Source organism: Dermacentor variabilis, chromosome 9, assembly GCF_050947875.1.
Source record: "Dermacentor variabilis isolate Ectoservices chromosome 9, ASM5094787v1, whole genome shotgun sequence".
NCBI lineage: Eukaryota > Metazoa > Arthropoda > Arachnida > Ixodida > Ixodidae > Dermacentor > Dermacentor variabilis.
In genome coordinates, this window is record NC_134576.1 from 135,742,454 (window position 1) to 135,864,206 (window position 121,753).

The window sequence follows — 121,753 nt, forward strand, 5'->3', positions numbered from 1 at the left end:
AAGAACTAAAGTTTGTCGAGTTGAGCAATGTTTTTGAAGTATGTAAATAAAAAGTTCATCGCACGCCTCTGTTCCGTGAGGCAGGCTGAGGGGCCTAAGAAACAGTCAAATCATAAAGGTCTCTGTTTAAGTGAAGGCATGCAATGTTCATAGAAGGCACGCTCGTCGGCATATATACGCTCAACTCTCAAACAGAACATGGTCCGCAGTTTCAACTGAGCCACAGTTGTTGCAGTGTGGACTTCTCACTTGACCGAAGCGGTACCATAAGCCGTTTCCATAGGCGGCGTTCAGGCGAAGGCCATGATATACAGCTTCGAGACGGCGAGGAATGCTGGATGGGAGTTTGGATCTGAGATATGGGCCGATTGAGTAAAGGAAAGGGTAATGGTGGGTCGGCAAGCGCCAGAGCCGATGCTTTTCTTCAGAAGCAAATCGTTTAGCTAGCTGGAAAGCATAAAATCTGGTGAAATAAATCCACCTTTGCATGCCGCTTCATGTGCTTTTTCGTTGGCCAGAATACCACAGTGAGCCAGTATCTTACTTGGAACAGCTCTCTAATATTTGAGATAGCAAAATACAGCTCTGTAATAATTTGCTATCCCAATCGGCGCTTCGCCTTTCGGGCGAAACTGCGACTTATTGTGGAGTGACCGAGTGAGTGAAAACGTTATTGAGCTCCAGTAAATGCGTTCTACTACGGCTGGGGCGAATTCTTCCGGGGAGTCTTATACCTTGCGTCTTCCCCGAAGGTCTTCACCCTCTGCTTCGTCCGTCCTCTATCGCAATGGTCGGCTGCACTCAGTCCAGGGCTCCGCTGCCTTCTGCTGTCCGTCGTGCGCGCCGCACTAGACCTAGCTGGTCTTCGCAGCAGTCGCTGGACAGCAGTTACTCCCATTGCTCCGCACTTGAGTGTGATGCGATTGGGACTACGTCCGTTTGTTGACATGCCAACCTAAAGGCTGACGAAGAAGTTGCCGACGTTTCCAATATTATCAAGTACTATACCGTTATTAGTATTCGTTAGGAAGCATATATACACATGACAGGAAAGGGAAAGCGACGAGCAGGTTGGTAACTGCCACCAGAAAGGGCACAGTGCCTCTATTCTTCAGAAAGGAGGAGACAAACATAGAAATGGAAGATAGAAAGAAGAGGAGGAAAGAAGGAGAAAGAAGACAAATCTCGAAGAGTAAAGCACAGCACACACACAGCGCATGTCAGGCACAGCACAGGTCGCACACAGTAGAGTACTATATCAGACAGTACAAAAAGACACGCACGCATTCAACATGCCTGTGCGTGTGCATTGCCACGTTTCGTCCCTCCGCTTGTGCAAGTCTTACTTTATTACGAATGGCAAGGTCATAACGAAGTTATGGCGAGCGGGCAATTTCCTTGCTGGGGCGCGGCGCCAGCGTCCGTGGCCATCTTGTAGAATGCGCTGTCGGGGTCGGAGAGCAGAGAGGTGGGCGTGTCGTACTCCCTCACCCTTCCCTCGTCCATGACGAGTATTCTGAAAGCAGAGACAGCACCGTGACTCCTACGTCGCATGCAGACTAGTTTTCAAAATTGAGGCAATGAATTGAGCTTGCTTTTTCCCACATAAACCTTTTGAGGTGGCCTCTGTAACCATTCCTACGTTCTGAGCAGCATAAGATAAGTTCACTTCCCGTTAACCTACCTTCCCTTTGTCTGGCCTAAGTTTTATTGTTCATAACGTGCGATGGGTGGTTATATTGTCCACTGAAAGGGCCGGCTGTCCCAAAATTTTAGCCAAGAAACCAACATGAGATAGAAAGGGGCTAGTCAATTAAAAACAACTACATATTTAGGTTAGATAACCGGTGAACCATTAGGGTTAAAGAACGGGTGCAAAGAGAAGGGAAGCGCAGTCGAGGTAGAGGACGGCAGAAGACTAGGTGGGGCGATGAAATTAAAAAATTCGCAGGCGCTAGCTGGAATCGGTTGGCGCAAGACAGGGGCAGTTGGAGATCGCAGGGAGAGAGGCCTTCGTCCTGCAGTTGACATGAAATAGGCTGATGATGATGATTACAAAAGGGAACAGGAAATAAGAAATCCGAGGACACCTAAGCCCTTCTTGGGAGTTGTAAATGCGAAAGCATTAATGTCCAATCGAACGCCGCCGAGCGGCCTTTCGAGTCAGGCACTCTTCGCGGGCAAGCCAGCGCATCGACTTGCTTGGCCAACGCCTCCTAGAAAACACAAGGCCGGCAGTGCGCTTCGATTCATGACGTTGTGCAAGACGCAAACGCTAGTAGGACAACAAACACGGCCTTACTACGTCGGCACACTTGTCGCACAAACTTGAATAAATGTTTAGAAGCACGCAAAAGTTTAGTGACGACTTAAAGCAGTGCAGAAGCACCGACACAGAAAAAGAACAGCAGCACCGCGAAAAGTAATCTTTAAAAAATACTAGTTGTGTCCTCTTTGGTCTGTTTAGTGTTTGAATAAAGTCGAACAGATTTTCGTAGGAATTGCAGTGAAGGGTGATGACCGGACAAATGGATAAGGCGTAGTTTTGTACTACGAAGTTAAGTATGAATAAAGAAATCACTGCCCAAGCACTACGTACAAATGGTTAACCAGCGAAGCTGAAACCTGCAGCCCCGGTGTTTATCACTGGGTTAATCCCTACGGTTCATTAAACGACGGCTTGGTAGGCTGCCAGATCCTCGGTACGCAGTTGCTGCTTGCGCTCGGCTGCACAAGCCTGTTCTTGTGCCCGGGATGCAGCATCGGCACGGCGTAGACGACCTCGTTCCCGGTTTTGCTCGCGGCGTTACTGATCGAAAGCTGCCTGCTCCTCAGGAGTACGTATGACGCGGTACCTACACATTTCGGAGCCGGGAAGAAACTGCTTTCCACGCGTTCGGCTGCGACGGAGAGCAACGGCGTTACTACTGGCGCAGCCAATCACGCGCCTCTCCTTCTCTCTCTTTATTTTCGCGCATGCGCATGTGGTTGCGCCGGAGGAGTTTTCGACGTACAGACGACAGATGGACAGACGAATCGGCTAGCCATATACAGGTTCGCTGTAAAATGACAAGGACATGCACGTAGTGCACAAGCACATTAGTGACTCATGCGTTTCTGTGCTTTAGCCAGTGTGCTGTCGCGCTACATATGCATTTTCCTTGTCTTTCTAGTGCTACTCAGCCTTTCTCAGAATAAGAAATCCCCTAGCCCGACCTGTTTACTGTCTTGCGACCCTTGCGTCTGAGGTCGAGACAAAATTGCTCGACTATTTGCAACCAAGATTAAAAGCGCTTTAACCACACCGCAAACTGTCTGCCTGTTCACGAACCTACGAACCGCCTGTATTTTCGTTTTGCTAATTCGTGCTTATCTTTCTTAAACGTCTTTGATTACCATAACTTCATACACGTCCAACTGAATGTGTCAATATTAATTTATGCGGTGCTCAACGAGAAAACTGCGCAAGATCGGTCACATCACCTGACACCATCCTTTCTGATGCAATTTCACGCTCTGAAGGAGCTGGCAACATATCTGTTGTCGACTTTTACAATACGCACCACAACAAAGTTATGAACTACGTCTTCCACATGCCTGCCGTACATCTACTTTCCCACTTTGAGGCCACGAACTGACGCACGAACAGATGGAACAGCTTCCCAGCTTCCCATGAAATCGCTACATAACAGCTGTCGTAAAGTCGTTCTGGCGGTGGTTAGGTGATCACGTGCTCGCGCACCCGCACCTGTCGTAGTCGAGCACGGTGTGTATCCGGTGAGCTATGGCGATCAGCGTGCTGTTTCCGAATGCCTCCCTGAGCGTCGCCTGGATGAGGCGGTCCATGTCGCCGTCCATCTGTGAGGTGGCCTCGTCCAGTAGTAGCACCTTCGAGTCACGCAGCAGGGCGCGGGCGAGGCACACCAGCTGCCGCTGACCGACGCTGCGAGAGATTTTTGCGTTGTGTATACATCTGAAGCAAGCAACAAAATCCCAATAAAGAAAGGCGTCAGGCAGGGAGATACGATATCTCCAATGCTATTCACAGCGTGCTTACAGGGGGTATTCAGAGACCTGGATTGGGAAGAATTGGGGATAAAAGTTAATGGAGAATACCTTAGTAACTTGCGATTCGCTGATGATATTGCCTTGCTTAGTAACTCAGGGGACCAATTGCAATGCGTGCTCACTGACCTGGAGAGGCAAAGCAGAAGAGTGGGTCTAAAAGTTAACCTGCAGAAAACTAAAGTAATGCTTAACAGTCTCGGAAGAGAACAGCAATTTACAATAGGCAGCGAGGCACTGGAAGTCGTAAGGGAATACATCTACTTAGGGCAGGTAGTGACGGCGGATCCGGATCATGAGACGGAAATAATCAGAAGAATAAGAATGGGCTGGGGTGCGTTTGGCAGGCATTCTCAGATCATGAACGGCAGGTTGCCATTATCCCTCAAGAGAAAAGTATATAATAGCTGTGTCTTGCCAGTACTCACCTACGGGGCAGAAACCTGGAGGCTTACGAAAAGGGTTCTACTCAAATTGAGGACGACGCAACGAGCTATGGAAAGAAGAATGATAGGTGTAACGTTAACGGATAAGAAAAGAGCAGATTGGGTGAGGGAACAAACGCGAGTTAATGACATCTTAGTTGAAATAAAAAAAAAAAAGAAATGGACATGCAGTGAGGAGGGAAGATAACCGAGGGTTATTAAAGGTTACGGACTGGATCCCAAGGGAAGGGAAGCGTAGCAGGGGGCGGCAGAAAGTTAGGTGGGCGGATGAGATTAAGAAGTTTGCAGGCATGGCATGACCACAATTAGTACATGACCGGGGTTGTTGGAGAAGTATGGGAAAGGCCTTTGCGCTGCAGTGGACGTAACCAGGCTGATGATGATGATGATGATGCTGATGATGATGATGATACATCTGAAGATTCCCACAATGCAACCTACAAAGCCCGAAAAGAACTACTGAGTTACAGACAGATGGTACCTTGGACTCACGGCTCGAATTTTCCATGCCAGAGCCCGCCGGTACAGAGCTATAGGCCGGCGACACCAAATTTAAGCTTCCCAAGTGAAAACACGGCACAAGGAAGTAATGGTAGCCTAAATCTTCCTAATTGCAGCAATATGTACTGGGAACAATTGATTGATTGATTGATTGATTGATTGATTGATTGATTGATTGATTGATTGATTGATTGATTGATTGATTGATTGATTGATTGATTGATTGATTGATTGATTGATTGATTGATTGACAAGAGCGCCCAGCTCATCTCCCATCTCTTTTCCAGAGCGCGGAGGACACTAAAAAGCCACGCAGAAACTCCTCTGGGAATCGTCGAAGCATGCGCAAGCGTTGTGCCACTTGCTCATCTCCATGCAGCCCGGTGTCATTATCAATGGAATGAACCTTGACCCGACCAGTATAAGCGACAGCGCTGCGGTGACATGAACCGCTGCAGACGACCGCGCAAGGTCAATCGATGACGCAAGCAAGCTACTGCAGGTGGCGGCGCCATGTGCAGGATGGCATTCTGATCATTATAAGCCGTGACCGCTCTTGAGCGCCTTATCCATGCGCGTCGAGCCATTATGAACTGTGGTCAACCGTACTCCGGGGGCGGATGCGTCCCCTTTAAGGATGAGACACAAACATTCCTCGAAAACTGTTTATGTTTTATCGAAATGTGAAAACACATCGAAAGTAAGCAGAATCAACGAAAATAAGATATATTTTGCGGAAACTCTTTCAGCATGGGGGGGGGGGGGGACAATAGGCAGAAAACTGGAAGTTGGCTTCACCCTAAAGCTTCTATGGCGTGATTTGGAGTTTGTACAGACAGCTATAGAGATATGTGAGCCAAAGAAGGCATACAGTTCATTGCTCTGCATCACGTGTGTACCACTATAGGCGGAGATCTTGCATCGGCATGTCTCCTGTGACCGCGCTTTCAATATAACGCAAGACACGTGCTAAACTCCTTCCTCGTCCTACGTTCCTACTCGAAACCTACAAATGACGATTGCTGCCTGCGACTCAGTATTGTCCGAGGACATTGAACAAGCAACTTCGTAGTCATAACCAAAAATCAGCAATATATTTTTTTTCTGGTATGTTGCCTGTGGGCAACACTTGTCCATAAATGCTTAATGTTCTCTGTAAAAGCATCGCGCGTTTTTCAACCAGAAGCACCCAAACGCATTCAGTTCTCTTTTTTTCTTGGGCCCGTTTGAACCCAAATGAACCGGCTCAGGAAGCTCCGAACAAATTCGAACCGTTATTGTTTTGACTCTGGAGCTGAACCTCAACCGTGAACCTGAGCCAACAAGGGTGCACCTAAACACGAACCGAGCCAGAAAAGACTTTTTTATTCGACGCCCTGGCGCTGGCGGTTTTCAGCACAATACATACAGGCCTTCCATATCCAAGCAGCAAAAAGTATTATCTTTACTGTTTACGCATGCCGATGATGATGATGAAAGCCTTATGTGTTGCTAGGGGTGCAACACCCTTATTCCAGGGCGTTTTCCTGGAATAATGGTGGAATAGTTGGCCAGAAGGTGCACCCCACGTAAGCAATTTATACCTAAAAACCATAACATCTCATGGTTGTATTTATTTCTATTCCGATATTTTAGATGAGCAGAAAGTCAGTTTTGTACAACAGGCAAAGCATTGATTGCGAGAGGAAACTATTAGACAGCTATACGAAGTAACGTTACTTACATTACTGCTAATTACATTAACTTACTAATTACGTTAACAAGCACGTCATCAAGCACGCACAAATATATATCATCGATGATCGAAGACACTCGCTGTAAGAACGCTGGCGTGATGAACAGCGGCAACATCGGCGAACGAATTCCCCTCACTTCAGTGCTGCCTCTCACTTCAATGCGAAATAGGCGCGCGAGAATACAGCCTATACGAGGCCATCAGCTATCTCCGGTCAGATAGCCTTCGAACTCAGCGCAGATTGCCTCCAAAATAGGACACCCGCGGCCGCACACAGGCGCCGCAGCTGGAGTGGAAGAAGAAACGCGCACTAACCTACCCCCTCACTCCCTCTCACCTCCTAGCGAGCACACATCTCCCGCCCTTGCGCATGTAAGACGGCGCGCACCTCCCCTCGGCACAGAAAAGAAACTGTCGCGTCAAGCCGCCATCCCTCTCGGCTCACCCTCGCAATCTTTTGCTCGCACCTACACTGTACGGCGCGCGGTCGAGACGTTATCGCATTTGGATTTTATACGGAACATCAAGGCGAGGCCGACGGTAGAAATTCGCCTGGAATGTCCACATAATGGCTATGTCAATAAAATACGGACCTTCTACACTTGTTTGTACATCACTATTGCGATAGCAATTATATGGACTCTCTATGCGCATTTCTATAGTCGGCGTCACCGTGATATTCTGCATAAAGCCCAAGTGCGATAACACCGTGGATGTGCGCGGTATGGTGTAGGTGCGAGCGAAATATTGCGAGGGCGAGCCGAGAAGGATGGTAGCTTGATCTCGCGGGCGCGAGGAAGGAATACGGTGAGGAAGCACGCAGTCTTCCACCAAGCGCAAGGCATTAGAGGGGGGGGGGTTCTATTTTAGCAGCGGCTGCGTATGACACGCCTTATCTATGACAGGCTATCTACATGACAGGCGTATCTTGAACGTTATCCGCCGCGATGACTACAGAATCTAGGTGCGCCGAGGGCTCATATCTTCGTGTGCGCTGTAGTCTCGCCGCTTAGCGTTGAAGTGAAAGGCAGCACGAAGGGCCGATTCGCTCGCTGCTGCTGCCGCGCTTCCTCACACCAGCGTTTCGACAGCAAGTGTCCGTACTCATCGTGTGAGATGTGTTTCTCTTTGCCTGTAGGCGCGTGACGCCATGCTTGTTAGTTTAGTTAGAAAGCGAATGTTTAAGAGCTATATGGCCGATAATTGTGCGATTCTTAATTCGTATAGCTGATTACTAATTTTTTATCGCAATCGACCTCTCACCTTTTGGGCTACACTGTGACTTCTCTTTTTTCTTTTTTGACGCCACCGACAAATATACCCCTTCATTCTCGTGTGGCCGATGTTCCAATATATTAAACATTTACCTGCCTAATGTCGAAATTCTAAACACGTTGGAATATGGTTTTCTAGCATTGTGGAAACCAAAATAGTTTAATGCGTAAACATGAGACAAATAAGTGACGCAAAATACACTCTGGGCATCAGGAAGATAAAGATTTACTGGCTCGTTGATTGCTTTTCATGTTCCAAAGAGCCATTTCAAAGATGGCACAGTGATGTGCTTAGGAATAATGCATCCAGCCGGATGTTATTCACGGCAAGAGTATTTGAGAGCCGGAATCGCACCTAAGGTTCGTGCCTCCGTCGGCGGTTTTCATGTCCAGTCCCTCCTGGTGACCTTTGACCAGAGGTGCCAAGTGAGCTTGCCGCAATGCCTGCCAGATTTGTTCGTCGGTATGGGACCCGGTCGGGTCGAGGTTCAGGCGCAGAGTGCCTCGCACAAGGCTCGGATCCTGCGCGCATTTGCACAAGTAACACATCATCAAAGGTCAGTAGAGTCAAAGTACTTTGATCAAATGGTTCTTGTGCAATTTACCGTGCTAACTCCTGGGCCAATGTGGACTTCTCAAAGCTTTCTTTGTGGAATCAACTACGCTGACTCCTGTGCCAATGCGATATCTTATAATAACGCTTCTGTTGCAAGAAGGATTACAGTTTACCCGTGAAATATCATCTTATTACGTCACTTCCATCAAGGTCGAAAACACTGGGCCCGCTTGAGGCCCTCTAGAGTCTCCAACTGCTCATCCTAAATTATATCAAACGTTGGTATCACGGACACAGCCACTAACCACTGAACAGTACTCTGTCATCGATGTCTGCCAGAGCCCGCGGGATGAAGTAGTATGCGCAGGCAATAAAAACGACTTCCAATTACCTCGAAAATACTACAATAGCCAGAAGAGAGGCGTCTGGGCTGGTTAGCGTTGAGCACTGCCGATACCTCCGCATTGTCAATTAGTCCTCTTTACATCTCTTATTAGTTAACAAGGAGGCCACGCCCTGTTAAATAGCTGAACACGCCAACGTGGATGCGGTCTCGAACATGGCGAAATTTTACAATGTCCATAATGGCCCCCATGGTTTGCGTTGTGGACCCCCGTACAATGGCAGCCCCAGGGGTCACCAGCAGACGGTGCAGGTAGGCATCGCTGGTCATGCGCGCGCGAGTTCTTTGTACCGACCTAAACTTTGTAGGCGTTTATGCGAGTGAGTTGTGACGCTCGAATTGTCTCCGAAACCTTAGTTTGAAACTGAGAATATGAACGAAAGACGGAAAGAGCACCTGGGGGATAACGGTGATGGCTCGACGAAGTTTCTTCAAGGATACTTGGGCAATGTCGATGCCGTCGATACGAATACGCCCGTTCGAGGGTCTAAGGATGCGCAGTAGAGCGAGCACAAGAGAAGACTTGCCGGCACCCGTCCGCCCAACGACACCAACCTGTTTGCGAACGCGTGGCAAATACGGTATCAAATAAAAGGGGCATTGCAATGAGCAGGTTTGAGCTATCTTGTTTCGTTGAACTTTACCTTCTTGCGAGCATTGCGATTTTTTTTTTTTTTTGCTCCCAGGTTTGTCTTTGTGAGCATTAACTTTGCTCGCAAACACCAACATTTGTGTCCCTCCCATTTTAAAAACATCGTGTATATCATTACATAGCGACTACTTCGTTAGGAGCTAACACTTGTCTTACCTCCCCCTCCTCCCCCTCCCCCCAGACGTGGTAGCAAATTCACATACTTCGCGCAGTTCTATTTTGATATCACTGCAGTAAAACAACAATAATAAACATAATATTTTCGCCATAAATCAGTTGAAAAGACGCGAAACCACGCTCAGCGTTGACCGCCAGTCTGACTGAGTGACGGCTGTCTGCACTCACCGACTTACTGACATATTTGATTAACCCACGTATTGACTTCTTGAGGGATTCAGTCCACGACTGATCAACTTACTGATTTGACCTGATTGTCTGACTGAACTAGTACGTGAATTGCAATGACGACAACGCGTTCACACAGATACGTACAGCTGACTTTTCTTCCATAAAATGCAATACAATGCATTTCAATACAATTCAATACAGTACACTTCATTCGCTTTCTTTATCGTATAATGAGTTCCGTGGTCACTCTCATGCACACGCTTAATCTTTAGTTATTGGGTTTCACGTAATAAAATCTCAAGTGGTTCCTGCAGCACTGTTTTCAATCCACCCCGTACGTTCAATACACCCCATCACGTTCAAGTTACGAAGAACTATGAAGCCTTGAGGTAGCATGCGTTCTGATACAACAACCCCAGATGCGTCGACCACTTCACTCAGCTGTAGACCTCTCTGGACGTGTCTTGACCACCGTTCATCACCAAAGACAAGTTACCCAGTCATCACCCACCTTCTCCATAGCCTTCACAGAGAAAGAAACATTGTTGAGGACGTTAGGTGCAACTCCGGGCCTGTATGAAGACGAGTAATCTTGAAACTCGACAATTCCATGGGATGGCCACTTTTCTGGCAGCGGCATTTTGATCGAGGCATGCTTGTCTTCGTCGGGCGTTGCACCGATGTCTGTCTGAGCAAACAAAAAGAAACGTGAGATAATGTTATAATATAGTGGCGGTAAACAATAGAACACTTCCAGAAGCGTAACTTAATGATTCAGCTATTTCTTGGGCGAACTTGTGAACAGCAAAACAGGCTCTACTCAGATCACAACGATAGCGGTAAGCACAGTCGCTCGCCAAATTCTGAGCTCACGGGTCAAGTCCGCTCGGTATTCGTGCATTTATCACCGTACATCGCAGGATAATTGTTCGTGTTCGCTTACACTCGAAAACACGAAACAGCATTCGCGTTGCGCGCGTAATTCCGAGTATAGGCAAGACTTCTACAATATAGAATCTGCAACAGCGTTAACTTTTTTTCTTTCGGTACAGTAGGTGGGAAGGCTTAGGAGTAAAGATAAACGTCGAATATCTCAGCAACCTTCGTTTCGCAGATGACATTGTCTTGTTCAGCAACACTGGAGACGAGTTACAACAAATGATTAAGGACCTTAACAGAGAGAGGGTAAGAGTTGGGTTGAAGATTAATATGGAGAAGACAAAGATAACAAGGAAGCAAGAGTTCAGGATCGCCACTCGGCCTCTAGAGTTTAGAACGTTTACCTAGGTCAATTACTTTCAGGGAATTCTGATTATGAGAAGGAAATTTACAGAAGAATAAAAATAAATTGGAGCGCGTACGGCAGACATTGTCAGCCCCTGTCTGATAGCTTAGCATTATTATTGAAAAGGAAGGTGCACAATCAGTACATTTTGCCGGTGCTGAATGTAAAATAATATCACAGAGGTTCCGGACAATAGAGATCCCCCTTCCTCGTACAATGAACTCACAAGGTACTTTTACCTGGGGAGTCGGATGTATCCACCTGCACACAGCAAACTGAACAGGCCTCAGGCATTGACACTCAGACTCTTGAAAGTCGAGGCATACCCTAGCCCCGCACTCTTCCACCGGATCTATCCCGAAATTCAAACGTCAAACCCCTTGCGCCGCTTTGCTCAGACTTTGCCGAAGAAGATCACACGCTCTGGCGGTGCCCCGCGTCATGGGGCGACAGAGACGTTACGCCATCCAGGTGGGAGGCTGCCCTACGCAGCCCCAATCTTGAAGTCCAATTATGGGCTGTCCAACGGGCCCACGACGTGGCGGAGAGGCTAGGCCTTTCCGTCCCGATGTGGGAGCGGCCCGCTACGTGCTACTGCACGTTCTGATGGACTTCAATAAAGTTTTTTCCATCCATCCATTCATGCATCCATCCATCCATCCATCCATCCATCCATCCATCCATCCATCCATCCATCCATCCATCCATCCATCCATCCATCCATCCATCCATCCATTCATTCATCCATTCATCCATCCATCCATCCATATATACTCACTCCGAAATTGCTTGCTTTTGTAGCCGAAGCACCCAGATATGGTGAAGTAAAGATTCATTTACCTCCGGCGGGAGCTCCGAGTACTCCAGGCACCGCTCGAACGAAACCGTCATCAGTAGTGTGCAGAAGAGCATCGTGCACAGGCTCATTAGTGCCAGCGGAACCTGTCGAGGGCGAGATAACATTGAAGCAGTTCCAAGCCTCAAGCACTTTCTCACTCTAAACGACACAATTCCATAGGAATAGGGATTTCTCCCTCGTATAGGGATACTCCATCCAGAGATATCTGCTTCTCTTTCTTTCTTCTAGGAGGGAGCGGGTGGGACGAGGGTAATAGGAGGGGAAATGAAACAAAAGTAACAGCAAGCGGGACACGAAACAAGAGCTTCTGTCGTGTACTACTTCGCGCCTCTGCCTGCCATCCTTTAGCGCCAATGAATGCCGTCACACCAAATCGGAAAACTGAGTCTGTATAACCAAGAATTGAGTCAAATGAAATATGACTAACATTTCTTGAGCGCAATAATTTGAAGCTGTTCCAAGCTTTTCTATTTCAATTGCGTAATCAGGGCACCGCGATTTGACAAAAAAACATTTTTGGACCATCGCCACTTCGCCTGTCTATCATGCGACGTCACGAAAACCGCTATAGCTCCCAATCTTACACGACGTGTACACACTGATTATGCCCGATTCTATCGAACATAAGAAAAAGAACTATTTCTGATTCCACGCCTTTCCGCCATTAACCCTCTGCTATTGGTCGATATGTTTCAGGCTGCACCCACTTCACCTGTCTGTCACTCGACGTCACAAAACCGCGAAAACTCATTGCGCAAAAGTGGCGTTTACGCGTTAAGGATGCATTAATATGCCGAACAAAATTGGATTTTTTTTTTAATAGCCAGAGACTGGCCCGTTCCGAAAGGAAAAGAAGATGGCTGCCGCCGATCTCTCAGGCACTGGCTACTCGCACGTGCCGGCGAGCATGGGTTTATTTGCGTGTAATAAAACATTTTGCGTGGCTGCATAACGTTATCGAGCCCTTTCGGCTCGTATACGACATCGCTCTGGCAACTCTTCTATGCTGAGGATCCGTTTTAGCGGCATATTTAACGGTCCCTTGCACGCGGCCGCGTTTTCAGACAAGCCACCGCAAGGTAAGTAAGAGAAAGCGGACCTATCGCAGACGCCGGCTCCTCCCTCTGCATCCGTTTATCTATATTCAGCGCGCTGGCTCGGCCCCATCGAAACCCTCTCCACTTGTGCTTGCTCTTTACTTCTTGTCAGCCAATTAGATCAGAAAAACCGTTCAATGTATACGCAACGTTATTCATTTTGTAAGCAAACAAAATTGACCTCCTATAAAGGAGGATGATGATGAAGCAACATTTACTGGGCCCGAAATAAATCGGTGGTGCACGCAGGCACCAGACGGGGTGGTTCTCTAGTTACGGGACCCATATGTTCCCAGCAGCTCCTGGCCCATGTCCGTCAGTGCGAGCTGACGATATAAACGAGGAGAGCGTGTGATTGGGCTGTTCAGGCAACGCTGCGGGTAACCGCCCGATGCTTGCCTCGGCTGATACGTAAATTTGACGTTAGGAAATCGGAATAAAATATATTGGAATAGTTTTACGTAATAGGGCCCCTTCTTGTTTATCGAGAAAACAAAGTGGTCAATATGACAACCAGCGGTCACACCTGGTAAATCAGAATTAATCTTCTCGCCTTCAGTCAGAACATAAACTGCTATGAGAGTTTGAAAAACAATGAGGTGCGAATCCTATGACTGAAAGACCAAGTCTTATTGTGGAGATTACAACGCCGCCAGATATGCTATACATATGCCACATCAAAGATGTGTGTGTGTAGCTGCTACAGATAGGCTGCATATACGTGAGGATTGCCAAGATTACGTGGCTAGCCCGCAAACGCCTGTAAACACACCTTGTTGTCTGCAGCCAGCTCAAACAGCTCCGCAGTCATGGTCGATTAAGAGGCGAATTAAGAACAACTGGAATCAAAGGGGCCCTGAATCACTTGTTATAGAGGTGGAGAGAGGAACTTAAAGATAAATTCGGCTATTTCAGAAATACGTTCCGCAAAATCTACTGCAGCGCGCTCAGTAGAAGCAAAGTTACTGGCATTTAAAGGTCGTGTATGATCCCGTTTGCTGTGATCCCTTTCCATTTCAATACCGTGCACTGCGAAGGCTACGGTAGAGCGGGCCATGCCCACAACGCTCCGCCTACCGAAAGTCACCGTGGCGCGCAGTTCAAATTTGATTTTCGACGTTCACGTAGACGCGACTATTTGTGATTTCGGCGCCTACGGGGCCCCAAACGCAGCCTAACGTAGCCAAACGTAGCCAAACGCGGTTGTCCTCAGCGAGCCTCGGTGCGCTCAGCCAGTGGACTCGTCGCGACACCCCGCGAAGGCCACGGTATCTGCGCTGCGTAGCAGACCGCAAGCCACTTTTCTGGTACACGTGCCTCAGTTCTTTTCTGGTACACGTGCCTCAGAGATGCCGTTCAGTGCTGCGTCAGTAATGATGACGACTGACCCAGCAACCCGTGCACAGAACTCTCCAGCCACTTCAAGCTACCAGCGTCGTTGGTAGAGGGCCACAGCTGCAAAAGACTTCCTTTGATGCGCACATGAGCGAAGACCCCTAACCGTTCCCCATATGTGCGAGAGCGATTTCAGGGGATCAAGAGAGAGAGAAAGTTTTCCATCGCTTTTCTTCCAATTTATCCATGCGGTGCTCTACTTCCTTTTGTATGCGTTGTGAAGCCCTCAGAGCCAAAACAGACTTCGTCCGCCGATACCTTCTCTCCGTCTGTCGGCGTGCCGCACGCAGCCTCTCCAGTCCTATATCCGAGTCTGTTCACCTTGCTGACCTTGTAAGCGAGCAGATGAATGCTTTCATTGCTTCTGCAATTGCATCTTCGATATTGTGTGAAAGGTCTCGCCGACATGCGTCATCCATATCCTTCTCAAATCAATCAACTGTACGCAAGAAAATAGAGGAGCGTTGCTCAACTCCACTAATCTTTATGTATGTTGGAATAAGGTCGCTTCCATGTCCTTCTATGTCCGTAAACCACTGGACGCTCGACGCGAGGCGTCGTGACACCAAAGTTAAGTCCAAGCAGCAACTACAGGTGTGCCTCGCGGAAATGTAGGGCTGCCGTCATTCAGCCCGCACATATCGTGGTCGGCAGCAAAGCAAGCAATACTCCTGCTTCTGAAGTCAATTTTAGTGCGTCCCCATAGCTGGTGATGCACAGTAACAGCAGGAGGAAGCCTACTGATCCAAACCCCCTTCTTGATTGATGTCAGCTATTGGCCAATAGCAGCCGTGTATGGAAATCCAGTATATTACGGAATAATGTGTCCAAAAAATAGCAAGGATTGGGTAGGCCTCTGTTGAAAAGAGGGAGTTTGAGAGAAATGTGACTTCGTGCACCACTTGTGAGATCCACGCGCCTCGCACGACTGGAAAATTTGGCTGAGATGTTCACAGCAGCATATGCTATCCGCGGACTATGTCTTTTCACCAAGCTCGAGGAGTGGTTCAAGGCCCCTTTAAGAAAGGGCGCCCTTTGGCGCTCTTTATGTCTTATTTTATTTTCCCCGCCTTTTTTATTTTTTCACTTCTGCGCCACAGTACGTCGAATTAGCTATGCAGTATATCAGCCAACATTGTACTCTGCTAAATTAGTGCCGAGTGTATCATCATTGTACCACGCTTCTAAATAGTGCGCTCACCGTCGTGGCTGAGCTGAGTGCGAGTCCCAAGCTGCTGGGATCCGGTGTGGCCGAGCCAAGGGTATTGAGCAGCAGGGCAGACAGGACGACTGCCAAGCCTCCCACCGCCGTCAGGGAGCGCGCGAAGCGGTAGCACGCTGAGTAGCAAAAGTAGCCGCGCAGACAGATGTCGTCGAGCCGAAAGAAGTGCCGCCGGAACCGGTCCAGGACGCCGTACGCTCGCACGCTGCTCAAGCACTCTAGGGTCTCGGTCATGTGCTGCAGCAGCTTCGACAGGCCGATGCTGTCGACGTAACGCGAGCTGTGGGACACGCTCACGGCCATGATCTGCGAAGAACAGGAAAAGATGGAACAGGGTCTCACATTACTCGACGCCCTGGCTCGGTGTCTGCAGCTCAGCTGCTACAGAACACGAAGCCGCGGTACCGATGGCAAGCCGCGGCAGCATCATTCCAATGAAACCGTCATGCGTAAAAGCTCGTGCAGTTAGGTTTGCGTGCGCGCCAAAAAAGTCCACGTGGCCGAATTAACGAAAATGCCCCCAATTGCGGCCTGTCTCATAGCCGGTGGGCTGCTTTTGGACTTTAACCACGATGGTTTGATTTTATTGCCAGGTTGTCAGATTAAGACGGCCACCGTAAAACCGTTAAAGGGAAACTAAAGAGCACTAAATGAATTGCGCTTAGGGAAATATACCTTGAAGACATTTCTTTTGTGTATTTGGTGGAATCAGGTGGGTAAATCGCAGAGAAAGTTAAAACTAAAATTAATTTTCCACTTATATGTGGCAAACCTACGGTGTTGGTACGCAAACGATACCTTATGAATCTCAGAGTACTCTGGCGTGCTAGCGCAGTTTTTTGGCGGCGAAAGTTTTAAAATATCTTCATCTTCAGTCTTCGGTTAGTCCCTAACGCAATTCAATTAGTATTTACTAAAAAACATGAACTAGTCTCGAGTAAAGCTTTCAATTATCTTTGACGTCGCGGCGAGCTCGTTCGGCATAATCAAGGTAGAGCCCACGGCTCCCCATTCGTTCTTGCGTCTTTTGTGGCTCACCAAGACTCCGCTCAGGGTGACAGCGGCATTTGTAATGCGGAGCGCTATTCTGCCAAGCCAGCCATGTTCCGTCGGGCGAGCTCATATCGCCGTTTTCGTGGGCCGATCCCGGTGATAGTGCAGTCTAAAATTAAGTGTCACAAAGGCGACTAGGTATGTGCACTAAAGTCATTGAGCATGTACCACTGAGTATACGCCCCTGAGGCCGCTGGGTGTACGGCACCGGATATCTGCGCTGCGTGCCACTGCCTTTTAGTTAGCTTTCAATCTTGTACTCTGGCATTACAAATATTCTGTCTGACTTATTATAAATGTACAAACACTACAGTGTATAATCTCTACATAACCAGGCGCTACACAACAGTTACTTTATTCATACAACTGTCCTCTGGAAATGATGAATGCTTCGCATTACGTAGACGTCAACCACAGTTTAGTCTGCCAAACATTTCGTATTGCATATGTGTAATTTACTAATCTAGTCTAAATTAATCGCCCTCGTTAATGTTCCAGAAAATGAAACAGTAAGTTCATGGAATAGAGCTGGAAAACCAATGAAATCTGCTACACCGCGAGCGAATGTTTGTGACAAGGTAAACAGAAACAATAATAAATACATGTAGTTACGCCATTTTTAAGTTTCCGAAGCAGTTTCCTCGACTCTACACCAAACACTATTAACATCGCGCACAACTCCAGCACTGCTGTATAAACATAAATAAATGTTTGCACCAACAGCAGGACCCGACAAATAACGGCCTGAAAGCAACGACGTCGTGACTTTACGGCACGAGAATTAGGATTACAGTAATTGATTACCACGACTTGGCTTGGCTACTTTTGCGTGCCGGGCTCATAAGCATGCGCTAACTTTACGTCCCTTAGTTTCAAGAACTGCCTACCGAACTGCATGTCCTGCGTTTTATCCTCCTCTGTCGCGCTATTCAACAGCACAATCGTGCAACTAGTAGGACACTCACAAATCCAGACGCGGTGAGCACAGCAACCGCTGCGGTGACCGCCACTACGAGTGGCGCCTGCGTAGCGACCACGCCCACGCTGGCGACGGTGAGGAGCGCCCCCTGGACGCACTGCTTGCCGCTGATGAACGACTCGGCGTCTACGAAGTCCAAGTCTCCAGCGAACCGGTTCAGCACCCGGCCCCTAGGCGACGCGTCGAAGAAGGACACCGGGCTGCGAAGCACGCCTTCCAGCATGGCGCGGTGCAGAGAGCCGGACAGGATGCGCGCAGTGACCGCCAACAGCGTGCCGCCAAGCAAGCGGCACAGCACTGCAGGAAAAGACCCTAAGTGCACATTTCTATTCATTCATTCATTCATTCATTCATTCATTCATTCATTCATTCATTCATTCATTCATTCATTCATTCATTGCTCATGCCACTGTCCATGAACCAAGCTGTCCAGCTAGCAATCATAACAAAATTACAGCGGCTTACATTCGAGTACTAGGTCGAACTATTATAATTCAGAATAGGCCGGTCTTACAGTGATTCAATGGCTGAGAACGACTGAATTACTGAACTGCTGAGCATAATACGCTAGCTACGTCGTAAACACTCTCAGAAAAAGGAACCCTGATATGCTCAATCATGAATCACCCAATTTTAGCACATTGAGAAACAATGTAGTAAAGATAAACTAACAAGAAATAAGAAAGCAAACTGACAGATTCCCGTCAGCAGAGACAATGATGATGACAATATTCGCGTTATGCCTACCGTTGGCGATACAGATGCCGACTAGTCCTCCAATCCAGTAACCTCGGGCTCCGGTCGCCCCGTCGGGGTCAGCGGTCGACGCGTCCGTCCACGACTTGATCCAGAGCTGCTGCGTTGCCTGGGCCGCGGCTGAAGCTGCTAGCACGGCAACTCCCACTAATGCTGGCCATTGGGAGAAACGGATGAGGCCCACGAGAAGCTGCCAGGAGGTCTGCGAGAAGAAGCAGGCGACCGCGTAACGGTTGCCTGATTGTCTGCCTGGTTTACACTACAATAGACTAGACTAGGCTGACTGGAGTAAACTAAAATAGGCTAGAATGACCTTTGGGTTTCCTCTGAAGCTTCGACTACAGTGAGCTAGATGACAATTTTTTTCCCTTTCCTGATTATTCTTTCACCTTGAAGGCTTATGCAGAACTGGTTTGCCAGAATTGACTGACTGGACTAGACTAAAATAGACTACAGAACAGACTCATTGGACTAAAGTGACTAACTTACTTGAGTTGACTTGACCTGACCTGACTGAGCTTAACAAATAAACACCGTGGCAGTGAAAGATTCCGTGATTCCGTAGTGGAGAGCAGTACACAAATATGTTCGTGCATTTAGTGTTATGTTCGAGCTGAATAACAACAGATGGCCAAGATAATTCATAGACTTGCAATATTTAGGAGTTATTTATAACCCCTGCACTACATTGGGGCAAACCCCATTGGAGAGTTTTAGCGAGCCCAGTATACCAGTAAACGCGAATGGTCTGGGCGTTTTACCGGATGAGCGGAGGCGCAAACGTGAACGTTCGGCGCGGTGCAGCCAGCTGGTGGCGCAGAGCTCAACCACACAAACACAGGGCTAATATTGCAGTAACCAAGTATATTTTACTTTGCTTCTGGTGTAAATTTTCGGCAGCAACACGATTGCGCCGCTGCCGAAAATGTACGCTAACAGCGAAGTAGAATACAACTCGTTGCTGCAATATTACTTCTGTGTTTGTATGGCCGATCTCTGCGCCACCAGGTGGATGCGCTGGGCAGGACGTTCACGTTTGCGCCTCCGCTCATCCGGTAAAACGCCCAGACCACTTGGGTTTACTGGAATACCGGACTCGCTAAAACTCTCTATTAACCAAGCAACAATGAATAAAATCGTTGAATGAAAATTAAGAGAAAGAAATTAAACGACGAACTTGCTTGACCAACGTTAATTCATCACATTATAAACAGAAGTTTCTATTACATCCTTACTTTTTTTGATCCTGCCATCTCTTCTTCCGTAATTCTTCCCACTGCATCGTTTTCTTCATCCTGCTGGAGGACCGTACTTGCGGTGGAACGGCAAATTATTGCATTAATTTCAGGTACAGGCAACTGTAAGACGCTCTCGATTACGAGTCAATAGATTTCCCCTCACAGTGTGTTGTTTGACAGCACGCGACATTGTGACACTTACTGCGTGTGATACTGCGGCACCTTGCGCCACAACATACGTCTTTCGTGCGAATCTGACACTCTATGTATTACATCTGAGACTGTTTCAAACAGCAGTTTAACGTGTCACTATCTTCCATGATCTCATCTTTTCTGCCCCGTTTACTTTTCCTATTACCGAGCGGTCAACGGGAGATGCGATTTTGCTAAGCGGCCTGTCTCGAATTCCCATGTTCCTAAGCTGCCCGTCCAGATTTCCTATTTCTATTCAAGAGGCAATCTTAAAATGTGCACGAGAACACGTCATAAACACATAGCACGCGTGTGTTGAACCTGGACGACAGCGCGCTGAAAAAAACAAAAAGAAACAAAAACAGCCATGACAACATGAGACAGCCCTTTACCACAAAAAAAAAAAAAACACCGTGGAACCACGCGGTGGCAGATCTTCGCGCAAGTGTTTACTGCGACAATATCTTAAATGTGCGCTACATTCTTCGCCCATCGAAAAATACTGCTCGCGCATTGCCTGCAACGAAATCGCTTCTAATATTTCTTGTGAGAATTACGGACTTTAATGAGACTTCACGAGCAGTTTGATCATGCGTGGGCATGTGCGCAGATGTATGTGCTGCTTGTGTGTTTAACTTACCACTTTATGACCTGAGAAACCAACAAACAAGGACACCAAGGAAAATGTAAAGGAAATTACTTGTGCTTACTAATTGAATTAAAGAAATGATAAGATAATGGCAATGAAAGTGGATGGAAAGACAACTTGCCGCAGGTGGGGAACGATCCCACGTCTTCGCATTATGCATGCGATGCTCTAACCAACTGAGCTACCGCGGCGCGGTTTCCCCATCCACTTTTTTGGGCGTTTATGTGTTACTTCTAGAACAAACATTCAGAGTCTTAGCCAGCGCACCCGCTCGCAAACATTGGCGGCGGATGTGGAACGTCCTTTATGCCGCAAGCGTCACGAATACGAGATCTCTTTGGGTGAAGGCAACTGGTCAATAAACCCGCAAATGCTACCTGAAGGCATCAACGTTGCCGGATTCGAGACCCTCGTTATGTTAAGAACGAGAACAAAGGGGGTTAACCGAGGGGCCCGATTTTTATTAATCATAGGACGAGAAGCCAACAAGCAAAGACACCACGGAAAACATAGGGGAAATTCCTTGAACTTACTAACTGAATTAAAGAAATGATGAAGCAATGGTAATTTATCATTTCTTTCATTCCATTAGTAAGTACAGGTAATTTCGCCTGGTGTCTTTGTTTGTTGGCTTCTCATGATGTGATTAATAAAAATGGGGCCCCTAATGAGCGGCTCTGCAGTGACGTACCGCGCGCGGGAAACGGGTTTCATGCGGACCCGCCCGATCGCTCAATGCGTACTCGTATCTGATGTCAGCCGGACCGCTGGTTTCGTACTATCGTCTGCTCCCGTCAGCTCTCGCTCGTGCTTGTTTAAATTGTCATGGTTTGCGATTGTCTTGTAATCTGATTGTATGCGCGACGCTAATTGTAATTGTGCAGTACTTTCTAGAAGCCAAGCGGGTACCAGCAATTACACTTGAACCTTCTACGAGTCATGCATAAAAGCCAACGCGCTCGACCTGCAGATCAGATTTTCGACGATTGCTGACTCTGCTACATATCTGTCTCAACTTCTTTGCCACAGTATATCGCGAAATGAAAACACATATAGACCTGCACTCAAATTTTGTATTAGTGAATATCGTAATACTCGGTGAACTTTTTTTTGTGAACTTTCATTTCCCTTTAGCTCACCATTCCTACACTTCAATTAAAAGCAATAAGAAATTTCTGCCGTGCTCTCTTTGGCTTCCCCAACAGTTGGCTTTAAATGCTTGCGACTATCCAATTGGAGCCACTCGGTTTCCCTTCTTGTTTTTTAGTGCAGATATAGAGTCACGATAACTTTCTTTATAAGCTATGTAATATGGACTGCGTTACAAACAAGTCGGAATTGTGCCTTCTTCAATAGTTTCCGCTGAAAGAAAATACGAGAATGCGGTTGTTTATTACTACATGCTCGTCAGGACTAGCTCAACAATGACATTCGTGTGTTACGCTTGTAATTTAACTTCATATTAATATAACTTTATTGCATAGTGAACATCAACTTCTTTTACTTAATCTGACACATAAGGGACACCGATTTTTATTTTCTTGTTTTCATTTAGGTTTCTTGTGTCTATTTTGTGTTTCTGGTATGTACGCGTATGTACCCGCCTTGTCGGAGAAACGCGTAGCTCCAATTTCTTAACGGTATCTTGTGATAGCCGGTTTTAATGCATGGCCTTCCTACTGAAATATCCCCGCATTCCCCATAACTTCTACATCCAATAACATCATATGACATGTGGGAAAGATGGCTTTTTATATGGTATCCTATGTGTTTCATGTCGGATTGTTGGATATAGGAGTTATTGGTCATATGCATTCTTCAACCGGGCTACCTTTTTATTTGCCTGCAGTTATTAAAGAACAGAAGAACAGTGAGCGATTACTATTTATGCTTTAGAGCTTACTAAGGGTAAGGGGAGCGGTACATCTCCTGCTACAGACACAACAGTACGTGTGAGACCCGACAGAGACTGCTTGTAAGCTTACCTGTCCGCGGTACTATGAGCCTGCAGTTTCTGTTTCAAGGAGAGATGAAAGTTCTGCGGAGACGCTGGGTCTCTTAGCAGCTCCTCGAGAGATGCGTATACCCTCACTTTCTTGTCGTGAACGAATACAATTTTGTCCATATGCCGCAAGTAGGATCCTTGATTGCAAACCATAATGCGCGTCTGAAACAGAGGTGCACAAAGCAATTCAGCGAAATAATTGTACGACAACAACACGAACATTAAAGCAGACAGTTAAAGCAAAAAGGAAATAAGAGAACAAGCAATACCTAACCGCATTTTTTCAGAGTATCAGACAGCATATATTTTAATGTTTATAATTCGGCACCATATGTTAGCACTACTTGCTGCAGTGGCTCAGTCACATTGGCGTTACTACTACTGAGCACGAGGTCGCGGGCTCGATTCTCGACTGCGGCGACCGTATTCCAACGGGGTGGAATGTAAGAACGCACGCCTATTGTGCATTGGGTGTGCATTAAAGAGTCCCGTGTCATCATAATTAATCGAGTGTCTTCACTACGGCGCCCGCTGTGTAGCTTCACGACATTAAGCCAGAGAGACTAAGTCTATTTTGATTTGATTTGCAGTGGGAGGATACAGTGAGTGTTTGCTTTTCATTTTAAAAAAACCGGGTACGTTTATTGTGTCTACTATGTGTAACGTTCTGAACTCCTACTAAATCGCAGGTGTCCTTGGCAATGCCTTTAACCTTGGAACTTATACCACTGAAAAACAAGGGTTTTCACAGATGTGCTTCAGAAACCTAATAAACTTCGCAGTCTTCTTTATGAGAGAAAGAATGCTCGTTGGGTATGTTGCAAAAATGGCCAGCATTGGAGACAGTCTACGTTGACAGCTAAAACGATAGCTTCAAACCCTAGTAATGAAGCGCACCTGGAACTGTCTCGCCAAAAAAGAAAGAAAAATCGAAGAAGAGCGCATATTTTTCGCTGTATTTTAGCACTTTGCGTGTGTGAATGTATGACAAAGCACAACGTAGCTTACATTAAGCGCACAAGAAAGCGTGGCCGCTTTCCTACGACCCACACGACCTTCCCGTCGAGTTTCCAAGCTTACAGCTCAGCCATCATCGTGTTTAGACAGCCAAGTAGCCTGCATCCTTTCTTACTTCGATGCAGTCTTCAAGAACCTGTCTCTTTTGCCGGCTTTGTAAAAAGTGAAAGTAGGCTCAACGTGGCCGCTGTCCCTTTGGCTGCCTGCTTAGTCGTCTATGACCAGTACTGGAAAGAGAGGCATTAACGAACCTTGTTTCTGAGAAGGCCGGACTGTCCAATGACCTCGCGGAATATGTTCTTGGCTACCAGAGGGTCCAGTGCGTTCAGCGGATCGTCCAGGAGGTAGACATCACTGTTGCTGTACGCAGCGCGGGCCAGTGAGATCCGCTGTTTCTGTCCGCCACTCAAATTCGTGCCCTGCCATACCGCATGGAAGAAAGTGAGAAAATCTCTAAGGACAATTAAGCATCATTTTTTCCCGTTGGGAACACACGCACTGCAAATAAGGCTAACGAAAAGCGGGAAGAGGAAAGTTTGTAAAATATACATCTCCGCGAGGAAGAACGAAAGAAAAGAGAGAGAGAGAGCGTGCAACACGGCACAAATATGCGCACGTTTGCGCACACAGGGCAGGGTTGGAAAGTGGGTGCACTAAGGGTGCGTTAGGGATATACAAAGGCCGAGCAAGGCAGCGATATGCCGTATATGCGCTTACAATAATACAGTAAGCAGAACAACAAACATTTCAACTGAATTGTTAATTTACCTTTCCACAATACCATAAAAAGCTGCTGGCTTTCATTTACCATTACAAATATTATTTTCTAATAATCAACCTCTTCCAGCGAAATTAACAAAAGCAGAGATTGACTAAAGACTTTATCAGTCTAGCCTACGTAAGTGCTTCTCGTCAGTGTCCCTTAAAAAGGATATCACAAATCTGACTCAGAGTTATGCTCATACTTACGCGGGCGCTATGGAGAACAACCAAATGATGCTCGTAGATACCTTCATGAGTTCGCTCTCTTTTCTTTCAAAAGAACAGATTGGTTATTGACATACCTGGCTTGCACTCGTTTAATACAGAGGTCAGGTTCCGCCCTCCACGACGTAAGTCTGATGTCACAAGTTCGATAACATTTTCATTTGTTTAGGAAGCTCTCGTGGAGAAAAAGTTCCCGAAGTTGAACGGTTGAGTCTTCGAACACTTTACAATCCCATTTTGTCATTTTGATTTCGAGCATTTAACCGGAGCTCTTGTTCAGCCGACCTCATTCGCTGTCCACAAGTGCAAGCTATAAGTGCACCTTAACAACACATTCCTCGTTATTGGGGAGCCACGAAACCCAGTCTAAAACTGCAGAGAACGTTATTCCTGTATGAGAAAGCATGCAGTACACGGTGTTTGTGGAGACACCACCAGAGTTAAATTCAAGCAATCTGACTCAACAGTACTATGGACTAAGCTAGTTGGTGCATGTATGGTAAATTGCCAACTGCGATGAAATGATATAAGCGATGAGAGCAAAGCACACGCCGTGCACAACAAGCGACAACTTCCGAGGGAATTGACTAGATGGAACGGCACACACTGGGCACTTGGCGTGTACGTTATATGGTATATGTGGACGCCTCAGGCAATACGCATGTCCCGTCTGTCATCGCGTGGCATGGTGACGTACGCCTCAACATGTTTTCTTTGAAATGAGCCACGAGCACATACTTGTTTTGTTAATCGAAATTACCTTCAATTTGTTAATCAAAATTCCCTTCAAGGCGCCTCAAGTCACTGCACAAAAAGGAGGAATCAACCCTAAACTCTGAGGAAAACTTGGCACTTTCCCCACCTTTTCTCCCACTTCGGCCGCATCTCCGGCAGGAATCTTGTTGAGGTCATTCATCAGCTGGCAGCTGCGAAGTACGCGTTCGTAGTAGTTCGGATGCAGAGGCCGGCCGTACAGGATGTTGTCGCGTATGGTCATGTTGTGCACGGTCGGCAATTGAGGCACGTACGCTATGCGGCCCTGCGAGGTAAAGCATGCAATATGGCGTAGCTTGCAGAGCAGTTTAATATGCACAAATAGGCAAGTTGAGTGAGCTCGCAGAAACGCAACCAAACTCCCCAAGGCTGAAGAAGGTAAACAGATAAATAGATTGAAGAAATACACCTCAGGCAATTGACAGCAAAACAATACAAGATTTTCTAAACATGAGAATGTATGCCCTATACCGCGCCACAGTGAGCGGTTTCGAAGGCTGAATTCGTAACTCTGCAAAAGTGTATTCTAATTCAACAACTGTAGTCCTAACTCGGACAGAAATTTAGTTGACAAAAGGACAGAATAACTTTTCTCTCTAACAACAGGAGTCGTCAGTCACATGCGGCAGTACCAAAGCATAGCTGAGATCATTACACGCCAGGATTTTTGAAAATATTTTATAGGTGTCTTGCTGTAGTGGTGCCATGTCTAGAGAGAGAGAGAGAGAGACAGAGGAAAGGGGAAAGGCAAGGAGGTTAACCAGAGAAAAAGATCCGGTTGGCTACCCTACACTGGGGAGAGAGGGGAGGGGGAGGTAAAGTGGTAACAAAGTAGAGACAAGGAAAAGAAGGAGCGTAGACACACAATCACAATCGGTCACTGGCACCGAATACTGTCATCGCACAGCACAGTGACACTTGCCGCACTATCAACATCTGTTCAGGCTACAGCCGCCTGTCCAATTCTGTCGCCCTCAAAAACCGCAACAGTGCCCTCGTCGCCCTCTGCTGCGATGGCTTGTGATGGCGGTACTTTAAAATAACTTCCTCTGTGAGAGGTCTTTGGTCAAAGCGCGCTATCGCGGTTGCGAGTGATTTTCTCTGCAAATTATATCGAGGACAGTCACAAAGAAGGTGTTGAAAAGTCTCCTCGTTACCACAGTCCTCACACGTGGCGTCGTCGGCCCATCCAATTCGGTAAGCGAAAGACTTGGTGAAAGCCACCCCTAGCCATAGTCGACAAAGCAGGGTAGCTTCGCGACGGCAGAGACCAGCTGGAATACAAAGGCGTAGAGGGTAGTCAAGATTCTGGAGTCGGTAGTCGTGAAAACTTCCAGCGTTCCACAAGGAGAACGTGATGTCACGGCTGATAATTCGAAGTTTTCGAGCGGTATCTGTCCTTGATAACGGTATCGGCTCCTCTTTGTCCCCTTGAAGAGCCGACCGAGCAGCGTTGTCAGCGTGTTCGTTCCCTATGACTCCGCAGTGACTTGGAAGCCACTGAAATGTCACGTGGTGTCCTTTCTCAGTTAAGGTATGAATGAGTTCTCTAATCTCAAATACCAGTTGTTCGTTTGGTCCGCGCCGCAGCGCCGATAGCAAAGATTGCAGTGCAGCCTTCGAGTCACTGAATATTGACCATCTTCGAGGTTGCTCTTGGCTGACGAGACGAAGTGCAGCGCGAAGGGCTGCAAGTTCCGCGGCCATCGGTGTCGTTGGGTGACATGTCTTGAAACTGATGGTGGTGGCTTTCGCTGGGAAGACCACGGCTCCAGAGGAACACTGGAGAGTTGCCGATCCATCAGTATAAATATGTACGTGTTCGGCATACCTCTCGTGTAAAAGGAGCAGAGTTAGTTGTTTAAGAGCAGGTGATGACAGCTCAGATTTTTTCCTGATTCCTGGTACGGTGAGGTGCACTGCGGGTCGAGCCAAACACCATGGAGGAATCGATGGCTTAGTTGCGGGGGTGAAGCCTGACGGGAGGCAGGTGTAATACTCCGAAAGCGTACTACAAAATGCTGCCTGCGGCCTTTCTGACGGTAGTGTTGCCAGATGGTGGGAACAGGCACGGGCAACGTGCCTAATGTGCACTCTCAACACTTCTACCGCAATGTGTGTTTGTATAGGTTGGTCCCGAGCAAGCGCAATAGTCGCTGCTATCGATGTGCATTTTGGCAAACCAAGACAAACCCTGAGAGCCCGAGCTTGAATAGCCTGTAGAGCACGAAGATTTGTCTGGCAGGTGTTGGTCAGTACGGGCAAACTGTATCTCAAGAAGCCCAGAACTAGATGGCTGTTGTGATTACGGTACAACTAGTATCACCAAGGCCTGCGATGACTACCTATTACAAAGCGATAGCGATAAGTCAAGACAGGTAAAGCGCAAATAAAACACGAATAGCGGAAAGAATGAGGACATACAGAGCACTCTGTATGTCCTCATACAGAGCGCTCTGTATGACCTCATTCTCTCCGCTACCCCTGTTTTACTTGCGCTTTACCTAGCTTAAGATGACGTCGTATCAATTCGCTCAATACAGACCCTAGTTCAGAGAGCGATGCTGCAGTTTCAAGTTTCTGTGAAGTGGGCCTAAAACGTTTTCGATCTTGTTACAACTTATGGTGTAACCTTGTAGGCAGTATGTTGCATATTATGCTACTTACACTAGATGTCAACTGCAAGTGAATGCGACAGAATTTATAATTATTTCATCTTTTGCGACTTTTCATTACTTTCTGCGCGAGCTGCGTTTGTAGAGGCTACAATGTGCCACTTTGAACTGCCTGTGATCTCGTTTGACCGTTTGTTTGTTGAAACCAGCCAATCTTTTATACGTATCTCCTTTTTTATCCCTGTTGCAAATCAACCTCTGTAACATACACATTCGTTTTTTTTTTTTTTTTTAAGAAACATGGTGAAGCCTTAAACGCATTTGGAACGTTTTATTTCGAAGCTAATGCTACGAACTACGAGACAGCCAACCGGCGCTGAACTCACCGCGCATGCCACACTGCCTTCAAGGCACTGCGCGTCACCGAGAATGGCGGAGAGCAGCGAAGACTTGCCGCTGCCGACAAAGCCAGCGATTCCCACAAGTGATCCGGGTTCGACATCGAGCGTGACGTTCTTTAGTTGAGGCTCGGCGCCCTTGATCGTGAGCGAGCTCCACGATACCGTGACATTTTCCAGGTTGACGGCCCCTGCACATACAACGTCCCCATACGAGTCCCCGCAGAAATGGCCCGCTCCAATACTCGGAGACCGTTTGACGAGTCTAGAATGCATTGCTCTCGGATATGTTCAGCGGACACTCGCAATGGCGATCTTCTTTCAACGCGCACTGGAAGAACACTGCAATCCGCGAAAGGGTATGCTTGCGTGCCATTAAACAGGGGGCAGTGAACTTGTTTTCAAGCAACAATTACTTCGCGCATGTAAATCGAAGTTCGGGACGTGAAGATGTGCTAATCCACTCATTTCTTGTCGGTTTCTTAAGAGGGGGCCTTTAAGGTCGGGAGGAGCTTTGATTTCGCTATTCAACCACCTGCAGAACTCAGGAATGATCTCATTATACAACCGCTGAATCGATTTGAATGAAATTTGTTGCATTTGAACAAGAAAGGTAAATTCTAGAAACTTCGAGAAGCAAAATTTTAATTTACGACATCAATTTTTTTACAGAAAGTTGCTAAAATTGGAAAGTTTCAGAAGAATGAGAGCACGAAATTTAGAAATACATAACTCTGCATCAAGGACAGTTATCGCAGTAATATAAAGTGCACCAGTTAAAACATTTCAAGCCAGTAAATTTCATATAGGAATTTACAGTTTGCATGGAATCGGTATAATGTTTCGACAGGTTTTAAGAGCGCAAAGAAAAGAAAAAAAACAGACACGGCACAAAAAAAGGTTAGATGCGGGATAAGGGCTACTGTCAATTGTTTATTCTGCAACGTCGTCATGAAGTATATATATGATAGGCGCATGCGCAGGAACGTTAACAGAAGCAGAATTTTTTTTTAAACATTTGACTATCTGGCATACGCCTCCAGATATCTGATTTATTTCGCATACACAGAAACAGAATGCTTATTAACGCAACACTCTCACCATCTTTCTTAAGTGAAATCATTCCAGTAACAATCGCGCTTGCTTACTGTAGCTTTTGCAGGAATCTGTGCATCTTGAAACAATGCTATACAGCCGCAACAGTTCACGTGTACCGCCAAATGCATGCGTTTTCTTTTTGTTTGATTGATTGATTGATTGATTGATTGATTGATTGATTGATTGATTGATTGATTGATTGATTGATTGATTGATTGATTGATTGATTGATTGATTGATTGATTGATTGATTGCGTTCGAGGCATGCTCATGGAATCGGTTGTTCACACTCCTACCAGTATTACCGGTATAACTCTTCCCACCGGACAATGATATGTCGTATACCCCTCTACAAGTGGATGTGACATAGTGCGAGACGTGATTCTTTCGGACACCTTTTTTTTATCACCTGCTGCGATTATACAAGGAAAAATACGTGCGGGCTTGTCGGGAGCAGAAAAGAAAATCACGTATAAGACTCTGTGCTCGTAAGGCACAACTTCCAGCCGACGATTCTTTCTCGCGGAATGGTCGCCGTCCTTGCTGTGCCCTTGCTTAAACTTCCGCAGGACGGTTTCTGCAACTGCCGAAATCACTTGATCTTGCCCTTTCGCTTCGGCTGCAGGTCGCCGATGCGTACGGTCCAGCTCCCCGATTCTCTCTATAGGACTAACCCGCGGAAGGCTCTGCAGCGGCATTGTCACGGACGAACGCGATCGCTCGGTTGCGCTTCTGTTCGTGGTAATTACTCTGCGAACGACTTAGTCCTCATTGTCCGGCATGAGTGAGTCATTCGCTTGGTAACTTCCTGCGGTGAGTCGAACCTCACCGATTCCTCAACGTCTTGCAACGAGCAGCATTTTATTGAATGTATTTCGATTAGCTAGGCTAATTTCCTTAACGGAGCAATCATCATCACCATCAACAACAGCCTGACTACGCCCACTGCAGGGCAAAGACCTCTCTCATACATCTCCAACTACCCCGGTCATGTGCTAATTGTGGCCATGTTGTCCCTGCAAACTTCTTAATTTCATCCGCTCACCTAACTTTCTACCGCCCTCTGCTACGCTTCCCTTTCCTTGAAATCCACTCCGTAATCCTTAATGACCATCGGTTATCTTCCCTCCTCATTTCATGCCCTGCTGATGCCCCCCATTTCTTTTTCTTGATTTCAACTAAGATGTCAATAACTCCTGTGTTGCCAAGAGCTACTCATACTGCAAAAAATAAAGCAGTGGAACAACAGAATTTGCAAAATCATAAAAAGTAAACCGAGGACTCACGTACCTATCCTTCTAAAGCAATCCTTCGCTTGCGACTTGTTTTCGTCGTCATACTCTTCGGCCGTGCAGAACGAAGAAATGCGCTTTAGCGAAACTGAAGCCTGAAGCATGGAAGCAATTAGAATTGTACGGCAGGGCTAGGCACATGAAAAGACATATACATTTTCTTTATATTTTTTAACTTATCAACATATAATCCGAGTTTCAGGGCTACAAGTATGTATGAATCATTAGAAGAGAACACAATAATTGTTGAAGAATTATTCGGTGCATAATAGGCAAAATGGAAATATATATCATCAAAGTCAATGACCCATTATTGAAATGCACTTACAAGTGGCCCACAACCGAGGTTTAGCCACGGAAAACTGATTACACGTGCAATAACTTCTATATAAGAAGCACTCAACGCTAGTTGAGCCAAACAATTCGCTATTTTTCTCAGGTGCATTGGGGCGCTGTAATTAAAGGCGTGCGTTTGCTAGGCTAACACTTCCTGTACTTTATCGCAGCCTTCTCCTCTACGAAGTGCTTGACGCATCTTGTAGTCTGTATTAGGTTACTTCTATCGCACATTCACAACAAATTTCACATCAGCGACACATAAATTTATTAATCTTTAGCCCAGCAACTGCTGTAACAGAAGCGTTAGGAAAACAAAAACGGCAGTATATAGCAAAACTGATCGTACATCATGCTTCGGGCCCAAACAAATCTTACAACCACGTGTGGTTGGAATCTATTGATTACCCCTAATTATGGAATCTCTTGTAAACCGTGTGTGTTGGTTTGGAACGTAAAATCGCAAAATTTTATTTGTGTTTTAGACCACAGCAGTGCCAAGGAATCGACGTGGATAACGTGGACAGATATCCCATAGTCCAGTGGAATAGGTTTGAAATGAAAATGATCACCCTAGTGCACTATCAGATCTAAAAAACTTACCTTGCTTACATTCCTGAAGGCCAGAACAAGGCCAGTGCCCGTCAAGTCGGTGATGTACAACAACGACACGCATGAGAAAGAAAGCTCCGGACTGAGGACACGGTCAGGTTCGAACACTGACATTGTTGCAAACAGGATGATCATCATCTGGAAAGAAAGACTGGACGTTTATGCCCATGGACAACTGACAAGAGCAATCAGCCACTAATTTATACCATCGTATTTTAATATAGAAAGCACGATTGAGAGCGAGAGAAACAAAAATGAAGGGTAGGGGCTGGTTAACCAAGGACATGCCCTGTTGGCTAACCTACACGTGGGGAGAGGGAAAGGAGAATAAAAGATAAGAAGGAGAGGGAAGAAAAACAATAAAGAGTCGGTCATTCACAAAGCTAGTCGCAGAGGAAAGTTCACTCTCACAAGCGCTCTCACAGTCCAGCAGCCTTGATGAAGTGCAGAATGAGTTTTGTGGCCTTTCGCATGCAAGAATGTAGACCATGGTCCCATGATCTTTACCTCCGAGAGCACTTCATTATCTAAGAGACTGATTTTAGCTGGTAGACTACGTCGCTGAGCGTCAAAGGATAGGCAATGACGCAGAAGGTGCTCTAGAGTCTCGTCGCACCCGCACAAATTACAAGGTGCACTGTTGGCCATTCCTCTTAGGAATGAATAGGCATTTGTACTCGTAAGTTTAACGTCCGACCATAAGCGACACAGTAAAGTTGTTTAGCGACGGGAGGGTCCAGGTGGCAGGCTGAGTCACAAGTTAGGGTCAAGTGATTGCAAGCGTGAGTTGGTGAAACCTGATGAATTACATCGTAGAAGTATGATGTGGAGAGCAATTGATTGAAGTTGCCACACAGCATCCGTTCTGCTTAGCGGTACCGGCGCCGGCCGATGCTTCCGATGGGCTGAGCGAGCAGCTTCATCTGCGCTGTCGTCGCCGACAATTTCGCAGTAACTCGACAATCATAAAAATGGAATATCGTGTCCTTTCGCGAGCGCGTTGTGATGAGAGTGCCTTATTTCGTGCACTAGCTTCTCGTGTGGCCCATGACATAAGGCAAACTGCAGAGTTTATACTACAGGGCTGCTTTCGAATCGCAGAAAATGGCCCAACGATTTGTTGGCTTCCGGGGCACGTAATCGAGTGCACCTTGAAGAGTCGTAAGCTCTGCTGCTGTCGATGTGGTATTGCGCGTGAATTTATATTGAAATTGAACTTCAATTGTCCGATGGAACAACCACTGATTCGGTAGAGCTGTTGGAATTGGTGAAACTGAATTGAATTGAATTATGGGGTTTTACGTGCCAAAACCACTTTCTGATTATGAGGCACGCCGTAGTGGAGGACTCCGGAAATTTCGACCACCTGGGGTTCTTTAACGTGCACCTAAATCTAAGTACACGGGTGTTTTCGCATTTCGCCCCCATCGAAATGCGGCCGCCAATTGGTGAAACTGTCCGTGTGAATGTACACGAGTCAAAACAAGACCCGTCTAGGAGAAGCAGGGACAACTGCTTCGGGGCTAGCGGTGGCAAGTCTGCCTTCTTAGCAATCCCAGCAACTGAGAGACACTGGTGAAATTTCTGGAGTCTCCACAATGCCGATGTTGGGCGTTTTGCAGGCTTCAAGCAACATGGTGTCGAGTCATGGTGCCTCATCACAATACCACAGTATGTATCCTGTGGTCTTCGCGCTGGCAGACCGACTAAATGGTTGGATGGTAGCCGTGAAAGATGTAGAATGTGCGCTCTTAGCGTCCCAACGCTGATACGAGTGGTGACCGGATGCTCCTGTGCAATGACAATCGTTGCAGCTGTCGAAGGAGACACCTCGGGAGGTCAAGACGTGTCCGAAGTGTTTGTGGTTGTATGCTCTGTAGTGCAAGGAGATTAGTCTTGCATGTGTGTCGTGTGCAAAGTGCCGTATATAGCTGTAACATGGAGCGCAACGACAGTCCCCGCAATTTTTCAGCTGTGAGTTAAAAAAATATTCTTAATACAAACAAGTTTCTTCAAGCAAGCTTGAAATCACGCAGTGCTAAGGCACAAGTACGAAGTATCGAAACTTCATCTGATAACAGCTTTAAACCAAGGGCAATATTCTCGGAAAACAGCTTCCAAAGACCGCATTTGCGATCGATCATTTTCCGGGATACTTGTGCGCAAAGTAACGCCCAGCAGAACACGTCACTGGCCCGACCGGCCCTCCTATCAGTAAGCTAGAGAGCCATGCGGCGTTAGAATCATTGAAGGAAAAGAGAACTAGGAGAGAGCATTACGTAACAAGTCTGAAGCAAAGAAAAATCGGCCCAGCACGTGATCATGACGCGGTAAGCTTCAGTGTCTTCCACCGCTGGCCACGATCACTGCGCGCTCTTTCGAAAATACCATATGCGACAGCAAGGTGCGGTTGCCGCACTCACACGTATTCATTGAGGACGATAAAAGTCCACGTTTAGATAAACCGCCGAAGTTGCACCATCATATTAGCACAAATGTGCACAAAGGGGGTGGCAAACCGCCCAAATAAGTGCGCGTCGATTAAAACCTACCGGGAACCAAACACGCTGAACAAAGTAAGCCAAGCGCACGATCACGTGCCAAGCCGACTTTTTGAGACAGAAATACGCGAAGTGGATGGCTTCACGGACATTTTATTTATTTATTTATTTATTTATTTATTTATTTATTTATTTATTTATTTATTCTACATAATTTCAAGGCCCGAATGCACTACAGAAAGGAGTGGTACGTAACAAAGCAAAGTAATATGCAGACAGTGGTGTATAGGAAAAAAACGTTAAGCGATAGCGTGGTAGACTGTTGTTTTGAATGATGAAGTATCTGCGATCTGAATGATGGAGGCAGGAACATGGTTCCAGTCGACACTTGTGCGGCGTAAAAAGGAATCATGATACTTGTTCGTTCGGCAGGATGGGACGGCAACTTTATATCTGCGGTCAGAACGGGATAAAACGTAGATAGGTGGGGTGATAACTCGCTTCTTTAGCCCGTGGTTACAGTGATAAAACTTGTGGAATAGGCAAAGGAGAGCCCATTTGCGACATAATGAAAGGTCTGGCAGATTCAGGGTTCTTTTTTCATACAAGTTACCCTGGTACGGCGGGAATAGTTAAAAGTAAAGCGAGCTGCTCGATTTTTAATCCTTTCCAGGTTTAGGGCTAGTGATGCTTGATTGTTATCCGAAATGGCAGATGCGTATTCTAGTTTTGAGCGAACTAGGGTTTTGTGAAGTGTCAATTTTACCGAAGTAAGAACAGTAGAAAAGTTACGACGAAGACATCCTAACATGCGATGAACATTAGCAGTAATATAATTAGTATGCATATTTCATGACAGATCATTAGTTATGTAAAGGCTAATTTGTGAGCGTTCACAGACGTTAATAAAGTGTCATTCAGTTTGCTTGCGAAGCCGGCTGTATGACGCAATGATCAGTCCTAGTTAGTTTCCTTCCTCTATTGGTAAAACAACGCTGTCAGGCTGTGAGCCGTAGATTTCGTTGAATCCGCTTTCACTGATTTACCCAATCAATGTCGGTTGAGAGTTAACGCTGCAAAATTGATCGATCGACAATACGGCCTCTGAAGTTTCTTCACTGACCGTTCCGCTGAGTGACGTACCACGGTGCTGCAGGAACTGCACACAGAGTCCAGGACAGCGTCGAGCAAGTTAACCGCAAGCAGGCACTTGACCTCTGCCTTCCGCCAGCTGAGCACATTCGCCTGTAGGGCGTCTTCCCAGGCGTACATCTTCACGACGCGGATGTTGCACAGCAGATCCGTCATGGATTTGAGCCTCTCGTCACGGGCCTTAATTTCCACATCCTGGGGAGCAAGACACATGAACATCCCGCCCGTTTCCCTGAACCTCAACACACGTTTAAGCAAGCAAACCAAATAAGGTGAGTGCGACAGTCAACTAGACGTGGCCAGGAATTTCGGGACGTGCATATGTCGCGCCATCTTTCGACGGTGGCCACGCGCACCACCGTAATCAGCTGAATGGGAAAGAGACGAACAAAGTGGTGTCAAAATCACTCATCAAAACTTACTCACGATTATACGTAATAGTGAAACACTGGGGCATTCTGGTGAAATTCCACTACCCCTCCACAAAGCACGTTGGTTCCCAGGTCATCTGAATATATTACGAGACAGCCTATGAGAGTCTCGTGCATGCATTTCGCAGGCGCATGCACTTCGCAGAACCGGAGAGTTTGCAGGCTAAGCCAGGCGAATGAACAGCTAAGATTGTATGGAATTCTCTAAACTGATATTGACGCATTACTCAGCATTAATATAGGTGTAATTTTTGAAAATGCTTATGTACCGCTACATCAGTGATGACCGCGAGTACTCTTTTCTAAACAACGTCACCCCACGGACGTCAACGCCGACGTCATTCGATCATGAATATTGACTCAGCTGCGTTACCATCATAATTATGAAAACGTCTACCGGTAGTTCAGACAATGAGAATTCCGAGAATTATGAGATTCGAAAATTCACACCCAGATGGCGGAGCCTGCTCCTGCATCATAGCAGTCCTTCCTCTCGTGATTGCTCGCAGAGGATTTTCGATCAATACAAGGTGGCTAACTCTGGCAATGCACAACCAAAATCTATACAGTCGGGATTCGAAGGTCTGACACCGTCGTGCAAAGACACCGTACACGATGCTCACCCAGATGCGCTTTTGTGCGTACAGTGAGGCCAAGGGTGCGAGGAGCGTGACCAGCGCCCACGCGGCGCAGCAGATGGCCGGCACAACTCCGGCCCTCTCCGACAGCATCCAGAAGAGCAGCGGCAGCGTCAGGGTGCCACAAATGGGCAGCGGCAGTGCGTACGCGAAGTTGCACAGCTGCAGGCAGTCCACACCCAGAAGGGAGGCCACGCAGCCGGTAGGTTGGGCAGCCGCGGGGGAGAGCAGCGTCGCCTGCACGTCCCGGATGTAGGACGAATCCGCACGAGTTTTTACTACAACGCTCATCAGAGGTAACGAAAGAAAACTTCACCGACGAGTGCGATACTCCCTAATGCAAAATTTGAGCGCAGCTGTGTACGTGTTTTCATTTCGGTGATATATTGGCTGGCGCGGACAATCTGTCTCATGCGGCACATTGCAAGCGGAGCGAAATATGGCGCGACTGCCTCGCTAATCGGACGATCGCGAGAGGCGGCGCGTGGGATACGCGTGAGCGAAATCCGCAGCAGCCGCCGCACACAGATCTCCGCTCATGCAGCGCTTTGTTTCCATCAGTCTGACGCGCGCTACTCTGGCGCCAAAGCCGTGGTGGACTCGAGCACGTGGTGGACTCGAGCGACTGAACAAGTCAAAAGCGTTCATACAGGCCAGTCGCTCTCAAGAAAGACAAAAGTGCCTTCACAGCTTCGTGGGCCGACGATAGTGATGGGGGCTTGAAGACATTCTTTAAAGAGCGGCAAACACCTGGCAGTACCCCGAGACCCAAGCTGTCATCAAAGAGGCTCATTGAAGACCAGCACAGACCGAGTAGCACATACCCAGTGACTTAAGGTAGGTAGTTAGTTAGTTAGTTAGTTAATTAGATAGATAGATAGATAGATAGATAGATAGATAGATAGATAGATAGATAGATAGATAGATAGATAGATAGATAGATAGATAGATAGATAGATAGATAGATAGATAGATAGATAGATAGATTCTGGAGAATGCGTGAAGCACCCCAAGAATGCTAACGCATTAAAGGGAAGTTGTAGTTCAACTCTTGTCATTACGATGGGCGAAAAATTGACTCGCCATCGCAGCTCTGCGAAAGTAGTTGTCCAGCGAAGCTTTCGGAAACCAGTATTACAACTCCGGCAGGGGGACGCAGTGCTTTATAGCTGATTTCCTCCTCGGGCGCATTATTCAGTCACTGGAGAATGTGGACGCGCGGACTTCCCCTGTGCTGGAATTCCACGGCAGTACGACCAGCAGCAGCAGGCCGCCACTGGTCGTATTGTCGTTTGTTTTCCCTTTGATGCTCCTCGTATTCACGCTACTCCTCGGCATTCCTAACTATGTATTGCCTACCCGCAGCAGTGCTGCAACAACAATAAAATCAATTGCTAGGCTGGCACTTTTATGTATGAAAGGCAAGTGACGTCACTCCCGATGTCGCAAGCTGCCGTCGCAGTGGCAGCTTGCGCAACAGTAATCTTTACCGGGAAACGTATGCGACGAGCGCTACGTGCTTCGCATTGTTACCAGCAGCACCTTATCGTTCATTATGTGGATGGTTTGGATGCCTGTTTTGCGCTTGTTCTGCATTGAAAGGAATGCTGTGCTGTATGTTGTATGCTTGATACCAAAGAAGCGATGCACTTCTTGCTTCAATCGCTGAAGCTTATTTCTTTTTTCCCGTGAGGACGAATCCGCGAAAAAGCCCGACCAACTATAGGCTGCTGCAAAATTCCGGCAGAACCTGCATCACAATGAATGTCGACGGTAATGAGCGTGATGATGATTAAAGCAATGTAGTGACGCACTGTATTGCTGCCGCAGAGACGTGTTATGTATGACGCGTGTATAATAATAATAATAATAATAATAATAATAATAATAATAATAATAATAATAATAATAATACTTTATTCCACAAAGTCACAAAAAAGCAGCGTACATAACAGGCCTGCCAAAGCCACACAGGGCTTGAGCGGCAGTGCCTGGAAGGCAGCGGAACAAGCAATTATTCAATTGACATGTACTTTTCACATTTAAAGTAGTATATGAGAAAAAAATTAAAAAGCAAAAAAAAAAACTAATGATTCCCTGAGGCGACTAGTCAATTTGCCTGAGTGCCTTTTTTAACTTGTATTTTGTTCGAGCGCGCAAGGCGGTTTGAGACAATTTGTTAAAATATACAGGAACATAGTAGTCTCGTATTCTCCTGCCATATCTTGTACAACGCCTGGGTACGAGGTAAAGATTCTTAGGCCGCAAACAACGTGAGGGAACGTACTTCACCCTGAAATTACTTTCCCAGAAGAGTTTTAGCACAACAGTTTCCAGCAGTAGTTGATTAAAGTCCGGCATAAATAAGGTTTTGAAAACGTCACTTTTCTCATGAAGATTTAAATCATAGCTGATGTTCTTTAGTATAGAACGGAGAATAGAGTTGACCCTAGTTTGCCAACGAATTGCACAATGACCATAAACAGTTATGCCGTACCTTAATGCACTATAACACAACGCATGTACCACAACTTTTCGAACAGAGAGGGGCATATAATATCTCAAGCAGTAAAGCACACAAGATACCGCACTTAGTCGTTTGCATGCATAATCTAAGTGGGAGTTCCAGGAAAGATCACTGTCAAAGTACAAACCGAGGTATTTTACAGAAGTCACATAATCTAAAGGTTTACACAGACATGGAGAACACATTGAATTGTGTAGTACAAATGGGTAATCAATGTCTATTTTTTTCAGAGGATTGTGAAAACAAATAAGTTTTGTCTTTGACGTATTAATATTGATTAAGTTAGCACAAAACCAGTCCATAGCCTTAGTAGCCATTGCTTGTAAGGAAGTAATAGCATGCCTAAAGTTCGTTGATTGAGCTATAATGACAGTATCATCTGCATACTGATACAATCCTACAGGTACCATATCAGCAAGGTCATTCACATAAATATTATATAACAGTGGACTGAGTATAGACCCCTGGGGGACACCAGATTTTATTACAAGGAAATCACTTTTAGCCAGCCCTAGTGAAACCTGCTGGCGCCTGTGATGCAGATAGTTTTCCAGAAGCGTCAGGAATGTGCCACGAAATCCTAATATTGAAAGCTTGGTTAATAGAATACCATGACTCACGCTATCGAAAGCTTTGCTGACGTCAAGGAGGACGGCACATACGATCTGATTACGTTCGAAAGACAAGTTCAACACGTCAGAGAGATCTTCAAGAAGCGATTGGGCACCTTTTCCAGGGATGAAACCATACTGGGAAGAGGATAAAATCCCGTGTTTATCCAAGAAACTTGTCATTGTTAGTAATAAATGTTTTTCCAATACTTGAGATAAGCAGGGCAACACAGAAATTGGGCGATAGTTTTTTGTTCTATTATGTGCTCCTCCCTTATAAAGTGGAATTACTACAGCAGTTTTCATATTTAATGGGACTGTACCACTGGAAATGATATTGTTAAAAAGCGACAGCAACACATCCTTGATGACACCAAAGATGGCACGCAGGTCACTTACGTGAATTCCATCTATACCTGGTGATTTATTACACTTTAGGCTAAAGATAAGTGACCTAAGTTCGTCTTCGGCCAGTAAAGGCAAGTGAGCGGACTCCAATGTACTATTATGCAAAGTACACAACGGTGGAAGCGGTGATGCATTACCCGACACTCGAGAGAATGAAGTATTAAAATCATTAGCAAGACTACGGTCATTAGTTCCAAAAGAAGCGAAATCACATTCGCGATTTCGGTGCTTATTAGCACCTCTAAAGTTATTTATTAAGGACCATGTTTTTCTGGTGTCTGTCCGAGCGGATTTAAATTCATTCCGTAAATGCATTCGCTTGGCGCGACGAATCATCGCATTTGCCCTATTTCTGGCTTCTTTGAATTTTGACCGCATCGCTTCAGAGGCGGGGTAACGTTTAGTTTGCACCCAGAGAAGGTCCTTTTCTTTTAATGGAGCCAGAATTTCTGAAGTCATCCATTTATTTTCCTTGTTACGCTGTTTGACGAGTACGATGCGTGTGGCCGCCTTCTTAAGCCGGTGTAATACCTCAACGAGCCTGTCGTAGATATCGGCTGGTGCAACACTTTTTAAAAACGCGTCCCAGTCATAGTTTGATACTAGAGTGTAGAAGGTTTTGGAATCACAGATGGAAACTTCTTTCTTAATGGAGGCCACCGAGGAGACAGATAAGCTAGATTGCCGAGTCAACGAGCAACAAACAAAGTATGCGTCGGGTTCCTCTCTCGCGCTTCCCACTGAACCCGCTGCGCCATCTAGAGGCACCGCCGCGAAGTCCGCGCATGGCGTGAATATGAATATATATTCAGGCAAGATTTTCTGAGTGTACATGACCTGGGTCCGATTCCGCCCAGCGCCGGGCGAAATATTTTTTTTTGTCACTGAAGAACGGCGCATACCCAGGGGCCCATACCCAGGGTCCCCAGTTTAGGTGAAAAAGGTTTGTTGAATAACGTTACATAACGAGCGACCCAAGTTGGTGCTACGGTTGGTATCGAAACCTGCTCGCACAGAACAGCCACCCGATGCTGCACCCATTAGAACCCGGGCTGTTCGGTGACTCAAGTTGGCGGGAGAGCGGTTACATAGGCAAGCGAAAAGATGTCTCTAAAGAATGCCAATCTCATTAACATCGCATGAATGAATTCCATCCGCTTGATCGAACGACTGACGACCACAAAACGCTTGCCCGATCGGCTAGCGATCAGAGGACGTCCGTCCGTCCTTTGGTCCCACCGACTAACGACCGATGGCAATGTCGGCTTGCCACTCAGTGTGCGAGTAGAAATAGGTGAACAGATGAATACCTTTCGGAATATTATTCCTTGAAAAAGAGCTCTCATGCGGATGCCAAGGACAGCCAGTAACTCCATGTGGTAAGAAGAAATGAGCCACTCTCCCACGCAAGTTGCAACGAAAAGCAGCGATGCTATGGTCATGTCGCTTTCGCCGCTGGTCTTGATAACAAGTCTAAAAAAAGAAAAGGAAGTAATGATAATGATCATGAAGAAGGGTAAAAAGAAGGACACCGACCACTGAAAGAATGCAAGACGTTCCGGCTCCCCTGACGGGAGCCTTGTTCACAATGAAATCAAGGACGTGCTAATTACGATAATAATCATAATAAAATATCACAGTCTCGCCATAAATGCGAAGCAATGAATGCGATAGCAACATTTTAGAAGAGTGTAAGACTCGAAGCTGCAGTAACAGCATGAATTGAAGTTAGCGTAAGCTAACTGAAAACGATCTGTTGTGCTAGGGGTCGTCTGTTTGAATCCTTCCAGCAGAAAATTTCATTTATGTTTATGAATTACAGTCATGCAACGTCTCTCTTAGCGACTTTACCACCAGTTTTCCGTATCAGGTATGTTTAACAGCTCTATTCTAGGCCGAACCCGGAGGCAATACACCGCCGCGCCAATAAAATCACATTATTTTCAGGTTGAAACTTTGTTACTGTCTCGCACTACAAGGGAAAAGAGATGAGCTGAAGGTGTTCTGTTTCATGACATTTGTTTGTGGGCTGCCAGTCTGAAAATTTTGAGGAATAAATTTGTCAAGAATGTAAGACCTGGTATGAGCAACCTTGGGGATAGAATGGAGAGGTAATATAAAACCTGCACATACGGAATGTAGTATAGCATGGCGTGGCATACAGCACACATATGCCTAAATCTATAAGGAACCTCACGGCGACGACGCCGGCAAAAAAATAAACGCTCGGAGTGTCGATATAATTGGTATCCCAATAATAATAATAATAATAATAATAATAATAATAATAATAATAATAATAATAATAATAATAATAATAATAATAATAATAATCTTATTTATCATAGGGGTTGATGGGGCAGGTAGAGAGAAAACGATAGGGCGTGCTTTAATAGCTCTCTCCTCCCCGAACGAAAATACATTGTGTCTTTGGCGTCCAGCATTAGCGTGAGTAAGACATACATTAACATACATCATTAACATACATCAGTTGACGCGCTACAGCCAACGGCACCAAGCAAAAAAGTATTTCTTAGTAACTGAGCATTGCTTCTAAGTCATCACTGGACGAGCTGGCTACTGCTATGTCTAAAGCGGCAATGGACATTCCTTGGATGCTTCCCGCGAAGCGACCGCTCGACCAGCGCCCACCTGGAACAGAACGGAGCCCGGTGCCCACTGTTGACGGGTCAACGAGAAGCTCCCTCCGTGGTGACATCGAGGACTTCCGTGGGAGCAGCGTGGACTTCAGATTCCCAAATGTCACGTGGTAGCGTCGTACGCGGGGGCGATCGCGCAACATCCGAGGCGGGATCCGACGGAACGGTGAGACGTCATGGGTGTGATTTTTTTTTCGAGCAGTTCGACCATTATGAATGGGCGAAACAGTCATCCGATTCCCTGGTCTAGCAAGCCGGGAAAGACGACTGTTTTTGAAAGCGGACGCCTTTACTACAATGATGTGTGTGCTGATATGTGTGTGTGTACTCGGACATGCAGTAAGCTCAGACATTTAAACTGCTCCGGCATGGACTGTGCTCCCATGTCCGAATCCACTCGTGTAAATATGCAAAACAACCACATTTCTCGTTTCCTTCCACCTCGCGACCTCATACCATCTCCCCTCTCGCAATGCAAAAACGCTCGTGTACTAACATTCAAGCGCACGTTCAAGAACCTTAGGTTTTCATACTTAATCCGGACACCCTCACAACGGCATGCATTATAATGAGATCGCAGTTTTCCCAAACAAAACACCGAAACTCCATTAATTTTAATTTTTTAACGAGCTGGCTACTATACGAGGAATTTCGCTACTGATTGCATGATTACTCATCGAAGGATCCCTGCAACACGCTTCACGAAGCTAGAATCAACTTCTGGTTGATGTTTCCTCTGTTTATATCATGAATATTATAGCGGATTATACAGGCAAACTACGCTGAGCAAAACAAAATGCGAGGTGAGCTCCCTGCAGAATTCTGTTCATGTGCATGCGAACTCCTGTTCATGTACATGCGAGAACGTTACTGTAAGCTTCGTAGTAAATAAAGAGATTATGTGCGCGTTATGGCAAATTACTGTTGCGTTAATTCCATCGGCATTATTATAGCACTTCACTCACTTTCCGGGGTCTCTGTATCTATTTATGTTGTATCTATGTACGCTCGGTAACTACCCAGCTGCAATGACCACGTAGAGACGGGGACGTAGGGTAAAAACTTTCGGCACACGTAAGAAATCCGAGGCAACTAATTCGGAGTCGTCTACTACTGCGTAAAGAGGTATGCTCAGTTCACTACAATGTAGCGAGTATAAACTACCTGTGAATATTGAGCACGCGCTATGCCAATGTCGCCACTGTGTTACCGCCTGGACAGCAGCAAAGGTTTTACTCAGTATACGCGAACAAATACAGGTCAGTGATTCTTTAAGGCCCTGGCACAAAAGTTGAAATGCAATCGAAGCCACAAAGGCACAGCTGCTATAGTTACGCCAGTCAGGTCTTATATATAGTATTTTTTTTTCTTTTGTTGGTCATCTGGGCTTGATTTGTTTATTGATAGCTTATTTTTTTTTGTCATCTCAGCCACCGGTATTATTTTACTCTTCGTTGTATCAAACACATCATAAGAAGTAGCAAACCACGCATATACCGAGGCTGACGTCTTCAGTTCTCAGTAAACTCTTTCTTTCTCTCTCTCTACAACGGCGCCCCTGATGGGCTGCGTGTTTCCTCGGGACGTTGCACTTGGCCACTCGAACAATGAATGAAACCCGAACAGCGCCCAAAAAAGAGTAGCGCCTCAGCTCAAGTTGGCGAAGGAGGTAACTTACTCGAGTGCAGGAACCCTTGCAAAGATGCAAAAGAAGTAGGCCACGGTGCACAGCGTCAGACGCAGCACGTCGATCCGCAGCACCTTGAACACGTTGGTCAGGAAAGCCGGCTTCCTCGACCGAGGCCTGCGTCTTTTCGAGAAACACAAGAAAGTACGATTCCACAACACCACCAAGGAATGGCGTGCGTAATCTACAGTACGAGGCACCTCGAATAGCCGTGGCCCACTGCATGAGGTACAGCCTAGGTGTTGTCGTAGACATTTAGGCATCGATCAGCAAGGGGACGCGATTGAGACAAGTAGCGAAGGTATACAAAGTAAGAGGGTTCATAAGAAGTCGGACACTTGGTTTTATTAAATGTGCGCCAACAACTTCAGCCTAGTGTCAACCTTTCTAATAGGGAACACGACAGTGTTGGCGACATTTTTCTTTTCTTTTGACCATGTCACCAAGCCGCGTCACAAAAACTTTTCACTTCAATACAAGTCCAAGTGGGATGCCTTACTGAAGAGCTCGGAATTCACGCACCAACTACAGGCCGTTCAGAGGGCCCACTTCGTTGCATAGAGTCACCATCTTCCGGTCCCGTCGTGGGCGCAGCCACCAACTTGAATGGGGAGCCGAAGTCATGTTCCTCAGGACACCTCAATAAAGTTCTCGTCAATTGTCAATTTCGAGATTCAACTCTATCGCTCGAGTGTATGTGCATGCACAATGACTCATGATCACGTATAAGGGGGGGGGGGAGGGGGTCATTGAACTTGGCGAAAGTCCCTCGAGAGATCTTACCAAGGTAATTCACCGGCCAGTTACGTCACCAAGACCAAAAAAAAAGGCAAGCTGGTCATTATGGTGACTAAAGCTCTTTCTAAATTTGGGGACGTTTTCACTAAGTTGCCAACACTAGGACTTTCCCTGACGAAAAAAGTGACTACGGTTACAAAGTTCTTGCTCGGCGCAAGAGCTGCCCGCACTTCCGTTGCATTCTGACTCTTGCTTGTTTTTCTAAGCAAAGTTAGAATTGTGACTCACAGTTTTGGCCTAACTGATCCTTCATCGTCCCTCCAACCCGAAATTAGTGCGCCCCTAAATTGCCTTCGGGCTACAAGAGGGTATATATAGCTAAATAGTGCTTTCATTCATATCAATTCTCGTACTCCAAAATCAGGCCTACCAGAGCCTAGCCAAGGGCTTGAGTGGCAGCGCCTGACAGACAGCGAACATTAGCAAAACAAAGGAAAATAAAGATGTTCCAACGAACTCGACAAACAAAAAAAGAAAAATTTAACAACACAGGGAGACAAATATAGAGACATAAATATTACAACATCAAAAGGGATGACGGTAATGCGAAATTAAGACAGTCACACTGGATAAAATATTTTGGGGCAGGAAGCAACGCGGAGACATACCGCAAAAATTTTTTCATTGTGTATTTTGTTCTCATGCGGAATACACTAGGTGGTATACTATTGAAACAGGCAGGTACATAGTATTGACGTGCACGCTTCCCGTACCGTGTTGAGGAGCGAGGAATGTAGTAACGGTATTTTAGTCTTAAATCACGTGCAGGAACATATTGAATGGTGAACTGACTGTACCAGAATGTTTAAACACAATAGTTTCTGTTAACAAAGCGTTAAAATTTGGCAGGTTTAATCTTTTAAAAATATGAATGTTATAACCAATGGGCAGGTCGTAGGCAATACTCTTTAAAAGTACGCAGAAGCGAATTCACCCTCCGCTTCCAGAGAACCGTGCAGTGACCATAAACAGTGATTCCGTATCTAAGCACACTATAGGCTAGAGCGTGTGTAACACATTTCCGCTTCTCTTTTGGCTCAAGGGTCTTTTGGCTCTTTTGGCTCAAGGCCTATATCCTTAGATATGGACGAAAATGACGTTTCAGAGTCTGTTTCCTTTTCCCGGCCACGAAACACGCTAGTTGTGTATTCCTTGAATTGCTGCCTTTGCTATAACCTACAGTGAGCGAACGAGGGAAGCTACAGCCTGTAGCCAGCGTTCCCAAAAGGGGCCCGGTGAAATATGGTCACTGGAAACAGATAAACAATCACCCGCGTTAATAACTAACCAAATGTACTCTCCTTGCTTATTCGTGTGTTAATAATGCCAGAATCTCACTTTTTACTCTAATACGACGGTTAGATGCTGAAAGCAACGTTTCCATGTAGGTGGGCAATGTCATCGCCTCTTGATGTTTGTTATGCTAAGAAAATTTATTTTATTAGCACATAAATGAATACTCAGCGTTGTGGGGTGGAGGGTCAGTGAGTCGATGTCGATCTGTATCCTAGATTTCAAGGTCATCTCGTAGCATTCGAATGCTCTTCAATATTACTTTTAATCGCCAATGACGAATGAAGGGTCCGATCAAAAATAGCCTCATTTTTTTAGAAGCTGACGGCAAGAACATGATTCAAGCACTTTCATGCAGCTGTGCATGTATCTGCTTCGTATCCGTTCTGAGCATTTTATGAAATCGCCTCGCAGTTCTGCTAATGATTCAAGGCCTTGTGCAACTTAATGTAGAAGTTGTCTTAGCATTAGGTCATCGTGCTTAGCGAAAAAATTGTCGGGAGAAGAAAGGCCAGGCGGACAGCAGAGGTTCAAAGCAAGGTAAATAAAATAGAACGTATATTTTAGGAGCGACAGAAGAGCTATATTAAAGATGGCCGCACATCATTCGTATTTGCTTAGTCAACTAATTGAACTGTAACAACATTCTAAATATAGTTGCACTAATGGGGTAAATTTCTGTCATACCCTTTTGACATCCGCGACGTGAGGGCCTCTACCATGTATTTGCAACGGAAGCCCCTTCGCAGCAACGGAATTTCCAGCATCGAAGATTTCTTTTTCTTCCTCGCTTCTCGGAACGTACTGCGCCAAAGGAAAGAACGCCGTTTGAGTACACCTAAACAAGACATGATCACAACGGCAAACATTTTTCCTGGATTTGCTTACGGGTAGAGAGACAGGCATGCTATCTTGGAGAAGACCGATACGCTGTCCTCGTCCATGAACCCTTGGTAAACCTGTGCATAAGAAGGCAAAGAAACACAAAAAGGCTTCCCTTTATCTCATTTCAAACAAAGATAAAAATTAGTTTCATGCCTTCCCTTATTCCCCAAAGTTTTGTGGCCTACTCAGTCCTAACTGGAATGGAAGACAGTCCCAATTGCAGCAGATGTGGTGTCGAAGAAACGACCAAACATCTCCTGTGTGACTGCCCAACGTACGAAGACGAGAGGAGTGACTTTCGTACAGCTTTGGAGCACTTAAGGCGACCGTCCTTTCACAGAGGAGAAGATGTTGGGTACGTGGCCTCGTGCGTCTGCTATGTGCAAGGCCAGAAAGGCGCTTGTGGGTTTCTAGAAATCTACCAGCCTGTATAACCACGTTTCAATGACTCACTGATGCGCCCTTGTGTGTGTAACAGTGCGAACTGTGAACTTATTTATTCCTCCTCCTCTTTTAATCCCCTTTCCCTATTCCCCAATGCAGGGTAGCATACCGGCCAAAGCCTAGTTGACCTACCTGCCTACCTGCCTTTCCCTTATGACTTCTCTCTCTCTCTCTTTCTCTCTCTCTGAAATCATTGCCTATTTCTTTACATGGTTGTGACTGGCAAAATAATGAGCCCCATTGGAGCCTTGGAGCCTCATCTTGCCTAATGCACAGCGAGGGCCTCGAATTTGGCAGTCTTGACGCCATGAGGTAGCACACGCGGTTTTCTACACCACTACTATGTGACACAATCGGTTAAAGGGATGTTACACATCCGTCTCCTTCCGTACTTGATTGTTTAGGTGATGAGTTAAGTACTTAGCACTCCATTACTTTAAGATTGAAATCCATGGCCGATTGTCTGCGTCTGGCCTGGAGGACATCGACAGAGAGTGTCCCAGTCCTGCGTGGTGTATGCGATCGAAACTTACGTGAACAGAGTTTGGCCTGGAAACGACGAGGTCCCGTATGCCGGCGCCAATGAAATTTCCGGCTGTACAGACCGTCAGCAAGTAGGTGACCACAAGGACGCTTTCGCTGACGCAGTCGTCAGCGAGAGCGATTTCCTGAAAGAGCAAACAAGACTTCTAGAAAAATTTAATGTCTCACTACAGGGATCTGGATTTCAATAGCTGGTCAATATTATTCGTAGGGACACTAAAACGCGAAGCGAAACCATATTTGCGAGCGTACCCAGAGTGACCCCTTGTCATAAGTGGTATTTTCCGCTAGGGATCTCTCAAAATCGAATCCGCCTCTCACTCTCCTTCTTCTCCACTGCCAATGAAATCGATAGTTTTACGACACCTGGTGTGGCCAGCTAGTAAATTGGCGTCATAAGAAAAAGAAAAGCCCCTGACCAAAACAATGTTGTTTCTACGTATGAGTCGCTGCGGCTTCCTTACAGAAGCCAAAGCGCTTAATGCTTGTTAAAAACACCTCTTTTTTAGTCGGCCTTCTCTCCCGTTAGTACGTAACAGAGAAGCCGTTAGCTGAGTTCCACAACTGTTCTTGTGCGGCGGGGGTGGCCGCCGACGGCATCGTCGGTACCAAACGTCATTCAAAGCAGAGCCAACAAAGCAGCCTGCGGCGGAGCCCCGAAGCGGCTGTAGAGCCATCGCGACGATGGGAGCGCGCCGCCCGACGCCATAGCGACTTAAGAATCATCGAGAAAAACGTGCATCGCAGCCTCAAAGTGGCCATATGACAAGACCCATGGAACGCGCAGCTGGAAGGTGTCGGTCACAGCGGCAACATTAGTAGTAGTACTTGCAGCTGAGATTGTTGGTGGTGGTGTCAAGTAATTATGAATTTAGCGCCAATGTGCATGTCCTCCCATATATGTGACCTCGTTATTGGCGCTAAATTCACGATTATTTCATTGTACAAGTACTAAGCAAGAAGGTTGTGAAGCCTTCGAAAATACTCGGGTGCAGCGAAGGAAACGAACCGGGCATAGTAAATCACTTATAGAATCTCGAGCACATTTCGGGCAGTCGACGAACCAGAGCCCGAAGACCTGCGGAGGGCGCGAGAACGTAGTTGTCTTTGATGTCTAGTAATTTGCTCAGATGCATTGGCGAAAGATCCTTTTCACTTTTCTCTTGCCTTCACTAGTTTTTCCGTTGGTATATTTGTGTACAGAGTACACAATGGAAGCAGTGGATTCTGTTCTTCGCTTTTTACACTACGTAATTCTCAAAATTATAGGCGCGTAGCTATCCGACTATACCGAATATGAATGGAATACTTTCGCTTAGAGTTGGCACAATCGATTACAGAATTCCTTTTTATTCGATATCTGCAAACCTTAGAATATAATTGCATATATACAGGGCCACTGCAATTATTGCAGCGTTGTTTATAATAGAAAGGGCTCCATGCACGTAATTCCTACGGAGATTTAATGAACCAGTTGTATGCGAACCAAAAACTGCAATATATATGGCGAAAGTCTGAGTAAAATTTTTTTTGTTTGTATTTGGAATGCTGCTCAATCTCAAACACATACAAAAATGGTACTATTAGTTGAAATAAATAAGTCAGCTTTGTGTTTGCGCCTACTTTCTTCCTCAAACATCTTCTGTATTCCTTTTTTAAGCTTTGAAAAGGAGAAATCTATTCAACATTCAACTCGAAATTTGAAACCAGCACTCTGAAATGCTCCTATTCAATTGTTAAGTTTCACTATTCAAAAACCAGTGCTCAATAATGACAACCTTCTTAAACTCGAAATTAAAATACCAATGTTTTCTTACCTGACTCTTTCGCAGATACATGCATTCTCGGACTGCGTCAAGAAGCGTAGCTGTAGTCAAGAATCCCATCAACGTGCACACGAACCCCGATGGTGGAAGGCAGTGCCTCCATCGTATCCACACGACAAGCAACAGGGCCATCTGTCGAAAAGTGAAATCGATAGACTCATTTAACTTAGTGCCTTAAAGATGAGCTTTCAGGAATACGCCCAGGTTCGAAAGAAGTGGAACCATAAAAGGTTTGTGGCACTGATTAAACAGCGTTCTGTCTCATAGCACGCAGGACGACAACACTCGCAGAACACACACACAATAGTTATGCCTTAATAGTTAATCTTGCTGTGTCGTGTTTGATACTGTGTACGTGCATCTTTATTTGTATGTGTTTGATATTTTGCAGTGTGTTTTGAAGCATGTTGCGCCCATGTTGTGTGCTGCGCGTGTTGTCTGGTGTCAAAGGCCTAGTCAGGTGGCTTTTATTGCCGCCTTTTGCCTTGGCGCCAAGACAAACCGCTCTTGAGCGTTGTTTTGTCAATAAACAAACAAATAAACAAACAAACAAACGAACGAACTCAGTGCCCTTACACTCTGTGAACAAGGATGACCAGCGAAGCTGTGTATGTGGGCCCCTTAGTGGCGAACTGCACCTCCGCCGCGGGTCAGCCCAGCATTGAACTATTTTCGGGATCGGCGCACGTATGGGGAGTACTTAACGCCTGCTTCACCTCAGCCGCGGGTCTGCCCGGTGTCGCACCATCATCGGGATCGGCCCACGTAAGGGGAGTTTTGTGTCTACAGACGGACACGTTCCTGGGAGAACTAGCCCATAACAACTTCGCTGTAATTTACTGTAAAATTGGTTATGTCTCTGTGTTTCTTAATTAACTAATTAATTAGTGCCGACGAACGCGGCAGCAGTGGCACGAGCGCGTTGGCGCGGCAGCGCTGAGGGACGCCAACGAGCCAGCTCCGGCAGAAGACGACGCTGGAACCAATCCTGATGATGCTAGTTCTATGTGAACGCACGGACACGGTCCTGGGGGAACTAGCCCTTAACAGCTTCGCTGTAAAAGATATACGTTTATATGAACCCGATTTAAGTGGGGTCGAGTTGGCTTGTCGGGACGAAAACCGATCCTCGAGTTCACGTAGGCGCTAGCGGGTTCGGTGGAGCGAGCGATGAGGAAAGTTCAGTCAAACCGCCCGGCATGGGTCTACTCGCTCAAACTGATTAACAAGATGCATGCAAACGTGGTAGCGTCCTGGAGCGCGATCGGGGATCGTTGTCGCAACCGAACGCGCGCTCCGAACAACGATCCCCGATCGCGCCCCAGGCGCACTTTTGACGTCGCCGTCGCCGTCATGTTCCGTATAAAGCCCAAGGGCGATAACACCGTCGCCACGGGCCATATGCGGCGACGGTGTGCGCGGTCGCACACCGCGCGAGTATCTTGAAAAGGATCTGTAGACGACACATACCTTTGTGCGCGTTGTGTTCTCACCGCTTCTGCGTTGAAGCGAAGTGATGAAGGTCACTTGGCTGGCTACTGCTACCGCGCTTGCTCGCATCAGCGTTTTGACAGCGAGTGCCCGCGCTCATCGAGTGTGATGTTTGCGTGTGCGCGCTGACACTACGCTTATCAATTCAGTTAGTAAGCTAATGCTTTCAAGTTTATACGGCCGATAAAACTACTATCCTTATTTCGTCTACTATTACTGCGATAGAAATTATACGGACACTCGAAGCACATTTACGCCGTCGGCGTCGCCGTGAGGGCCTGTATAATGTCCAAAGGCGATAAAGTCGTCGCCGCGCGCCGTATGCTGCAAGTGCCTATAAGCGTCAAGATCTACTCATGACATGCGTTCCGCAGGCACGTCCGTTTATTTCGTATATACGTGGACAGAAGCCGTGGTTATTTCTTTTTTTTTTGTCTCGATTTCGTTGTCGAGGGCAGACATGCAGTTACAAGACGGACGCGAAGGGACAGCTGTAAACACTCACGCATGACAAGGCCAGCGCAAAGTCGCACGTGGCGTCGGTCAGGGATGCGAGCAGCATGGTGTTCGCCCGACGACCCGAGCCCAGGGCGAGGCAGCCCTTCGCGACTCCAAGGGCAGCGAGCACCAGGAACAGCGCCTGTGGCATAGGAGCCGTCGGTGCATTTTTTTCCTCGTTCTTGCTCACAGAAAGCATAGCGCTGCTGCATCAGTCAGACAACGGAACAAATATAGTGACCAGAATGAAATGTTATCTTGGAGGCGCAGAGCGGGGATTCCATAGAAATGAAACTTCTTGAACACCCGAACCACCAGGAGGAATTTCCGACACAGTACTAGCGTGGGAATCCGGCCGCCATTCTCACATTGTCTTCAAGATAAATGCCACGCTGCGTGCTCTGTACATCGATTCATGCAAAAATTGCTAGAAGGAAGCCTCTCACGAGTGTTCACGAGTGCAGAAAGTGTGCTGATTCAGACAGCATTTGAATTATGAGTAGTACATTGATTCTCCTAAGAACATCGTCCTTTTGGCTTCAAACAGTTCCGTGGCTTAGCAAATTGTGCATTATATCGGGTTATATATGCAACAATTCGCAACGCTTATGCATATGCGCAGTTACTTATTTACCCGTACAGTTGGAAATAAATATCATTACCCGCCTTGGGTGGCGTAGTGACAGTGGCGTTGCGCTCCTAAGTCCCAGGTCGCGGGATAGAATCCCGGCCAAAGAGGGCCGCATTTCGAAGCGGGCAAAAACAACTTGCCGCAGGTGGGAACCGAACCGGGTTCGGTTGCGACCTGCGGCAAGTTGTTTTTTTCATCCACTTTAATTTCCATTAGCTTATCGTTTCTAAATTCCATTTATTAAGCACAATTAATTTCCCCTATGTTGTCCTTGGTGCCAGTGTTTGTTGGCTTCTCATAATATGACTCATAAAAATCGGGCCCCTCGGTTCTTCTCGTTTATATATATATATATATATATATATATATATATATATATATATATATATATATATATATATATATATATATATATATCACGTAAGAATTCGGAGTTTTTCCCGCTTCTTCGCACGTCACCCTCCTATTTGTTATTCCGGTTTCGGTTCCTCCCCCCTTTGTTTGTCTGTTTTTATTATATATATATATTTTTTTTAAACACCCTCACCAACACATTCCAAAGTACCAGACGCCAGGATACCTTTTTCGGCGCCTCAGCCACCCAGGGTATGGCCATTTCTGTATACCGCCGTAACGACACCTAGGTTGAGCTACTGGGGCTAACGTCCCTTGAAAGGCCATGCCGCTGCCTTCCAATTACCTTATGCATTGCACCCCAGACTCCTTGTCGCCATCTTCACTCCTTCAAAATTGCTCGCCGCATTGCTGTTACGCTACTAAAGCCACTTTTTCAACTGATGTCTCTTTGTGTATTTTGTGTTACTCGCGCACTGACCGCCTGACCGGCTCTTCTAAAGCCACAAAAACATGCCGCCAACGACACCCCTGGCCGCTCCGTAACCTCTCGCTTTCCCAAAACCCTCCCATGCCCCTCTTTTTCTTTTCTTTTTTTTTCTCCCTCTTAGTGTCCCCCCCTTTTTTTTCTCTCCTTTTCTTTCTTTTCTTTTCTCCCCGCCTTCCCCCTCTCCCGCGCGTGTCTCCTCATCTTGGGAACCACGCCCACAGACGTCAGACGACAGCGCTCATTCTCTTTGAAGTCTCTCCCTTTACAACCAGCCGCCACCGACAACAACCGCACGTGACGTCACTGTACTAACCCTTTAAAACTAACATGCCGCGGATGACGAGGCAGCCTTTGACGAAGATAGGTCCTCCTATCGAAACGTTGGCCAGCCTTTCTGAGGCACCTTATCCCTGTTTACAACATTAGGGAATGTGAAATATGGCGAAAATAGACATTAGCTAATAGCAATCCGGGCAACACTCGCTCGGCGCCGCAGTTTGCCCGGATCAGATGCCAACGCGTACGCCGCAAGTAACCGACGAAGCAAGAGGCAACCAAATAGCACAGACCACGGCCTCCGAGTCGAGGCAACGCGCAGGTAACGGTGGGCGGGATCAGAGAGGCCACGCATGCGTACGAAGTCCAAAGATTTCGCTGAGCTCTAAAGGAGCTAATAAACTTATGTCATTGTGCAAAAGTTACGCAACAGCTGCGTGCTGGTTGAGATCGCATCTGGCTACGCTTCGCCAAGCTCAAATTTGCAAAAGCGGCATGTCTCGTGGTTCGTGAAATTCATGTGTGAGAGTTCACGTAGGATATGCTTCTGAAATGCGTTCCCTATGGTCCGGTATTATGCCTTTAGGGGCTTAGAAATTCTTTCTTGCTCAGGTGACATTTCGAGACAGTAGACACATGTGCTACACCCAGCGCCATTCCGTGAAGAACATCGTACCGCTTTGAAAGCAATTCCGTTAAAATAGAGCTTTTTGGTCATGCGCGCGCACACTCTCACTTTATTTCATTTTTAGCAACAGTTATTTTTACAATAACTTGAACTTGTATATACCAAAAAAAAGGAAGATTTTACGTCAGAACAATCGGTAAGAGCAGATGACAGCCAATTTTGTTGTTTTACGTATTACTGAAAAGAGTAAGTCCATGCCAAGAAGCGCTTACGAACAAAATCCTTTCTGAATTACGCCCCTGAATCCTTTTGTGAACTCCTCACAACGCGTGCAGGTGCCCAACTAACTTTATTGTTGCTTTTTAAGTGGCAAGCCACTTTCCCATATGTTTGAATCCCGAGCCCGAGCAAGACTGCCGCCGCTGTTTGTACCGGCCACCTAAAAGTTTGCATGGCGTTCAGCAAATGCCTGCCGCATCACCAGAGTGCGTAAGTGGCATCCCCAGAGTAAGGTCCCTTAGCTTAGCGAGAGAGGACTAACATTGGAAAGGAGGAGCGGTCTAACTGCACAAGCGACTGCAATTCCAAAAAAAAACTTAGTTGCAGTATTCGTTCGGAACGGTTTGTATGAGGAAATATGTACGGTTGGACATGCAACTAATCGCCTTCTTGCTGTGTGGAACAAGGTAAACATCGCTTACCTTTTACCAAGCATGCTTTCGTGTTTTTTTTTCTGCTTATTAAGCGTTTATGTTTTTACATAAAACATTAGTTTAGTGGGAAAAGAAGAAAGAGACAGTGCGGCGTGTAACGGCGCTTACAAAGTGGGCAACATCCAGCAGCGTCCAGTAAGGACCTCGGCGGAAGCGTGGATAATTGTTCTGCGCCGTCTGGTGTGGACCGAAGAGCAGCAGCACACCGAATGTGGTACATTTGAGCAGCTGCGACGCAACATCAGCCGCGCACTGGGCGAGGGCTTCCTGGAAGAAAAAAAGAAAAAAAAAAGATGCTGATCTTAAGTATCATGCGAAGCATTTTGCAGTAGCAGGCTATTAGCATCGTTTAAGGATTCAAGATTCAAACCATTTACGAGTACAATTTTTTTAAACTTCGTATTATAGCCTCATGTCCCAGATTTGGTTGACTTTACAACACGGTGATAATTATTTTGCTAATCCTTTCAACTGGAAAGTCAGCAATGCCGTTGAGCTGATAAAAACTATGTAAAGAGAAGACAAATTCAAATATGAGTCTTGCCTTTTGCAATTTACCTTCATTTAGTTACCTGCCCAACAGTAGCTTCGCGGAAATATCGCCCGTAATCAAGAGAACAAATTTTGGGGACAAAACCTGCAGGCTTCGCAATTCTCATCTTGGTGAACATCGTAGTCACACTCTGGTCACTGTGAAAATTGTTTCTTTTGTTTAGGCAGATTTAAGCAAGGTCTTTTCTTCTTCCATGCTTTTTTTTTTACCTCATCAAGGCGTTTTTGCTGTTAGACATCCTAAAGACGGTGCATGATGGCACTCGACAAAGCTGCCAGTCAAGGGTTAAGGCAGCTTTCTCTTGCTGTGCACCAGACGTGCTGCCTTTCCATGGCCTTTCTAAATTTCAGGGAAAAATTGTTAGTGAATATCGCATTTCTATGAAATACTGAGCATCAATCTCATACGTTAAATAATGTTTTGAACAAATAAAGAATGTTCTGGGCAGCTGACATACACATCACCATCAAAACTGCGCTTTGTGTCTTTGTAGCGATTCCGATTATATTGCCTCTAGCTAATAGTAGACAAAATGCTATTGTGCGGTGTGTCAAGAGGTGCAGCCAGACACTACACAAATTCCACTGTTACTGAGCCACGCAGTTTTGTTCCAAGTGGCGATAATGCAGCTGACAAAATGTAGACACGAAAACGTCCAAAACGTCAGCAGGCAGCGAGAACGGGCTCGGGCTGACTTTATCGGAATATCTAGCCCACTGTGCAAAAAACCTTCCTACTCACTAAACAAACTCGCACTTCTTCAATGACGTGGAAGAGCTGCAGTTCCGTCTTGATGCCTGTTACTGACAGAATTAGCTGCGTAATACTACGAAGAAAAAAAGAAAACGACTCGGGGACAAACTCGTGGACGTGGAACAAAGCCGAAATTCTCAAAATGCCTGCCCCAAAAATGCTGTTGTAGGACGCATAGTTGTGGTAGAAAAGTAGTTCTACAGTTTCCTTCTGGACGGTATTAATAGACAGGCCGCTGTCGTCTGCGCCACAGAGAAAGATCCCTCTGGGTTGAAATGTTCAAGATGTCAGGAACGTGTGAATGTTCGAAACTTTCGAATTGCGAATCGAATATTGTCCTCTTCGATTTGTTCCCTGAATCCAAGAACCACCACTCAGAAGCTCGAATACATTTTTTGGATATATTATGTTGGCGACTGCGCACGATCCAGCGTGAAGTGGAAGCAACAGTGCGATAACTCTCATACCATACACAGCGGACATAACGTAATAGAACAGCTTGGTTTTTCCGTCTAAACACGATCACTCACAATAAAATGCCGTTTAGGCAAGAAATTAGGCAGTTGGCATTGTTTGGTACTCTTTATAAATGCAGCACATGTGTCCTCTCATTGGATTAAATCTGAACTACATTTGAGCGCAGCATATTTTACACAATAGCGGCATCATCTGCAGCGACGATTCGAAAAAATAGAACACGTGTTTTTCCTCGCTCTGCCATTGCCGCAGACGACACGTAATTGGTCCACAACAATACCCTTATAGAGTTTATGTAATAATGCATGACCGCGTATGGTGCGACAAGCCTTGAGTTTGCAAACAATCTGTTTAGTTGTTGCTAAAACTCACTTCGTGCTTTTAATAAAGCCCGCTTTAATATGACAGAAGCGTTCATTGTTGAGTATACCAGGACGAAAAAATTAAAAAATAAAAGACGGCTCAATAGCTTAGCCGCCTTCCACAAGAAAGTCCTTGATATGGAAGCAACAGTGTCACGTTTGACCAAATACTGACGACATTAGTGGATAAGCCAGGCGATCTTGCAAACAGAGGACGTCGAAATAACTAGACTGTCTATGGCGCAGAGGAAACCGCTACTGACACTAATGAAACTCTCGAGCCAAGCACAGGAAATGCAGGAACCGAAACGCAGTGCAACTGTAACCGGGATTGAAGAATGCACAGACCAGATCGGAATGTGGAAAACCAACACGCAACGTGTATTAAAAAAAATTATTACAGGAAATTAATAATGGTGCTAAAGAAGTGCTATAAATTAAATTACAGCGACCTCTCAGTGTCTGAAGACTTCTGGAAAAGAGCACGGAAATCTCGGAGGCAAGCCTGGATGTGCGCTAACGCAGAAAAAGAAAACGGTGCGAAGGTAGAACTGCTGTACGATAAATTGAGCCTTGGTGGTGTCCTGTACGGTTGAGACGCCGATATAGGATCTGCAGTTACAACCTCGACAACGAACATATGAAAATAGCATAGAACAAACCAACATGATGAATTCAAAATCCTCAAAGCCAAACTGTCGCAGCGTCCGGAATAAGCCAACACAGCTAGAGGCTCTTTTAATGACAGGTGACCCTGGCATAACTGTTCTCACAGAAATCGGGTCGAAAGGTACATCTTATGATAGCGAGTCCACTCAGCCTGGCTTTAAAAGACCGTCGCACAAAAGTAAATGGCGTGTGTGTTCTCTTTGAAAGAGTCATTAGGTGCGCTTAGAGTCCGAGACGTTCGAAATGTTGAATGCACGTACCTTTTGCGCGGTTTACTGGGACAATGTTTAAAAGTTCGGCAGAGATACTTAAGAGTGCTTACGTGTGGGAATGCGAAACCATTATACCGTTTGTAGACCTCGGCACGTCATGAACGCGGTCATTTTGTGCACTCATGACGTGGCACCACCTCCTTCTCTGAACTAGCTGAGCCATCATAGGCCCAGTGAGGCACGCACTAGGCCACACATTTAGTCAGCCAGACGGCTGAGACGTGACGTACGCAGTGACGCACTCACTAGGCGTACCTTCGATCAGCCAGAACCGTGGAGTTGCCGTGGCGTCGGGAAAGCGTGCATAATTATTCTTATTTAATCAACTTCTACAATATTCTATATTAGATGAAAATGTAATGTAATGAGAAAATTGTAGAGCAACATGAAAAATCGCCAATACAGCTTTCTATATCGGGCGCTATCGATGCATGCAAAGTGCCTCGAGTAGCCAGTTGCGCGGCAATTTTGCTTGTATTCGCGGGCTCTTTTCCTCCTCCGAAAAACCCTTACACGTAGCACGTATTGAGCAGCAGAAAGCTGTATCGGGAGTTTCTCATGTTGCTCTACAACTTTCTCATTGACACTTCTTAACGAAACGCTCACAGGCAGTGCATGGAGATGAAGCGGGAAAACCGGTTGCTTCAGGTGATCAATCTATCGACAAAAAAAATATCTCGTGGCATGAAAACAATTTAGAAAGCGCCAAGCGCAAACGTCATGGTCCGATCCCAAATTTGGCTAGTTTCGAATGCACCGATTTAAAACTGAACAGGAGCTTCCCTGTCTTGGAGCGTACGTTCAACAAACACATGCAGGTTGAAACCACGAAGACAAGAAACAAACGCGCCTCCTGGTTAGGAACCTCACATGTGAACTTTATTCTATTGCCCCTTTTCTCTAAGCACCTCAAGAACATTGACTATGCACCGAGTGCGGTTATCACGGTTATCGACAGAGCATAAATATCGTGTAGGCAAACCATCTACATGACATTTTATGGCCCGGTCTACCTTACTCACAAAAACATCACTTAAAATGGTAGCAACTCTACACTCCATACATACACCAGAGGATCGAACAAATAGGTAAATTTACCAAGACACAAATGTAGAATGGAGGTATAAAAAAAGAAGTTCGAGCAAACATTCCATAGGAATGCCACACTTGTTCATAAAGCCAGGCTAATCATAGAGGTCCGTAATATTTCCTTGTACACATTGTAACAAGAACTTATGCGGGAAGGAATAGAAGAGGACTTGCACGTCAACACTGAAAGCAGCACATTTTCGCGGATTAAAACTAGTTAGGAAACTAACGACGTGCTCCGAGTTATTGGTCAAAAACGGGTGTACAGCAGTTAGCGAACCTAAATGAACCCGCAGGTAACCTGAAGCAGCATGCTGCCACTAGCCTTGCATTGACACAATTGACCGAAAGGGTATTTCAGGTTTCGAGTCTCCATTGTAAAAAAAATAAAAATAAAAAAACGCCAAGTTGAACGTTTTGTATTTTTTTACTGATGCATGTAGCAATTCAAACTTAAAGTCCAATCATATGGCAAGCACCTGTTTCTTCGCAGGTTAGCAATTTCTGAGAACTTGAAGAAGGGTAAGTGCAAGGCGGCATCTGTGGCCCTCTAGTGACAACGCGGACCGCAAGCGCTTCCTCCTGAAGATCATTTGTGGAAAAGCTATTGCGTCTATACATACAATTCTGTCGCACCCTTCTGTAGACATGACTAATTATTAATTAGTATTAAACTTAATTCTTAATCGGGGTTAAGAAGAAGCTCTACCTTGGCGCCAACTCTGATTTCCCTAAATTCAAATGCAATTGCACAAATGCTCGGGTTAGACAACCGCTTAACCAATCTGAATGAAATTTGTCGCCTGTAAGAGAGAAAGCTAAATTCTAGCGACTACATTAGAGAGACTTTTGATCTATGGCTCCGAAGCAAAAATAAAACACCGAAATTTGGCACGCCTAAAAAACACGAAAGCACAACGTTTTAAAGTCTATATCTGGAGCATAAATAGCGACTGCAGTTCTGTAAACTGCATCTGCTACAATTTCTAAGGCAAACAAAAACGACATATATAACATTCAAATTCTGTGAAATTCTCTCAATTCTTACGAGGATATTGCGGAAGTCCTACTCAAATATTTGGCGTATATTTCGGCGCGGTGGATAATGAATCAACTCTGCCCACTCTCGACGATTGAACACATGCAATTTACAGAATTGTGATATACTTTTTTATTGCTGTATGATAGAGTTTCCAACTTGATTTATCAGGTTTTACGCACCGAACCACAAGTTGGATGGGCGACAATAACTACGACTTTTCGAACGTCGTTCAAACTATACGCACGTGCGACATATTGGCGGGACGCAGCACTCAAAGCAACTGATGGGTAGAAGGAACAGTGCTCCGCCATCTTAGAAACGTCTTTTGTCCGAAAGACATTCTTAAGGATGCTTCATTTGCCTGCTGAGACAAGCATTTGTGGTCTAATAGCTTCTGTGCTAGAGCTCTTTTATTCGGATCCAGCCTTCGGTGAATTTTATTGTTGTTTACTCATTTAAACCTGAGGGTACTTTCATACATGCGGAACTTCACGGCGACGGCGATGCCTACGGCGAAAATTTGCCTGGAGTGTTCGTGCAATTCTTATCGCAATAACAAAAAAATGATACGGACGATATCAAAGTTACTTTTACGGCATTTCACGATCACGTGCTTCCAAGCTTCGCGAGAATCTACAAAGGAAATCTTCTTCACCTACCGAGTCTTCATACTTTTGCATTGTCCAGCTTCAGTTGTGTTTGGCTTGCACAGATGCCTGGAGATGAATACGTGAAGCGAGACGCGACAAAGTGCAGGTCTCGTCTGCCGGCAAAAGCAGACTCAAACAGGTGGTGGCTGCATTTTCGCAGTTGTTTCTTTTGTTTTCTTTTAGTTCTCGCTCACTATGCAATCCCCATTTCTAGCAAACAGTCAGATATGGCCCTTCCCATAAGTAACTACAGCAGTAAACTTACTGCACAATTTTGTCCTTGTTTGTGTTTCATCATCTGTAATAGCGTATAGAAAAGTGAAAGAAACGAACAGATACAAGATCAACTCTGTGGCAATGAGATCAAGCTTAACAAAATACAAAAACAAAATTAACCGATATGGATTGGCCCCGTGGACTCGAAACCTGACAGCTGCGGCATAGAAAGGGCTGACTTGGTAAACATATTTTTTTCACGCATGGAGACCTTGGTGAGGTTAAGTACCCGTCACTCGTGATTGTCTCGTATTCCTTTGCGTACTTGTTTGGGCTTGTCTCTGGGTGACGGTGGGCGAGTATTGGAAGCGACAGTTAGAGCACGTCTGGAGAACTACGGTCTGTGTTTCCCTTTTTTATCTGCTGTCGCAGGCCTATTCCAATTAATATTTTTTTAACCACGTAAAAAGCATAGCTTCGACTAACGTAGATAATGTGCAACCCGTGCGCAAAGCTATATTTAGAATACGAATGCACGCGTCACCCATAAACGCTCTTGATACAGACAGTGAAAAAAAAAAGCCTCCATTACCACTTGTCGGAACGCTGAGAGCCGCGGAACATTTAGAATCAGCGGGGGCTCTCTGCGTGACCTCCGAGATAATGTGTGCCAGCGGCTGTCTGCAATGCGCTCAAAAATCTCGGGGGTCACGTGCTGGGATTTACCTACGTCCCATTCGCATACCACAAGGTGCAGGCGTCGTGTGCTTAAGTGCTATTTAAAAGCTGCTAATTAAATAAAATCGCGATTTCGCCGGAAAGGCAAACCATCGATTGCGATAGCCAGTTAGTGGACAGCTATACTAATTAAATACAGCAGCTTTATCGGCCGCATGAAGTTTAAACATAGGCATACTAACTTTGGATTCGGCGACCGCTTTGTCGGACAGACTGTCTTGCACCTGCGTCGCTCGTGCTAAGTCAGTCGCGGCAGATACTAGCCTAGGGACAAACGCCTACAACGCGTGCTCAGAAACATGACATCATAGATGTTTCTGGTGGAGCAGTAGCGACCGTAGTACAGCCCGGGCTGCATATATTGAACATGTAGAAGGCAGAGCGCCTCAGCAACCGCGGTTAAACGCAAGTGGCTGAAAGGCCACTGGTTACGACGACTGACTCAGCATCAGTGCCGCAGGCGCGACAAAGTCTGTCTGACGTAGTAGCACCTTCTGAGGCAAAGTCCTGACTGGTGTTGCACAAGTCGCGGTCGGGGCGCGGTAGTGCTGAACTTAGCGTCACAAGTTGCCGGCTGGGTGCAATTATATTCATTCAAACGTATTTTCTTACTGATTGTAACAACGCTTCATTATTTCGCATTATTGGCGGCGCCTCCAGGACACCAAAGCGGCGACGGGGACACCAAAGCTAGAACCCGGACTGGTCCGTAGGTTGGGGCTCGCCGAGGCCTGCGCGTGCCAGGGTTGTATAAGACCGGCTGTCAGCCAATATTTTATGCGAACACCCCCTGGCACGCTTCGGTTTCCACGGCCCCAACCCACGGGCCGCCCTGCTTCCAGCTTTGATCCTCCCCCGCTACCCCTTGGGTTCCCTGGAGATTCTGCGCCGCCTACTTTACTATAACCTCAGGTATTCGCCTGAGGCCTCCGTTTGCCGATTACGTGTGCCCTCCGTGAGCAGTGCTTGTGAAAATTCCAATCTATCGTCGCGACGAAAAAAGCGACCCGCGACTTATACAGCACGTGCCAGTCAGAACCTCGCCTCTTCAGACACAGGGATCACCAAATGGGGCGTCCGTGCCCAGTGCCCCACCGCGCGGGCAGCCAGCGGCAGGGCGGCAACAAACTCGACCGCACTCCGCAATGCCGGCATGTCTAGGAGACAAACGAATGCAACAAGGGCTAAGAAACCCCCTCCGTAGTGCCTCGGCAGAGCCTTATATTCAAGGAGCAAAAGCCCCCACATTTTCTGTCTCGCGCCCGCTCTTACTCGCGGCGGCGCGCAAACGACTGGCGATCCCTCTAATGAACGTTTCGTCAGCGGCCCGGACGGTCGCACGGGCCGGCCGAGGGAGAACGCAACCCCCCTCTCCCTACCCTCCGCCAGGAGCCTTGGGCGTGTCGGGAAACGGCTGGCTTTCTCCCGTTCGTGTGCGAGATTGAGCCGCGATCGCTGGCTCACCGTCACACGTTTTCACTGTAGCATACACCATACGGCGCGCGCGGCACCGATTTATCGCGCTTGAAGTTTATACGGAACCTCACGGCAACGCTGACGCCGATGGCTGAAATGCGTTTGGAGTGTCCGTACAATTGCTATCGCAATAAAAAAAATTGGAGGTCGCTTAAGCTTCGCCTTCAAGACTGGAACGCGATAGCGTTCCCGTCGACCCGCCAAGGGGTCTAAGACATAGTTTCTCACTATAACACCTAGAGGCAAATCTGGCGCCACCGTCTATGGGAGTTTCTTGAGAGGCGCCATGCCGTTATGGGAATGACGGTATATGTGTCTGTAAGGCTTGTGTTGACTGGTGTTGTAAGAGGCTTCGTCTAAAACGTGGATATACCTACACAAATAACGTGTTCTTAAAGTAAATCTTCATAAAATGTTCCCTTCACGGATATTACATCTTTACTCACCTACAATGCATGACCAAGCGAAGAAAAGCAAGAAGAGACGGCAAACTGTTTCAAAGCGAGCGCGAATCTTGTCTGTCCTCCAATTTTAGCGGCCCGCTGATACTTTTTACCTATTATATAATTGTACATGCAATAACCAGTTCTCATAGTTAAACAGAACATGCTCTTGTGTAATAATAAAGCTAAAACAGCTTTTTACGTGCAGTTTTAGTAGAAAATGAGTCATTGTGACAGACGGAATGGTGCTTGCCTGGCTCTTCGAGAACGATGCCAATCCGAATTCACAATATACCGGCATTCTCATGCATACCACAGTGCAGCAGCGCCAGATTTCCCTCTAGGTAATATAGTGAGAAACTTTATAGTCTAAGACAATGCGCTACGGCGCATCGATCACCTACCGGGTGCCCCGCATCGGACTTTGCACCCACCAATCACGCGGTGAGCGCCGAGGAACGCAGCGTTCGGCGCGGCAACGAAACATGCGCCTGAGCAAGCGGAACGAACCACCAAAGAACTCGGTGTCTCGGAGGGAGAAACGATCTACGCGAGCCAAACGTCGTGATTCAGCCCCCCCCCCTCCCCCCCTCCCGAATTTTTTTCGTGCTGTCCATGCACGGCCAACCAAAGCAACCTCCGGCGCCGGAAATCATTCTGTATTTTGTCTAGAATTTTCTTTTCACGCTCGAAAAGACATTTCAGCGCGAACATTGCGAACTCGGGCTGGATTTCGCGGCAACCCCTATGCACCAGGAGTCACATAACGCAAGGAGCCCCATCCGAGCACCAAATTTCAAGGGCGTTTGGATGGCGAACGGGCTCACCGCGGCATGTCGCGGAGGCAGTGGAATCTATGGAGCGCATGAATGTCAATTCCGAAACTTTATGGGTATAAATTCTCATAAACTTTTGATGCGAAAGGTGCATTGACATTTACAAAGTTGTGCTTCCGATTTTCAATTCCGGAACTTTGTGGGTTTAATGTAGTTATAAACATTTGACGCCAAAGACGAATTGACTTTTCTAAAGATTTGCATCCCAACATACAACGAGAGAAGGCTAAACACACTATCAGGCAAGATAAACCAATAAAGAATCAATCAATCAATCAAGTTGACAAAGCACGTAGCGAGGTCCGATGAGACGAAGCGTTGTGGTGGTTCCTTCGTGCCGTCATACCACAAAAAAAAGGATACCAACATTTTTTTTCACCTACGCCAAAGCATCCATGTCAAGACACTAAAGCCAGCCAAGGTAACTACGTTTCTATTTATTTTTCCTACTTTGACTTTGAGGGGGGAGAGCCGACGATGGTGGCTAAGTCTTGTGTGCGCAAAGGAGAAAAGCGGGGAGCAAGCGCGCCGCCTTCCTTCGCGCGCGATAAATCGGGGAGAGTGGATGGAATAGGGGCGGGATCTAGGATTCTGTGAATCTGTGATTGCGAAACATGTTCATTTGCCTTATCTGACGCATTATATACAGTGACTTTTTCTTAGATGAGTAGATTTATTGGATACTTATGCGTATGCTTAAATATCTTGTTGCCAGGTTTTGTGTACACGTGCAGTAAACTTTGTTTCTAGTGACACTTTTTTTGCCCTTCATCAAACTGTATCTTCGCATTTGTATATATATTCAATTGTATATTCGCAGTTATAATGTACGAGGGCGAGTGAATTGAAAGTTAGCCTACCCACCCCACGCAATAATGATTCGGTTCATTATCTGCGAGGCATGCGCGTAGCACACAGGCATCTCTCATTTACAAAAGTGACACGCAGGTGTGAGGATAAATGTTCTTTAATGCTCTCATACATTGGATTGAACATGGTTGCGTGACGTAATGAATGCTCCAGAAGTTGAGCAGCGTGGTGCCGTGAAGTTTTTGACAGCTGAAGGTGTTTTCCAAAAAGAAATTAGTCGCCGTATGGATGCCGTGTTCGTTGGACATTTCATTTCATTGGCCACTGTGAAGCGTTGGAGTAAACGGTTCAAAGAAGGACGTGAAAGTTGCAAAGACGATCCAAGACCGGGCCAAAGCCATCGTGCAATCACCCCCAACAAAATTCTAAAGCTTGATGATCTGATGAGACAAGAACGGAGGATAAGCATCGATGAACTTGCACAGCGTGTGAACATCAGTCCCGGTTCGGTTCACGCCATAATTCGTGAACATCGGCGTTTGTGTGCGCAATGAATGCCCAAAATTTTGAACCATTGCCAGAAGACGGAGAAGTACGGCGTTGCCTTGGCTCATCTGATCCGGTATCACAATGAGGGTGACGACTTCTTCTCTGCAATTGTAATCGGGGACAAACCATGGTACCACTACTACGAGCCTGACACACGAGGGCAAAATTTACAGTGGAAACATTCGAATTCACTACGCCCAAAGAAAGCAAAGGCCGTCATTCCCGCCGAGAAGGCGTTGGTGTTGTTGCCTTGTTTTTTTCCATCATCAGAGGCCATTACTGATAGAATTTGCTAAATCTTGAGAGACTATCAATTGTTTACACGCCGGAACGGCTGCGTGTCGTAATCAAGAACAAACGACGTGGAAAATAGAGTAATGGAGTCATCTTGCTCCACGACAATGCCCGTCCCCACGTCGCTGATGTCGTTAATGCAAAACTTTTAAAGTTCGAGTGGGAAACGCTGCAATATCCGTCATACAGCTCAGACCTGTCGCGTTGCGACTTCCATATGTTGGGGCAGCTGAAAAAACAGCTCAAGGGAACCAGATTCGTGTGGGACTATGACGTGAAAGAGTCAGTTGCAGGCTTTTTAAAGCAGCAACCCAAGGAGCTTTATGAGACGGGAATTAAGCGACTCGCTAGTCAATGGGAGAAATGACTAAATGCTCATGAAGACTACTTTTAAATAAAATACCCCGTTTGTCATGTATTCTCACTGGCTCATTTTCATTTGACTCGCCCTCGTATATTTTGCAGAACTCCCGCTTTTTATACGTGCTCTCTGTTGCGACTATAATTTCGATGCAATTACTCACGACCGGACACACGACTGCTCCTGCGTAATACATTCGAACAAATGACAGCGTCATTGAGATTTTTCACTGGCCGTTGCATATGTACAAGAACGTGAACAAGGTTATTGAATGACAAAGTTTCATTAACACATTTGTCATCAACTTGTTCATTTCGTGGCCTTTACATTTTTCATATCAGCGGCATGCACTGCTTAGCTGGTTTCGAAATCATATATTTCTAAAGTTCGTGTGATATTTTTTTTTTACTTATTAGACAGACAAAAAACATGGAAGCGTTGACATCAGGTATTCTGTGCACAATTTTTGGCACATGCGAGTACATTCCTTTATGAAAAAAATACATATTTTACTTGTTTTTACAGTGTGTAGCGTTCAAGAATTCGTTTGCAGCATCTTTGGCAATGCCAACGCAGTTATTATTCATGTATTTGAAACCTCGACAAATTGTTTAAAGGAAGCTTTAGCTCGGGCCTAACTCCGACGCGGCCTATTCAAGTACATGTAAAACGCAGAAACATTTCTCTGAGATAACTCCTCGATCGCTTTTCTTGAAATTTGTTCCACTTGAGAGAGAAAGTTAAGTTCTAGTGTCTGTTGGAAGCGGAACTACGATTTAGGGTCTGAATTTTGTTTATATACCTTGAAAAATTCGAAAGTTAGAAAAAAATAGAAGCACGACGTTTAAAGCTAATAGCTCTGCATCAAAAACAGATATCGCGGCTCCATAAAGGGCATCTATTATAACCGTCAGAGCGGACAAATTTGATATGTCAATTTGTATCTTACGTGAACTGGTTACGTCATTAAAAGGGTAAATACTAATTTTCTTAAATTCATGTGTAACATCGATTTTGTCCGCTGTAGATGCACTATTAGATGTAATTCACAAAATTGTGATGCTATTTTTCATTGTTGAGTTACAGAGTGTTAAACTTGATAATTTCGTTTTCAGAAAGTTTGTGATTTTTTCCAATTTTTAATAAAGAACTGACAACCTAAATGAAAAAAATCGAAACGAAAAGTGAGTAGAATTAAAATTTTTATTTTAAATGCAGCAAGCCTGGTCAAATTTGGTGTAGTGGCTGCCGAGAAAAACGTATTTACTTGTATTTAGATGAGCACCCGAGCTAAAGCTTTTTAAGGAGGAGGTCAAGCTGCAATGTGAGCCCCCACTCCCCCGAAAGAAATTTCTGGCTACGCCACTGCACTCAGCCCATCTTGCAAGTTGTTTTTATTTATGAATTGCCCTCCGAGCTTTTTCGACCGCGGCCAACGCCGCCGACGACACCGGCTTTTCTACGACACGAGCTCCTTAACGCTGTCGCGTTAAAAAACGACACAGTTACTATCTCTGTAGTTATGTCAAAAGTGTCCCAGCTAACTTTATGCAAGCACTTCAACAAAAAAGAAAAGGATTTAGAAAACACGCCGCAAGACACGATATTAGGACCTGCGATGCTCGGTCATCAGGCCTCTGACGACCAAACACCGTAGTTCTTATAATATGTTGCATCGTGTTTTATTTATTCTTTCTTTTTTCGTTGAACAGCTTGGCTAGAGTTAGCTGCAGCAAGTTCTACATACTACTTATTTGTAACCAATTTAGCCTAACCGCCAACAATTTACCCACCACTGCCGCTGGGTAAGTTTTCTTTTTTTTGACCCTCCGACAATATTATGCTAGAAGCCGTTCCCGTCAACTGCTGCGATAACGCGCAGCTTTGGCGCTCGACAATATGCGCCTCGTTTCATGCCCCACACAGATTAATAGCAGTGAGTACTGTAGAGGTCGCAATGACGCTGTTGTGTGCAAAGCAGAGAGCACGAATTGAGGACACGTACTAGGAGAAAGCATTATTCAGGTTATCATTAGCATTATCCAACACACATGTTGGAAACTACGTGAAGCGAAAGATAATAAAGTAAAGCGGTTAGTTGTATGCTTTGCAACTAACGGTGATGACGAAAGTTCTGTTTACTTCCATCCTAAGCAACGTGTAATCTCATGGAACACGATTCTCGAAGTCCTACTTAAGTAGATGCATAGTGCCACGCTCATGCACAGCGATATCACGAGGACGCAGTCGATGTAAGATGCTTGACGATGGAACGATGGCGATGACAGGTTGAAGCACAGAAAGCTACGACGCGTATCAAGCAACACTTATCTGGATTGTGGAGAAAACCCGGAGAAGGCGGGAGGTGGAAATTCGTGACGATGAGCTTTAAAACGAGAACAAGGTAAAAGCGGCAGCCAACGGCGGCTTGAAAAAGACAAGACCACTTGCCGAAACGTTGGTACCCGCTTTTACCTTGTTCTCGTTTTAAAGCTCATGGTTATGTGGATTGTGTACCTCTTTGTGTGACCGCGGAACATACCCATCTGGAGGATCGGCCAAGACTGGCCACACCCCTGTGGCACATACGGGACCGCTAGATTAAAGAAAACAAGGAATCCGTGAAATATAATTCACTATTCCATTAGCAGATCAGTGTGCTTTAGAAATGTGTGTGAGCCGGCATTATATGTCCAGGTTTTATGTACCAAGGTAGCCTCCTTTTTACGCAGCACTGAGGTGCTTGTGCTTGGTCAGCAGACAATGTTTACACACCTGTGAGCCAGTTCGCTGGTATACATTGATTAGACACACATAAGACTAGAGAAACCAGAGACTAGAGACTTTCTCTAGTAGAGAAAGAAAACTTCCCTCAAATATCGCTATAATCACAACGACGGAGATAAGAACGACGACACTGGCGCTAAATTTCAACTGTTTATTTCGAGAAACGTATTTTTTCCTACATGAATCTCTTGCACATGTGAACTGCGGCATGACATCATGTGAAAGATGGTGCTGCGTGCATAACTACTTGAATTAGCGATTCAGTTGCAGATTGCGATACTGAAGCGCTGCTCACGCACCTATATGATAAATTTTGAACCTCCCTCGTCTTTCCTCTCTCTCTCTCTTGAATATGAACGGCTTCGATTAATTCTGGAGTCAGCTGTACTCAGGCTCTGCCCACGACACTGCACTGAGGCGCGATCGGGGATCGTTGTTCAAAACGCGCCTTTAGTTTACGTTCAGTTTCGCCTCACGCGGTTGGCCTAGGCCGACGGCGTGAGGCGAAAGTGAACGCGAACTGAACGCGCATTTCGAACAGCGATCTTCGATCGCGCACCTGGTCAAAAAAACGCGTGCACCCGCACTCACTGCTATACCTATCAATTTCCTGGGGGAGAGGGGCGGCGGAACGGGAGAGAAGGGGTTGGGCAGACTGCATCCTAGTGCACAGAAATTGCGAACGGGAGGGGGAGGAGGGGTGTTCGGTGTTTCCTCACCCTGGCTAGACCTTTGCCCACACTCGACAATTAAACACAAGTCAAGCGCTAGAACAATACCTTGTTGTATTCTTAGATGTCTTTCCTTGTCTTTTTGGCGTAATAGCTGCTGTTTCTTTTCTTTAGATGCACCAACTTTTTAAGCATGAAATGCTTTGAGCTCCCTTTGTCGGCGACCTTCAAGCCAGCTTGAGCAACAAGCCACAGCCGTTGTCCGGGCACTCAAACGAGAACATCCAGGAAAGTTGCAAGAACAAAACTAGATCAACCGAGCAACCAGTAAAAACTCAGGAAAATGCGGTCTCCGACCCCCAACCCTTTGTACAGGACCTCATTACATACGCTATTTACTGTCCAAACAAGTATTTTTAAAATATTGCTTGCCACTTCTTCCTAATGTTTGTTCACAATATTACTCAAGCTGTAACTTCTAGTACGCTGAAGTTTTGTCATTTCCAATAGCGACGTTCAATATACACATAGAGGGCCCCACATATTTCACTGTTAGCTCTTGGCACTGAGACAGGGTTGCCTGTGCTTTTCTGAACGTCAGCGGTCCGTGAGTTCCGCGGCGCGGGTGTTGCGTCGCCTCCAGAGATGGCGCCACGCTGCGTGGCGCTTCCTTCAAGCGCTTTTCTTCTTCTACCTGGGCAGTGCGCTCTGTCTTCTTAGCGTCTTTCGCTGCCTGTCGTGCCGCGTTCAGCCGGTTTTCTTCTAGCTGGGCAGCGTCCATATGCACCAGTGCACAGTAAGGCGCGGTGCGGTGTGCCGTGGCGAACATTCACTACGCCCGTTTTAAGATTGTGGTTCGTATCATCCCCAACCAATCTGCTTTGCCGGTTGCCACTTCTTGTTTATATCTTCTCTCGATTGCGATGCAGCCAGCATTTTCTCTGTAATGTTGCCTGTGGCAGATAGCATGACCCTTGAGCTAACTTCCTCGACGACGCGGCCATTACTTCTACGAGAAATCAAACTGCCTAATTGAATACTTAGCATAACTACACTAATTACCCTTCTAAGTAATCCTTTTACGCCACATACATCACATTAAGAATTAGTGTCTTTGCAAGGCACACCAACTTGGAACGAATTCTGAGGATGGCACGGATTTCGAGAGACGCGCTATCAAATTTAGAATAAAAATGCACTGCATCCCACCGACTTTTAATGAAAACGCGGTTTTTTACATTGAAGCACACAAGTAACTGGGACGCCAATGCATTTCGTGGGACACTTCGAGAACGAATACATCGAAACTAGTGTAGTTCAGAGAATCAGTTCTAAGTGAATGCGCCTTGCAATCGAGTTCATCCGCTACAATTCCTGGGGTTCCATGTTCAATAACGTAACTAATTAAATATGCAATTAGTGAAGTTATACTAATTATTTAACCAAGCAATGTGGATTTTTCGTAGAAGTAATAGGTGCTTCACCGAGTAATTTAGCTCAAGGGCTATAGAATTGTGTTATCTGCCACAGCTCATTTCTAACTTTTGTGCAGTTAAAAAAAAGCACCTGGTATAGTATCTCAGTATGACAGGCAAGCTAGCCCGAATTAACACCTTAGTGGAGAGCACTGCATCACGCAGCGTGGTTACGCAAGCCATCTCTCCGTGAAGGCGTTCACATCACCCTATCGCTCTCAAAAAGTAGGCCCAACACGCAACCCTGCACTCGGGGTTCTCGGCCCAGTCTTCTTGCATGGTTTCCGGTAGGTTTCATTAATTCGATCCGTACTTGTACGGATGTATTTTTCCGCCACACTGTGCATGTCGTCTAGCTAACCGATACACTCGCGGAACTTCGGTCATTTTCCTATAAGTCATACATTTATCACCTCTGCTACAACCTTGTGGCTGCCGCACGTTGTTGTCGCGCACGCGTTGTCTTTTCCGAGGGGCTGCACGCTGAGCACGGCTAGCATGGCAGCGGAGGACTCTCAAACGCCACACGCGACATGATCACGTGTTTCACAGACTTTCCCTGACTTCAATTTTTGACTCCAGTTCTTCCCTGCGTCGATGGCAGTGAATTTGATTTTGATATTATGGTGGCGTACGCTGCGAGAAACTGCCAATGTAGCAGTAACTAAGCTCGGAGCTGGAGGAGCATTTTGAGCCTTCTTTCTTTCCCTTCTTCTTTTTTTTTTTTGAGCGGCGCGGGGAGAGGGGCGGGGGGCTGGTGGGGAAGGAGGAAGCGTACATATTAGACGCAGCGGCATGTATATACGCGGCAACGGTTTTGTCAGGGAAGACCGCAAGCAGATAGGCGTTCTAATTACACTGCACGAGACGAAGGACCAGCTGTCACACGCCAATCATCTGCGGGCACCGAGTCAACAGTTTCGTCACAGGGTCACTACGTGACGAGATAGACACGACCGACCACTCAGAAAGATGTCCCTCGGAGCTGGTAGGAAGAGATACATAGTTGTAGCAACCACATAGGGGAGGCTCAGCACTTTGAAAGTTTGTATATGCATTCAATAACAGTTAAATCCTAAATCATTAAATCTTAACAGTTAAAGAGAAATAAAGCAGTACCATGAGGAAGCCCATTTTCACGTTCGAAAGCAGCTGAACGTTCGGTGCACGTTCGGTGCAGGTGTTTTCAAGGACAGCTATATGACTGGCGCATTAATTCAAGCGAGAACGTGTCTGTGCAACAGGGTTCCAGAGGGTACGACCATACAGGATCCCTAATAACAAAAATAATTTTGACAGCATGTAGCTCTTTCTTTTAATTCTTCTTTCTACTGCTGTTCGTACAGTTCCAAAGGGGTCCTTTTCAGAAATTTTATAGACAATAGCCCATAAAGTGAATTTGGTCTTAGCTGTCGCAGAAACCATTAGGACAGCGAGTCGTCAGGTTTGTATTACTTTTACATTGTTTTACTTTACAAAAATCATCGTTTAGCACCAGACTATTAAGTTATCGTTCGTCGCAAGAAGTGCTTTCTACACCGGTATTGCAGCGAAGCTGTTACCCTCTCTGTGGTCGGCATTTCTCGTGACCATCCGTGAGCAGAAATTATCATCAGCAGCAATGGCTCATCTCCCTCGTATTGTAGAGGCTACGGGCACTCAGCAAAGTGAAGCGAACAGTGCATACATTCCTTGGAATGACCCATACAACGTACAGAACAACCTACGTTTCAATAAAGAACAAGCTCCAAACAAGCATCTGCCATCATCTCCAGTGGCTCATACACCCGTAAGCAAGCGATTGATTGATTGATTGAAAACACGGCATACATTCATTGAGAACAGCATACGTTTCAATAAAGAACAAACTCACAACAAGCATCCGAACCATCAATAAAGCATTGCATAGCCATTCAAATTGACGGCATTTAACTGAACGCCGCTGAACGGTCCTTCGAGGTGTGAACTCCTCGCGGGCAAGTGAGCGCGTTGAGATGCTTGGCACGTTTTCATATGGCCTTACCGAAGCGCAGTTAAAACGCAGGCGAGAGCTTGCACGGACAAGAAATGCGCAGAGAACATTTCACCAAAGCGACTATAATGCTTTCGCATTTCCACTCGTTAAGTAGTCGCAAGTGCCACTGCCGAATTTTTTTTTCCATGTATTCATGTTCACACTGTCGTGCACATAGACTAAATGGAGTTATGTCGATATTGTTACGTTGCAGAAGTAGGGGCGGAATTTGGCAACTCCCCAAACTAACGCTAGGCACTCCCGTTCGATAACAGACAAATTTCTTTCGGCGGGTGACAGGAGTGGACTGGCGCATGCAATTACGTGCCCTGCGCTACGCTGCCATTGAACAAGTACAGCCCCAATTCCATGGCCACTGGCATCCGTGCGAAGTTCAGTGGCGGCAGATGGGTCATAATGAGCAGGCGATGAGGGAGCCGTGAGCAAGCGAACGAGGGTGGAGAAGGCCTTGGTTTGAGCAAGGCCCCATGTGAAAGCGACGTCCTTCTTAAATAAGTCGGTGAGTATGCGAGTGACTTCGGCGAAATGGATAAAACGACGAAAGTACCACCATAGACAAACAAAGATTCTTACGTCTGCGGCGGAAGACGCAACGGGAAAGTTCTGGACAGCGCGAATCTTGTCAGAGTCGGGTTGAACACCAGAGGCATTGACGAGATGGCCAAGAACGGTAATTTTACGACGTCCAAAGTGGCACTTAGATGAGTTCGATCGCAGGCTGGCGCAATAACGATATTATTGTGATAGCAAATATACACATATACTAGTTAAACTGGTGTCAGTGTTATGTCCCAGTCTGCTTCAGCCCTCATCGGGTCGCGAAAGGGAACGCCGAATTCGCATCGCGCGTGAAGCCAAACACAGCCTTCCGCGATGCCATATATGCTGGAGGACTGGCACGTGGGCGGAAGGCAGAAAAAGGCACTTTGCAGCGCGGGAAATGTACCACAAGGCGCTGGCCATAGCATAACCAAAAGTGCAGGAAAAGCCTGTCTCTTATTGCTGGTGAGGTGAGATTACCCGCTGGGTGCCCTCCGACGTGCGTATATGTCCGAGCACCCACACGCCTCGTATCATTAAAGGGGTCCAGAAACACTTTTTAAGCGAAGCTTGTACCGGCTCACAAGTTTCCATGGAGATATGGTCACGCAAAAACCCAGTTACTCCCACAGCAGAGCCACTACGGGAAAGGGCAGTTTGGTGAGTTGACAGCTACCGGAGCGGGAATCATTAGCAAGGATTCCAGCTGCATAGGCGCGCGCTCACGCCACGCACGCAACCAATCAGAGCCGTTTCGCTTCCGCCGGGGAGGGAAAGGGCAGGAAAGGGCTTCGCGCACGCTGCGCCGCCTTTATTTCCGTTCAGTTCATTTTCGGAAAACGGATGAGACGGCCGCGCGTTGTGCGTTCCCCCGAGGAACTGGCAGCCTTTTACGAGCGGCGGCGAGAACTCGCCCGTGAAAGAGCTCGGCCTAAATATAACCTGATGTAGGGTGAGCGCGCGCACACGACACGTCACGTTGGCGAGCACAATAGCGTTTATACTTCGACAGATGGTTCGACGTACTTGCGCCGCCAACATAACCGGACGCGGCCAGCGAGCTCCGATGCGTCCGGCGTCTAACGACGCTCGCCGATAACGCTGGACCATTAACGCGCCTTTACAGCCGCCCGAGCGCAGGCAATCAGGCAGCAACGAGAAGATCTCCCCGAGCTGAGGGAGCGGGAGGCCGAAGCAATCCGGCACCATTACCTGTGGGTTACTTAACCGTGACGAAGGTCAGGTGCACGCAGGAGAAGCTTCACATACCCCCATTTTCCGGCAGGGGAGGGGTCGGTCATTTTTCTGTAATTAATCATAGAATGAAACCACTAATAATTCCGCTTGTCGAATCTCCTGTGGTGAAAATTTCTCGAATCCTTGCAGCACAAGCGAAGTCATACGTAGTTATCGGTCAGGTAAGCGGCGTTCTCTTTTCGTTTTTCACTAGCGTGCTGGAATCTACACAGAGGAGACGGTTAGGTGGTGCAAGGGTGCAATGCCCCCTGGCTCCTCCCAAATGTTGAACTCCTCGGCAGCGAAACGGCTCATGCGGGGCCCCGTGGCGGTCGCAGTAACTACGCTACACTTTTCAGCTCGGAAGGCCACGCAAAGTAGACGCAGCAACAGCTGTGTATATACCGCAAGTGCAAAGATGAAATGGTTTTTCTGTCTTTTTGAGATCACATACATATATAATTTTACTCAACTCAAATGAGCAATAAGTGAATTACTGAAGTGTTCTCACAATCAGGAAACCATGGGTGCTGCGGACTTCACTGCTCGCGATGACGCTGCATGACGACGTTGCGAAGGAGAGAGTACGAGGTTGTGACTTCCCTGCTACATACTGTGTAATATTCTGCCCACATGTTCACATGGCCCTCGTTAACAAAACGGCAGCGTTTTCTTACTATGTTAAGATTGTTTCAGGGCCCCGCCCTTTTAACCATAATAATAAACGAATAAGCGTCCCAGCAGCCCCTCCCAGCAACACTGTCGAAAAGTTATTGCTTTATTCATACAAACAACCTCCGATGGTTACAGCTTTCTTATGTTTTGCAACTCCGTCAGAATGCCGCCATCTTGAATTAGACTTTTTTGCATGGTACCGTCCCTGCCTGCCACTCAAGAAATTTGGGTTCGATAGTCAACGTGTTCGCTTTCTCATTTTTTTTATTTCTAGAGGAGAGGAAACATTATAAACAGCCTATTTCAACACATTCACAAGTTGGCGGCAGCTTTAGCCTAGCTGTGGCAGCGCTGATGTTACCGCTGACGGCTACAAAAAAACCTGACAAGCGTGATATAGAAGCAATTGTAAACGTAGGTGCTAGATAATTACATGTTATCAGATTATTATCGAACCTAGATAACAGCACAAAAAGCTAATTTGTAGTTTGCATTGCATATACGTTCGCAGCATTGCGGCAAAAGTCCAGCGGTGTCCGACTTTTTCATTCCTGTAACGCAAACCAGCAAACAATGCCCGTCGTGCCTCAGCGTCCTCATTCATCACGTGAAGTCCAACGTGAATATTCTTTTAGAATGCCACGTACGAAACAAACACGTGAACACACACTCTGTTCAATTCTACCAGAAGCAGATAACGCTTGCGTCACCGCATGGTATTATGGCCAAGGAAGCGGTATTTACGGACGATGGTCGTAAGGTGTAGAAGTTGAGAGAGAACGCTGCGACTTAAGAGGTGGGTAATGTTCAATTACTCGCATCTGTTTCATTGTAGCACGCTGACAGAAAATTATTGTGAGAAAGCATTCCTTGAGAGATAACTTGCGTGTTTAGGTATAAGAAACTGTTTGAGGAGAGCGCTTTCATATTACAGCAAAAGCATATGGAAGAGGCGGCCCTAACCATGGTGAAGACAGAAATACCGTCGCACATTTATTGACTTTATTGCGATAGCAATTATATAAACACTCCAAGCGCGTTTCCGCGCCGGCGTCGCCGTGCGGTTCCCTATCAATTTCAAAGACGATAAAATCGTCGCCGCGCGCCGTATGCTGTATGTGCGAGTGAGAGCGCGCGAGGGTGAGCAGGCGGTCGCAGCTCAATCTCGCGCACGAAAGGGAGGAAGCGCGCCGTCTTCCGTCGCGCGTAAGGCTCCAGAGGGAGGGAAAGGCAGGGGAGCAGGGCGCGTTCTACTAAGGGCGGTGCTGACGGCCGCGCGCGCATGGGCCGCTGCATCTTGTAAGCCATCTGCTACGGGGGCACAGTCCACCGCGCGCTGTTTTCGCAGCTTAGTTGGCGTTCATGCAAGAGGCAGCACGAAGGTTAGTTCGCTCGCTGCTGCTGCCGCGCTTCCTCACTCTAGCAGTTTGACAGCGAGTTTCTGCGGTCATCGAGTGTGATGTGTTCATGTTTGCTTGTGCGCGCATGACAACTTAGTATGCCTATGTTTACAAGTTTATACGGCCGATAAACTACTATCCTTACTTCGTATAGCTGTCCACTAATACGCTATCGGAATCGATGCTTCGCTTTTCGGGCTCAACTGCTCCTTTTTTTGCTGCATATGGCAAACTTTTCTTATTGAAACGAACGCGAATGTCGCGGATGGGATTTTTTGTGTTTGTTGTATCTTTCAACTGGGAGAAAGGGGCAGATAAACTTCAGAGGACTCTACGAAAAAAAGTCACATATATCAACAGAGTGGAGTGAATGTTTCCCCCAAAAAATCGCGCTTGTAATTTGGCACTTGCTATCCTACCCAACCTCCCCACAGCACTTTCGACGTCGCTAATTCTACAACGCGCTCTGTAGGCGGCGAATTGATTCCTGCACTAGGCTCCTGCATTCCTCTCTTCCCTTGCCCGAAACGTCAGCAACTGCATCGAGCAGCGAGTCGCTTGTGGAGAGAAGGCTCAGGGCCCGCATAGACTCCTCGTCCACGGAAGAGTTCAACACGCATTCGACTGCGCGATTGAGAAGCGACTGATTCCTGTCGGTGATGCTCAGAATGGGATACAAGCTCACAAGAGGCGGGTCGTCAAAGTCAAAGGATAGAAGAACAAAGTTGTCCTCTAACGCGCGCGCTATAGATCGGACGGCATGCACTCTGAAATAGTAAGACTTAAACGCCAGACGTTTCAAGGTCCGGTTTCTACGTAATAGCTCTTGAAGGGCTTTGGCCACACGGTCTATGATGTAGGACTGGCAAAATTTCGCCTCCCTGACGCTTTTGTTACGGGCCAGACCTCGTATGATGGCAGCAATGTAGCTGTAGGAGTGGTCCTCCAAATCCACGCTAAGCTTCTTCAAAGAACTAGTGGTCTCGAGAAAGGACACCACAGCGTCGCCACAATCCTGAGAGACTGCTCGGGGACAGTTGATGACAAGTTCCGTGAGAGAAACACCGCCCGCGCGCAATGCGTCGAACCACTGAACGACACCGGACAACTTGGCATCCGCAGTCCAGCCAACGCAGAGTCGAGAAAAATGGTATTCCCTTTCTCGTAGCGACGCGGCCCAGTCTTCAAGACAAGGCACGTTCCACGTTACATCTAGGCGAGCACAGTGGTTAGCAGTAAGGGGCGAACTCGGTGTCCACGTCTCCGGAATGTCAACGGCGCCCAGACGAACGCACTCGACTGTGGTGTTGAGCGAGAGCGATTCTACGAAGCTCGACAAGGAGTCACAACTCAACGTGCAGTCAGAGATGTCTAGACGCTTTAAGGTTGAGTTTTGTTGCAAGGCCTTGGCTAGAGCGCCAGCGCCGAGATCAGTGATGCTGTTCTCGGACAAGCAGACTTCCTGAAGCGCGTCGTTCTCCCTAAGAATATCCGCGATGATTAGCGCACAGCTACTGATCAAGTTAATACCCACGAGCTTCAGGCACTTAAGGCCACGGTTAACACGTAGCGCCTCGAAGCCTTCCCAAAGGATGGAGTTCGGTTCGTCGTACGAGTAGACAAGTGCGAGCTCCTCCAATGTAGTGTTTCCTTCCAGTGATTTGAGCAGCGTTCCAACCGCGTCTTTTTCTAACCACCGTATAGAAAGCTTTCGGAGCACTGTGTTATGCCGCAACGCATCCGACAAGATGGCGGCACTCGATAATGCCAGTTTCATGTTGCCCTCGATTTCGAGCACGCTCAAGGAGGAAGAATACCTGACGGCACGGAACAATCTCCTCTCAATTTTTCTCGACGCGCCGTTCCTGATAACGAGACGGCGCAAGCTGCCGCTCCTAACCGCCTCAACGACACCTCCTTCCGACTCAATAGTCGGCATGAGCTCGTTAACTTCCAGGAGATCGAGTCCCGGAGACAGCTTAGCCAGGGCGGACGACAGGATAGTCACAGCGCGCGTTTCGCTCCAAACACCTCTCACGTCATCTGGGTGAACTCGGATCTGTTCAAGTCCTTTGTTCTGCCGTAGTGCTTTGCGAAGCAGCACAGGGAAGCAGCAGAACAAAACTGCTGTGTTACCCACATCGAGACGCGTGATGCATTGGTGCTCTTTCAGCAGCGAATACACTAGCGTGACACTTTCGAGGAGGGTGCTCTCCGGATTCTGGTGATCTAAGTTGGCGTCTGGAACCGAGCTCAGAGCTAACTTGCCGGGAGCATGTTCGAAGACGTGCATCGCAGCGTCGCGCATCGCTTCGTTCAGTGTGGGCAGGTACCACGTGATCCAGCAGTGGCTCGCGTTGTCCGCAGTCTTGCTGCACGGCTTGTCGAGGTCTACGCCGCGGGCTTTAAACTTCAGCGAAATGCTCTTGACCGTGGCTGCGAGCCGTCCGAAATCCACGCAGGGGATTTCGCTTTGGATGCCGCCGAGATCGCTGGCCCCCGATGCCATTCCGCAGTTCAATTTCTGAAACGAGAACGCCCACATACCTCATTAGGCGTAATCAAAGTGACAGTGCCGAAACAGGTTTATCCCATTCACAACAGTATAGCATGCATCAAAACTAAAATCTGGTCATTGATTCATGTTCTTCGCCGATATCGCTAGTGTTTGAATATTACAAAATAAGTGATGGAGGGCGTCACAAATCGGAGAGTACCTGTGCTACTCAAAAATGCAGAATAAAACAAATTTTTTTTACAGGCTTGCATTCACTTGTAAAGTTGGGGTGCGAATCATAACATAACCTAGCTCTAATGATCCGATTTGAGTTAATAACAAAAAAATAGTCGCACTGTCACCCGGAAGCACAATCATTCATTACAATAGCAACCTCTTACACAGTTACAAGAAGCAAGTTTCGTAGTTTTCTAGCTGGTACAACTTGCAGTAAACATTCGCTTACTAACCAAACAAGCATGATTTCGTGTCACGCGCCCACAGACAAACATGACACCTCACTCGATCACCGCGACCATTCGCTTTCACAACGCTGGCATCATGAGGAGCGCAGGCAGTCGGGAGCGCCGGGTGCTTGTCCCAAAACGAACGGTTCTTGCTGCCACTCCCTTGACCATTTCAACTGTGCTGTGTCTCTAAAGCGAGCGAGTGCGAACTTTATTTAGGTCCTGGGGAGAAAGAATTAAATCAATCCGGCGGCTCCACCCAGTCGAGGCCGGTACACAGAGCTCTTTGGCGACGGCCCGGGCCCTCTGGACAGCCTTGAGCTGAGCAATGAGCTCTGTGATTTTGAGCGCTGAGTCCCAGGAGGACTGGTCAGGAAAGTCTCTAAAACTCGGATTACTCGGCCTCCAAGATCAGTCGCGACATCAAGAAATAAATTATAAAATCAGCCATCGCTTAATCTAACCTCACACCGAGGGAAAAGTATAGGCGCTGTTTTGTTGCTATTATTGAGATCAGTTGTTTGTTTTGACCCTGCTACACTCGCGGACTTGCGAAGCGAAGGCCACGGAACTGAAGTGCACTGGTGGACGCGCTTCCACAGGTATAACCGCAACTTTGATTATGTTTTCCTGCGTCAAAAAAAGAGAGCATGTTTATTTCGTTTTCTAAAGCAAGTAATCTTAAACGACACTTAACCTTCACCAGTAAACTAGTGATATTTATTTGTATTTGTCTTAGTTTGCCCTTTCAGGTTTTTCAAAATGCGGAACGATCGCCCATTTTATCCATTCCTCAAAGGCAAAATAGCGCCCGCGTCTTCTGGTGAGCATAGAGTTTCCACCATGTATGAAGCTCAATGCTGGCGAATTTTCGTTGACTGCTGTCCCACATATCAGCTCTTTTGAAAGTCTGATAGCCAGCGTCAGCAATAAATGGCTGTCGAAGCGCGTAAAACAAATTTGTGCAACGTCTACGCGGGACCTAGGCGACCCCGTCTGAAACTCACAACCGTCGGCGTGGTGAAACTAGTTCAAAAGCGAGCTTATTTGTCCTGCGCTAGCGCTACCGATGCCGGCGTCGGTTTCGCGTTCTCGACCGTGGCGTGGTCTATCGGCCGCTTCGGAGCTCTGACGCAGGCTGCACATTGATCGCTGTTCACTGGCTAGCATACGCTATCGACAATGTCGCTGCTGCACGACAGCCATTGAGGAACTCCTCTTAACAGTTTCGCTGTAAGAGAAGTATCAAGATGTGCCGCAACGAGCAACATTACTGCGAACGGCTATGTGAATCAATTACACGCTTCGGCTACATGAGGCTGCCGATTTCTCCTTACTAGAAATACGGGACTCGACACGCGTGAGATGTCTATAAACATCGGTTAACTTTAGAAATTCATTCTGAGTAATAAAGTAAACGAGCTATGCAAGCTCGGAGAAGCCAAACCGAAAGTGGCGCTACACTCGCCCGCACTGCTTTGCGTAGGAATACATGTGCAGGAACTCCGCCCCCGTAGCTTCCATTAATAGCCGAGAAAAATTGGCCGCGAGCATCCGCAAGTCAAGAATATGCGTTGCTTGTGCTGGGAAGACTGCCCAAATATACAAAGATGGCTACGTTATCCAGGGTCACGACGGCGCTTTCGCTTGGTGCTGTGCTGAAGTTTCTCGACTGTGGCGTCGAATCGAGGTGTTTGGTTGAAGCCGAAAGGGTCCTTGATGCCGATAGCCTGGTACGGATCGGTGTCAAGCATTGCACCGACGAAACCGCAGAAATAGTTGCGCTCTGCGTTCAAAGAAGGCACGTGCGTACAGCATGCCTCTCCGAAAGGTTCAAGCACTTGTGCTCGGCATTTGATCCACTCCTATAGAGGTAATAATACGTAACTGTTTTCGACCTTCATAGGGAACACCACGCTGTGACTCGTGTTGTAGTATAGCACATGGCAATAGACAAAAAGTGGAGGACGTTTAATCTTCGCCTTTAAGAGCGGAATGCGATAGCATTCAATACCCCTGACTGATTTTCGTACTTCCCGGAAACTGCAGCTTATGTAACCGTAACGTTTACCGGGAAACGCTGGCGGCGAATGCTATATAAGCACGAAGGCAAGCTTTCTGGTAGAAACGCGGCCTCTTCCGTGGGCCGATCTCCTGTTAGTGTATCGCACGTTTAATATTTCATTCTGAGAAGAGCTAACATAAATGATATGCACTGTCGGTGTTTTTTTTCTCATTACATTTGTTTGTAGGCTGTCATTCTCAAAATTCCGAGCAATAAATTTTAAAGAATGAAAGACATGAGCAACTTTGGTGGTCGAAGAGTGGTAGGTATGCGTGGTTCGACATGGGGCCCTTAACCCTATCGTGTTAATATGTAGGTAGTAAGGTCTGTCGCACCATTAAAAGCTATACTTCATCAGTAACCTTCGTCGTTCTGTAAAAACGCGCAAGAAATTACAATTTATATCCGATCTTGATATGATCAGTTGTTGACGCGCGGCAAACGGAGCTTGGCTTTTTGGTGCACTTGTTTGTTTGCAAGGCCTCCTCTACCCATTACAAATGTCGCAAGCAGTGGTAAAGTGGTATCATAACCCGATGACGCACGCATGAGCCTGTCTGTTAAAGCGGCTGCAAGGCACAAAATCACCGTGTAGCTCAAAGCTATAGACGCAAGCGGCCAGGCAACTTTGTCATACTTCACTCCGTGATTCTTCGCATTGGACGCGGATAATAAGCTTGGTGCGCTGCTCAGCCGCTTCTCTCAGGAACCGCGCTGTTTCCAGCTTCTCTACCTTATTATCCTGTCGCCTAAGCCTTTCAGCATGACGATCGCAATGTATCATCGGCCTCTGCACCGAACCGCGCATCAGTCCTATACCACCAGACAAAGACACCCCGATTTATTTACTTATTATTATTATGACGGTTCGCGGACCAAAACCACGATCTGATTATGAGGAACGCCGTAGTGGGGGACTCCGGATTAACGTTGACCACCTGTGGACTGTTTAACCTTCGCCTAAATCTAAGTACACATGTTTTCTTTTTCTTTTTCTTTTTTTGCATTTCGCCCCCATCGAAGTGGGGCCGCCGTGGCCGGGATTCTATCCCGCGACCTCGTGCTTAGCTATCACGACATCTAGAGGAACCTTTGTATCTGAATGTCCACATTCCCATTGATGAAATACAATAGTGGATGGTGCCTCATTTTTGCCATCTTTTTTTTTCCTCAAGCAAATGCCCGCGCAAAAGGAAACTGTCCACACTTGTTCTATTAAAGGGACTGGCAACCGATGTTTAAGGACCTAGTTTTGTATGGCCCAGCGCAGAGCTCACCCTCGGTAGTGTTTGCATCTGCAGCGGTTACTTCCTAAAGCGCGTGGATAATTAATAAGCCGAATTCTTCGATCTGAGCAGCCTCTAAAAAAGTAAGAGTGCCTCCTCCAGCAACGCTGAGAAATGAGAGCGATGTAGGTGGCCCACCTCGCAAATTGTGAAAGCCGCCCATCGTTCTGCTTGCACAGGAATGAGTGTAACTGCGGTTAACCACCTACATTTTGACCTTTTCAACCACTTTTGAAAATAAAAAGTTGGTGCAACAAGTTCGCGTTGTTGTACTCACATTTCCTATACATGTACCGCCTCCTCCGCCCCCCCCCCCTCTAAAGAATGTACACGCCTATACCATGAATGGCTGGCCCCCGTCGTCGTTGTTCTTTCGATAGGCGAGCCAAGCCAACTCATCGAAAACGAAGGCGAAGGCAGCTCCACTTTTCTGCTCACTACAAATGAAGGCTTATCTGCACATTGTAAGTTGGGAATAATAATACAAAAGTATACTGCATTTCAATACTCATAAGAAGACCAGGAACCGCGTACAGCAGCAGAAGATCACGTGGTGTACATCTTATGCAGCTTCATGCTTTTGCCGCGTGGGTCGCCAAAGGACATTTTTCGCGACATTTAGTGATGAATTAAAAATATAAATCTACGCTTAATGAGAAAAACTTGGCATGTTTTAGCCACTAAGATAGGGAGTCATTCCATCAGCGGGGTTATCTCGATTCATGTTGTGAGCTGTTGTCCGTCCCTTCAACACCCAAACGAACTTGGGCGCTTTTCAGGGCTGGACAAAGAAACTTTGCAATTGTATGATGACACGATACAAGATGCTCGGGCAACAAGTACTTAAGATACAGATACAACAACCTACTGCAATTATTGTATCCGATACGATACTTTGCATTTGTGTCTTAAAATCCCACGATACATTCGCAAATTTCTTATTATGGGTCTGTATAGTGGAAGTGGCAAACGCGTATGCACGAAAATTTTTTGCTAGGAAATTTCTTAACTCCGATCTAACTTGTATCATTTGAATGAGATATCTGTTATCTCAAAGCTCTCCACTTTCTTACTCAAAATATATCACTTTCATTCTGTAAAAAAACATATTGTGGTTGCTTTAGTTGCTTAACATTAGAGATCTTTATACGCTGCGCTGTCAGCGATTTTTGCTTGTCACTTTTGTAATTGATGGGAGTCACTGCTTTGCTTGCCGGCCAACTAGCGGATCGTCATCTAATTACGAGAACGTCAGTAAGAAGTCTCTGCACGATAGCGCAAATACGCTGTGGAGTTTTACCCTGTAGAGTTTTTCTGCCTGCCCTTTCTGCAGGGATCTGGCAGAAAGGTAAAAGAATGTAGCTGCTTTTAGTTTTATTATGGTGGCTTAGTGGCAGCAGTATCAGCTTGAGAAGCGAAGTTTAGCTAACTTTTATAATTTAGCATGCTGATGTTGCGACAGCAGTATCTCGTTAACATACACGATACATTCTTTCATGTATCTGAAATACAGATACTAATACACGCCTTCCCAGACGTATGATGATACGGATACAAGATACCCAAAGTGTATCTAAAATGGTATCTGAGATACATGCATCTTCTATACTGCCTAGTACTGACGTTTCTCCAAATCTTCCGCGCGTTCTTCCGGAAACCATTGGCATGCGAACGCTTTTACAGGGAAGCTCCAGGCGGACACTTCAGGTGCAATGATGCCGTCGTCGTCGCCATCGTCATCATGTTCCGTATAAAGTCCAAGGGCGATAACAGCGTCACCGCGCGCCCTATGCTGCATGTGCTGTGCATTTGCTGGTTGCATGCGGCTGAAGCTGGAAACACGTCATAGACGTAGGTTCTTGGGCGTACCTATTTCGAATTGAAGAAGTAAGACCACAGAGCTTTTTCACTGGGCCGTCAGAAGTGTACTAATGTAGAGAATTAAACCGAACGAGCGGAAAGTACTGTGGAGGGCACGCGCACGCGTCGATCGGACTTGAGCAGACGACAGATGCGAGACCCCTGACGTGTAAATGCGAGCATAAAGCCCAGTTCTAGTGAAATTACGTGAGCGGCGCTTGCAACGCCCCTGCTACTGGCACTCGGAACTCGAGCAGAGGTGCCATCTGGGAATTCTCAGATTCTACCATATTGTCGCATTCGTAACGGCGGCATTTTTTTGGCAATCATAGAAGCCTTAGCAACCCTCTGGGCCTGTGCGATCGGCTCCAAAATGTCGCCATTACCAAATTCGACAACACGGCGGAATAACTCCATAATGTGCAGGACAATGCGTTGGAGCCCTCCTGGGGTTCGAACGGCGCCCAGGTCAAGTCCGTGGACCGTAACGCGAATCTTTATGCGAGCCTTCACGCGAACACGCGTTATTTGTCTGCTTTTCGTATATAACGAGGTAACACAAACGCAGCAGTCGAAGTAAAAAAAATTTTTTTGTGTGTTTCGCTCGCGCTGTTCTGATGGGTGTTTACACAGGCACTGTGGACCACACCCCTGAACGTCGTTCATATTTACATTTCTACATTTCTGAGCCAGTGCGCTTTCTGACCATATAAAGTAGACCAACTGCGAGCTTTAAGAGGAAGCTTTAGGTTTAGCTCGGGTCATAGTCTGATGGCGCCTATTAAGATACATGTAAAACACAGAAGCTCTTTTCTGAGACCACCATTGCGCCGATGTTAATGATATTTGTTACATATCAGAGAGAAAGTTATGTTCTAGTGACTGTTGCAAGTGCAATTTCGATTTAGGGCCTGAGTTTCTCAAAGTGAACTTTCAGACACTGGTAAGATTGAAAAATATCGAAGCCTTAAGTTAACAAATCCGTAGCTCTGCACCAATAACAGATATGGCAGGTCTATGAACTGTATCCGTTAAAGCGTGCAAAGCGGACAAATCTGAAATGTCAATTTATATATGACGTGAGTTTGTTACGCTGTTTACAACGGTTTCGCAACAGTTCTCACATGATAGTAGCTTACTTCAGAGCCATGTAAAATACAAAATTTTGTACAGTTTAGATGTACTATTAGGTGCAATTTACAGAACTGTGATGTCGTTTTGCATTGCTGAGTTACACAGCTGTAAACTTGACAGTCTCGTTTTCTGAAAATTTGCTATTCTTGTCGATTCTTATTGAAGGATTGACGGCATAAATCGAAAATTCGCAACCAACAGCCACTAGATTTTGACTTGTGCTTTTAAATGGAACAAATCTTAGAATTTCCGTCACGCGTCAACATATTTTCTGTGGCATTCGGCACATTTTCGGTTGAAACGCAATTAAATGACATCCATTATTTTCTCGGCGTAGAGCGGGGGGAGGGGGCGATGCCGGGCAGAGGAAGAGTAACTTCAAGGAATATTTCAAAGGAAATCATATGCGTACTATAAACAGGGTGGAGTGAATGTTTTCCCCCAAAAATCACGCGTCAGTTGGCACTTCCTATTCTACACAACTTCACCACAGCACTTCTGACGTCGCTAATTTCACAACGGGCTCTGTAGGCGACGAACTGATTCCTGCACTAGGCTCCTACATTCCTCTCGTCCCTTGCCCGAAACGTCAGCAACAGCATCGAGCAGCGATTGGCTTTCGCAGAGAAGGCGCAAGGCCTGAATCGACTCCACTTCCGGCGAGGAGTTCAACACGCACTCGACCGCACGATTAAGAAGCGACCGATTCCTGTCGAGGATGCTCAGGATCGGATGCATGGTGACGTAAGGCGAGTACTCCAAGTCGAAAGCGAGAAGAACAAAGTTGTCCTCTAAAGCGCGTCCCAAAGAGCGGACGGCGTGCTCTCTGAGAAAGTGAGCTTTGAACGCCAGGCGATACAAGGTACGGTTCGTGCGCATCAGTTCTCGCAAGGCTTTGACGTCCTGGTCTATGTGGAGGGACTGGTGAAATTTGGCCTCCCTGACACTCTTGTTACGAGCAAGGCCCCGGATGATGGCGGTCACGTAGCTATAGGAGTGGTCGACGGTCTCCACGGTAAGCTTCTTCAAAGAACTAGTGTTCTCTAGAAAGGACACCGCAGCTTCGCCGCACTCCTGAGCGACTGTTCCGGGACAGTTGATGACGAGTTCTGTGACCGAAGTGCCGCTGGCGCGCACTGCGTCGAACCACTGCACGACGCCAGACGATTTGGCATCCGCCGTCCAGCCGACGCAAAGTCGAGGAAAGTGGTGCTCCCCTTGTCGTATCGACAAGGCCCACTCTTCGAGACCGCGCGTATTCCATGTTACATCCAGGCGTGCGCATAGGCTCGCGGTAAGGGGCGAACTCGGCGTCCAAGTCTCAGGAACGTCGATGAAACCGAGTCGAACGTACTCGATCGCAGTGTTCTGCGAGAGAATTTTTATAAAGCTTGACAACCCCTGCCATTTCAGCCTGCACTCAGAGATGTCCAGGCGCTTTAAGGTCGAGTTTTGCTGCAAGGCCTTGGCTAGAGCGCGAGCGCCGAGATCGGTGATGGGGTTCGCGGAGAGACATATTTCTTGAAGGGAGTCGTTCTTTCGCAAAATATCCGCGATAATTAGCGCGCAACTGTTGACCATGTTAAGATTGACGAGCTTCAGGCACTTTAGTCCACGGTTCACACGTAGTGCCTCGAACCCGTCCCACAGTATGGCCTCCGGTACGTTATACGAGTAGAGAAGTGCCAGCTCCTCTAAAGTTGTGTTCTTATCCAGCGATTTGAGCAGCGTTCCGACCGCGTTTATTCCCACTCTTTCTATGGAAAGCTTTCGGAGAATTTTATTGCTCTTCAGCGCATCGGACAAGATAGCGGCGCTGGATAACGGCAATTTCTTGGTACCCCCGATTTCGAGCACGGTCAAAGAGGAAGAATACCCGACTGCACGGAACAATCTCCTCGCGATCTTGCTCGACGAGCCGTTACAAATAACGAGACGGCGCAAGCTGCCTTTCTTAACCGCGTCGGCGATTCCTCCTACGGACTCGACAGTTGGCATGAGCTCGTTGATGTCCAACTCGTCCAGTCCTGCAGATAGCTTCGTCAGGGCCGAAGACAGGATAGTCAAAGCGTGCGTTTCGCGCCAAATACCTCTGGCGTCATCAGGGCGAAGTCGGACTTGTTTAAGTCCTTTGTTCTGCCGCAGTGCTTTGCAAAGCAGCGCCGGGAAGTAGTAGAACAAAACTGCTGTGTCACCCACGTCCAGACGCGTGATGCATCGGTGCTCTTTCAGCAACAAATACACTAACGCAACACTTTCGAGCAGGGTGCTCTCGGGGTTCTCGTACTCCGAGTTAGCGTTCGGAACCGAGCTGAGCGCGAATTTGCCACAAGCATGTTCGAAGACGTGCATTGAAGCGACGCGCATCGCTTTGTTCAGCGCGGGCAGGTACCACGTGATCCAGCAGCGACTCGCGTCCTCCACAGTCTTGCTGCACGGCTTGTCGAGGTCTGCTCCACAGGCCTTAAACTTCAGCGAAATGCTCTTGATCCCTGCTGCGAGCCGTCCTAAATCCACGCAGGGGATTTCACGTTGGATGCCACCGAGATGACTGGGCCTCGACGCCATGTCGCCGATCATTTTCTGAAATGAGAGCGCCCAAAGACCCTTTTAAGGAGTAATCCAAGTGTCAGTATTGGAAAAACTTAATACCCTTCACGGCACAGTTAATGATTAAACACGCATCAAAACTAAAATCTGGCCAATTGTTTGTGTTCGTTCGCCAAGACCGCTAGTTTTCGACCCTTATGAAATCAGTGCTGGAGGACGCCACAAATCGTGTAGCACACACGCTGCTCAAAAATGCAGAATAAAGCGTAGAATTATTATCTTTATTACAGATTTTTCCGTGCAATTTACTCGTGAAGCTTAAATTCGGATCGCCACTGAACCTATACCAGTAGGTCTGAAATAAATGAATACATTATGTATTATTTGTTTATTCATCAAAAAAAAAGAAAAAAGGCAACAGCTGTTGTGCTATCGCATCACGTTATTTGGCGTGCATAGTTTCCTCGGATGCCATGTCTTGCTCGACCCGGCCAACGGTTGTCATTGTATACACGAACGTGTGATGTTTCATTTATCAATTATTTCTTATTGCCTTCTTTTTTTACAGCGAAGCTGTTAAGGGCTACGTTCCGCACTGTCGTGCCCGCGTGTAGAAAAAAAATCGCGAACATAATGCAATGCCGGGCCCTACCCGCGGCGGAGGTGACGCAGGCATTAACTCCGGCGATTTTTCGATGTCCCCTGATCTTAATAAAATGAATATATGTTCTCTTTTGCACTCTGTCAGTGCCAAACTATATGGTTGCAAGTCAATTCGTTTTTCTGAAAATGAATTTTAAACATTGGTTGCATTCCCGACTCATGACTTTCTACTGGTCACCCTGGTGGTGGTGGCAAAATTTATTGAAAAGCGGAAGGGGAAAGGGGGAGGTGGTTGACGGATCGGTCTCAAGTAAGGCCTCGGGCCTGCTTGGCCTTCTCCGCCCAGTCCACCAGTTCAAGCTGTCGGTTGACGTCACCGGACCTAATCCAGCCTGTCCAGTCAGTTTCGCTGCTGACGGGGGGATGCGAAAACGGGAGCGAGGTGCATTCCCACATTATGTGTGTGAGTGTCCCTGCTTGTGAACAGAGCCTACATAGGCCGCTTTCCTTGCCCCCTGTGATTTTGTTAATGTACTTTGGGTGTGGGTATGTATTTGTCTGGAGTCGCCTAAACGCGACCGCTTGCGTTTTATCGCGTTGCTTGGCCAGGGGTGGGAGCGTGCGACGCCTCCAGCGATGCCAACGTTTGTGACCTCAGAGACTAACCACCACTGCCGCTGAAATCCTCGCTTAAATCGCCGCTGTCCAGTTCGCAAACTCTGTGAAAGCTCCCTGTGTCGTCAGGAGACATCATCAGCTTCGCTTCTTCGGCATAGCGCCAAGTGTACCGCGTGTTTAGGACGCGTTCTGCGTGTTTACAGTATGGTAGTGTAGGATCTGACGCCATCAACTCATCGTGCTGTCACACGAATCAGCTACCCGTTTCGGTTTCGGTATCTGGTTTATTTGTTATTTAAAATTATTGATCAATTTCTAAGCAAATTGAATCACCCTACCGGTGACAGGACTGTTAGTGCCACTTGAAAATGAAAATATCCTAACATGGTTAAGGAAACCCCGGAGTTGCCCTTTAAGAACTCTCCATACGTGGGCCGATCCGGAAGATAGGACAATCCCGGTATGACCCGCGGCGGAAGTGAAGCAGCTAGGCGTTGAACGCTCCCCACACGCGAGCCGATCCCGAAGCTAGTGCAATGCCGGGACGACCCGCGAGGGCGGTGCAGTTCGCCATTAAGGGGCATACATACACAGTTTCGCTGGTCATCCCTTTTTACAGAGTGAAAGCGCACTGAGTTCTTTCTTGCACTTCTCTTTCAATGTTGCGCGCAGTACCATTGTGACCACGCCTCCACACGCATCCAAGAAACGCCAGTTCTGGATCTGTTTACTCGGGCAGCGCCAACGCCAGAGTTATACTTTTAACAATACATTCGGATCCCTGTGCGCGCTATACACAATACGAGTACACCTCCCTGTATCTTAATACTCCCTAAGCGCCACTGCCAAAGCAATCGATCAAAGAAACCGATAAATATCCGGCGGTGCCCACTGATTTCGTCACTACTCACGTGCCGCCAGACTGTTTTACTGTTCAACTCCCACACTTAAAAAACTGAAATACGAACTTTTTTTAATAGAACGCACTCACATTTTGGCACCTTGCCGTGGGACACGTACAGTTTAACACACAATGCATAAGTTGCTCTCGAAAATTTGCCGCCATGGCCCCTTTAAATGCTACCCAACTAAAACAATCTGTAGCATACTCATTCTTGTCACCCTGAGCAACGTGTAAGCTTCGTGCACCGCAACTGTCAGACCTTTATTATTACGCGATGTGTCTGCCGTACACCGTTCACAAGCCATGCCAAAATGCAAACAGAATATCATTCGGATGCACTGTGAGGCGTCCACGTAGTGAGGTCACGAGGACGACGAAGGCGATTTTTGTCGAAGGAAGAGGAGAGGTGCATGTGGGGAGAAGTATACGACGCGAAGGACAGTAGCTTCGCCCGTTTCATTCCTGCGTCTGTGGCCTGGTGGAAATTGAAGTGCGCACGCGATCTCGCGCCAATCGCTTCGAGGAGCTAGTTGGCGTTGGCGTAGTGGCCGACAACGCCTGGTAAATTTAGTGGTTTAGGCATCGCTGGCTGTACTGGCATACCAAGGTTGTGTGGCCAGTAGGGGCAATATAACGAGCAGGTCGGACAATAATAGTGCTACGGCAACGGGACCAAGATACGGCGGACACCGAAGAAGAGGAAGTGCGGGTGGTGGTGCGCTGGCTGTTTTGGATCGTAGGCGATCTCACCGCTGCCAACCAGATGTTTGGATCGGACTGCTGGTACGATCTGTTGGGAACTCGGCGCTGACGCCCGTGGTTGTACCTGGGTCGCAAGCCCCAAGGGTAGCGTTGGCCTGGCGGCCTGGGGTACAACTGGAAGCATCCGAAGGTCCCGGCAAAGCATGAGTCGACTGGTAACAACGAAACAACTTGTTTATTTTAACATCGCAAAGAGTTGGCGGTCAGGTTTGACCGTAGTAGAGAGACGGGAGAGCACTTCACTCAACAGAAGAAATCGGAGCCCTCCCTTTTGCGTCCGGGGGCAGCTGTTTTTATACTCTCGCAGTTGAGGGCAAGAAGGAACCCCTCAAAAGACGAGCACGTGAATGTACAATGGGCTAATGGTGACGCACACTGTCGTAGCGATGCCGTAGCACCATGACGAGCACGATCTCGTAGCACCCTGTCGAGCACGATCTCGTAGCACCCTGTTGTAGCGCTGCCGGTCGGGCACAATGACTGTAATGAGAGGATGGTCCCTGCTTTGGCATCGCCTGTTTCGGGCACAATGACTGGAATGAGAGGATGGTCCCTGCTTTGGCATCGCCTGTTTCGGGCACAATGACTGGAATGCGAGGATGATCCCTGCTTTGGCATCGCCTGTTTCGGGCACAATGACTGGAATGCGAGGGTGATCCTTTGCGGTCGCATCGCCGCAGTCGCGCCTGGAAACACCTGCCGATGAGTGTTGCGGCGACGACGATCGGGCCAAAATGTCTGCCGCCCCGCCGCAGTCGCGCCGGCAAAACCACGTGTCGCAGGCGAAACGCAACAGACCGCCCCGCCGGGGGAAGGAGATCCCGATGGACAGGGGACTGCATCCGCTGTCCGGAGGGATGTCGCTCGATGATGCTCATAACCGAAGTCGGGCGTCCCTCGACGTTTCTTGAGCGCAGCGCACAGAGAAGGCCTCGTTCTCTCGTTCAGGTTAGCACGGGACACTGCAAAGTGACTTCGGGAGAGTTCACATTTTTGTTCTCGTTCCCGGCAAGCGTTAGAACTACGCTGAAACTCAACCGCTCAGTCAGCAAGCACGGCACAACCCTCACTAAGCCCTGCCAGGCTCTTTCCCCTTTTTATACCACTGCCTAGTTCCTTACAGTAGTCTAGCATCACTCAGAACGCGTCCACAAATTGAAAAATTGCACTAGAAAGCATATCATCACTTTGAAACACTAAACAAAAGCAATATGTTAAAAAAAATCCTGCCTCAGGAAGAAAAACATCAGTAACAAACAATTTTGAGGCTGATTCCTACGTTAGGGGCTTCGACTTAAGCCATCGGCGTTACCGTTGAGACTCCCCTTTTTGTAACGCACCTCAAAGGAATATTGTTGTAAAGCGAGGCTCCAGCGCAGGAGGCGGCCATTTTTGGGAGAGATGGTCTGCAGCCATTGGAGAGGGCAGTGATCCGTCTCAATGATAAACCTCGAGCCGGCTAGATAGCATGACAATTTCTGAACGGCCCACACGAGACACGCACACTCTTTCTCGGTGGCGCTATACGCCTGCTCACGACTGGTCAGCTTACGACTAGCATACAGGACGGGGTGTTCTACTTCTCCATTTTCCCGTTGGCACAGTACAACGCCCATGCCTCGCTCACTAGCATCGCACTGAACAACGAACCCTTTTGTATAGTCTGGCGATCGTAGCACAGGCTGGCTTGTTAGGGCACTCTTTAGGGCGCTAAAAGCTCTTTCCTTTGTCTCGTCCCAGACGACTGTTTGAGGCTCTGTTTTTCTTAGAGCATCCGTCAGGGGAGCCGCGATATCAGAGTACCTAGGGATGTACCTCTGATAGTAGCCGGCGACACCTAAGAACGACCGAATATCGGTCTTTGTGCGCGGTTGCGGAAAGTCTCGCACAGCGGCCACTTTTATTTCAGAGGGGCGGCGACGACCCTGACCAATCACGTGACCGAGGTAGACAACCTCGGCCTGTGCTAACTGGCACTTAGGAGCCTTTACTGTCAAGCCTGCTTCGCGCAGGCGGGTTAGCACTGCCCGCAAGTGTGTCATATGCTCAGACCAGGATGCGGAGAATATCGCTACGTCGTCTAGATACGGTAAAGCGAATTCTTGCTGTCCCCGCAACACTTTATCCATGAGACTTGAAAAACAGTATGGCGCGTTCTTCAAACCAAAACTCAACACTTTAGGACGGAATGTTCCCATTGGTGAAATGAACGCCGCATACCTACTAGCCTCTTCTGTAAGTGGAACCTGCCAATAACCCCTGACAAGATCTAGGGTGGAAATAAACTGAGCGCTACTAACTTTCTCAAGGCGCTCCTCGATGTTAGGGATCGGATAAATTTGATCCTTAGTGATGGAATTAAGCCTGCGGTAGTCGACGCAAGGACGAGGTTCCTTGCCCGGTACCTCAACTAAAATCAAAGGGGAGGTATAATCACTCTCACCTGCCTCAATAACACCGAGCTGTAGCATTTTCTTTACCTCAGCCTCCATAATATCGCTCTGGCGGGGTGACACCCGATACGCCTTGGATCGTACTGGCTCTGTGGAGGTAAGTTCTATATCATGAGTAAGTACAGAAGTCCTACCAGGCCTCTCAGAGAACAGACCTTGAAACTCTTGTAATAGCTGGTGTAGTTCGGTTTTCTGCTCAGGCGACAGCGGCGCTTTACTGATAAGGTCACTAATGACTTGACCGGTGTCTTCCCTGTTCGTCACTGAGCCTAGTCCCGGAAGCTCGACCGGAAGCTCTTCAGGAACGTTTACCATCATGCACACCACTGCTTCCCTTTGTCTATAAGGTTTGAGCAGATTACAGTGGTAAACTTGCTGTGCTTTCCGCTTTCCTGGCAGACTTACCACGTAGTTAACGTCCGACAGTTTCTGAACAATTCGTGCTGGGCCCTCCCACTGCACGTCTAGTTTGTTGTTTAGCGATGTGCGCAATATCATGACCTCATCGCCAACCTCAAAACGACGGGCCCTGGCTGTCCGATCATAATAAACCTCGGCCCTCTGCTGGGCCTTTGTCATTGCTTCACCTGACAACTCCTGTGCCCTTCTTAAGCGTTCGAGGAGCTTAAGTACGTACTCCACCACGACTGGGTCGTCGCCCCTACCTTCCCATGATTCTCGAAGCATGCGAAGCGGAGACCGAAGCAGCGACCGTACACCAGTTCAGCTGGCGAAAACCCCGTAGCCGCATGCGGCGCGGTCCTTAAAGCAAACATCACCCCAGGCAGACACAGCTCCCAGTCAGTTTGATGTTCAAAACACAAGGCTCTCAACACGCGCTTCATGACGGAGTGGAGCTTCTCAACGGAATTCGACTGTGGGTGGTACACTGAGCTGTGTAGCAGCTTTACCCCACACCTTTCGAGAAAAGTTGTCGTCAAAGCGCTAGTAAACACTGTGCCCTGATCTGATTGAATTTCTGCAGGAAAACCAACTCGCGCAAATATGGACAGTAGTGCATTAACTATCTCAACTGAGCTGAGTTCTTTAAGCGGCACTGCTTCAGGGAACTTTGTCGCTGGGCAGATCACAGTCAAAATGTGTCTTGTACCCCGTGGCTGTTACCGGCAGAGGTCCCACTGTATCAATAACGAGCCGTCTAAAAGGCTCCGTTATGATAGGTACCAATTTCAACGGCGCCCTTGATTTGTCCCCTGGTTTGCCCACCCGCTGACAAGTGTCACATGTCCTCACGAAATGGTCTGCGTCCCGAAAACACCCTGGCCAATAGTACTCTTGCAAGAGACGGTCCTTAGTTTTCTTAACTCCTAGGTGTCCGGACCACGAACCCCCGTGTGACAAGCGCAACAGATCCTGACGATAGCATTGAGGCACGACCAGCTGATCGAACTCCACTCCTCTGCGGTCTAGATACTTCCGGTACAGGACTCCACCTCTTTCCACAAAACGCGCAGTTTTCCTGGCGATACCTTCTTTGACATTGCAGCGCACGTTTTCCAGGCTGCCATCCTTTTTTTGCTCGGCTATCAAAGCCGACCGGCTGACTTTTAGCAACCTATCAAGTCCGTCTGACGTAGGCGCGATGAGCAAATCAGTAGATAGCTCTTCTAACTTTCCCGAATCGGGATTTTCCTCTCCAGTATCTGGCGCCTTCAACGCTACAGACTCAATTTTATTCAGTTCGGGCGTGCTCGGAATATCAGCTTGCTGCGCCTCTGACCCTTTTTCGTTGTTTGATAACGTCGGCCCCGCAACTACCGCCTTTGCAGCGAGCTCCCGAACCTTCGATCTGGTTAAGGCCTGAACACTAGCTTCACCAAACAAAAGCCCCTTCTCGCGCAGGAGGTGATCGGACCTGTTTGAAAATAGGTACGGGTACTGGGGTGGCAGCATAGATGACACTGCCGCCTCCGTCTCAAGCGCTCCGAACGGTCCTTCAATAAGCACTTTTGCTACCGGCAGACACACGCTATGAGCTTCCACGGCTTGCTTGATCCATGCGCACTCGCCCGTGAACATATGGGGTTCTACGTAAGACGGGTGAACTACATCCATCGTTGCTGCGGAATCGCGAAGCACTCGGCACTCTTTCCCGTTCACGAGGAGGTCTCGCATGTAAGGCTCGAGAAGCTTCATGTTCTCGTCAGTGCTGCCTATTGAAAAAAAAAACAACTTTTGGTGTTGTTTCCGGACACTGCGCCGAAAAGTGACCCGGCTTCTGGCACGTATAACAAACGCCCGCTCGCCTCATCTCGAACCGCTTTCTGCGTTTGGCTGCCGCCGTCTCTTTACGTCTGGTCGGACTGCTTTCACTCGCATCCGCACTACGCGTGTCCCCCTTTAATCTCATGGGCGTGAACTTCGGCCTCTCAAACTTCGAGCCAAATTCACCCTTTTGACCGTCCTTAGCTCCGCGAGCCCGACGCGTCACAAACTCCTCGGCTAGCTCAGCGGCTTTAGCCACCGTACAAACGTCTGGCCTATCCAAGACCCAGTATCGCACGTTCTCCGGTAACCGACTATAAAACTGTTCTAGCCCGAAACACTGCAGAACTTTATCGTGGTCACCAAACGCTTTCTCTTCTTTGAGCCACTCCTGCATGTTCGACATAAGCCTATACGCAAACTCTGTATATGACTCACTTCTGCCTTTCTCATTTTCCCGAAACTTCCGACGGAACGCCTCCGCAGACAGCCGGTACTTTTTTAGCAGACTCGATTTTACTTTGTCGAAATCCTCTGCCTCCTCTCTATCCAAGCGAGCGACTACGTCGGCCGCCTCGCCGGGTAACAAAGTGAGCAAGCGCTGTGGCCACGTTTCCCGAGAGAACCCCTGCTTCTCGCACGTTCGCTCAAAGTTAACCAGGAACAAACCAATGTCCTCTCCAAGCTTAAACGGCCGCATCAGGTCAGTCATTTTGAACAATACTCGTTCTCCTGCACCGTGTGCCTGACTTCCATTACGAGCGCGTTCCATCTCTACCTCGAGACGCTTCATTTCCAAAGCGTGTTGACGGTCACGCTCTTCTTTTTCTTTCTGCTCTTTAAGTTCGCGCTCCTGTTTCTCTTTTTGCTCTTTAAGTTCGCGCTCCTGTTTCTCTTTTTGCTCTTTAAGTTCGCGCTCCTGTCTTTTTGACCTCTCCTCAATAGTCTCAAGGCATTCCGACAGCTCGTCATCCTCAGCCTCTAACTCAAGAATAGTCCTTAGCAGTTCAGGTTTTCTTAGTTTGTCTGAGACATCCAGACCCAACTCTCTTGCAAGCTCCAACAATTTCGGTTTGCGCAACGACTTCAAATCCATGGCTGCTCTGAATGCTGCTTTCTCTACTGCTTACTATTGTCTTGCCGCAAACTAACCCGGCAGCAACGACAACCACAATTACCAGCTCTGTTTCTGACACTAACAAAAAGCCTGGCAAAGCTCAGAAGAAGAAAGTCCCGCACTCACCAAACCTCGCAGGCAGGAATTCCGCGCAGTCGTTCCGCTGCAGGCAACCAGTCGTCACACAGGGCTCGTTGCACTGCTCCCGGATCGTCGTTGAGCTGCTCAGCATACAGTCAACTGCATCTCTTCGCTGCTGGCCTCCGTTGTCGCGATCTCACCGCTGGCAGACAGTTGTTTGAAGTCGGAGGCGATCCTACCGCTGCCAACCAGATGTTTGGATCGCGACACTGGTGCGATCGGATGGGAACTCGGCGCTGACGCCCGTGGTTGTACCTGGGTCGCAAGCCCCAAGGGTAGCGTTGGCCTGGCGGCCTGGGGTACAACTGGAAGCATCCGAAGGTCCCGGCAAAGCATGAGTCGACTGGTAACAACGAAACAACTTGTTTATTTTAACATCGCAAAGAGTTGGCGGTCAGGTTTGACCGTAGTAGAGAGACGGGAGAGCACTTCACTCAACAGAAGAAATCGGAGCCCTCCCTTTTGCGTCCGGGGGCAGCTGTTTTTATACTCTCGCAGTTGAGGGCAAGAAGGAACCCCTCAAAAGACGAGCACGTGAATGTACAATGGGCTAATGGTGACGCACACTGTCGTAGCGATGCCGTAGCACCATGACGAGCACGATCTCGTAGCACCCTGTCGAGCACGATCTCGTAGCACCCTGTTGTAGCGCTGCCGGTCGGGCACAATGACTGTAATGAGAGGATGGTCCCTGCTTTGGCATCGCCTGTTTCGGGCACAATGACTGGAATGAGAGGATGGTCCCTGCTTTGGCATCGCCTGTTTCGGGCACAATGACTGGAATGCGAGGATGATCCCTGCTTTGGCATCGCCTGTTTCGGGCACAATGACTGGAATGCGAGGGTGATCCTTTGCGGTCGCATCGCCGCAGTCGCGCCTGGAAACACCTGCCGATGAGTGTTGCGGCGACGACGATCGGGCCAAAATGTCTGCCGCCCCGCCGCAGTCGCGCCGGCAAAACCACGTGTCGCAGGCGAAACGCAACATGGCGGAAACGTGCTCTCCGCTCTGGCGCCCGTACCTGAGGAGATACTTGCTGGGAAGTGCACGCGCGTACGCGATCCGCTCGGCCGCCCGCCCAAATTTTTGGCGGGTCCGAGGCACGACCGCTCGTCGCACCCTCTCCTCAGCACTGGCGTCACCACAGTGTCGCCTCATCGGTGCCGGTGTCACGGTACAGCGCCCTCCTGTATCGACGACTCCGCAGCAGCGCGAGTTAAGTGAGCGATTTACGACGACCGCCGATAGACTGCGCGTAGGAATAGTCGGTTATCGAATGGAAATGGTGGCCGCTCGCGATAACGAAGTTTCGGATAGTGTATTTGGTGGTTTTCATAGCTTGATTTTCTCTTGTTAGTATGTGTCGGTATTGCAATATGTGACAAAACGTGCTATGTATAAATGTCCCTCCCACCTACGCTTCTCTCGCCGTCGCTTGAGCTGCCGGTCCTGCGGACCTTCCCAGTTCGATGCCACCATCGGACACGTAATTTCTTTACTTTAAACTTTCTGCGAGAGAGCTATTCCGAAAAGCGCCGCCGGCATCAGAAGCAGCCACGGTCATCCAAGGCCGGCAGTGCCCGTAAATAGAGCTTCGCTATAATAAACAAATATCTTGAAGTGATAGACTATACAATGTTTACTAAAGACGACGAACGGAAACGAGAACACAAGTGATGACTTTCAAGAGAACACAACGTTTGCATTGCGTTCTCGTCTTTGGTGCATTTCTCTGCACGCATTGTATACTAGGCGTGATCATGTTAAACCTACTAGTCCACTGTCATCTCCTTAGGACATCGTTCGATTCATTTTATACTATTCATGCTCCACAACTGGTAAGTGGCATTGTGGTTAATATGCCCCGTCAGAACGTGATGCCGGAGTAAGTCTTCTCTGTTCTGAACCCGATGGTGACGAAGCTATCAACCTGGAATGATGGAGAACCGCGTGTTAGCACAGTTGCATCATGAATAAAGCAGCACGAAGGCGCAACACGAAACGGGGAAGGAAAAAAAAAAACAGTATAGACGTCGTTGGTGTATATCAGCGTATATCTTAAGCACAGATTGACTTTGCGTCTATCTTTCCCAGCGATCACCACTTGACTGTCCTTCGTCAGCCTATAGCAGGTTCTGCCTGTTAATTTCCTCATCCAATCACACCACTTCGTTTTAATTTATGCCTCTCGTATGTCAACGATTCTGGCTCGGATTCCCTGATACAGGAGGTGCGAGGCCAACCTAGGCCTCGAGGCCAGTATTTGATTGTTGAAAATAAAGAAGTTTTCAGCAACACTACACCAAATCATATGCCGCCTGCGGTCGCATTCGGCTTTTCTTGGTATCAATTTTGTTAATAACCTATAATAGATAACCCTCGATCAGTTCTCAGCATTGCATCAACTTTTCAAGTTCGCTCTAATTTCGCAACTGTTTTCTTTTCAATATTCATTTGAAAACGCCACTGAGACTGTAGCTACGCGTTCCAAACTCAATTTGCCATTCCTTCTGTCCTTTAGATTGCATAGACGACGATGGCCGTGAACGACATTTTGCCGTCATTAGGTCTGGTTAGGAGGCCTCGTCATCGTCACCATCGCACTAGGGAGCAGAACAACTTTGACTGCATCCGCCACCACTGGCACTTCAACTCGTGTCACTGCTGCAATGTGTACTTGGGATCCTGCCTCGCTAATCGCTGCGATATCGCGTAAAGCAGCGTTTGGCAATTACTGCAACGTGTTGCGCTTCACGCAGACTCTTAGAGCGGTGCTGTCTGTGCATGTGCTTCAGAGGCAACAAAAGGCAATACTGCTGTGCACGAAGATGACATGTGAATCACACATTTTTTCACGACATGCTAATGTGGTCAGGTGCAATTCTTCGTCATGCGGCACAAAAGAGACCGTATGTGACAACGATGATTGTGAACCTCAAACATGGCACATACCACCAATGGAGGATAGTAAACGAATCGCGTCGGCGGTGGCAACAACCTAGAAAGCATCGACGGCATCATTGGCAGCAACGGATCCCGCAACGACAACGTCGCATAGGTGTTTTTTTTTTAATAATAGCTTACATGATTAACAGCGGCCGAATGTCGAATATATTAGCTCTGCAAGTGTACAACAACAAACAGTAATAAAATAAAAATATTTGGCTATCTGGTAGGCGAAATTTCATCTTTTCGCTTGTGACATCAATTAAAGAATTTCTGGCCACCGAGGGTCCGTGGTGGTAATCTTCACCCAGGGCACTCAAAACGACTCATGAAACATGAACAGCATGAAAAATTTTCACGCAACAACTACCACATCACTGGCGACTTTAACAGTGAGTTATACAAGCACCGAATTCAAATCAATCTTTTAGATCAATGAACAAGAAAATATTGGTGTTTTACACAACTTGGCCACTACTTGTTAAGCTGACGTCAAGGCAACATCATCATGCACAAGAAGGAAAATACACACGAAGCACCAAAATTGTCTGAATGAAGCATATTCAAACAATTTTGGACAGCAATACGCAGATGTTTTTGGAGACACTCCAGAAACACTCCCGGGAATAGTGTAGCTAGTGAATGAGCCACATACGTTTCTGAAAGCGATAACAAGTTGCAGAGTGCCTGTCAGCATTAAAACGCAATTGGAACACATATTAGCGAGCCTGGAGAATAGAGGCGTCATGAAAAGTGCAACTGAGCTAACGCAGTGGGAAAGCAGAACGGTTGTTGCAACCGAGAAAAATAGTGAAATGCGATGCGAATGCGCATCTAACCCGCGTTGACTCGACGAGATACTCGAACGAGAACGTCACACATTGTCCATCCTCGGCGATGTGCTACCTCATCTTGCCAAAGCAAAAAAATAGTCGCGACACTAGACTTGCGAGAAGGATACCGACATGCTGTCTTGATGATTAGTCAAGCTTTATGACCACATTTCCAACACGAACAGCGCGTTACTGGTAGGCTCGCCTGTAGTTTGGACTTGCGGTAAGCAGTGCTTTTCTTGAAAAGACTTCAAGTGGCACTTGAAGGACGTAGCAGACGCCATTCTTGTCTAGGGAGTGGGCGAAAATGAAAAAGATACTGTCGAAGACTACGACAAGAAATAAGAGAGCCTACTCGGGAAATGCCGACAAACTCGAATCCATCTCAACAAATAGAAAAGCGCAGCTTCGAGCCGCACCAACTGTCTTCCTAGGGCACGTGCTGAAGAAAGAAGGACTAGCAGTTGATCCAAATAAAGTCAAGGCAATTGAAGAGATGCCAACGACAATTGATGTCGCTTCTGCGGAATGATGAACTATCTCTCCGAATTCAAGCCGACAAGTTCGCATGTGTCATCAGTCACAGACTGTTCCCTCAGGACCTAAATAAAGTTCTTCTTACCATACCATAGATCCACTGAGAAAACTCCCGGTGAAGGACACACCATGGCATTGTGGAAAACCGCAAGAAGGATTTCAGAATGCAAAAGACGCTGTCACGAGAGCTCGAATTCTGGCCTTTTTCGACTCACGAAATCAGTTATAAATTCAGTGCGATGCAAGCGATCTTGCACTCAGAGCAGCTCTCGTTTAAGACGGACAGCCAGTCTCGTTTTCCAACAAAGCACTTACACCGACGGGAATCCGCCATGCACAAATTGTAAATGAAATGTTGGCCGTCGTCTTTGCATTAAGCAAATTCCACCAGTACACATTCGCAAGAGAAACAGTATCACCAACGGATCACAAGCCACTTCAAGCGATCCTGAATAAACGATTGGATCAAGTTCCAGAATGACTACAAGGCAAGATTCTTCAGGCCCAAAGATACAACACCAACGTCGAGCACAGACCAGGCAAAGAATTACTTTTGACCGATACGATGTCTCGTGCGTTCGTTCCCAACGAAAGCAATGAGCACGAACTTGAAAACATCAACGTCGTACACTACCTTCCTTTGAGACATGAAACCTTGCAGAAGATTCAGTCTGCGACTGAGATTGATAAATCACTGCAAAGGCTGAAAGAAATCATGTCAGGTTGGCAGCAAGCGTCAACTATCCCAAGGCATGCGCGTACACTTTACACACAGAGATGTACCTCATTTTCAATGGAATACGGCTAATCGTCCCAATTTCTCTGCGAGGTGAAATCAAAGCAACACTCCACTCATCTATCTTGGAATTGAGAGCTTTCTACGATGCGCTCGTGAATCTGTCTTTTGGCCAGGAATCAATGCAGAATTAAAAGACCTCATTGCGAAGTGCAAAGCATGTCAACAGCACACGCTGTCAGCAACGAGAAACCCTCTTCCCGCATCCAGAGCTAAGCTATCCATGGAAGCGAGCTGGATGCAATAGTTTCGAATTACAAGGAAATAACTTGATTACAGTGGATTACTGTAGCAACCTTTAGGAACTGGACCAAAGGACCAAGCTAGACTGGACCATAGCGACAATGGACCACAATTCACCAGCGCAGAATTCAACTTTTCAAAAACCTGTAACTCCGAACATGATGCGCCAAGCCCAGGATACTTGCGTTCCAATGAAAGTGCTGAAACAGCCGTAAGATTGCCAAAGATAATGGTCCAGGAAGCAGAAGACAGCCACTCAGACCCACAAATGGCGTTTCTTGATTACCGAAACACTTCGATGCGACAATCGAACGCTAGTCCAGTGCAACGGCTCCATGAGTCGCCGCACTAGAACTACTCTACCATCTGCATCAGAGCTACTGCAGCCTAATACAGTCGACGTGACCAAAAAGAAGCGAAAAGGCCGAAAACAACGTTCTACTAAAACAGAGTAGTCAAGGATTTGCCGAGCCTATGCGAAGGTCAAAGCGCCACAGATCAAGCATTCAAACGCGGGACATGGGTCAAACGGTCAATAACCAAGAAAATTAACAAAATATGGTATCAAATTCAAGTTGGTGACAGCGTCCTGCGAAAGAACCGAATATTTATCAGACCAAGCCCCCATGAGATTGCCGATAACAGTTAACACGAAGATCCCGAAATAGCATTGCAACTAGATGAGGCAACCAGCATGACAAATCAGAGAAACTGTACTCTAGTCAGATCCCGAAAAACCACAAAACTTCCAAGGAGGCCCAAGGAACTCGGTTGAAGGGTTAGATCCAAATAAGGAGGGATGTTGGAAGGGTCAAAACATGGCGCCACCATCCCGTACGGTGTTAGACGCTGGCCGTGCACCTCTTCTGAATCTTCCGTTCTTTCTGTGGCGGTATTCTAGCTACCCTCTTCCTTTATGAACTTGCAGCAGACGAAGTATCAAGTTGCGTCTGCTTTGGCCCTCCTGATCAAGGATCTTGGTTAGAAGGTACGCAGCCATTCTTCGAAAACGACCCCTGAGCTTCATTCCCACCACCTCCATTCACGATGGCTTGGCGACTAAGGTCGCCCAGAGCATGGTTGATTGCTTGTGTCCGTAGTGTAGCTGTCCCTAGAGTTGTAGAAATGTAAAGAAATGAGCGGTCGAGGAAGAGCTGTTGAGTTTCAAGTAGCCGAAGCGCGCAGCTCCGTTTTATTTTTCACAGGTATGTATATGCAGTGCCGTCTTGTAATATTTCGATAGCTTTGTAAGCTCCTCGCAGGAAAAAGAAGTAAGCGCTTACATTCAAGGTCAGCACTGGTCCACAACACCGTTACCACAAACCAGAACAGCTGTCACGAGGCAAAGGAGGAAGAGAAGGGGTGTAGTGCTTGGTGCAGGGTGATCTGGCCTTGCAAAACTTTCCGGCAGGTGCTCCTCAACGCCACCTATGAACCGCGATATAATATGAAACACTTCGCCCCACGTGAATTCCTCCACTCCCTTGCCGTTAGTTCCCCTCCAAGGATTTCGCCATGAAATCTACGACGCACTAACGGTTAAATGGCAAAAGTACCTCATCGTATGCATAAGGGGCAAAATGCGTTAAAATTTTCTAACGCATTAGGCAAAATACAAAAGCGAAATCAGTTTAATCTGACAAAGTATCCTTTCAAAACTCTTATTGTCAGTCATTCCGCGGTGGTACTTTGTTTTGAGAAGAGAAGACGAAGTTTCAAGTTCAGACGTTTTCAATATCGCACCGAAACCTGACCGCCGGTGCATTAGTGTGAGGTCACAGTGTTCGAAGTATTTTTTCCGCATTGAGGCCTTTACATCTCAGTAGAACGTTGTCTAACAACTTGTTCACTCTTCTGCTGTGTTAGAATACAGTGTAGTCCATCTTTGCCACTAAATGACTCACTAGGTCAAGAAAGAGCTAAAGAAAATTCAGTGTCATTCCAACCTGAAGGTGGATGACCATCGAAGCTGTGTTTAGTGATGGCTATATTGATTGATTAAAGAGATACACGTGCCTTCTTGATTCTACCATCTTATTTTGTTGCCATACTGATCGGTTTATGGTCACTATGGTAGACGACCATGCGCTGAGCGACGATGCTGGAAAGATTTTTAGCAAACGCCAAGTTTGTACATGACCGATGACGTGTAAATGGTACATTGACATGTGTATAGCATTGAATTCCAAGCCCATCCAGCAGGAACGACACTAACCACTTTCCGTCCGGTCTGGTCAGATCGATGTTGAAATCGCCTACAATGACGATGGACAGAGAGTCGACAGGAGTGATCCAACCGAACACGTTAGTTACAAGCGCTCAATGTCCTCCTTGGACGTAGCTAGTGGGATGTATACAGCATTGCAATGACGGTGCCATCCTCCGTCTGGACGCCGATGTTCACGGGCACGCTGCCGTTCTTCGTCGGACGGAAGGCGGCCACGAGACGGTCCAGGCCCGTCGACCGATGCACGCTCGGCGTTAGCGGCTTCCCACCGCCTTCGCCGCCATTCCCACTACTGCTCACGCCGTCGCTCTTGGAGGGCACGCTGCTCTTCCTCGACGCGCACAATACGCGTCCAACGCATAGCACGACCATAACGTAACTACTGATAACGTCGCTAGGAGAAGTCGACGTCACAGTAAAGAGGCGCACACATACTTTTACAGGATAACCCCCCTCCCCCCCGGATTAGTGTCCTGGCTGGGCCACAGAGCGGAATGAGAAGAGCTATGTCAATTTCATGCGAACCTCTTCAACGCATGCAGTAAAAAACAAACCTAACGATATACGGCTTCGCTGTAAAAACTTTTATTATATATGGGCTGGGTGGTACTCCTCGCTGGAAGCAGTCCCTAGCCCAGGACCCCTGCTAACTGCGCGACGTCTTCAGCCCGCCGGATGACCCGGCGTTGGGCTTCGAGGCCCGATTTGGACAGCGCAGCTTTCCAGGAGCAATATGTAGATGAGGTGATAGGAGAATGCGTGGGAGGGGTTATTGTCAGGTGTGGTACAGAGTGGCGAAGTCGCTTCAGAAGGGGCAGGCGGACGTGTACTGTTCGGGATAGAAACGTTTGAGGATGGTAACACGCGGAGGCCAGAGAAGATACCGCCATATTGTGTGACGCCTTCGCATGATGGTAAGGGGAGACCGCCTGTCTTTTTTAGTCTTTTTTGTCATAAAAGCCTTCTTTTTTTCTTGGTCATTGTAACAGGGTAACAGGGTAAGTTGTGCAAATGAGAAAACATGAAACACCCTGTTTTGCTACTGGCGACATTTGAAACGCGCGCCGCGGCTGCTTCGTGGCGGCAACATCGACGCGACAGCAGTTCGGGCACCCCCCGAGATAGGCGTGGTTATCGTGGTCCGTCATTTCGAGAAGAAACGCGAGGCAAGCGGCACAGTAGGGCTGAGGTAAGGCTGCAGGTCACAAAGCACATACAGAAAGATTCTCGTACTAAACAGACGCGATAATAACGAGCCGCGGAATTGTCGCACCAGCGTTGACGTTTACGGAGAAGGGCGACACTACGACAAAAACACGCACGACAGCCACCCTCCTCTCGACCACTGGCAGTGTTAACTGTAACTGTCGCGCTGGGAACTAGAAACAGCGAGTTTTAACTACCATCATCGTCGAAACAGTCAATAAGGCTAAGCGCACCGATATTGTACGACAGAGCAGGCGATGATGATTTAAGACAACACTTACCGGAACCTGCGAAAACAGCAGCTTAGAAATGGGGTTCACTTGCTCGCCACTGTTGTCTTCACGCGGAGCACTCAGTTAAACACGGAGAGCCCATGCCAAGCTACACGACTTCATTTGTGCCTACATCGTGTGTGCAGAAGTGCTGAGAGAGGTTGACAACGCTATCTAACATGACGGCCTCGTGCAGAGCGCCCTGGAAAGGCTAATGAATGACGAGTGAAAAAAACACCCCAAGACACAACACAGAAATGAGGGGCATGGCATCGCTACTCGCAGCAGCAGCGGACGCCGTGTCGCCATCGCGCGTACGCGACCAAAAACAGCTGCCGCACTGTTTCCCCTCCGAGACTTGTGCAGAATCAACAACATTTCCAATGTGCTTTTCTTTTCCTTTTTTTATCTGTTGAGCGTCTTTCTCTTTCTCTCTTCTCGTTCTCTAACAGTAGTGCAGAAAACTTTAAAAGCAGGTATGGGTGAATATTTCAAGTTTAAATTTTGAGCCTAATATTAAAGGCTAAATATTTGTACAGACGCTTTGCAGCAGCCGGTTTGTGCAACTGACGTTAGATGGCGCCACCGGCGCACCGATGCGAAAACGAAAGTAACATTGCTCCGCCTCGAAAGCGAAGTGGTGTAGCGAGCGACGTCCAACAAGCGCGTGTGCTGAACGCTGTATGCCGTCGGGTGACCTGGAACATTATTCTGCACAACGTAGAGATTTAGAAGAAAACCTTCGGCTTTTGTCGGATGCAAGAACTGTGACACGGAGATAATGAGCAGTGGAACACGTCGGTGCGTGAAATACGCGCGCCGCTGCTGCATCAGGACAATTCACGTCTGATGCTGTTTCTGTGCGGGCTTAATTACCACCTCGATCGATTGCCTTGACCATCTATCTGTAGACAACTGAAACAGGGGAGAAAAATTTATATGTACTGCGGTAATAAAAAAAAAACAGTAGGGAAAGTTGATTTTATTTACTGGAGAGATCTGCGGATGTTTGAAAGAACAAAAATAACAAATAGGTGCAGAGTAATATTATACTGATCCTTTCATTTTCTAAATTATAGTTTTAGAGTGCCAATAATGTATAAATAAATACTGATTAAATTACTAATGGTGTCGCTCTCCTATGAAGAGTTTGAAAGGTTCCAATGAGAGCTCTCATTTATAAAACGCTTGAGTTAAAGCCAATTATGGCCCGTGGAGTCAGGTGGGCACTTTCGAACGCGATCGAGCCTCGATCCGGCTCGTACTTTCGATCACAATCGAAAATTATCGCTACTGCACAGTCCAAGGATTGGGATCGTGTTGGTTGAGCTCTAACGCTTGAAATGTAAGCAAGTTCGAAGCAAATAATTAAACGTGCGCAGTAAATGTAGACTCTTAAACAAATGTACACCCTTTGGGTCGCATCTTTCCACACAACGATAATCTTCACCTGCCTTGCTTGCGTTTCCTTCCTTGCAAACGCTGCGCTCGCTACTTTCCGGTCGAGAATGCTCTGTCATGTTCATAACGCTCATGCCGTCCGCGATTTGGAAGCTCGCAGCGTTAAAGAAAGGAAATGCGGACAAGACAGATGACGATTATCGTTATGCGGCAAGATACGACCCACAGGATGTAATTTTGTTTAAGAGTGTAGTAGTATCATGGGCGGAAAGTTTTCATTTTCCCGAGGGAGCGGGGGGGGGGGGGTGACCAGCTTTCCAAACCATATATATATATATATATATATATATATATATATATATATATATATATATATATATTGCACACTGCACTTGAAGAAACTTCGTGTGACCTCAAAGAGTTCACTGACGTGATCTCCCACCATCAGAAATATGGCGTCTCTCGGTGGTGTAATCTTCCTTCGTGTAATTGTCGTATTTATTTACTTATTATTTAGTTATTTATTTTCAAATACTGCAGCCCTATTCAGGGCTATATTCAGGAGTGGGGTACAATAATACCCAAGAAACAACAACAAAAAAAGAAGGCAGTCGAACATAATAGATGAAAAAAGGCACAGCAATCTTATCACACTATTGCTTCTACAAAATCAGACAGTGCCAATTCACGAACAGAACCGGATAACTCGTTCCAATAGTCCACGACTCTCGGGAGATAACGTTGTTTGAACGTGTTACTGCTGCTTCGGCTTTCCGGCGAAACTGCAGCCTCTCTCTGTCTTTATTTTTTATTTTTTTCTGTGAGTCCGAGTATAAGAGCTCTTGCGCATGACTACTGCCCATACTGATTTCGAGTGAATTCGGCTTGGCCTCATTTCGGTTACTGAGTGAATTATACAGGGTGCCCCAACTATCATGCACCAATACTTTTTTAAAAGAAGAGCAGTTGCGTTACTCGAAGAAAGCCTAGTGCATATTGTTTACAGTACAGTGGGGAAGCCGCCAGTAATTCTTTAGTTACTGAGATTTAATTCGGTAATTGCAATTAATTATACGACTCGAAGAGTACTGTCCTGATTATGAAAGTGTCACTGAGGCATTTGTAGGCACCATCCTTCCTTCCATTAAACAGTTGTGAGTAGCGCTTGTCCTTGTCTGTCTTCCTTGTGTCCGTGGTTTTATTTGCGCTAAGCTACCTCTTCAAAAAAATTTGTAGGCACCCTCAGGCACCCCCAAATGACATCTAACCGCTGTGTTTTCAGCGACGTACTAATTGCGTACAATCTTTTCCGACTGGCAAATAAACTTCACGAAATATGAAAGATACCACGTGTTTGCGCTCCCAGTAGCATCGTAAAGCAGCGCCCTCAAATAAGCTGATTGAAAGCAGCTGCACAGCATGTCGCAAACCCAAAGAGACCGCGCATCACCTTGATAATGGTATTGGAGGAGCACCAACAGCAGGTTTCGCGGCTTTGCAGCTATTCCTTCCTCTCTACGTCACACTTATTACCGTCTCTCAGGACCGACTGATCACATTGATGACAAAAGCCCCTTGATAACGCGGCCGAAGCGCCGCTCTGACCACGAACGAAACGCGAAAAGCAATGTAATAGGCATAGCATGTTTCAAAATCCTGGCTTTGCTCGCACCGCATCGACAGAGAGCGCGCAGCCATATTTCGCGCCAGAAACTTGCTTCGGACCAAAGCCAAATTAACGTGACGGCTTTAGTTTTCATGAAAGTGTATACGAGCTGCAAAAAGAGGTTCATGGCATAAAATAAAAGCGAAATAAACGGGCCGGGAAGCGACCCACGTGTTGAGAGAAGGCAAAACCGACGCTTCAAGAAAGTAAATAACCACTTCTAAATGAGCCTAATTGGCAATCGGGATGGAGATTTCAGTGTGCCCTTATTATTTATGCATTCGTAAGCGCCATTGAACACCAGCTGCTGCCTAGAGGACGTGTTCGAATAGGTCTCCTTCTGCAGCTACGCAGTACTGAATGCTCTTTATCACGCCTTCAGTGGCTTTCTCGATGACCGACGCTCGAATTCTACGGCAGGCATTCGTTATCCTTGTCTTGAGGTAATCTGACGTCCATCTCGGTCACGTAGCATGATCTTTCACATAACGCCAAAGAAAGAAGTGGAGTGGAGAGAGCTCAGGTGACCAAGCCGGCCAATTTGCAGGCTCGTGCCTTCCAATATATTGCGCATGAAAAGTTGCATCCAGCCAGTTTCGTGCTCGGCAGCTGCTGTGTGCCGGTGCTGCATCTTGCTGGTACCACAGAAGTGGAAGGCGCGATAGCTGGACTTCGCTGCGAAACTCATCCACCAACCCGTCAATAATTTCGTTCACGTAACACTGTCCAGCCAGTGTGTGATCGAAGAAGATGGGACTGATTGTAGCACCGGCGTAAATTCCGCACCTCACATTGAACGACCACTGGTAACGGTGCTGAATTTACTTTACCCAGTGTGCATTGTAGTCACCCCAATAGTGTGCACTATGCAAATTTACCTGGGCGTTTCTGTGAAAATTGGCTTCATCTGTGCACATGATGTTGCTCAAAAAGTCCGGTGATTCTTCGGCTTTTGTGAGAACCCAATTCGAGAAATCTAGACGATTCTACCGGTCCCTACCTTCCAAGTATTGGTGCTGGTCAAAGTGGTACGGGTGAAAGGCCGTCATTTAGAATCCTCCAAACGGATGATTTGGATGTTGGTATCTGAGCGGCCACGTCCCACACGGTGGCATGAGAACATCCGTGAGTAGGCTAGGACTCAAAGTTGAAGCCCTACGCCGCTGTTTCCTGAAGCTGCCGGTTTGTCTCAGGTTTTCATCATTTCTGATGATAGTCGACGCGTTTGGTCTACCGCCACACTTCCATGACTGGTGTATATTTGAGGCCTTCCCATTGTTGCCACTTGCGGCTCCCAAGGCAGGGATGATGTTTTCCTTCTGCTCATTAGAGAAAGACCTGGCAACTGGGACGAAACGAAACGTACATTTAAACCTTTGCGCTGACGTCAATTCGCTGTTGCTGGTAGGTTTCGTGGCATAAAAGAAAGTACCATCCGTGCACTTCATCTACGCTAAGACAACAACTGTGTGTTGAGGGGCGGCAATCGCCATGCATTATCGTGAGGCGAAAGTGTGGGAAGGTCCGGAACTTGGATGCCAGCCCATGCGACAGCAGCTCCGCCAGCCAAGATCAGTTGCACAGGGTTTCAGGTCGCTCATTCATGCTGTTGTCAGTGGCCCTGGCTTTGCGCCACTAGCGTGTGTGAGGAACTTTTGTGTTGTTAGTGATCTTTTTGTGTGGGTAGTTTACCTAATTCAAACGATGCATTCGTTTCAAATACAGGCTGCTATTCCCTGAGGTGTTCCAGTTTGAATTATACGCAGCGGTTGCCGCTGCAATATACAGATCTGAATGCACATAAGGTATTGGATTACTTTTAATTATTATACTTTGAAAAACTTCATGTAAGCGAGACTTATAGATTAATTAATTAAAGAAATAATTACAAGCAAATTGACTAACATAGGCGTATGTAATTATATAATTATTTATAATTACTTAGTTAATTGATTGATTGATTGATTGATTGATTGATTGATTGATTGATTGATTGGCCGACTAATCAAGACTAAGTGCGCTGCTGATTTGCATAGCTCATATTACCTAAATAATTGGGTAATTATGTAAATAATCGTTTTGTTATTAATTGATTTCGCTATCTCCAATAGAGAGTTGATCTTGGGACTTTTAGAAATGAAGTAACCACTCTCTTTACAGAGCGTCTATGTATTGTTCGAGTTATATCTGCATACTAAGGAGTAGGTTTTCATTTATAAGTTTTTTTCATGTGTGAAGCGTAATTGTAAGTATTGCATGCGCATTTACACAGTTGTTGATTTTCTGGGGCCTAACGATTCATAAGCAACAATTGTGACTTCTACGTTCGACTATTGTATAACACTTGATTTCATATTAAGTGGCAGGAATCTATCAATGAAGCGAGCGACTGGCGAAAAGAGGCTCGGGGGAAACTATAGTTTCAGGTTCTAGTGTATTGATGATGCACTTTTTTATTTCCATTTTATATTATTTTTATTAGTTGGTTTTGTTTATCAGCATATATGCTTAAATTTTCACTTCATGCATTGTTACCTACCTCGTTTTTGCCGTTTCGCTGTATATGCCTGCAACGGCTACTTGGGCCTCTCGCAAGCTGTCTACATAGCTTTTAGCTGAGGTAGCCATCCAGTACTATCTGGTGAATAAACTGAATTGAATTAAATTAAAAAGAACTGACCTAAACATGCCCAAATGGAAATACAACAATAATCATGTTATTCTTTCCTTCTGTTCGTTTCTTTTTTCATAATGTACTTTGATTCATTTCCTTCTTTGTTCAAATTACCTGTGGTATGTATTTCTTTCTGCAGTATCTTGTTTTTTTTTTTTTTGCACATACTGCTGTCTCAATTTTTCGACATACCAGAAGCGGCTAAGTACACTAATAGAACACAGATAAAATAAACATGTAATATTCAAAGCAAATTTCCTCATGAAACGTTCCTGCGGCAATTCCCTGAGAAAATCATGTAGGCTATTCCCCATTTCCGTGGTAAATGGCAACTTCTTGAATAGCGCAAAACGGGACAAATGACGAAAAAAAAGGGGGAGGGGGGCGGGGGTAAACAAACGGTGACTTCCAACTAGATTTTATTTTAACGCGGAAGCGTTAAGGTCCCTGTGTCGCGAAAAATTCGGTGTCGGCGTCGGCCAAGTTGTTCGTCGGCGAAAATTTTCGTATATATTTAGGTGTATGTATATGCCAGGCTTTGCTATAAGACATGCGGTATATGCGGGCTATATTGTCACACCATTCTATCACCAATGTTGCTCATAACTTGTCTTACATACTTGACAAAGATGAGCAAAACGTGACAAAGTTGACAGCAAAACGTGACAAAGCACCTGTCACGTGACGTGACAGCAAAACGTGACAAAGCAATACTTGACAAAGTTATTCCTCGGAATTTTGAGAGTGACAGCCCACAAACAAATGCCAAGAAACAAAACGCCAACAGCGCACGCCTTTTATGTTAAATTGTTAAATCTTTCCAGACTTAAATATTAAAAATGCGAAACAATAACAGAAACCTGAAAATTGTGTAATTTTTCTTGGCGCGGCTGTGCACAGCCTCCGGGATCGGCCCACGCAAGAGACCATGTTTCTACCAGAAAGCTCGCCTTCGTGCATAGCGTTCGCCGCCAGCGTTTCCGGGTAAACATAACGGTTATATAAACTGTAGTTGCCGGGAACCGTGAGAAGCAGTCAGGGATCTTAGAATGCTGCCGCGCTCCACTCGTAAAAGGCAAAGCTTAAGCGTCCTCCAGTTTGTTCAAAAAAAATTGTGTATATGCGCCAGCACATGTGCGATTTCATAATGAACCAGATATGCGGAGAGGATAAATCAGAATCGTAAGCAAACGAACCTTGTCAAACTTTAAGTGGGCACATCGTATTCACGCGCATCCCAAGAAAGATACTCCTTTAATGTCAAAGCTATGGAAAGCTTACTCACAGCTCTTCCATTTTCTATCGCCGCGACTTCTCTAACCAATCTGGTCTGGTCCCTTGCGTGTTTTCCGATAACTGTGGTTTTGTTCAAGAGGTGGGTGCACCACATCCAGAACAATGTAGTTCCAAAAAAAACCATCCCTGCCCTTCTGGACTTTTTGATAAGTGCTCTTGAAGGCGCGGGTTAAAGCTCATTTCAGAAGTAGATATTAGAGATAGGTTATATGTAACGTCGATAAGGCTTCAAGAATATGCTCTTCTTCACTAGGCGCTCAAGGGAGGCGAAGTAGTGAACAATTATAGAGAAAGCGTTTAACTTATTGGAATTGGAGCGATGGAACGGAACAGCTCAGTTACCACAGGAGAGGGACTCTCGCCATTCTGGTGAGTTGAAAGGAGTATAATTACGTGTATCACCCCTCTCCAGTATGGACTGAGAATGGAAAACAGAGCCCCACCCCACAACTTTGATTTCAACATCTCTGGGGTCATTATGAAATCGCGCATGTCCTCATGTACATACTGCGTGTTCCTTTCAAATATAAAATCAACTTGGAAGTCAATGCTTGTCCATAAGTCCCCCCCCCCTTTTTTTTGTCGTCCTTGGTCTCCGTTTCACGCTGATTACAAAATAGAATACCGACTAGGCTGGTCTTATATCTTGCTGTAGTAAATGACAGCAGCAGCAGCAAACGACTTTATTGGGGTCCTGAGGAGGTAAGCGGGGGCCTGCAGGTCCCCACCTAGCTGTTGGCTAGCCCCATGTCGGAACAGAGAGGCCATGCCTCTCCGCTCGTTCACGGGCCCTCTGGACAGCCAGGAGCTGGACGTCCTGCCTCGGGTCTGTGATGGCCTTCGTCCAGTCTTCTTCTGTATTAAAATCCTGTAACACAGGGCACTGCCAGAGCATGTGATTCAATGAGCTAAATTCAGTGCCACAATCTGGGCAGAGTGGATCGATGTCCGGGTGGAGGATGTTCAAAAAGCCCCTAGAGGGGTAGGACCCTGTCTGGAGCATGCGAAGCGTGCTAGCTTGTAGCCTGTTGAGTTTATGATGGGGGAAAGGAAAACTCTGCCTATTCCCTCTGTAATGAGAGGTGATTTCATGAAAAGTAACCAGTGGATCACTGTGGACGAGCTCTCCCGAACTCTCCCGAGACACCATCCCGTCGCGGCATACAAAACCTCGCGCACGGTCGTGGGCTATCTCATTGGGGTTCAGGTGACCCGGTAATACGTCTGGTCCCATGTGAGCTGGGAACCAGACTATGTGGTGAACAATGTCAGAGGGGTGTTTGCCGTTTAGAATCCTGGCTGCTTCTTTGGCTATCAATCCCGATGCGAACGCTCTAACAGCTACTCGGGAGTCCGTGTACACCGTAGTGCGTTTTGATTCCAGTAATCCGAGAGCTATAGCAGCCTGTTCTGCAACATCGACCGAGGAGGTTTTCAGCGAGGCTGCCGAGAGGAGTTCTCCCCTGTCATCGACTACGGCTACGGAGAACCTGTTGGCACTGGCGTGTCGCGCCGCGTCAACAAAGGTCTCCGTTCCGGATATGTTCTTTAGGAAAGTTCTAGCCCTCGCTAACCTTCGACCTTTATTGTGTTGGGGGTGGACATTTCTTGGAAAAGGGTCTACAATAAAGGAGTTCCTTGTCTGAATATCAAGTTGCGTGATATTTCCCTGGTTGAAGCTAGGACGGAGGCCTGCCGCATCCAGAAGTTTTCTGCCTGCTTTGGAGTTTGATAATCTAATAATTTGTGCTGATCTTTGTGCTTCTATTAATTCCGAAGTTGTGTTGTGTACTCCCAATGTCATGAGTTTCTCTGTGCTAGCCGTGATTGGCACGCCGATCACCCTTTTGATACTTTTGCGCATAAGCGTGTCTAATGTATCCATTTCTGTTTTCGTCCAATTGAGGGCCGCGACTATGTAAATGACATGGCTGATGAGGAAAGCATGGTGAGCCCTAAGGAGTATATCCTCGCCTATGCCACCTTTCTTGTTGGACACTCTCATAATTAATCTAATAATGTTTTCAGTTTTCGTGGTGAGTTGGGCTATAGTCTTAGCGTTGCATCCCTTTGAGTTTATTGAAAGCCCTAGTATTTTGATAGAGTCGACTCTCGGGATGGTGTGCCCATCTCTGGTACGAACGCTAATGGGCACCTGATCGAGTGGGGTGAGTCCCCTAGCACCTCGTCTAGCCTGTCTGTACAGCAGGAGTTCCGACTTTCCAGGCGAGAGTGCCAGTCCCGTACCTTTCAAGAAAGACTCTGTAACATCCAGGGCCTCCTGTAGAGCTTGTTCGACCGTAGCCTCCGATCCTCCAGGACACCAGATTGTAATATCGTCAGCATATAATGCATGACCTACGTAAGGAATTGCTGCAAGGCTTTCCGACAACTTGCGCATTGCTATATTAAAAAGAAGGGGTGAGATAACTGCCCCTTGGGGAGTACCCCTGTTTCCGAGTGTGAAATATTCCGAGACTGATTGCCTCAACTTTATCGCCGCCGTCCTGCTCTCGAGGAAGGATGCAACGAAGGAGAAGAATTTAACTCCTAAGTTCAAGGCCAATATCACGTGAAGGATATAGTCATGTGCAATTGTATCGAAGGCCTTGGATAGATCCAGTGCGAGGACCCCTTTTACATCTTTGCTTTGAGAGTCGATTATCTGTGTTTTGAGCAGGAGCATGACATCCTGCGTTGAAAGCAAGGGCCTGAAACCAACCATATTGTACGGGAATAGTTCGTTGCGCTCAATATGTCTCGATATCCTGTTATGCACTGCATGTTCCGCTACTTTGCTAATGCAAGAAGTAAGGGAGATAGGACGGAGGTTCTCCAAGCTGGGTGATTTACCTGGCTTGGGGATTAAGACCACTGTGGCCTTCTTCCAACTCTCTGGTACAACGCCCTCCTCCCATACCTCATTTATCTCCTTCACTAAAGCTTGAATTGCTTTGTCGTCCAAATTTCTTAAGAGCCGGTTTGTAACTCCGTCGGGGCCTGGGGCAGACCTTCCGTTTAAATTGTGCAGCACTTCCCTGATCTCAGCTTCCGAGAAGGGGACGTCCAGCTCTGGGGCAGGCGCGCCCTCATACTGAGGGAGGGGAGAACCTGGGCTTTGGCCAATTGGAAGGTATGTATGTGTTCGCTAGTTTCCGAAATATGGAGGCCTCTGAGATGCCTTCCATTTTTTCCTTATTAATTAATCGGTCTATGACTAGTCTCTGATTACATTTCGATTGCCCATCGTCTAAGAGATGTTTAAAGAGGGTCCATTTGCCTCCTTTGCGCATTTTTCCATCCGCTGCCGAGCAGGCGTCTCTCCATTGCTGTTTATTAAGTTCGGAGCAATGCTCCTCAATGAGTTTATTGAGCTCCGCGATCTTTTTCCGTAGCCTGCGATTGAGTCTTTGTGTCTTCCATCTCTCGAGGAGAGAGCGCTAATGACAAAACAAAATTTCAAGCTAAGTGACATCTAAAACAGGGTATCAAACCGGAATTGATCCGGAAGCAGAAAACCGAGAAAAGAATTTCACTTTTGCTCGAAGCGCAACTAAACCGGAACGAGATGACTTTTTTTTTACTCCGGAGCGAAACCGAAAGGAAAACATAACGGTTTAGGTTGGCCACCTTCTCTGTAGATTTTCAATCGTGCATCGCCTGCGCTTTTGGCTCAACTGTGTGACCTCAAGTGTAAGTACCCACCATATTCCCCTGGTTTTAAAGGTAGCAGCACCGTTAGTACGGTTCCAGCGTATGGCGTCAGGTAGCAGGCTAAGTGCTGTATTAACGCGACAATATTTGCTTCGCACCCGACGCGAGGACTCGCTAGAATATGACGCGTGCAAAGTACCAGAGATATTAACTTATAATGGTTACTTGTCCCTCCGTATGACTGTGAACGGCAGTCACTGACCTCTTCGTCAGCGCCAATCAACAAGAGGTCGTTCTATGAAAAACTGTTACTGGGCCATAGATCGGAGATATCAACGAGGCGAGCTATCAAAGCGTCTTAGAAATTAGAATGTTTAGTTAACACAGGCCTATAATCAAGGTTGTGAACGGGCCCTTAGAGCATGAGTGGCGATATAATCACATCCTACTGTTTTTCCTCATCATTACTCCTCAGTCCCCCATTTCACGCTGGATGACTCCTCTGTGTTTCCTCAATATATTCTCCTTTCCCTCCCTCAATGAAGCTTCGCTTCACACATCACACTTTACGCTTCACACAACACGCATTGGTGTTGGATCTGCGAAATTCTTTGGTAACTACGTGTGGCTAAAGAACAAACAGGCGCATTCTTTCAGTGAGGCTTAGACGTAGCGTTCAGTTTTTTGCACAAAAGGAGTTTGCGCAGTTTTCTAATAATTATTGTTCGGTTACGCAAATGAACTTGAACTGGTTCGAACCGGTTCGAAATGCATTTCTTTTTCCTTTTTTTACTCCTGAGTTGAAACGGAACTAAACCGCTTTCAGCGAATCTAAACGCAAACCGGGACAACAAAAATGCTTTGGTTCAATATTCTGGAACAATATTCAGACTGCCAGTTCATTGTGCTCTACGCGCTCAAGAACTTTTGAAATGTCACAGGTACATTGACGGAGACCAAAGCACATACAATGTTGCGCAACATAATTTATGCGCTGTTTGATCAAGCGATGTTGTCGAGTAAACAAACGTTAATAAACGGCTGGTTGATTGAGTGAGCGATCACTTGATTTGCTGATTGGTTGATTGATTGATCGAAAACTGAGTATTTTAGCGTAAAACGCCATTTTGCATATTACAATTAGGTTTCTTTTAATCTCGAAAGTCGATTTACTTTTCTGTTTCATATTGCACGGGTAACCTACTTATTTACACTGTTTTCATTTACTTCCAGCGTCGCAATAATGTCGTGAGACGTTTCTCAACGAAGAGCAAAATGAGAACAAGGTGAAAGCAGGAGCCAACGTTTCGACAAGTGGACTTGTCTTCTTCAAGGCGACGTATGCTTTCCTCGCCCCAGTATATATAGGTAGGGTTCTTCTAAAGGGGAGAGGGTGTAAGGCGGGCGAGTGCGGCAACGAGGAAAGGCGTGTTAGCGTGTCGAATTGAGAATAAAGGAATTTCTCAACGAAGCAACATAAGACAACTATCGGATACATGACGTTCGGTAGGGAGCGTAGAAGCTTTGAAAGCATTTAATTGTCCGTCTTTAGAGCCAATAATTATATAATTTGGCTCTTAAAAGTACATATACATGTAGGTGCAATGCATCGCAAAGGCTCTCGCTTTCATTTCGATGCAGAAATGCAAACTCGGTGGGCCCAGTGGCGCGCATAAAACGGCCGGCAGCCACAGTATCGCCCTTCGATCCGACGAGCACCGTACAACTCTATTCCTGTCGCGCACGTAATCCGATTAAGACAATGTTCTTTCGCTACGGAATCGGCGACAACTTTCGAGGAAGCTTCGAAAGAGACAGGTGCGTCTCAGCCGATCGATAACGTTGTAACAGTGGATAGCCGGTGGAGGACGATCACCGATAAAAGATTAAACGAGGAACTCACGTTTTTGTTGGCCGAACGTATGTACGTATAAGCTTTTCTTAGGGGAAAATCAAGCACGGGGGCACGCGCACAGACACCCGCGTGCGCCTCCCAAATCTTCGCCGGAGCTTGGCTTTTCGTGGACGGCAAACAGGTGTTCAAAACTGCGCCAATAAAGGCGAGTGCAAAGCAATGGGAAACAGATATTCACTCACAGCCGGTTGCTGGCCTCCGCAAGTATTCTCAGTCGCTCAGCGGTTTGGTGGCGTTGTTCACATGGCAGCTTTCTTCTACGCATGCGTTCATTTCGTTTTCCCGCACACGCAAATTAAGTTAAAATGTAGGGTTTAAAGCCCTGAATGTGGACAGTGGGTATCAGGCACATCGCAGTGAAGAGCTCCGGATTAATTTTAACCGCCTTTTTCTTTAACATGCACCCAAAGTACGGTACGCGAGCATGTTTGCATTGAGCAAGCGTTGAGCCACTGAGCAACCACGGCGGGTTGCCAGGCATCGAACCGAAGTCATCGTGCTAGAGGATTTACACGAAAAAAAAAATCTACAGAAGACATGTCATCACAAAATTATACAATTGATAAAATAAATGCAAACACTGAAGAACGCTTCAGCTTTTCATACAGCGACGTGTGCGACGACGTGTATTTAACATGCACCGTCAGTGTGCGGACCCTTTCAGAGCGAGACCTCAATTTAAGCGATGGGCCTGCATGAGAATTTGCTCTTGTAGGTCGGTTTAAATTGTAGTAAGTGCCGTGTACTAAAACAAAACAAGAAAGAATAATGCTGTAGGAGAAAAAACTTACAACGGAAGCTAACAAAAATTGCACTCACCATCTGTTGCATTTGCTGCACCGGGCGAAGACCCGCACTGCGTGGGGCGCCGATTGGAGGGAGCGTCGTGTTCGCCGCGATCTGCCATGCCGTGCTGTGTAGAGTGAAGGTCAGTGATGGAAAACTGGTCAGATACGGTGAGTAAAGCATACATTCTTGCATTGGTTCACTGGACTATAAATCTGAAGTACTTTTACGCCAAGAAAGACAGTTGTTCACATGACGTTGGAGAAATGAAGTTGTAAACGGAGATCCAACAAGGGATCTATCTCTAAGATTGGCGCCAGCGTTTCGACAAGTGGACTTCGTAAGGGCAGCGACTTGTCGTCGTGCTGAGGAAGACGAAGTATCGTTGTGGAAGATTTTTCTTCTTTTTTTTTTTGAAGCGCGACGACAAAGACAGGAGAGTAGAAGGCACAAAAAAAAGAGCACAAGCGTATCACTCGCAGGTGAAAGCTTAATATTCCGGGAAGCAACACCAGCGAAGAACCAATCGTGCATACCTAGATGACAAGCGTCTCTGAGAAGGCAAATGTAAGAGCGTAAGGACACAGCGTCGAGACGAATACACAGGACTGGCGTTTGAGGAGAGCGCATTTATCGCAACAAAACAAAACAAAAGAAAGAAAAGGTTCACGCCACAACCTTACTATTTCGAAAATAGAGCTATAGAGGCAAGTACTACTACTTATCAGTACTGTAGCACTCATGGTTGTATTCGCGTGTCGCCAGGAGTACTGTTCGCCCATACGAGTTCTCGCGGGGAGCGATACCCGAGTTCCAGACGAGTTACTGTGTGGTCTTCACCAAGCATGTTTTGAGCAAAGCACCCTGCGCCGAGGATTGCCAGAT

The 121,753-nt window shown here is 46.9% G+C and overlaps 2 protein-coding genes and 1 non-coding gene across 5 annotated transcripts; all 3 read right to left on the reverse strand.

Annotated features, from left to right (window-relative positions):
• Positions 1-1,332: 1,332 nt before the first annotated feature.
• On the reverse strand, positions 1,333-61,283 carry LOC142557609 (ATP-binding cassette sub-family C member 3-like). The gene is made up of 27 exons (XM_075669572.1): positions 61,201-61,283; positions 55,433-55,591; positions 52,240-52,374; positions 50,235-50,375; positions 48,408-48,542; positions 47,434-47,504; positions 47,233-47,349; positions 44,446-44,577; positions 41,418-41,580; positions 36,547-36,798; positions 35,484-35,687; positions 31,831-31,977; positions 30,890-30,986; positions 28,490-28,692; positions 25,577-25,753; positions 23,979-24,146; positions 22,691-22,872; positions 19,862-19,937; positions 18,618-18,828; positions 17,857-18,167; positions 15,818-16,144; positions 12,106-12,207; positions 10,492-10,668; positions 9,377-9,535; positions 8,377-8,543; positions 3,749-3,943; positions 1,333-1,516 (listed from the first exon to the last, which is right to left on the reverse strand). Exons 1-27 carry the CDS (start codon positions 61,219-61,221, stop codon positions 1,366-1,368), a joined length of 4,380 nt encoding a protein of 1,459 aa, XP_075525687.1. The 5' UTR covers positions 61,222-61,283; the 3' UTR covers positions 1,333-1,365.
• TRNAM-CAU (transfer RNA methionine (anticodon CAU)) lies at positions 20,824-20,896 on the reverse strand. The gene has a single exon. It is a non-coding gene; the product is annotated as a tRNA-Met (tRNA).
• Positions 61,284-69,632: 8,349 nt separating the features above from the next.
• LOC142557610 (uncharacterized) lies at positions 69,633-107,739 on the reverse strand. Of its 3 annotated transcripts, XM_075669574.1 has the most exons (3): positions 107,486-107,738; positions 89,435-89,625; positions 69,633-80,257 (listed from the first exon to the last, which is right to left on the reverse strand). In XM_075669574.1, the coding sequence occupies exon 3, from the start codon at positions 80,240-80,242 to the stop codon at positions 78,188-78,190; it is 2,055 nt and encodes a 684-aa protein (XP_075525689.1). In that variant the 5' UTR covers positions 80,243-80,257; positions 89,435-89,625; positions 107,486-107,738; the 3' UTR covers positions 69,633-78,187. The 3 variants fall into 3 exon arrangements, with proteins under 3 accessions (XP_075525689.1, XP_075525690.1, XP_075525688.1); XM_075669575.1 differs by lacking the exon at positions 89,435-89,625; XM_075669573.1 differs by lacking the exon at positions 69,633-80,257 and having other exon boundaries at positions 87,498-89,625; positions 107,486-107,739.
• Between the last annotated feature and the right edge of the window lie 14,014 nt (positions 107,740-121,753).

Bases quoted from the DNA above. Each gene is read 5' to 3' on its own strand.
- LOC142557609 (XM_075669572.1), bottom strand. From the start codon at position 61,221: ATGCAAAAGTATGAAGACTCG. The intron at 28,693-30,889 runs GTACGTGAGTCC...TTGTATGTGCAG, and splicing joins GGATTGCTTTAGAAGGATAG to GGGCCGTCAACCTGGAAAAT. The intron at 18,168-18,617 runs GTAGGCATAACG...CTTTTCCTGCAG, and splicing joins CGGCATCTGTATCGCCAACG to TGCTGTGCCGCTTGCTTGGC.
- LOC142557610 (XM_075669573.1), bottom strand. From the start codon at position 89,622: ATGATCGGCGACATGGCGTCGAGGCCCAGTCATCTCGGTGGCATCCAA.